The following is a 144,179-nucleotide window of genomic DNA, read 5'->3' on the forward strand; positions in this document are numbered from 1 at the left end:
TTCAGCTTGTATCTCTTTGGCAGTTATCCTTGGTTCTTTTTCTACCATTCGCACTATCCTTCTGTTCAATCTGGGGTCGATTTTCCTCTTGCAGCCGCGCCCAGGGAGGTTGGCTACAGTTCCATGGACCTTAAACTTCTTAATAATATTTGCAACTGTTGTCACAGGAACATCAAGCTGCTTGGAGATGGTCTTGTAGCATTTACCTTTACCATGCTTGTCTATTATTTTCTTTCTTATCTCCTCAGACAACTCTGTCCTTTGCTTTCTCTGGTCCATGTTCAGTGTGGTGCACACAATGATACCAAACAGCACAGTGACTACTTTTCTCCATCTAAATAGGCTGAATGACTGATTACAAGATTGGAGACATGTGTGATACTAATTAAAGAAACTAATTAGTTTGAAATATAACTATAATCCAATTATTTATTATCTTTTCTAAGGGGTACCAACAAATGTGTCCAGGCCATTTTAGAATATCTTTGTAGAATAAGCAATAATTCATCTCTTTTCACAGCTTCTTTGCTTTATTCTATGACATACCAAAGGCATGCAAGTATACATGATAAAATAGCTTTTAATTTCATCACCTTTCAGGAGGAATGAAGCATTATTTCAATGAGCTGTAAGGGTACCAACAAATTTGAGCACGTCTGTATATCGGGTTTGTAATGGAATTTTTGTAACTTCGCACTTGCTTAGTTTGCTCAATAGCAAACAAATAGGTTAAGATAACAAAGCTTGCTCAATAGCTCGCAAATAGGTTTTAAGATGACAATGTAGATTGTAACGTTCAGTTTAAGTTGAAGCCTGTCCCAAGTCAATAGGACTAGCAGGACATGTATTAAAGGAAAATAATGATTTTGTGTCTAACAAAATGTAAAAGTATAATTTGTTTTAAACTAAACTGGCTGTTCCTTGGAACTCACGGGGGGGGGGGGGGGGGGGACTACCCCCCACCGACAGGGGTAGCAACAACCAATCAGAGACTTATTATTAACCTCTCTATTCAGACGAACCAATGAGAGTCTAAAGTAAACAAACTTTGTGGGTAACAAGGAGCAACCAGTAAACTAATTTTAGCTGTCATGTCTAGCGTACACTTGTCTTATGATTTTATGATTCTCTGAAATGGAGATAATTTCTTGTTCTATAGACTGACTGTGACCCTATATGGTCTCCACTTCCTTTAAGTCTTATAACCAATCCTTATATGGTTACACTGTTTAGTTTCCTTCTTCTGTATGATGTTCCAGAAAACTATATAAGCTGCATTTAAAATTAGCTCGGTGTGCGATTCTGCCTATTGCTAACAGAGTCTGCGTTACTCTGTTGAACGCGCCAGTTTGCAAACTTATTAAAGGTAAACTTTTGTTTGACTCATTTTGTCTCTTGGCACATTCTTTCCGGGTCTAAAAGGAGAAATTGAAATTTCCACTACAGGTTCAAGCACTGTACAAGCAGCAAGACCACAATGTTATATCAATGGGACACCTTGTGATGTTTGTTAATCCAAACTGTACTGTGTCCTGTTAGAATCGCAGGATTACAAATCAAATGAAATGAAATGTTATTTATACAGTGCCTTTCATACAAAAAGTCTCTCAAAGAATGACTAAGACTAAACAAAAGAAAGTCAAAATAAAACATGTTTGTATAGAGAAATAGTGTAAAAAGAAAGCAAGATCAAATATAAACAGTTTGGTATAAATGTGAAAGAAATACAAAAGGCAAAATTGTTCACATTTTAAAAGTTAATTAAAACTGAAAAAATTAGATTTTTCATTATTTTCCCCTCACCGCAGCAGCTCCCTGCACAGCTCAGGAGACCAAAAGGACTCACAGATCTGTGGATGCTGAGTGGTCCAGTGGTTAAAGAAAAGGGCTTGTACCCAGGAGGTCCCCGGTTCAAATCCCGGCTCAGTCACTGACTCATTGCGTGACCCTGAGGAAGTCACTTAACCTCCTTATGCTCCGTCTTTCGGGTGAGACGTAATTGTATGTGACTCTGCACAGGCCCGTATTAAGGTATTTGGTGGCCCAGGGCTACTGACATTTCAGGGGCCCCCCCTTGGAGACCCCCCCCCCAATAATTCTGTACAATCAGCTGATAGTCCCGCACTCTGCGCTCATGCACAATCTCATACAATACCAACACAATCATCAATCATGTCATTCGAATAGGCAGTGTACAGCGTTACCATTCACATCACAGTAGCTATGGCATGCAAAATGGTATGGTAGTCGGCACTACCATTAGCTCTCATTACCGACCGTATCGTTTAGTTGTAGTCGATGGGACCACGTTATCAGGCAACACAGCTTGATGTGACATTAGACAAAAACACAGTGTAGTCGGCACTACACTAATCGTGTGGCCTACAGTAGGCAAGTATTTGGCGCTACTCTCAAGCCTCCTTAACATTACAAAGTATAAAGACACATTTGACTTACCATTGCTAGATTTTATGCTTTCTTGAGAATTCCATAATAATGTCCGTGAAGTCCAGTTGGCGAAGCAGGTCATGTTCAATCGACATGGGACTTAAATGATTGAGTCTCTGTTGCCCCGTAGTGGACCTAAGCCGGTGCTCAATCAGTGCCAACTTTGAAAACGACCGCTCACCCCCCACGTTTGTGACCGGTAAGGTGAGGAAAATCCTCATTGCAATGTCCACATTTGGAAATACAAATTGCAGCTGTTTCTTCTGCAGCATTTGGAGCAAGTTCCTTGGAGATGTGTCACTTGTGTCCTTTGAGAAATGAATGAACTGTATCAATTCATCAACAAAGTCCTCCTGTAGATCATTGTGATACCTCACTTGTAATTTGCGGGCAGCCGTGCCTAGTTCATCGTTAGACAGAGGCATTAGATTTGTCAAAAAGCTGAAGTGGGCGCATGTTTCTTTGTATGCGTCGTGCCTGTGTTTTAACTCAGTGTTCAATTTGTCAATCATTGCAAAAAACACCTCAACACGAAATTTGTCTATTTCTGACAAAATGTGGTCCGGCTCCACTGACTCATCTGATTGACGTTTTCTCTTTATATGTCGACTCTTCTCGCACTTGAACTCTTGTGACACGTTATCTGACATGTCCTTTGCTTTTTCCTCGAATGTGTCAAGCTGCAAACGCAGGTCCTCAACAAAATCAGTGAGGGAGCTTACTAAGTTCACTGCTGTTACCAGGTCTAGATCTACAGCTTGGAGGGCAACGCTAGTGGACTGAAAGCGTTGAAGTACTGTATTCCAAAATATGCATAGAAAGGCCATTTCTAGCTTTGTCATTTTATTGAAAAGGGATTGCGCATCAGCGCGTGTGCTAGAATTCTGTGTTGTATCATCTGAAAGGTTTTTCAAGGACTCCTGAATATTTAATTCAAGAAAAGGGCTTTGGTGGCCTGTGCATGAGCTGACCATCGTGTGTCAGACAGGTCTTTAAGTGTCTCCACACGCTTGTTTTCGTTTGGGTCAAGTCCATCTTTGATCAATTTCCAGCGGCGGGGTGACGCAGAGCAGAAGTTGAAGAGTGACTGAATAACGCGGAAAAAAATGTTTGCCTCCGTGCAGCAATCCACGCGGCTCATTCCCACTAAATTAAGAGAGTGAGCTGCACAGGGAACCCAGTCTGCTAGAGGATTCACCTCTTGTATGCGCGATCTCAATCCCTTATACGTTCCGGACATGTTACTGGCATTGTCAAAACACTGTCCTCTACAGTTCTGAAGATCAATGTTCATGCTCTCTAAAACGTTTGTTACTGACTGAAAAAGTGATTCACCCGTGTGGCTAAGGATTGGTAGAAATTTCAGGAAACTTCATAAATCTGGCCCTCCTGTGACATGTAGAGAATAACAAACGTCAACTGGTCAATGTGTGAAAGGTCGGGAGAAGAATCAACTACGATGGAAAAATACTTTGCCTTTTGCACCTGAAGTATTATTTCAGCTAGTACCCTGTCCCATTAAAGCAATGAATTCCTCGCAGATAGTGGATGATAAATATGAGGGAGTCCCCCTTCCCTTATTCCCATACTTCCTCATGTGTTCAGCGAGAAAAGAATCGAACTGACTAAGTAATTCCAAAATGCCAAGATAATTACCATTATTGGGGTAACCAAAGAGTTCATTGTCTCCTCTAAAGGCGAGACCGCGCTCTGCCAGAAACTTGATCACAGAAACAACCCGCCTGAGTACCTCACTCCAGTATGCCTGTTCCTCTTGACACTGTGTTTTAAGCGCAGCATCTATACCATTGATCTGAGTATGTGCAATCCATGTTAGCATTGCATTTCGGTGGGAGCTACTAGCCTCATGCTCCTCTACACGAGCGTTTGCATGTTTCCAGTCACTGAACTCCGAATCGATAAATGCTGATGAACATGTCCCCTCTTGAAATAGACGACAAACTAAACAATACACATTGCCGGTGGAGGGTGAGTAAAGGAGCCACTCTTGTGGCACGCACTTCCCGTTTTTGAGGGTTCGTGTGAATAAAGTTTTTGAGAGGCATCTGCGTTGAGTTTTGTAAATTCTCTCTGAGGCGGAAAAATTGCTATCTTTATTCTGGCAAATAAGGGGGCCCTTGCTCACCCAGTGTGATCTCACCTCCTCAGTTATCGGACCCCAACATGCCGTATCAGTACTAGCAACAGCATTATCTGTTTCGTAAGTTTCTCCCGCCTTAAGTTCGCAGTTCAATGGCTGGCTCTCATTTTTCTCATCTGCTGTAGTGGCTGTGCACTCAGCGCTAACCGACTCGCCGCTCTCTGCTTGCTCCTCTGACTCATGTGGCTCTTCCTCACTTTCATTCTTCTGACACTGACTTTTAAAGAATGTAGTTAGTTTTGGTGTACTATTTATAACCTCCTCGGCTTTAGCTAGTTTGAGTTTAGTGATTTTTCTTTTTTTTCGCACTGCTGTCGTATTTCCGTGACATGTTTGCCGCTAGCTACTCAGCTTAGTTTATTTTAGTTGAACGCCAGTGGATATAGCTAGCATAAGATTTTTTATTGCATCAAATAACTACGGCATGCCAAAAGGACACAAAATGTTTTAAAAAAAGGCAAATTGTTTAGTTTAGTCCTTGCTTTTTTTTATTAGCCAACCGTTATGAGTTTGACTTTACAGGGGCGGCGGGGCCCCCCTAGGAGGCGGGGCCCTGGGCTTCAGCCCATGTAGCACATTGGTTTAACATGGCCCTGACTTTGCAGCTGATGCATAGTTCACACACCCTAGTCTCTGTAAGTCGCCTTGGATAAAGGCGTCTGCTAAAACAAATAATAATAATAATAAAGATCTCCGCTCTGGTATTCACGCGGTGTGACCGAGCGGCTTGCAGTGTTGATGTCACGGACCAGAAACAGAAACCAAAACAATGAATGGCGGTGGTGAAACTATTTTATTAAAACACAATATTTTAACACAAAACAAGACAGAAACAAAAGGCCATGTTGGTATCTCTCTCTCTCTCTCTCTCTCTCTCTCTCTCTCTCTCTCTCTCTCAATCTTAAAACAATAATAAATAATAAATATAAACATATAACTCATAATATAAATAAATAATAAAGAAAGGGGCGGGACACGCCGCCACACGTGGCCATCCCAGTTGTGAGGATCCTGAGCAGGGGCGGACTGGGACCAAAAATCGGCCCGGGAAGTTCGGATCCACCGGCCCACATTTATGTCAAAATCAACATACCGAAATAATAATGAAGTCAGCGCACGCAGCGCGCCATCATGATGAAGTATCGGTAAAAAAAAAATAGATTTTTTTAATTTTTAGGGTTCCCGGTTCCCGGTTCTAATCCCACTTCAGCAACTAACTCATTGTGTGACCCTGACTAACTAACTCCTTGTGCTCCGTCTTTCGGGTGAGACGTAATTGTAAGTGACTCTGCAGCTGATGCATAGTTCACACACCCTAGTCTCTGGTAAGTCGCCTTGGATAAAGACGTCTGCTAAATAAACAATAATAATAATAATAATAATAATAATAATAATAATAATAATAATACTTGTGTTACTGACAAAGTCAGGAGGAATTTGTAGCCCAGACCAATTACGTGATAGGCATCAGTCAATAAATTGTATCGGGATAGAATCAAATAGCAACACATGGCACAGTTTTTGCATGAAGTGCACGTTTTGTTCTCTAGCTCCAGCTCTTCTTCACATGCTCCACTGTTTCCATCCTCCTCAGGCATCTCACCTGTTGTTCTGACACTGTATCCATCCCAAGCTGACATCTTCAGTCTGTTGCACTGTGTTAGGGTGATAACAAAAATGTGTCCAGCTCTTTGGACTGAGGGCGTGTGAAGTAATCAAAGCTACCAGCTGACCCCCCTGTATTCACTTCAAATACCTGCATATTCTCTCTCTCTCTCCTTCTCTTTCCTCAGCTGTTGTTCTCTCTGCACTGGACCCTGCAACAGCATCCATTTTGTCCCTCTCTCGCTCCTCAAGCTCAGCTGCATCTGCTTTAATATGCGTAAATGAACAACAGCAATCAATTTAATTAATACCTATAGCAAACTTTATTATAATTTGAAAGAAACGATTGCTTTAAAATTTGGGATTTTGTTAGTGTGATACAATACATGCAATGTGAAATCTACGCTGCGAGTGTCCAGTAGGGGTCAATACCATAGCCAAATGGCATGTCATGCTATGGTTTTACAAATAAAAATTGGCTAATACCACCATCAGCTCGGCTTGCCATGATTTTGTTTCAGTTTATATCAGGGGTAACCAGCTAAATGGTGGAGAGAGACAGAGACGCGACCTGGGAAATGTTTGAGCTAATGTTTTTTTTTAGTAACCCAGCTAGCCAGCTAGCATAGGACGGTTAGTCGATTTGCTAGCGGAGCTTAGCATAGTTATACATAGCTGACTAGATCTCAATAAGTGACTAACGTTACAAATATTGGTGTAGCTGTTTTATAAAAGCAATAATGTAGGAGAGGCCATGATATATCGTGTATAAAGTCACAGCCAGGGCGTTATTAGGTACGAGGCGCAGCCGAGTCTTTTAATCTATTTTAATGCAACCATAAACTCTACTGCTTGTACCTGCTGTGCTCGACCCTGCCACAGCGTCATCTTCTTCAGTGGGCTCCCTAGGCTGAGTCAGCTGATACTGGCTTCCTGGCGTCCCTCGCTCTCCCTACTACCAGCCGGCCTGCGGAACATGTCCATTATTTCTGTGCATTTTGCGGCATCTGCCTCGAGAGACCATTGCCGTTTGTCTCTAATCTTTTTTGCCCCACCTTTTCTTTTTCTCTCCATTTTATACACTGATACTCATCCACTAGTGATGTGCAGTTCGCGAACGAATCGTTCTTTTTGAACGACTCACTAAGGTGAACGGTGGGAATCGGATCAGAGTCCCCATTGAATTGGTTCTTTTGATTCACCCAATGAACAAGCTGCGTGGCGCACAGGAGTCGAGTTACCAGCCTATCAAAAGTCATGAAGTGATTCCTTACCTCTCGAGTCTGGCTGATTTGTTCGTTGTAACAAGGAAACCGGGTTGTCTGTCAACTCGTTGAATGTTATGAAACTGAAGACCGTATGTGCCATGTTGGATCCAAATTCCTGCTTACTTAGTGCATGATAAGAACTCTGTGTGAGCCAAAATGGCATCAGTTACATCCTCCAGACCATAGCTATATATCTATGGTAAGGAGGGATGGATCTGTCAATCAAATATATATTCTTTTTTTGTCAAACTATATTTAATTTAATGTTTATGAACCCAGTCAACCAAATATAGATTCTCCCTAGCTTTTGTGATGTGCAGTTCGTTAACTGACTCGTTCTTTCCGGTTCAAATAAACCTACGTAAACAATCTTAATGCAGTCTACATTGATTGGTTTTGTGTCATTGAATCAGTGAATCAAATGAAAGAAATGAATCGATTCACCAAACTGAACTGAATTAAATGAATCGAGTCACTAAAAATAATCGAACTGCCCATCACTACCATCCACTATCAATACAAGAGGTTCAAACGAAAGACGAAATCTGGCTGACCAATCACGTTCTAAGAAACTCCGAGCAAGTCCAATCAGGAAGTGGCCACTCCTCGCCCCCCCTTAGATATTGCGATATTGGATCTACCCAGGAGATGACTGGTGTGGTGATGTGTGCGCGCGCGAGAGTGCGAGACCGCCAAGTTAATAACAGCGTCATTCTCAGCATGTAATGGGGAAAAAAAATAAAAATAATAATTATAAATCAAACGTAGAACAGCAGCCCACGCAGGTCCAAACAGACCGGCCCACCGGGGATTCTCCCGCACTTCCCGATGGCCAGTCCGTACCTGATCCTGAGTCACACACAGTGCCTTGTTGCTGTTTCCCACGGTCTTGCATTCTCTCGCTCTCACGTTTCAGGCTTGGCGATGTTGTCACTAAACTCTCTTGAGCCGAATGCTGATCCTTCAGCCAGACTTGGATGCAAAGAGCAGATGTGCTGTGGAGGCGATTTGGAGAAGATGGGAGTGGTCTGTGAAACCTCCCTTTATGGTCAGGAGCGCCTCAGCATACGCCCCTCCAGCCAATCAGGATATTAACAAATATCAGAAGTCTGCTTGTTCCATCTCCATGAGAGTAGGTGAATGGTCAGAGCATATTAACCCAATATTGTCCTGTTACAATACCTTTAAACCCCTATCTGAGTCCTCTGTAGCTCACTCCTCATACAGCACTATATCTATAGAGATGGACAGCATTTAAACTGAGCCACAGAGTGAAGTATGAATCCCCAAATCCTCTAGCCCCTGCCCACCCCTGCAGAGTCTGCACTGTTAATATAGAAGTGAGAACTTCCTCTTCAGTTCAGACATGTATCTGGCTCTTCTCAGACAGCACTTGCTATGGAGATGGACAGCTTTGAATTGGATCATGATTTTGAAAACATGGACATCCAGCAGCCGCCATGCACGAGAGCAGGAGCACAACATGGGGGTAAGTAGAGAGACACACAGGCACCAATCTTCAAGTTAGCATGGGTACCCCCATTTCTCTTTCTCTTGTCTTCTGTTTTAGCCTGTATTCTCTTACATATTAAACAGAGCTTTGAAACATTATAATTGACTAATAAACCAGCTCTAAAACAGAAGGAAAAGCCTTAATGAACTGCAAACTTGATTTTTTATTCAAAATGGAGCAGAAACTTTAAAAGAACCCTAAAGTTGCACAATATATACCACAGTATGAATTATTCTATTCTTAAGATCTATAATTTGCTCAAAACAACATGGTACAGCAGTTTGTTCGAAAAATTGTATTGTGTAAAATAAATAAAGTACTTTCTTCAGCTGGTGGTAAACACAATTAGAGAATGATCGGTTATATTGCATTAAATACAAATATATTTACCAATACAGGCTATTAGTTAAGAGCAGAGATGATTGGTTTATTTTTGGCACGAGATGAATAAAATAGTGTATGGCAACACCATTAAAATGTAGTTTATGCTATAAACGTTTGTTATTTAATGTTAAGTAAGCTTCCGATTAATGACTATTACACGTGGAGTTTGTACAAAAAAATATTTATTTACTCACCTAAAAAAAAAAGTTTGAGTACTGTAAATAACTTAAACATAACTACTTTGAGAAAAAGTAAACTATCCTGCTGCAGATTTTAATTGAGATATTGAAACTTCTACGTGTCGTTGACAGTTTCCTTCAAACTCATTATCAAATTACTGTATCTTTTGAAATGATCTTCCTCAGACACTGATAAAATTGCAAGTACCATTGCTTGGTTTAGACTACACTGGGGGGATGATCAGTGGCAAAAACTCCTAATTAAATCAATTTTGATTCCATGTTGTAACACAAACAAATGTGGAAAAATCCTATATATATATATATATATATATATATATATATATATATATATATATATATATATATATGCGCTGCCAAGTTGTGTAACTGCACGCTCCAGAACCAGGTTATCACCGCTCTGCACTGTGGTGTAGCAAGCGCTCCCCTGTACTGCTCTCCTGATTGCCTACCGCAGCCACTCGAATCTGTGTATCCACCCCGGTGTATGCTATGCGCTACCTCGGGTTGTGTTGACTTCACGCGGTTAAGGCTAGGTGCCTCTCAGTGCTTCGGCACCCTCAGTGTTTATACGCTCCATGCCTTGGTGCTTAGCAATACCTGCACTCGGTGCCCCGGTCCTCTGTGCTTCTGCACCCTTGGTGGAGTGCTTCAGTACACAGGTCTACAGCCTCCAGTGTTTAAACAATGCCCTTGGAGCTATGCCGACATCAAGCATGGCTAAAGTCCACGGATGCAATCCTAGCTTCCTTGCAGCTGCAAGTGATCAGGATTATGAACTACCTGGATGACTGGTTGATCTGCCCCAGTCGCAGGAAGGAGCAGTGGCCCACACAGCGATTTGTATGAAGCATCTGTTGAGACTGGGTCTCACCCTGAACGATACCAGAATCAATTAATACCGGTGTAAAGTACGGTCTACTTGAGTCTCCGGCTGGATTCCCTTACGATGCGAGCCTACCCGTCGGTCGACAGAGTAGCTGCCATTCGCAACTGTCTGGCCCTATTCAACACGGGTTCACTGCACCCCAAGCGCAATAGACACCGTCGGCTGACCGTGCCTCGCCGATGCTGGGAAGCTCTATGCTGGTGGAGGCAAGCCTCGCACCTGAGCGAAGGCGTAAGGATAGGAGTGATACACAACCATCAATTGGTGATGACAGACGCACCCAATTCTGGTTGGGGGGGGAGCGGTCTGGGCAGGCAGATGAGTTTGCGGACATCACGGCACATAAATGCGTGGGTGCTGAAAGCAGCCCACGAGTGGCCCAAAGCATTTTTGTACTCTTTCCTGCCTATACCGCTGCTCCCGGCCTTTCTCGAAAAGGTCAGTTTAGAGGAAGCATGAGTTCTCCTAGTGGCCCCCAAGTGGCCCAGGAGAATCTGGTTTTCGACCCTGTATCAGCTGTTGCACGGCCAGCCTGGGAGTTTCCACTGCGCATGGATCTCCTCAGTCAGACAAAAGGCTCTCTTTGGCACCCGGAACCGGGCAGGTTCTGGCTATGGGTCTAGCCCCTGAAAGGGACCGCTGGTTAGCCCTAAGACTATCAGATGCAACTGTGGGTACGTTGCAGAGCACTAGGGCAGACTCCACTAGGTCCTTGTACACCTATAATTGGAGGTATTTCCAGGCTTGGTGTCTGGCTAGAAGCTATGACCCCATATCTTGCCCTATGCCAGTCATCTTACATTTTCTGCAAGAACTCCTTGATGCTTGTAGGTCACCTTCCACTTTGAAGGAGTATTTAGCGGCTATATCTGCTTGCCATGCCCCCGTAGATTCAGTGTCTCCGGGCGCACATTTTTGGCTACCTGGTTTCTTTTATTATTATTATTTGTTTATTTAGCAGACACCTTTATCCAAGGCGACTTACATAGACAGTGTGTGAACTATGCATCAGCTGCAGAGTCACTTACAATTACGTCTCACCTGAAAGACGGAGCACAAGGAGGTTAAGTGACTTGCTCACAGTCACACAATGAGTCAGTGGCTGAGGTGGGATTTGAACTGGGGACCTTCTGGTTACAAGCCCTTTTCTTTAACCACTGGACCACACAGCCTCCTTCTTAAAGGCGTTCAGCAATTACGCCCTCCCAGGAGGACTGTCCTCTCCGAGTGGAACCTTGATGTTGTACTGGAGGCTCTCACGAAGGCCCTGTTTGAGCCCATAGACTCCATAGAGTTAAAGTGCCTTCCTCTTGGCTATCACCTCTGCTAAACGTGTCAGTGAGCTGCAGGCACTGTGTGTGCACAGCTCCTGCATGCATATTTGGGAGGATGGCAGCAGGGTGTCTCTGCGCACCAACCCTGCTTTCCTCCACAAGGTGATCACAGTCTTCCACATTAATCAGTCTCTGGAACTGGAGTCCTTCCATCCACCTCCGTTTGCTTCAATGGAGGATGAGAGATTGAATTTCCTCTGTCTAGTGCGGGCATTGAGATGCTACGTGCAAAGGACAAGAGCTCAGCGTCAATCTGACCAGCTCTTTGTCTGTCACGGGGCACGGACGCTAGGACAGCCCCTCGCTAAGCAGCGTCTGTCACATTGGATTGTGGACACAGTCTCGACTGTGTATAATGGTGCTGGCTTGCCCCCACCTGGTAGGGTAGCCACACACTCCACTAGAGGGCTGGCTACATCTTGGGCCCTCTTCAGAAGGGCCTTGCTGTCCGATATTTGTACTGTGGCTAGCTGGGCTACGCCGCATACCTTCTCCAGGTTCTACCACCTTAATGTGGTAGACCCTGCCCTGCTTTCATTAGACACGAGGGTCCTTGAGGGTGTAAGATCACACCACTAATCCCTGGATTATGCAGTTCTGATGCGTCCCTCATATGCTGCCATTCCTTCTCCCTCATGACGGCTCTGGTATACATTATCCCATGCATAATGTTGTTAGTGATCGTCTTCGAATTGAAAGGGAACGTTAGGTTACTTACCGTAACCCTGGTTGCCTGAAAGAGAAGACTACCACCAACCACGAGGTCGCATCGGTCGCCCTCACAGGTTTGACGGACAAAAAGTATTTTGCGGAATGTGCAAGGAAATATTAAATAAATTACGCGTACAGATTATTATTATTATTATTTTTAAAACAGCAAATATACAGATAAATGCACTGACATCAAAATTATCATCAAAAGTTACTCAAGCACTTTACACTAGCTTGTGAAATGGTGTTGTAATTAACAGCCTGTAGGTAAAGTGTATCTGCAAGGACAGCTTTCAGTTTTACTATGTCAGGTGCATGTTCACCATTTAGGTCTTGCAAAACAAATACAATATGTAACCCATACTGATCTTGTGCATCAGTCGACTCGTCGGTGACCACTGACAAGCAACCAGACTGTTTTAACAATCCCATCTCCTGCTTTAGGTAAATATTCACGTCTCAGCTGGGCTGATGAAGGAATCTCTCCACCATTTGCTACACTCTGTCTGAAGAATTTCCGTAACCTTTGCTACCCTGGAATCTGATTTTGTTTTTAAACTAAAAATAAAATTGTGTGAGGTATGAGTTCAGTTGACTGTGGTTGTGGTTTGTTTAGGAGTTCATACACAGCCAAGTGAGACGAATCAGAGATTTCTTTTGGATTGGACTCTCTGATGAGGTCACAGAGGGAGAGTTTCTCTGGGTGGACAACACACCTCTGAGTACAACGTGAGAACATGACACTCTATACTGTAGTGCTAATGAATAACACCCGATGCACAATATACACTGTAGTTATGTATTTTTTAATTTATTCATTTAAATGTTTCAATGTGAATTCCTGTGCCACCTCGTTCTGAATTAAAGGCTCCAGTCCCAGTGTTCAGAAAGTGAAAAGACTGGAACCCAGGCCTCCTCCAGAGGAAGGTGAAAGGCATGAATGAGAGGCTGCTGAACTAGCCCGCTGTCTGTCCATTTGAAAGAGTCAGAGGCACTGGTCCCAGTTCACTTGCTGTATGGTTTATCATGGCAAAGTATTCATTTAATATTCATCTATTTCAGGTACTGGAAACACAATGAGCCAGACAATGGACTTTCTCTTGATGGTAAATGACATTCTAATGCAGACTGTGCTGTCATCGATTACAGAGCAGCTTCCCTGCAGAGCTGGGGTGATACACAGTGCTCTGTGCCAGTCAGAAGGGTTTGTGAAACTATCTCAGCGATCCCCGCTGGTTAAATACTAATGGGTTCTAATAGGCATAGCTAATATGATTCATTGTGAAATCTCATTTTCAATACATTAGTATCATTTACCTATTGCTCAGATTGAATTGACTGGCTGACTAGAAGTTCTGTGCATTTCTTGTAGTTTAGGTTCTGCTGACCAGGCTATACTGTGTTTTATTAAGTGCAAGAGCTTGCTTGTTCCTGCGCACATCGGTGTGATTTGCTGTGTTAGGCAAACAATAGAGATGATAGCCACTCATCTGAGTGTTTTTGATGTGGTTGCAAGGCGTGCAGTATGTTGTAGAGAGAAGGGAAGTGGGTGAGAGGGCAGGAAGTGAAAGTCTATTAGGCTTTGTGGTCTTTGGTCCTCAAAGACAATTTCTCTAGAGCAGCTCACCGCAGTTTATAAAAGTACTAAACAGAAACAGAAAAGTAAATCCTAGACAATCGTTGAGTATTGTTTATTGCTTTACCCCTTGCTCATTATACGAGGAGTGTGTGTTATATTGTGAATGTCTGTTCCTGTCCCTCGAGTTAGACTTGTATTTGCTTAATATTTTTCTTGAAATTTACATGTGTTTAAAAATGTACATATTAACATTGCAACTGCATTACAGTGCAAAAGCAATCACACCATTTATTTTTTTCTTCTAAATACTTCATTTTTTTCTCTTTATTTGTGTTCCCTATCATTTTCTGTTGTTGTTTCTCCATAGATTACTACAGATTTGCTTACTAAAAATTGCTTCTGTTAGGCTTGTCAGCGCACAATGTTTCACTGCACTGTGCTACACTAATATGCTTCCTCTTTCGATTAAAAAAAAAAAAAAAAAGTTATGCACATTAATTAAGAGATCTATCATGTTAAAAACGTTTCTTTTTTACATTTTGTTTTTGTGTTTTAATTCAAAAATCACAGCCTGTGGCAATGTGCCCCGCCCTTGTGTGCAATTGTATGTTATGTGTTGTATGTTGCGTGTGTAAATGTTGGTGTATAGTCATTGGTACACGGGATATAAACGGGTCTGTGTTTCACGTGTATTTAAAAAGTGTATATTTGTATTTAGGCACGGGATTGCACATCACGCACGTGCATTTAAAATATAATATGTGAACACGGGGTTTCACGTAATGAATTCACGTGCTGGGATTCAAGTGAGTAATTAATTAGTAATTGAATCCCAGCACAACAGTATAAATAGATGCACGTTTAGTCACTCGTGGTTAGGTGTTCGGTGAGTGGAGAACGGGTGAGAGAGAAGGAGAAATACATTTAAATATCAATTACTATTACGTGCTGGTAGGACCAGCACGATACTTGTTTATTTAAAACTCACCGTGTTTGTTTGTGTGTCTGTCCGTTTACTGTATAGTCCGTTTTGTTCGTCTGTTTATTTTGGGCTACAAGTGCCGTGTCCCGTGTTTTTGTGTTTAAAACCTTTTATTTTCTGGGCTGTTAAATATTAAATGCTGAGCGCGATCACGCGCTCAGCTTAACCAAAATCCAAGTCTCTGTTGTTTGTGTTCCTGTTTCTGGTCTGACGCCACCCACTCCGGCCGTCTTTGTGACACAGCCCCAGTTTATACTGTAGCTCTTGTTGGACTGATCTGGTATAAACTCTCTCTCATTGTAACTGCCATCAACATTGCTGTGTTTTATATAATAATAATAAAGTGTGGATCTCTTTAAAGGTCTCCTGCTTGTTTTATTGCAGTCCTTCCTCAATGTGTGAGTTTGTGGATTGTTTCTCAAACCAGGTTCAATCACTGTACAAGCAGCAAGACCAGAATGTTATATCAATGGGACACCTTGTGATGTTTGTTTCTCCAAACTGTACTGTGTCCTGTTGGAATCACAGAATTACAAATCAAATCAAATGATATTGTATCAGGGCAGGAGCCCTGCACATGAAGAGGGGGTTTGTGTGTGTATGCATTGTAAATAATATTGTGTAATTGTTATCATTTAATTTATTGCTGTACCTGACACTCCTGGGATTGCCTGCCTGTTGTGTGTGATTGCCAGCTGTAGATAATCAACGGGTAGGTGTGTTCCAGCACGGCATCAGGTATAAAGAGGTCCTGTCTGTTCACCTCGGGGCTGCTGCAAAGCCACGGACAACGGGATGAAGATCGTCCACGCTACCCGAACATAGTGCGAGAAATAAGTTGCTGAAATCCTCTGATCGCCGTGATGGTGAACCGGGATCGGAGCCAAAAGAAGCTGCCAAAACCGCCGATGGCCGGAGTCGGGGTTTGTGTTGATACATAAAGATTAGTTCGGGGATGGTAGATCCCCTTAAAGTATAGCGAGGTGAGCAAGCAGGACCTCCATGCATTAGGGAGTAGGGCACGCCGTTTTTATGGCACCTTTTATTTTATATTTTTTTGTATTGTGTTTTATTTTGTTTTTTCGTAAGCTGGCTGTATGCACTCAGTGAGCTACCATGGTTGGTAGTGTCACGTGAGCTGTTCTGTGTGTGTGTGTGTGTGTATGTGTGTGTAAATAAATCCTGCACGCCTGTGGGGTGTGTCAATTTCAACCTGTCTTGGTCTCCTGCCTGTCACTCAGCAGCGAATGCACACACCCACAAGCAAGAACCCTGTTACATATGGTGGCAGCGGTGGGATTCGCTGCGTTTCGCCGAGGCAAGGTGGGACATCAGTAGGAGATTGTGATTCCAGGGGGGAGGACCCCTGGGGAAAAAGCTGATGCCCCAAACCCCTGAAATTTTTTTGGGGGGGACAAGTGCAAGCCCGCAGGTGACCCCCAGCAGCCACCGGAGGTGCTGCTGAGGGAGCCAGAGAGGGGAGCCAACTGAGACGTGGGTGAAAAGCCACAGAGGGAGCAGCTGGCGCCCTGAAAGTCAGAGGGGAAGGAGCTATTGTCCTCCAAGGCTAAAGTAGGAGGAGCTACCGTCCTCAAAGGCCAGAGTAGGAGTGAGTGGCTGCCTGCCTGTCTGAAGAGCCAGAGGAGGAGCTACAGTCCAAGAAGGAGTAGCTGCCTTCCCGAGGGCCAAAGAAGGAGGAGCTACTGTCCCGACAGCCGGAGGAGGAGGAGCTGCCGTCCAACAGCCTGAGGAGGAGGTGCTGCCGACGCCGACAGTGAGGAAGGAGAGAAGCAACGGGTTTCTATGGTGGAGGAGTCGAGGAGACCAGATCCACCACAGCCCCGACCTCCACCCCTGCGCTCCATTCCGGCGCCTAAGGGTCAGCTCCCTCGGCCCATGCTCCCAGATACCCCATCGTCGTGTCTGGACCTCTCATCGCTGGGCCTGAGTCCAAGGTCGCGGCACCACCAGGCACGGTTGTTCGCCCAGACTCCTGTTTCGCTCCCCCTGGTGAACCAGACGTCAGTACACTGTCGCAGGGGCTCTCGCCTCTGCCTGCAGCTGCAGCCACCTGGTCACCAGCCTGCACTCCGGTCGCCCTATCCACACCGCCTGGGTCCCGTCGTCGGTCCTCGGTCCCTTCTTAAGGGGGCACCGGGATGGAAACTGCGGCCCACACAAAGACCTAATGTACCCTCCTGCCCAGCTGTAACTCCCACCGACACAGAGAGGCATCAATCAAGGGGGGAGGTGGTTAACTTCAACCTGTCTTGGTCTCCTGCCTGTCACTCAGCAGCGAATGCACGCACCCACAAGCAAGAACCCTGTTACATATGGTGGCAGCAGTGGGATTCGCTGCGTTTCGCCGAGGCAAGGTGGGACATCAGTAGGAGATTGTGATTCCAGGGGGGAGGACCCCTGGGGAAAAAGCTGATGCCCCAAACCCCTGAAATTTTTTGGGGGGGGACAAGTGCAAGCCCGCAGGTGACCCCCAGCAGCCATCGGAGGTGCTGCTGAGCGAGCCAGAGAGGGGAGCCAACTGAGACGTGGGTGAAAAGCCACAGAGGGAGCAGCTGGCGCCCTGAAAGTCAGAGGGGAAGGAGCTATTGTCCTCCAAGGCTAAAGTAGGAGGAGCTACCGTCCTCAAAGGCCAGAGTAGGAGTGAGTGGCTGCCTGCCTGTCTGAAGAGCCAGAGGAGGAGCTACAGTCCAAGAAGGAGTAGCTGCCGTTCCGAGGGCCAAAGAAGGAGGAGCTACTGTCCCGACAGCCAGAGGAGGAGGAGCTGCCGTCCAACAGCCTGAGGAGGAGGTGCTGCCGACACCGACAGTGAGGAAGGAGAGAAGCAACGGGTTTCTATGGTGGAGGAGTCGAGGAGACCAGATCCACCACAGCCCCGACCTCCACCCCTGCGCTCCATTCCGGCGCCTAAGGGTCAGCTCCCTCGGCCCATGCTCCCAGACACCCCATCGTCGTGTCTGGACCTCTCATCGCTGGGCCTGAGTCCCAGGTCGCGGCACCACCAGGCACGGTTGTTCGCCCAGACTCCTGTTTCGCTCCCCCTGGTGAACCAGACGTCAGTACACTGTCGCAGGGGCTCTCGCCTCTGCCTGCAGCTGCAGCCGCCCGGTCACCAGCCTGCGCTCCGGTCGCCCTATCCACACCGCCTGGGTCCCGTCGCCGGTCCTCGGTCCCTTCTTAAGGGGGCACCGGGATGGAAACTGCGGCCCACACAAAGACCTAATGTACCCTCCTGCCCAGCTGTGACTCCCACCGACACAGAGAGGCGTCAATCAAGGGGGGAGGTGGTTAACTTCAACCTGTCTTGGTCTCCTGCCTGTCACTCAGCAGCGAATCCACGCACCCACAAGCAAGAACTCTGTTACAGTTATTTACAGTATATAATGCCTTTCATACAAAGCACTGTACAAGACAAAACAAAAGAAAGTCAAAATAAAACACATTTGTATAGAGAAATAGAGTAAAAAGAAAGTAAGATGAAATATAAAAACAGTTTGGTATAATGTAATGTGACAAATAAATGTAAAAGATTTAAAATTTAAAAGCTAATTTACAAAAGCTAAACTTTTGACTTTAAACCATCAATTCTCTCCATTCCTTATTGTGTGTTCTTGTGGTTCACGCCTGCCCTCCGCTCTGTGTGTGGATTGCCAAAGTCTGAAGTCAGCCAATGACCGGGCACTGTTGTCAGAACCCAACAGTAATGGCCAATGACATCATTGGCCAATTTTGTCGGTCAATGTAGTCATAAAGATCTAAATAACAACACTGGCCAGACAATAATGACATTGCCCAGTAGAAGGTGGTAAATGTTGAAACAATCGTAAATACAGCTACTAAAATATATTGGAGGTATATATATATATATATATATATATATATATATATATATATATATATATATATATATATATATGTGGCAGAGCAGGGCTCTGCCCTTGGAAATATTGGCAGGGATGGAGTTAAATTCTCCTTCCTGCCCAGGTTGATTGCCTGAAATATCCAGTCCACCAAAAATAGATTTTTAAATTTGCATAGTTACACAAACCATTGCCCAAGATTCACTGGGAACTGTTGTTAATGTCTGGCTAATTTGTCCGAAGTACCTTACATTTCTGTTAAGAAAACAACATCGTCCAAATTTAGCAGCTATTGATGTCATTGACCGGGCACTGTTGTCAGAGCCCAAGAGCAACTGCCAATGCAGCTCAGGACACCAGAGTGTTCAGTGGGCATCCTCCGATTCCACGACCCTACCCAAGCTTCCTTTTCACCCCGGAACTTGAGAGCGGATGTCAGCGAGCTGTCGACCACTAGGACAAATGCCAGCCCTGCAGGTGTCCCACTGAGCTCACTGGGTGGCTTGCCAACAGGTTTCACTGTAGTGCGATGAGGAGAAACAGTGCGCCGGTTTTGCCTCCCTAACCCACAGGAGCGCCAGAGCAAATGTGATGCTCCCTTCAGAAGCCCCAACGAAGACCGGCCTACTTCTGCCACTCGCAACATTTAAAAAATAAATAAATTGAGGCAGTATTTTGACTCCGTAACCACCTACCACACGTTCAGAAAGTACATAATTAGTTAGTGCTATCTGTCAGGAATTATTAACAAATCATGTGAGGTTTCGGAGTGAATAAGTGATGCGCTTTCAAGTTTGACTGGCCCATAGGCCTGCTGCTCGCCTCTGCAGCAGCCAGTGTTTCAGAAATAGCAGAGCGATCAGGAGCTCAGCGCAGCAGCAATTCTGACAGTACTGAAGCAGTTTAGTTTTTTAAACGTTGTAGGGCATACTTAGGGATAAACAATCACACATTAATCAAAGCGATATACATTGAATCTATACATTCTAATACTTAAGTAATAAACAGGTTTCAGTTTCAGGTTTCAGTTAGATATGCATTACAGATTTTGTTATGGCTCATTTTATTACACCAAGTAAAAAAAGTAACAATTGTGCTACTATGTCTTTGTACCAGCCAAATAAATATTAGTAGAAATATAGCATTTATAGTGGAGCACTTATTAAGAGACCATTTTTTTTTTTTTTTACTTTAAAATAAGCATTTAATGATCACATTTTGATACGTTGTAAACTAAATATTACTCTTTTAAAATCAGTCCTATGCATTTTACTGCAGTACAGTGCACTGGGGCAGCTGGTCAGTGGGTGCCTCCCTCTTTTGACAGGTGGTTTACAGTGAGAAGTGTTGTTTTAGAGGCACTTAATGTAAAACCAATCAGAGATTTGCTATTTTAACCAAAAAATGCAGCACATGCACATTTGTTTAGTTGAATTGTGATGTTATTTTAATATAATAATTTTAATAATTTTTAACCATTAAAACTCAAAGTTAACCCAGCGTGCACAGTTAATCCAAGATGCACTTCCAGTTCAATAATAAGCTGATTTTTGCGCATTAAAAGGTTTTTTTTTTATTGGTGTAAAAAAACAACTATTTTTTAAGTTTTCGTTTCACATCTTTAAGTTTGGCTAAAACTGATGAATACAATCTTGTTACACACACCTCCCTATACATTGTTTTATGTAATTGCGGACCCTCACAAATTGTAGCATGGAGACCAATAACAAGCACAACATGCTTATTCAAACAGTTTGAACTAGCCCCTATTTATATTAGCATCACATTTGATTATTTGGTGTCACCAGTTGCTAGGTTAATGCCCTGGCTCCACACACAATAAAGCTGATCTCACCCCATAACCACATACAAAAGCAACGTATGTATACATTGGTCTCAGAAATAAGAGGAAGGAACTCTTGAGCTATACTTTAACTTTTTCCTGCAAATGTCAGCAAATATCAAATGTCTGCTTGTTCCATCTCCCTGAGAGTAGGTGAACAGTCATACTATATTAACCCAGCATTGTCCTGTTACAATACCTTTAAACCCCTATCTGAGTCCTCTGTAGCTGACTCCTCATACAGCACTATATCTATAGAGATGGACAGCATTTACACTGTGTTGCAGAGTGAAGTGTGAATCCCCACTTCCTCTAGCCCCTGCCCAGCCCTGCAGAGTCTGCACTGTTAATATAGGAGTGAGAACTTCCTCTTTAGTTCAGATGTGTATCTGGCTCTTCTCAGACAGCACTTGCTATGGAGATGGGCAGCTATGAATCAGATCAGGTTTATGAAAACGTGGACATCAAGCAGCCGCCAAGCAGGAGAGCAGGAGCGCAACATGGGGGTAAGTCTAAAGACACACAAACACCAATCTTAAACTTTCTCTTGTCTTCTTTTTTACCATATGTATTACATTATATATTAAACAGAGCTTTGAAAAATCCTCATTTGCTAATAAACCAGCTGTAAAGCAGAAGGAAAGGGTTTAATGAACTACAAACTTGATTCATTTATTCAAAAAGAGTCCTTAACGTTTTGTAAAAAGGGCGGCGGGCCGACGGCAGCAGATTGACAAGAACATTAAATGTCTTATACTAAAAATAAACAGATAGACAGATCTAGATCAGTATGTAGGAAATATTAGTATGTTGATTTAGTTACTACTGGAGCACTCTGCAGTTCTGCAAGGGTTAAATTTGACAAAAAAAAAAAAAACTCAGTTCCTGTAAAAGTTAAAACCGAACACATTAGTAATGCTTCTGCCTCAGAATAAATGTTCCCTCTCTGATGTTATAGAAATGGTCACTGCAGCCACTGAGAAGGAGGAAGTGTGATGTCAAGATCAGTAAATGAAACTTGCAGCCCCTCTTCATTGTCTATACTGGGCACTGCTGCCATGTTCAAACCCACATCACAGCCTTGTATCAAACACAGAGCTGTTTTATGAGATGCTGCAGTGTAGAACTGGAAATTGGAAACCCCTACGCTGTGTACTGTACCGTATATACACTATAAAGTGAATCCGCTCTATTCAGGCCAGGGACATTGTCGATACATTTGTAAAAGCATTAAAAAAAATATTTTCTCTGTAGGTTATAATATAAAATATTATAAATTGTATTTTCTTCATATATGCACAGTGTTGAATCCAAGTTCACAGTGGGATTGGTAGTTCACAGCATGTTGCTCTTATTGGAAGTACTATAACAATGGCTCATTAGGATTGCAATATTATCACTCCCCCCCCTCCCCATGTCTTGTGTTGAAGATGTTTTGGGTCTTTGCTTGTATTTTACACTTCAGTTTTCAGAGGTGACAGATTTCACAGCTAAACTTCGCAGTGTACTGTATTTAGCAGCGTTCAGCTCCACCCACCCCAAGTGTGTAAACACATTTCCTGCAGCCCCCTAAGCCTGCACTGTGTGGCAGAGACGATAGAAGATGTCTGATAGAGTAGAAAATGTGTAGTCCACGAGGGAGCTGCAGGACTACATTTCCCAGAAGGCCACAGGGTTACCAGAGGGGAGCCACCTGGCTCCTTTCTAATGTGAAGCACCTGATGAAGCCCGGATAAAGGCAAGGGAACCTGCAGCCAGGCTGTCAGAGAAAAAGCCAGCTGCAGAAGAGACCTGTGTGGTCGAGGAGAGCACTGTGTGAGCCTGTGTGTTTTGGGATGGTAAGCAGCTTAGCCGTCCAAGCGTAGTTAGACCAAAGAAAGGTTTAGGCAGCGCTCCAAAGTGGAGTTGGGGTTTTGTTTGTTTATTTGTTTTTGTGTTTAATAAAAGTGCTTAACTTTCAGTTCCGTGTCTGGGTCGGTTACACTTAATGGGCGCAAACAAAACATTGGCCAAAGGCCGAGTTACAACTGTTAATACAAGAGTCAGGGCTGCTCTGTAGAACGAAGTCAGTTCTGTCTCTTCTCAGCACTAGCTCTGGAGATGAACTACTATGCATCAGATTATATCTATGCAAACACAGACAGCAAGCAGCCCCAATGCATAAGACCAGGAGAGCAACAGTGGAGTAAAAAGCATCTTCAGCAGTCTGTGCCACAGGACAGCTGACAAACCAGCCAGCTCCAGCACTGTTCAGGATACCTAGGGGTTCTGATATAGATTGGTATTTACATGTAGTAAAACGTGTATTATACAAACTATTTGGGACTAGTTTGTATAATCAAATTATAACTGTGAAATTGTTTAGATGACTTTCCCAATCAAGAAGCCTCCTACAGCTCCTCCTTTGTTTGCAGTAATACAGTAATGTGCTGGGCTGTAAATACCAGAGATTGAGGGCTGAATAGCTCATCTTCAACAGGGTACCAGGGTTACATTTCGAATAAAGAAATGGTTTCATCACATATACTTCATATCAATACACCAATTATAAATGTGAACAGCTGTACTTGTTACAAACAAGGGTTATTATTTCCATCCCTGAATAGTTGCATGTTCACACTGTTTCTAAAGCACAGGCATTGGAAATGTTTTTTAACATTTTTCAAAGGAGCGCTAACCCGATCTTCTTTGAAATGCACTTATAAATTGCAAATAGAATTCGTAGATAAACTGCTGAATCCTTGTACCTGTGCTGTAGGTCACATGGTCTGACTACAGCTCACAACAGGAAGTAATCAGGTACCAGGAAGCAGCAGCAGCTTTTAATCTGTTGAGCAGAAATATCTACATATTCCAAACTCAGGTGTTATAATAAAATTAAGGGGCAGAGATAATGTCTCTGTCTGGAGCTAATAAGAGGTAAGAACATTGAATTTTAAAACCTTGGTTAACACTCCTTTATTTCTCTTCTTTTCAGAATCGGCAACACCTGTGGATTCTTCTGATAGACCAGCAGCTTCCTGTGGATGGGCTGTGTGGCTTCTTATAGCTCTGAGCTGCCTGCTGCTGGCAGCCATTATAGCCCTGGGGGTGCTCTGTGAGTACACCGAACCTTTAAATGACTGTACTTAGAAATGGAGAAATTCCAAACAATCCTTTCATACCTTCAGAAACACTCAGTCATAGATTTTAAGGTATAACTTGACACCCGTGGTTGAACTTGACCTGGACAATAAGCGAGTTATGTGCACCGAGTGTGAAGCCAGTATCTCAAAGCGTCAGGTCTTTCAGAAACCCTTTGAAATAGTTTCTACGATACTAGGAACAGCAAGGATGGCAAGTGCAACAACTTGAATTACTTTTAACATGAAAATAGTCACAAGATCGGGTTGAAGTTGAAACTGTATTATATCTACTCATAACATCAGTGATTATGGATCTGTGTCAAAGTAAGCTTGTGTATAGAGACAGTAAGGTTTGTGTGCAGCTGTTTGACAAAAGCACTCTCCATTGCAGTTTATAACCTGCAGGCTAAGAACCTCGAACTTCAATCCCAGTATTCAGAACTGGATAGGAACTACACGGACATCTCTGCCACAGGTGAGTGCTGTTTCAGATTCTATTCAATCACATACAGTCCATGTCACAGGTGAGTGCTGTTTCAGATTCTATTCAATCACATACAGTCCATGTCACAGGTGAGAGCTGTTTCAGATTCTATTCAATCACATACAGTCCATGTCACAGGTGAGAGCTGTTTCAGATTCTATTCAATCACATACAGTCCATGTCACAGGTGAGTGCTGTTTCAGATTCTATTCAATCACATACAGTCCATGTCACAGGTGAGTGCTGTTTCAGATTCTATTCAATCACATACAGTCCATGTCACAGGAGAGTGCTGTTTCAGATTCTATTCAATCACGTACCTAATCGTTTCTTTTTTCATTGATAGATCTTAAGTCATTTATTACGTCAACATGCTTTGTTCAGAGCTGTAGGATTACAGAGCATTAGACATAAATAAAGTTGTTTATATTATTGAGATATTCCAACAATAATCAGGGTGGTTCAATTTTCTTTCTAAAATCTATCACAAACATGCAAAGGATTTGAGTTTTAGTACATGTATGCTACTACATATATGCTACTATATGTTTCTGCAAATGTCATGACAAAGTGTATTACAGAATTGTTTTAATGAAACTATTTTACATTGGGTAAGGATTCACAGACACACTGTACCTGCACCACTGTGTTTATTTATCAATTGCCTATATCCTGCTGTACAGTTAATGTGTTCATGTGAACAAGCAATGAAATAAAGACTTGACCAGACAAGTGTAGCCTGTGTCATTAGCGCTGACAGCCATATGCACATTATGCACTGTGCGTACCTTTGATTTTCAAAATGTCATCTTCATAACTGTGGACTCGCATGTATCTTGTGCGATCAGTTGAAGCGAAACAGACATTTTAAGCTTATAGGATTGTACTCTTTATTGTGTGGTAGTAATGAGCAAATGGAAGCAGATACGTTTGGCTGAAGCTTCAAAAAGAGCAAAAATCTCTCTTCTGATGATCCAGAATGTCAAAGGGAACAAATCAGTAAAAGCACCAAACCGTCTGTTTCTGGCAAATACGCTGGTGTCATTGAATGTTAGTACAGTACTACTGCATGATCTGAATTCTGCTGCTCTTCCAGGATCGAGCACGGGAAGTGCACATTTACAGATTCATTTGTATTTTAATTTTATCAGTGTCTTATAATAAAATAAATAATACATTTTCCTAATCATTAACACATCATTGCCAAGTTGTGTTATTAGCCGTTTACAGCCCTATAAATTATATAAGAACTCCCTTAGTTTACAGTCTTCTTATGTACCGCTGTAAGATTATAAGGTTTGTTATGTACAGGTCGTGTGGGAATCTTAACTGACTTCACCACAGCATACAAACTGGCAGTTTAATGAAAATGACGACCAGAATTTGAAATGTTACTGATGAAAACAGACACGTTCATTGAAAATCAGAGTAAAATGATTAGAAATGGAACCAGCATGAAAGATTTTTGAGCTAGTTTTTCCCCTAGTTTAAGTCTTTATTTCAAATAGGTTTATTTGTAGCTTTTATTGTTGTTGTGGACTACCATATTCCTTCGAATGTAAGATGCAGCCCAAATTTACCACCTTCAATTTGAGGAAAAAATAAAACATCAAATAAATATGCATTTAAAAAGACACAACCTCAATTACACGTTATATTATAGAAAACTGACACGAAACAGTGTTGTTGTAGATTAACCACAGAGCTTGTATATTGTGCTGCATACTATAATACAATACACTCGCGCTACTGCCACCTGTCTCCCAACAAACACAGCAACGGGAAAACCTGCTGTGACAGAGCCGCTAGGACCCAGGCCATACAGACAAGGCTCATTTGCATGAGCGGCGGAACGGTGCATGCTGGGGGCACTGTTGTGATGGTTTGGCACCGCTCTGCTGAACCGGGACACTTTATTTTATGTACAGTTGTTTTAATGCCTGTTTTTGACTTGCCCTGTCATCCTGTACCTGTCCCGTGTGTCTGCAGTGGCAGTGGAGTGTGTGACCCCCTGTCCTTGTGTTCCACTGTGTGTGTTTCTGTTTTTTTTTTTTTTTTTTTTTTTTTTGGTCCTTTTAAGGATTGTTTGGAATTGCCCTTAAAGAGATTTTAAATTGAGATCTGTTTCCTGTCTCTTCACTTTGAACCATGCTGAACAAGAATGCTACAATACTTAAGATGGCGTCTCTGTCGTACACATACCACCACTCGCTTTTATGGCATCACAAATCCTGGCAGCAGCAAGCATGACACTCCACGGCATCTGGCAACATGCAACACAGCAAACACAACAGCATTAAACTGTGCTATTGCTTGGCATGTCAAAAAATACAGGGGTCTGATCAGCATTTCCGATCTGTCCAAGCTGGTACTGTTTGTTAGAAATGCTGCAATTGTAAATGTTTCTCTTGGAATTCCTCAGGAAGCTTGGTTTGTTTTTTCTCAGCAGTGTGTATTTGGAAAGATGTCTTTGTTGTCTTTTCTCGGCAGTCAGCAACGTTGCTGTTTGTGTACTCGGGATTTTAATAGACGCATCACTATATTGTACTCAAATTCAAGACTCAGGCTATTTTTGAGAAGCAAAAAATGGTTAAAAAAGGGCTTCTTAAATTCAATTAGTTCTGTCACAGCGCAATGTTTACTCAGAAAGGGAAACAGTGATACAATTTGATTGCAGTTTTCTGATGTCACAGTGTAGGTCCTGTGAAATGCAATGCTCCGATTGGCTGAAACACTTTTAGCATGGTGATACAGAGTCGTATTGGCATGAGAAGGATGTTGGTGTGGTTTACTTGTGCGTACCATGTGAAAGATGTCTGGGGGTGCTCTTGGCCTGTGTCATATCTACAGTATTCACCAGTGACTATTGATCTGTGTCACAGTAAGACTAGTAAGCCTAGGGTTTGTGTGAAGCTGTTTGACAAAAGCTCTCTCCTTTTGCAGTCTCTGACTTCCAAACCAAGAACCTTGAACTCCAATCCCGATATTCAGAACTGGAAAGGAACTACACAGACATCTCTGCCAGAGGTGAGTGCTGTTTCAGATTCTATTCAAATCACTTACCTGTATTGTTACAGATTTCTGGAGGGATACGTTTCAGAAACAAATACCAAACACTTACTAATGATCATATCACAAAACTCTGTAATACTTGACTGTGCTCAAGCAGCCCTCTGAACAATCCCCTTCAGATGAGGCCCTGTCACCTGCATGACACAAAGGAATCAGGAATTGCAATTAAAACCCTTAAGATAGACAAAATCGTTAATGAACGAGAAAGAGACACTTCCTTTAAAAAACAAAGCCCTGCAGAGTGGGGCAGCAGTGACAATGGGAACAGTGAGATTTTCAGTTTGTTTGTTATATTGACAGTTTCATAAATAATAACACATAGCTTGTATTGTCTATTATTGAGCTGGTTAAAGAGAGCTGGGGTTTTTGAATGATCTATGATGTCATCCAGTACCCCTCGCTATCTTTTACATTGTGCCTTTCTTCACATCTACAGCTCTTTCTGTTTAACAGATCAGCACTGCTTCTGTCTCTTGTTCTGCCTCAGTTTGTGAAGCCTGTCCACAGAACTGGGAGCTGTTCAATGGCAAGTGTTACTACTTCTCCACTGATAGAATGAACTGGCACTCCAGCCGTGATAACTGCACATCACTGGGGGGGCACCTGGTGATTATAGAGAGCGATGGAGAGCAGGTACGACTATCTTCTTTACAATGTTAGATTTTCAATACACATTTCTGTTGCTCACTTCACTGCTAGCTAACACTGGAAATGAAGTAGGATGTATGATAACAATGTGCAGAATAGTTATTTCTCCCTGAAGCAAACATTGTTAATATATAACTGAGCTTTCACTTTCAAACACTTGCCACTAGATGACAGACCACCGGCACAGACACAGCTCAACTGATAGAGGTTTGTTTTCTGTTCAGAGATTCCTATCTGGGAAAGTCACACATGAGGCTAAAACAAGCAACGAAGAAGAGCAATCCTACTGGATCGGCCTGACTGACGCTGTTACTGAAGGAACCTGGCTCTGGGTGGACGGCACTCCTCTCATTGGCAATGTCAAAGCAAAGTAAGAGCTTCAACCTCATTCTGAAATCACCGCTGAGGATTAATAGGATAAACCGTGTTCTAAAGCAGTGGTTCTCAAACTTTTTTATTCGCACCCATATGATTTTTTTTTTTTTTTTTTTAATCTTGGCAGACCACACAATAAACAGTATAGCTGACTGAAAAATAAGCACATAAAAACAACCAACAAACTATAATACTAAGAATAACCGTAGACTTCGCTGTATTTGTTTCAATGCGACGGGAGGGCCTGTTTCTGTGAGCAAAGTTATTTTAAAGTTTTAAGAATCGTTCTAGTTTACTTTTCATAACATGAATTTAACGAGAGGGAAAAAAACATTGTTTTATTTTTAAATTGCTAATTACAGCAGATTTGTGTGAATTAATAATCTACACCCATGAGGTACCAGCACAGTTGGGCAGCTGGTGTTTTTTATTGATTTTAAGAAACATAAAGAAATGGTAAATTGACTTAAAAACTCTCTGCATTGGTTGCCGCTTAAGAGCAGGATTGATTTTAAAATGTTACTGCTAACTTATAAGGCTCTAAATGGTTTGGCCCCAGATTACATTTCTGAATTGTTAACGAGGTACCTTCCCACTAGTAACCTTTGAATCAGGGCCTGTCAAGGATTCCGGAGGCTAAGCTTCGTTCTGTGGGCGACGGGGCTTTTTGCTGTTATGCGTCTAGGCTTTGGAATTAACTTCCGCAGGTGATCAAGGACGCTAATACTGTTGATGCTTTTAAAACACAACTAAAAATGCATTTTTATGTACAGGCATTTCATCATGGTTAGGCTTCACTGTGCAATGTTTTATTTTATAATATGTTTTATTTTTAACAGTATGCTGTGGATTTGTTGTTTGTACTTGGTTTTGTTGTTTTTAGTGTTATTGTTCTAAACTATACTGCGCTTTGAGATTCTTGCATTTAGGCGCAATACAAAATAATTATTATTATTCTATTATATTAACACAGTGTGCTTCCTTTAATACAACAAACTGCCCTCCTTAGTGTCCCCTAACATGAGCATATTAAAAATCATGGCAAGCCTTGGTAAAGTATAGTTAATGCACAGCATAACCAGGGGAAAACTGCAAAATGACAGTGCAGGTTTACTGTGGGGAACTTTTAAAAAGCAAACAGCATTGATTAAGTGCTGCAGTGAAACTGGGTCCTATTCACAAAGCTCTAAGCCTTCTGATTCAATTGTATTTTTATATGTGTTTAAGAAACTAGTAACTGTCTAGTTTTTAAAAAAAAAAAGAAAAAGAAAATCACTTTCACTAAGTGCTAATTAAGTGTTGCAGTGAAAGAGTGAGCATGTCCAGTTTAGTGCTGTCATACTGACTGGCATTGCTCCTCATCTCTTTCAGATTCTGGGCCACAAGGACAGATGGTAAAAGTAATGAGCCTGATGACTATAAGGGAGACGACCCCGCTGGTGAAGACTGTGCACAACTAGTAACAAATAGCAATTTCAATGAGACCTGGTTCGATACCTCGTGCACAAAACAAAATAAAAGGATTTGTGAAACTAAGGCAGTGATAGCCTAATAAGAGGATAATCAGGAGAAAGGGAAGCTAAGGTTACTGAATCACAAAGAGAGACTAGAAAGAATAGAAGAAACTCAGTTCAGATAGACAAGCATGCAGGTCATCCCCCAACATTACCATATTAACCGTTTGATTCCCACATTATGAAAAAGCAGAGATAACAATGAGCTGCTGGTGGTTTGTACTGAATGAAGTCTGGAATTTATTATTATTATTATTATTACATTTCTTAGCAGACGCCCTTATCCAGGGCGACTTACAATTGTTACAAGATATCACATTATTTTTTTACATACAATTACCCATTTATACAGTTGGGTTTTTTACTGGAGCAATCTAGGTAAAGTACCTTGCTCAAGGGTGCAGCAGCAGTGTCCCCTACCAGGGATTGAACCCATGACCCTCCGGTCGAGAGTCCAGAGCCCTAACCACTATTCCACACTGCTGGAATTGCATTGTTTGTTCAGAAATGAAGCTGAAACATTAAGAATCTCACAATATGAAAGTGCAGCTGAGATATAAACATGATCTTAGGTAGTTTAGCAACGTGAACAGAAAGGTCAGTGTTTATTTAAAACCACTGCACACACGCACCCAGGGGACTCCCTAACCCTGATCTTTTGTAAAATAAATAAATATTGGATTTACCCAAATGTAATGTGAAAGTACTCTAGGAGGGTAGGAACAGTTATCATGTTCACCATGCAGAGTGGGACAGACAGAAAGACCCGATCAGTGAAGAAAGCTCCACATCTTGAATGAGGACCCCAGCAACAAGATTGGGAATCAAAGGCTTAATCGTAATGATGGGGAGATTCAACCTGATTCCTCACAGAGAGGGGCCAGCCCTACCTGATAGAAGGTTTGTTTTCATTGTTGCGCCCCCTAGTGGCTCAGAGAGGGATGACTGATTGTCCCACATAATCCAGACAGTATTCCTGCTGTCCAGCTGATCATGTCTAAACTGTATCTGAGGGCTCTGCTCTGTGCTACAGGTAGTGGACAAAAAAATGGAAACACCAATGTAAAGTCACTTAATAGGGTGCTGGGCCACTATGGTAGACCACTCTGTGGAGTTTTTGGCGGACCGTTTTTGATGAAACTGGCTGCTCGCGCCCCAGGTTGAAATTTGCAGTCAAATGATCTACAATTGCTCGCCTGTTTTGCCTTGCACTTCGGATTAATGCACGGATATCACAATCCTGGACTATGCACTTCCACCCACTGTTGCCCTTTGCTGATGATGTCTTTCCCTTGGAGTTCCATTCCGACATCACCTTAGACACCGTTGCTCGTGAAACATCAACAAATTGAGCTGTCTTGGTCACTGAAGCTCCTGCCAAACATGCCCCAACAACCACCCTTCTTTAAAAGCCACTGAGGTCTCCTCTTGCAGCCATGCTAGCCATAATTATAGACAACCAGGCCTGTCCAGCAATTTTATACATGACCTTAAGCATGCAGGGATGTTATTTGCTTAATTAACGCATGAGCCACACCTGTGTGGAAGCCCTTGCTTTCAATATACTTGGTGTCCCTCATTTACCTAGGTGTTTGGATTTTTTGTCCACTACCTCTACAATGAACCCACTGAAACAACTACTTCAGTAGATTAGTATTATCATTTTATATCCCTGTACTGCACAGCTACCCATTATAAAAGTTCACCCTGGCAAATGCTTTACAATACATATCTGTGCTTCACCTGCTCGCCTTTGCTTTACCATGATTGTGCTGTGCTTCAAATATGCTTTTAATATATTTTGCTGTGCTTTTACCCTGGTATACCACAAACTTTTAAAGGGAGACAAAGATCATTTTTATAGAATATTATGGCTGACGCCATTGTGACTACAGCTCCCATGATCCCTCACTGGTACTGCTGGGGTAGAGGATGATAGGAGCTGTAGGCACTGTATTGAATATGCAGCCTTCTGTCTTTACCCATATTTAAGGTTGTTACCTCACAATCCTGTATTGATAAAATGTGCATTATAGGTTTTATTGTAAAATGTTATCAGTGTGAAAAACACCAAAGATGTAAACAAATGAGAAGGAGAGCTCCTGTTCCTCTTCCCTTTGTTTCCATTTGTGGTGTTCTTCCCTGGGCTGAAGCAGAGCTCCCTGTATATACAGCGTTCCTATCATACCCCCCTGCTGCTGGAGGGAGCAGCAGGTGAATGTATTTGTATTTAACTCTGTAGACCCTTCTGCACTGTATTTGGTAGTGATTCTGGGGGGACTATTCAAGTTTGTTTATTATTTGAGTTAATTAAACATTTTTTATTGTGAATTCTTTTTTATTCTATTTGTATTGAACTCTGTTAACATTGCTGATCTAGAGTTATAAAGGCTAGAGAACCTGGTGAGCAGCTCAGAGCTGGGAATGGAAATCAATATTTACTGGCCCTATTCCTGGGCACCCAGCTGGTATATACAATCCCAGAGAGGGTTTACAGCAGATAGAGTCGTGGAGTGCAGTGGTGCAGACAACAAACAGGTCACTTCTGAACTCCACAGTTTAACCAGCTTCTCAACCAGCACCTAGTCTCCTGAACCAGCATGACCAGCTGCAAACCAGTAAGACACACCAGCTGTGACCACACCTGCTGGGGCTTACCTGGCCTGTGGTGCGAAGTGCTGCTCAGATAAACTGTCACCTCTCTCTGGCAGCACTGAACCTCTTTTAGAATAAGAAGACACTGCAGCATGAACCTCCATGGAGTACTGCAGCATTCACTGTTTCTATATTAAAGAGAAACAAATAGAGAGAGAGAGATATTGTGACCCACTATTCTTGCTCTGTACAGAAGTGCCTTGCCGGGGTTTTGTGTTCACCTGACAGGTGTAATCTGGTAAGAATCCGTCCTTTGACTGCGTTTAAAGTTTTGATCCTGTTTCTTGAGGTACCGGCCCAAGCCATTTCTCTACTGAAATCAACAGAACAAAGAAGCTTCAGCTGGGTTAGGAACTCCCACTCACAGGAATGTGAGCAATCAGACTCTGATTAACTGATGTCACTTCCCACTGCAGCATGAAAGAGTCTGTCGAAACATTTGTCATTGAATTTTACATTTATTACATTTTTTTCTGAATTTGATTAACATTGTATAATCCAACACTATCCAATTTAAGACATTCTGTATAATTATTCATCTAAAAACAAACACAAAATCATACAGAGCCTAGATAATACAGTGCAGTAGCTCAGCCCAGACACTAGATGGCAGTGAGCCAGCTGCCCCTCACCTCTTGCAGGGACTGAAGTGAGGTCAGTGCTGGTGAGCGATACTGTCTGCACGTAATACTGTCAGCTCCAGGACTGCGCGACCCCTTGCAACCATAGCAACTGTGAATTAGTAAACAGAAAATCTACAAACACAAAACCTAGTTTCAGAGGGGACAGAAATTACAGCTGCACACACCCTTGTGGTTATTTATCCTTACAAGGTACACAGCCAGACACACACACGTCCTATTCTAAACTCCAGAGGGGAATGGATCAGCACAATCATGAACACTGGGGATGAAGCTCATACTTCTGCATTCAAAGTGTTCTTTAAACCATGTGGAACGGATCTCTGGAGAGGTAATATAATGACATCAGCATACGACTTACATTCTTACCTTTCGACTGCAGAGCTTGCTCTTTAGTTGAATGGGAAGGCTTCATTTTTTAACCATGAAGTCAGCGGTTCATGTCCAGCTCCAGATTGGTAGTTTTCCATATACTTAATGAAAAACTGACAAAAAAAATCAAACATGGCACAATGTACAACTGCTATGACTTCCGGTACACTTTTGCGATATTATTTTTTAGTTTCTTTGATTACATAATGTTAAATAAAATATCTAAATTATGTTCATATAGTTTTGTTTTTTAATTATGCCTCAATTAAAACATTCTAGGTGATGCAAAAATTTTGACCAGAGCTGTATAGACACTAGTCTATGTTTTGTTATGGTTTTGCCTTTAACAGTTTACAATGAAATAATAAATTGAAAAGGCATCCTGAGGATGCCAGAAGGGCCACATTCATAGAAAACTAAATAAACGCACCCGACACAAACATTTTCTAGCCGTAACCTTCAATAACAATCTTTAACTGCAACACAGTGGTTCTGTATTATACTGAAGAGCATTGGCAATGAGGCTGCTGTTGCTAGAATGGGATCACACTTTGCTAACTATACCCTTCCCAAATGATCTTCAGTGGCAATGCAGACACACAGACAAACCGTGGCACTACAGCTGCAATGCAGTCATTCTGTAATATAGTAGGGGACAATGGTAGCACACTTATAGGGCAGCTGCAATGATAATGCGGATTGTGCTAATAGGAGGTAAGAAAAGTGCTAAGTTAGTTACATTTTAATATTGCTGAGCAATGCTGAATGGGGAAGTGAAACCCTTTACTTCCCAGCAGCTTCAAACAGACTGTGCCTATCCGCTATCTACACTACTCGACACACCACACACTCAGGAAGATGTACAGTGACGTTCTCTACTCCTCTGTGAGGTTTTCTCAAAAGAAGAAAGGAAAGCGAGCAGCTGATGGAACCAGCACAGGTGAGAGTGGACTCTGTGGAAATGCCTGCCGTGGTGTCTTTGTTACTTGCAATATTACAACTAATATTGGCACTTTAATATCGTGTTGGACTGGGTGGTAGCGCAAGGAAACCTAGAAAGTGAATTTCCGCTGTAGTTGAGATCACAGAACGCCGACTCTGATTTTACCTTTATTGCTAAGCTGAAAGCTTGCCGCATCACTCTCTATTTTGTACATCAGCAGGATTGGTAACATTGAACTTCCTTATCACTCTGCCCACAGTGTCCTATTTTGTCCCATATTGTTGCATGCTTTTTGATTGGGGGAGGGGTTATTTTTAGCTACATACTGCGGCCTGATAGTCTGTGCCCTGGAGGGAAGGATAACCTGTACAGTATAACCCTATACTGTGTGTTTCAGTGGGAGTCTTTTTATTTTATTTTTGTTTGTTTGTGTTTGCCACTTTTGATTTTTGGTTTTATTGATTTAATTGGTTTTCACTTTACTAGTTGATTTATTTCCTGAAGTTTTGTTGTCACGTGTATTCTATTTTATGCACTTGTCACTTCAGTTATCCCAGAGAAATGCCTATTCTTGGATAATGTGTCAGTGCTTGAGTGCCCCTATAGACTGTAGTTGTGATATTTCATGATGGAATTTAGCCTGTGCTATTCTTACCAATTTGTAACTATTGTAATTTTAATAAAAGCTTAAATGATTACTTCTGATCCCAGATTGCTGTTATTTTTAGTGCCAGGTCAATCTGCCTATCCATTGTTTTTTTTTTTTTTTTTTTTTTTTTTTAATTTAGTCGTCGCCAATTATTTTTACCCCGATTTTCACCCCAATTTAGCATGCCCAATTATTATCTGTATCCCCGGCTCACCGCTCACAACCCCCGCGCCGACTCGGGAAACGGAGGCTGGAACACGCGACCTCCGAAACATGCTCCTGCCAAGCCGCCATTTTTCGCACTGCATATCCACAGCAATGCCACCAGACCTATAGTGCCGGAGGACAACACAGATCTGGCGGCTCTGCTGCAGAGCCACAGTCGCCCTATCGGCCACAGGGGTCGCTGATGCGCGGTGAGCCGTGGATTCCCCTGCCGACCTAAGCCCTCCCTACCCGGGCAGCACTCAGCCAATTGTGCGCCGCCCCCTAGGAACTCCCGGTCACGGTCAGCTGTGACATAGCCTGGATTCGAACCTGCGATCTCCAGGCTATAGGGCACATCCTGCGCGGAGTGCCTTTACTGGATGCGCCACTTGGGAGCCGGTGCCTATCCATTGTTAATAATTACACACGCACACTTTATTCTTTTTCGGACCTTGCCGGACAACAAAGGTGGCAGCGGTCACGCTACTCGGACCCCGACGTGGCATTCACACTGATTAGGTGGGTTTGTTACACTCCATTTTCCTCCAGTTACGTTTTCACTAACAGTTTTAGTAAATTTGTCACACAATGTCTTTTTTCTTGTGGCAGAATTTTCCTGATTTTCAATTAACACGTTTCTGTTTTAATCAGTTACAGACTGCAGAGAGTATATATTTGGCCATAAAAACAGTCACGTTGTTGCATCAAGTAAACATACAACAGCCTTCAATAGTTTGATTAAAAGTGTGCCTTTATCAAGACTTTGATCAAATAGAGCTGCTGATCTGCATGAGGTATGGTACACAGAGGACAGATAGAGACAGACAATACCTTGCTTCCTTTGGAGACAAATGGAGCCAGTAAGATCCAAACCATCTTCATTTCTAAAACAATGTATATATTCCTTCTAAAGACATCATCCCATTTATTGTTTGGACAAATACGTATTTTTTTTTACCTGCTGTACCGAACTACCTGCCAGCATTCCCCTGCCTCCTCCCATGATCTTACCTGCTGTACCGAACTACCTGCCAGCATTCCCCTCGCTCCTCCCCTGCCTCCTCCCATGATCTTAACTGCTGTACCGAACTACCTACCAGCATTCCCCTCGCTCCTCCCCTGCCTCCTCCCATGATCTTACCTGCTGTACCGAGCTACCTGGCAGCATTCCCCTCGCTCCTCCCCTGCCTCCTCCCATGATCTTACCTGCTGTACTGAACTACCTGCCAGCATTCCCCTCGCTCCTCCCCTGCCTCCTCCCATGATCTTACCTGCTGTACTGAACTACCTGCCAGCATTCCCCTCGCTCCTCCTCTGCCTCCTCCCATGATCTTACCTGCTGTACTGAACTACCTGCCAGCATTCCCCTCGCTCCTCCTCTGCCTCCTCCCATGATCTTACCAGCTGTACTGAACTACCTGCCAGCATTCCCCTCGCTCCTCCCCTGCCTCCTCCCATGATCTTACCTGCTGTACTGAACTACCTACCAGCATTCCCCTCGCTCCTCCCCTGCCTCCTCCCATGATCTTACCTGCTGTACCGAGCTACCTGGCAGCATTCCCCTCGCTCCTCCCCTGCCTCCTCCCATGATCTTACCTGCTGTACTGAACTACCTGCCAGCATTCCCCTCGCTCCTCCCCTGCCTCCTCCCATGATCTTACCTGCTGTACTGAACTACCTGCCAGCATTCCCCTCGCTCCTCCTCTGCCTCCTCCCATGATCTTACCTGCTGTACTGAACTACCTGCCAGCATTCCCCTCGCTCCTCCTCTGCCTCCTCCCATGATCTTACCTGCTGTACCGAGCTACCTGCCAGCATTCCCCTCGCTCCTCCTCTGCCTCCTCCCATGATCTTACCAGCTGTACTGAACTACCTGCCAGCATTCCCCTCGCTCCTCCCCTGCCTCCTCCCATGATCTTACCTGCTGTACTGAACTACCTGCCAGCATTCCCCTCGCTCCTCCCCTGCCTCCGTCCATGATCTTACCTGCTGTACTGAACTACCTGCCAGCATTCCCCTCGCTCCTCCCCTGCCTCCTCCCATGATCTTACCTGCTGTACTGAACTACCTGCCAGCATTCCCCTCGCTCCTCCTCTGCCTCCTCCCATGATCTTACCTGCTGTACTGAACTACCTGCCAGCATTCCCCTCGCTCCTCCCCTGCCTCCTCCCATGATCTTACCTGCTGTACCGAACTACCTGCCAGCATTCCCCTCGCTCCTCCCCTGCCTCCTCCCATGATCTTACCTGCTGTACCGAGCTACCTGCCAGCATTCCCCTCGCTCCTCCCCTGCCTCCTCCCATGATCTTACCTGCTGTAGCGAACTACCTGCCAGCATTAACCTCGCTCCTCCCCTGCCTCCTCCCATGATCTTACCTGCTGTAGCGAACTACCTGCCAGCATTCCCCTCGCTCCTCCGCTGCCTGCGTCCATGATCTTACCTGCTGTACCAAACTACCTGCCAGCATTCCCCTGCCTCCTCCCATGATCTTACCTGCTGTACTGAACTACCTGCCAGCATTCCCCTCGCTCCTCCCCTGCCTCCTCCCATGATCTTACCTGCTGTACTGAACTACCTGCCAGCATTCCCCTCGCTCCTCCTCTGCCTCCTCCCATGATCTTACCTGCTGTACTGAACTTCCTGCCAGCATTCCCCTCGCTCCTCCCCTGCCTCCTCCCATGATCTTACCTGCTGTAGCGAACTACCTGCCAGCATTCCCCTCGCTCCTCCGCTGCCTGCGTCCATGATCTTACCTGCTGTACCAAACTACCTGCCAGCATTCCCCTGCCTCCTCCCATGATCTTACCTGCTGTACTGAACTACCTGCCAGCATTCCCCTCGCTCCTCCCCTGCCTCCTCCCATGATCTTACCTGCTGTACTGAACTACCTGCCAGCATTCCCCTCGCTCCTCCTCTGCCTCCTCCCATGATCTTACCTGCTGTACTGAACTACCTGCCAGCATTCCCCTCGCTCCTCCTCTGCCTCCTCCCATGATCTTACCTGCTGTACTGAACTACCTGCCAGCATTCCCCTCGCTCCTCCCCTGCCTCCTCCCATGATCTTACCTGCTGTACCGAACTACATGCCAGCATTCCCCTCGCTCCTCCCCTGCCTCCTCCCATGATCTTACCTGCTGTACCGAGCTACCTGCCAGCATTCCCCTCGCTCCTCCCCTGCCTCCTCCCATGATCTTACCTGCTGTACCGAGCTACCTGCCAGCATTCCCCTCGCTCCTCCCCTGCCTCCTCCCATGATCTTACCTGCTGTACTGAACTACCTGCCAGCATTCCCCTCGCTCCTCCCCTGCCTCCTCCCATGATCTAACCTGCTGTAGCGAACTACCTGCCAGCATTCCCCTCGCTCCTCCCCTGCCTCCTCCCATGATCTTACCTGCTGTAGCGAACTACATGCCAGCATTCCCCTCGCTCCTCCGCTGCCTGCGTCCATGATCTTACCTGCTGTACCAAACTACCTGCCAGCATTCCCCTGCCTCCTCCCATGATCTTACCTGTTGTACTGAACTACCTGCCAGCATTCCCCTCGCTCCTCCCCTGCCTCCTCCCATGATCTTACCTGCTGTACTGAACTACCTGCCAGAAATCCCCTCGCTCCTCCTCTGCCTCCTCCCATGATCTTACCTGCTGTACTGAACTACCTGCCAGCATTCCCCTCGCTCCTCCTCTGCCTCCTCCCATGATCTTACCAGCTGTACTGAACTACCTGCCAGCATTCCCCTCGCTCCTCCCCTGCCTCCTCCCATGATCTTACCTGCTGTACTGAACTACCTGCCAGCATTCCACTCGCTCCTCCCCTGCCTCCTCCCATGATCTTACCTGCTGTACTGAACTACCTGCCAGCATTCCCCTCGCTCCTCCTCTGCCTCCTCCCATGATCTTACCTGCTGTACTGAACTACCTGCCAGCATTCCCCTCGCACCTCCCCTGCCTCCTCCCATGATCTTACCTGCTGTACTGAACTACCTGCCAGCATTCCCCTCGCTCTTCCCCTGCTTCCTCCCATGATCTTACCTGCTGTACCGAGCTACCTGCCAGCATTCCCCTCGCTCCTCCCCTGCCTCCTCCCATGATCTTACCTGCTGTACTGAACTACCTGCCAGCATTCCCCTCGCTACTCCCCTGCCTCCTCCCATGATCTTACCTGCTGTACTGAACTACCTGCCAGCATTCCCCTCGCTCCTCCCCTGCCTCCTCCCATGATCTTACCTGCTGTACTGAACTACCTGCCAGCATTCCACTCGCTCCTCCCCTGCCTCCTCCCATGATCTTACCTGCTGTACCGAGCTACCTGCCAGCATTCCCCTCGCTCCTCCCCTGCCTCCTCCCATGATCTTACCTGCTGTACCGAGCTACCTGCCAGCATTCCCCTCGCTCCTCCCCTGCCTCCTCCCATGATCTTACCTGCTGTACCGAGCTACCTGCCAGCATTCCCCTCGCTCCTCCCCTGCCTCCTCCCATGATCTTACCTGCTGTAGCGAACTACCTGCCAGCATTCCCCTCGCTCCTCCCCTGCCTCCTCCCATGATCTTACCTGCTGTACCGAGCTACCTGCCAGCATTCCCCTCGCTCCTCCCCTGCCTCCTCCCATGATCTTACCTGCTGTACCGAGCTACCTGCCAGCATTCCCCTCGCTCCTCCCCTGCCTCCTCCCATGATCTTACCTGCTGTACCGAGCTACCTGCCAGCATTCCCCTCGCTCCTCCCCTGCCTCCTCCCATGATCTTACCTGCTGTAGCGAACTACCTGCCAGCATTCCCCTCGCTCCTCCCCTGCCTCCTCCCATGATCTTACCTGCTGTAGCGAAATACCTGCCAGCATTCCCCTCGCTCCTCCCCTGCCTCCTCCCATGATCTTACCTGCTGTAGCAAACTACCTGCCAGCATTCCCCTCGCTCCTCCGCTGCCTGCGTCCATGATCTTACCTGCTGTACTGAACTACCTGCCAGCATTCCCCTCGCTCCTCCCCTGCCTCCTCCCATGATCTTACCTGCTGTACTGAACTACCTGCCAGCATTCCCCTCGCTCCTCCTCTGCCTCCTCCCATGATCTTACCTGCTGTACTGAACTACCTGACAGCATTCACCTCGCTCCTCCTCTGCCTCCTCCCATGATCTAACCAGCTGTACTGAACTACCTGCCAGCATTCCCCTCGCTCCTCCCCTGCCTCCACCCATGATCTTACCTGCTGTACTGAACTACCTGCCAGCATTCCCCTCGCTCCTCCCCTGCATCCGTCCATGATCTTACCTGCTGTACTGAACTACCTGCCAGCATTCCCCTCGCTCCTCCCCTGCCTCCTCCCATGATCTTACCTGCTGTACTGAACTACCTGCCAGCATTCCCCTCGCTCCTCCTCTGCCTCCTCCCATGATCTTACCTGCTGTACTGAACTACCTGCCAGCATTCCCCTCGCTCCTCCCCTGCCTCCTCCCATGATCTTACCTGCTGTAGCGAACTACCTGCCAGCATTCCCCTCGCTCCTCCCCTGCCTCCTCCCATGATCTTACCTGCTGTAGCGAACTACCTGCCAGCATTCCCCTCGCTCCTCCCCTGCCTCCTCCCATGATCTTACCTGCTGTAGCGAACTACCTGCCAGCATTCCCCTCGCTCCTCCGCTGCCTGCGTCCATGATCTTACCTGCTGTACCGAACTACCTGCCAACATTCCCCTGCCTGCTCCCGTGATCTTACCTGCTGTACTGAACTACCTGCCAGCATTCCCCTCGCTCCTCCCCTGCCTCCTCCCATGATCTTACCTGCTGTACTGAACTACCTGCCAGCATTCCCCTCGCTCCTCCTCTGCCTCCTCCCATGATCTTACCTGCTGTACTGAACTACCTGCCAGCATTCACCTCGCTCCTCCTCTGACTCCTCCCATGATCTAACCAGCTGTACTGAACTACCTGCCAGCATTCCCCTCGCTCCTCCCCTGCCTCCTCCCATGATCTTACCTGCTGTACTGAACTACCTGCCAGCATTCCCCTCGCTCCTCCCCTGCATCCGTCCATGATCTTACCTGCTGTACTGAACTACCTGCCAGCATTCCCCTCGCTCCTCCCCTGCCTCCTCCCATGATCTTACCTGCTGTACTGAACTACCTGCCAGCATTCCACTCGCTCCTCCCCTGCCTCCTCCCATGATCTTACCTGCTGTACTGAACTACCTGCCAGCATTCCCCTCGCTCCTCCTCTGCCTCCTCCCATGATCTTACCTGCTGTACTGAACTACCTGCCAGCATTCCCCTCGCTCCTCCCCTGCCTCCTCCCATGATCTTACCTGCTGTACCGAGCTACCTGCCAGCATTCCCCTCGCTCCTCCCCTGCCTCCTCCCATGATCTTACCTGCTGTACCGAGCTACCTGCCAGCATTCCCCTCGCTCCTCCCCTGCCTCCTCCCATGATCTTACCTGCTGTACCGAGCTACCTGCCAGCATTCCCCTCGCTCCTCCCTTGCCTCCTCCCATGATCTTACCTGCTGTAGCGAACTACCTGCCAGCATTCCCCTCGCTCCTCCCCTGCCTCCTCCCATGATCTTACCTGCTGTAGCGAACTACCTGCCAGCATTCCCCTCGCTCCTCCCCTGCCTCCTCCCATGATCTTACCTGCTGTAGCGAACTACCTGCCAGCATTCCCCTCGCTCCTCCGCTGCCTGCGTCCATGATCTTACCTGCTGTACCGAACTACCTGCCAGCATTCCCCTGCCTGCTCCCGTGATCTTACCTGCTGTACTGAACTACCTGCCAGCATTCCCCTCGCTCCTCCCCTGCCTCCTCCCATGATCTTACCTGCTGTACTGAACTACCTGCCAGCATTCCCCTCGCTCCTCCTCTGCCTCCTCCCATGATCTTACCTGCTGTACTGAACTACCTGCCAGCATTCCCCTCGCTCCTCCCCTGCCTCCTCCCATGATCTTACCTGCTGTACTGAACTACCTGCCAGCATTCCCCTCGCTCCTCCTATGCCTCCTCCCATGATCTTACCTGCTGTACTGAGCTACCTGCCAGCATTCCCCTCGCTCCTCCTCTGCCTCCTCCCATGATCTTACCTGCTGTACTGAACTACCTGCCAGCATTCCACTCGCTCCTCCCCTGCATCCTCCCATGATCTTACCTGCTGTACCGAGCTACCTGCCAGCATTCCCCTCGCTCCTCCCCTGCCTCCTCCCATGATCTTACCTGCTGTACCGAGCTACCTGCCAGCATTCCCCTCGCTCCTCCCCTGCCTCCTCCCATGATCTTACCTGCTGTACCGAGCTACCTGCCAGCATTCCCCTCGCTCCTCCGCTGCCTGCGTCCATGATCTTACCTGCTGTACCGAACTACTTGCCAGCATTCCCCTGCCTCCTCCCATGATCTTACCTGCTGTACTGAACTACCTGCCAGCATTCCCCTCGCTCCTCCCCTGCCTCCTCCCATGATCTTACCTGCTGTACTGAACTACATGCCAGCATTCCCCTCGCTCCTCCTCTGCCTCCTCCCATGATCTTACCTGCTGTACTGAACTACCTGCCAGCATTCCCCTCGCTCCTCCCCTGCCTCCTCCCATGATCTTACCTGCTGTACTGAACTACCTGCCAGCATTCCCCTCGCTCCTCCTATGCCTCCTCCCATGATCTTACCTGCTGTACTGAACTACCTGCCAGCATTCCCCTCGCTCCTCCTCTGCCTCCTCCCATGATCTTACCTGCTGTACTGAACTACCTGCCAGCATTCCCCTCGCTCCTCCCCTGCCTCCTCCCATGATCTTACCTGCTGTACTGAACTACCTGCCAGCATTCCCCTCGCTCCTCCTATGCCTCCTCCCATGATCTTACCTGCTGTACTGAACTACCTGCCAGCATTCCCCTCGCTCCTCCCCTGCCTCCTCCCATGATCTTACCTGCTGTAGCGAACTACCTGCCAGCATTCCCCTCGCTCCTCCGCTGCCTGCGTCCATGATCTTACCTGCTGTACCGAACTACCTGCCAGCATTCCCCTGCCTCCTCCCATGATCTTACCTGCTGTACTGAACTACCTGCCAGCATTCCCCTCGCTCCTCCCCTGCCTCCTCCCATGATCTTACCTGCTGTACTGAACTACCTGCCAGCATTCCCCTCGCTCCTCCTATGCCTCCTCCCATGATCTTACCTGCTGTACTGAACTACCTGCCAGCATTCCCCTCGCTCCACCCCTGCCTCCTCCCATGATCTTACCTGCTGTACTGAACTACCTGCCAGCATTCCCCTCGCTCCTCCCCTGCCTCCTCCCATGATCTTACCTGCTGTAGCGAACTACCTGCCAGCATTCCCCTCGCTCCTCCGCTGCCTGCGTCCATGATCTTACCTGCTGTACCGAACTACCTGCCAGCATTCCCCTGCCTCCTCCCATGATCTTACCTGCTGTACTGAACTACCTGCCAGCATTCCCCTCGCTCCTCCCCTGCCTCCTCCCATGATCTTACCTGCTGTACTGAACTACCTGCCAGCATTCCCCTCGCTCCTCCTATGCCTCCTCCCATGATCTTACCTGCTGTACTGAACTACCTGCCAGCATTCCCCTCGCTCCTCCCCTGCCTCCTCCCATGATCTTACCTGCTGTACTGAACTACCTGCCAGCATTCCCCTTGCTCCTCCCCTGCCTCCTCCCATGATCTTACCTGCTGTAGCGAACTACCTGCCAGCATTCCCCTCGCTCCTCCTATGCCTCCTCCCATGATCTTACCTGCTGTACTGAACTACCTGCCAGCATTCCCCTCGCTCCTCCCCTGCCTCCTCCCATGATCTTACCTGTTCTACTGAACTACCTGCCAGCATTCCCCTCGCTCCTCCCCTGCCTCCTCCCCTGCCTCCTCCCATGATCTTACCTGCTGTACTGAACTACCTGCCAGCATTCCCCTCGCTCCTCCTCTGCCTCCTCCCATGATCTTACCTGCTGTACTGAACTACCTGCCAGCATTCACCTCGCTCCTCCTCTGCCTCCTCCCATGATCTACCCAGCTGTACTGAACTACTTGCCAGCATTCCTCTCGCTCCTCCCCTGCCTCCTCCCATGATCTTACCTGCTGTACTGAACTACCTGCCAGCATTCCCCTCGCTCCTCCCCTGCATCCGTCCATGATCTTACCTGCTGTACTGAACTACCTGCCAGCATTCCCCTTGCTCCTCCCCTGCCTCCTCCCATGATCTTACCTGCTGTACTGAACTACCTGCCAGCATTCCACTCGCTCCTCCCCTGCCTCCTCCCATGATCTTACCTGCTGTACTGAACTACCTGCCAGCATTCCCCTCGCTCCTCCTCTGCCTCCTCCCATGATCTTACCTGCTGTACTGAACTACCTGCCAGCATTCCCCTCGCTCCTCCCCTGCCTCCTCCCATGATCTTACCTGCTGTACCGAGCTACCTGCCAGCATTCCCCTCGCTCCTCCCCTCCTCCTCCCATGATCTTACCTGCTGTACCGAGCTACCTGCCAGCATTCCCCTCGCTCCTCCCCTGCCTCCTCCCATGATCTTACCTGCTGTAGCGAACTACCTGCCAGCATTCCCCTCGCTCCTCCCCTGCCTCCTCCCATGATCTTACCTGCTGTAGCGAACTACCTGCCAGCATTCCCCTCGCTCCTCCCCTGCCTCCTCCCATGATCTTACCTGCTGTACTGAACTACCTGCCAGCATTCCCCTCGCTCCTCCTCTGCCTCCTCCCATGATCTTACCTGCTGTACTGAACTACCTGTCAGCATTCCCCTCGCTCCTCCTATGCCTCCGTCCATGATCTTACCTGCTGTACTGAACTATCTGCCAGCATTCCCCTCGCTCCTCCCCTGCCTCCTCCCATGATCTTACCTGCTGTACTGAACTACCTGCCAGCATTCCCCTCGCTCCTCCCCTGCCTCCTCCCATGATCTTACCTGCTGTACTGAACTACCTGCCAGCATTCCCCTCGCTCCTCCCCTGCCTCCTCCCATGATCTTACCTGCTGTAGCGAACTACCTGCCAGCATTCCCCTCGCTCCTCCGCTTCCTGCGTCCATGATCTTACCTGCTGTACTGAACTACCTGCCAGCATTCCCCTCGCTCCTCCCCTGCCTCCTCCCATGATCTTACCTGCTGTACTGAATTACCTGCCAGCATTCCCCTCGCTCCTCCTCTGCCTCCTCCCATGATCTTACCTGCTGTACTGAACTACCTGCCAGCATTCACCTCGCTCCTCCTCTGCCTCCTCCCATGATCTAACCAGCTGTACTGAACTACCTGTCAGCATTCCCCTCGCTCCTCCCCTGCCTCCTCCCATGATCTTACCTGCTGTACTGAACTACCTGCCAGCATTCCCCTCGCTCCTCCCCTGCATCCGTCCATGATCTTACCTGCTGTACTGAACTACCTGCCAGCATTCCCATCGCTCCTCCCCTGCCTCCTCCCATGATCTTACCTGCTGTACCGAACTACCTGCCAGCATTCCCCTCGCTCCTCCCCTGCCTCCTCCCATGATCTTACCTGCTGTAGCGAACTACCTGCCAGCATTCCCCTCGCTCCTCCCCTGCCTCCTCCCATGATCTTACCTGCTGTACCGAACTACCTGCCAGCATTCCCCTCGCTCCTCCCCTGCCTCCTCCCATGATCTTACCTGCTGTACCGAACTACCTGCCAGCATTCCCCTCGCTCCTCCCCTGCCTCCTACCATGATCTTACCTGCTGTACCGAGCTACCTGCCAGCATTCCCCTCGCTCCTCCCCTGCCTCCTCCCATGATCTTACCTGCTGTACCGAGCTACCTGCCAGCAATCCCCTCGCTCCTCCCCTGCCTCCTCCCATGATCTTACCTGCTGTACTGAACTACCTGCCAGCATTCCCCTCGCTCCTCCCCTGCCTCCTCCCATGATCTTACCTGCTGTAGCAAACTACCTGCCAGCATTCCCCTCGCTCCTCCGCTGCCTGCGTCCATGATCTTACCTGCTGTACCGAACTACCTGCCAGCATTCCCCTGCCTCCTCCCATGATCTTACCTGCTGTACTGAACTACCTGCCAGCATTCCCCTCGCTCCTCCCCTGCCTCCTCCCATGATCTTACCTGCTGTACTGAACTACCTGCCAGCATTCCCCTCGCTCCTCCTCTGCCTCCTCCCATGATCTTACCTGCTGTACTGAACTACCTGCCAGCATTCCACTCGCTCCTCCTCTGCCTCCTCCCATGATCTTACCAGCTGTACTGAACTACCTGCCAGCATTCCCCTCGCTCCTCCTCTGCCTCCTCCCATGATCTTACCTGCTGTACTGAACTACCTGCCAGCATTCCCCTCGCTCCTCCCCTGCCTCCTCCCATGATCTTACCTGCTGTACCGAACTACCTGCCAGCATTCCCCTCGCTCTTCACCTGCTTCCTCCCATGATCTTACCTGCTGTACCGAGCTACCTGCCAGCATTCCCCTCGCTCCTCCCCTGCCTCCTCCCATGATCTTACCTGCTGTAGCGAACTACCTGCCAGCATTCCCCTCGCTCCTCCCCTGCCTCCTCCCATGATCTTACCTGCTGTAGCGAACTACCTGCCAGCATTCCCCTCGCTCCACCGCTGCCTGCATCCATGATCTTACCTGCTGTACCGAACTACCTGCCAGCATTCCCCTGCCTCCTCCCATGATCTTACCTGCTGTACTGAACTACCTGCCAGCATTCCCCTCGCTCCTCCCCTGCCTCCTCCCATGATCTTACCTGCTGTACTGAACTACCTGCCAGCATTCCCCTCGCTCCTCCCCTGCCTCCTCCCATGATCTTACCTGCTGTACTGAACTACCTGCCAGCATTCCCCTCGCTCCTCCTCTGCCTCCTCCCATGATCTTACCAGCTGTACTGAACTACCTGCCAGCATTCCCCTCGCTCCTCCCCTGCCTCCTCCCATGATCTTACCTGCTGTACTGGACTACCTGCCAGCATTCCCCTCGCTCCTCCCCTGCCTCCTCCCATGATCTTACCTGCTGTACTGAAATACCTGCCAGCATTCCACTCGCTCCTCCCCTGCCTCCTCCCATGATCTTACCTGCTGTACTGAACTACCTGCCAGCATTCCCCTCGCTCCTCCTCTGCCTCCTCCCATGATCTTACCTGCTGTACTGAACTACCTGCCAGCATTCCCCTCGCTCCTCCCCTGCCTCCTCCCATGATCTTACCTGCTGTACCGAACTACCTGCCAGCATTCCCCTCGCTCTTCCCCTGCTTCCTCCCATGATCTTACCTGCTGTACCGAGCTACCTGCCAGCATTCCCCTCGCTCCTCCCCTGCCTCCTCCCATGATCTTACCTGCTTTACCGAGCTACCTGCCAGCATTCCCCTCGCTCCTCCCCTGCCTCCTCCCATGATATTACCTGCTGTAGCGAACTACCTGCCAGCATTCCCCTCGCTCCTCCCCTGCCTCCTCCCATGATCTTACCTGCTGTAGCGAACTACCTGCCAGCATTCCCCTCGCTCCTCCCCTGCCTCCTCCCATGATCTTACCTGCTGTAGCGAACTACCTGCCAGCATTCCCCTCGCTCCACCGCTGCCTGCATCCATGATCTTACCTGCTGTACCGAACTACCTGCCAGCATTCCCCTGCCTCCTCCCATGATCTTACCTGCTGTACTGAACTACCTGCCAGCATTCCCCTCGCTCCTCCCCTGCCTCCTCCCATGATCTTACCTGCTGTACTGAACTACCTGCCAGCATTCCCCTCGCTCCTCCCCTGCCTCCTCCCATGATCTTACCTGCTGTACTGAACTACCTGCCAGCATTCCCCTCGCTCCTCCTCTGCCTCCTCCCATGATCTTACCAGCTGTACTGAACTACCTGCCAGCATTCCCCTCGCTCCTCCCCTGCCTCCTCCCATGATCTTACCTGCTGTACTGGACTACCTGCCAGCATTCCCCTTGCTCCTCCCCTGCCTCCTCCCATGATCTTACCTGCTGTACTGAACTACCTGCCAGCATTCCACTCGCTCCTCCCCTGCCTCCTCCCATGATCTTACCTGCTGTACTGAACTACCTTCCAGCATTCCACTCGCTCCTCCCCTGCCTCCTCCCATAATCTTACCTGCTGTACCGAACTACCTGCCAGCATTCCCCTCGCTCCTCCCCTGCCTCCTCCCATGATCTTACCTGCTGTACCGAGCTACCTGCCAGCATTCCCCTCGCTCCTCCCCTGCCTCCTCCCATGATCTTACCTGCTGTACCGAGCTACCTGCCAGCATTCCCCTCGCTCCTCCCCTGCCTCCTCCCATGATCTTACCTGCTGTAGCGAACTACCTGCCAGCATTCCCCTCGCTCCTCCCCTGCCTCCTCCCATGATCTTACCTGCTGTAGCGAACTACCTGCCAGCATTCCCCTCGCTCCTCCCCTGCCTCCTCCCATGATCTTACCTGCTGTATGCGAACTACCTGCCAGCATTCCCCTCGCTCCTCCGCTGCCTGCGTCCATGATCTTACCTGCTGTACTGAACTACCTGCCAGCATTCCCCTCGCTCCTCCCCTGCCTCCTCCCATGATCTTACCTGCTGTACTGAACTACCTACCAGCATTCCCCTCGCTCCTCCTCTGCCTCCTCCCATGATCTTACCTGCTGTACTGAACTACCTGCCAGCATTCCCCTCGCTCCTCCTCTGCCTCCTCCCATGATCTTACCTGCTGTACTGAACTACCTGCCAGCATTCCCCTCGCTCCTCCTCTGCCTCCTCCCATGATCTTACCAGCTGTACTGAAATACCTGCCAGCATTCCCCTCGCTCCTCCTCTGCCTCCTCCCATGATCTTACCTGCTGTACTGAACTACCTGCCAGCATTCCCCTCGCTCCTCCCCTGCATCCGTCCATGATCTTACCTGCTGTATTGAACTACCTGCCAGCATTCCCCTCGCTCCTCCCCTGCCTCCTCCCATGATCTTACCTGCTGTACTGAACTACCTGCCAGCATTCCACTCGCTCCTCCCCTGCCTCCTCCCATGATCTTACCTGCTGTACTGAACTACCTGCCAGCATTCCCCTCGCTCCTCCTCTGCCTCCTCCCATGATCTTACCTGCTGTACTGAACTACCTGCCAGCATTCCCCTCGCTCCTCCCCTGCCTCCTCCCATGATCTTAACTGCTGTACCGAGCTACCTGCCAGCATTCCCCTCGCTCCTCCCCTCCTCCTCCCATGATCTTACCTGCTGTACCGAGCTACCTGCCAGCATTCCCCTCGCTCCTCCCCTGCCTCCTCCCATGATCTTACCTGCTGTACTGAACTACCTGCCAGCATTCCCCTCGCTCCTCCTCTGCTTCCTCCCATGATCTTACCTGCTGTACTGAACTACCTGCCAGCATTCACCTCGCTCCTCCTCTGCCTCCTCCCATGATCTAACCAGCTGTACTGAACTACCTGCCAGCATTCCCCTCGCTCCTCCCCTGCCTCCTCCCATGATCTTACCTGCTATACTGAACTACCTGCCAGCATTCCCCTCGCTCCTCCTCTGCCTCCTCCCATGATCTTACCTGCTGTACTGAACTACCTGCCAGCATTCCCCTCGCTCCTCCCCTGCCTCCTCCCATGATCTTACCTGCTGTACTGAACTACCTGCCAGCATTCCCCTCGCTCCTCCTCTGCCTCCTCCCATGATCTTACCTGCTGTACTGAACTACCTGCCAGCATTCCCCTCGCTCCTACCCTGCCTCCTCCCATGATCTTACCTGCTGTACTGAACTACCTGCCAGCATTCCCCTCGCTCCTCCTCTGCCTCCTCCCATGATCTTACCTGCTGTAGTGAACTACCTTCCAGCATTCCCCTCGCTCCTCCCCTGCCTCCGTCCATGATCTTACCTGCTGTACTGAACTACCTGCCAGCATTCCCCTCGCTCCTCCCCTGCCTCCTCCCATGATCTTACCTGCTGTACTGAACTACCTGCCAGCATTCCACTCGCTCCTCCCCTGCCTCCTCCCATGATCTTACCTGCTGTACTGAACTACCTGCCAGCATTCCCCTCGCTCCTCCTCTGTTTCCTCCCATGATCTTACCTGCTGTACTGAACTACCTGCCAGCATTCCCCTCGCTCCTCCCCTGCCTCCTCCCATGATCTTACCTGCTGTACCGAACTACCTGCCAGCATTCCCCTCACTCTTCCCCTGCTTCCTCCCATGATCTTACCTGCTGTACCGAGCTACCTGCCAGCATTCCCCTCGCTCCTCCCCTGCCTCCTCCCATGATCTTACCTGCTTTACCGAGCTACCTGCCAGCATTCCCCTCGCTCCTCCCCTGCCTCCTCCCATGATCTTACCTGCTGTACTGAACTACCTGCCAGCATTCCCCTCGCTCCTCCTCTGCCTCCTCCCATGATCTTACCAGCTGTACTGAACTACCTGCCAGCATTCCCCTCGCTCCTCCCCTGCATCCGTCCATGATCTTACCTGCTGTACTGAACTACCTGCCAGCATTCCCCTCGCTCCTCCCCTGCCTCCTCCCATGATCTTACCTGCTGTACTGAACTACCTGCCAGCATTCCACTCGCTCCTCCCCTGCCTCCTCCCATGATCTTACCTGCTGTACTGAACTACCTGCCAGCATTCCCCTCGCTCCTCCTCTGCCTCCTCCCATGATCTTACCTGCTGTACTGAACTACCTGCCAGCATTCCCCTCGCTCCTCCCCTGCCTCCTCCCATGATCTTACCTGCTGTACCGAGCTACCTGCCAGCATTCCCCTCGCTCCTCCCCTGCCTCCTCCCATGATCTTACCTGCTGTACCGAGCTACCTGCCAGCATTCCTCTCGCTCCTCCCCTGCCTCCTCCCATGATCTTACCTGTTGTAGCGAACTACCTGCCAGCATTCCCCTCGCTCCTCCCCTGCCTCCTCCCATGATCTTACCTGCTGTACTGAACTACCTGCCAGCATTCCCCTCGCTCCTCCTCTGCCTCCTCCCATGATCTTACCTGCTGTACTGAACTACCTGCCAGCATTCACCTCGCTCCTCCTCTGCCTCCTCCCATGATCTAACCAGCTGTACTGAACTACCTGCCAGCATTCCCCTCGCTCCTCCCCTGCCTCCTCCCATGATCTTACCTGCTGTACTGAACTACCTGCCAGCATTCCCCTCGCTCCTCCTCTGCCTCCTCCCATGATCTAACCAGCTGTACTGAACTACCTGCCAGCATTCCCCTCGCTCCTCCTCTGCCTCCTCCCATGATCTTACCTGCTGTACTGAACTACCTGCCAGCATTCCCCTCGCTCCTCCCCTGCCTCCTCCCATGATCTTACCTGCTGTACTGAACTACCTGCCAGCATTCCCCTCGCTCCTCCTATGCCTCCGTCCATGATCTTACCTGCTGTACTGAACTACCTGCCAGCATTCCCCTCGCTCCTCCCCTGCCTCCTCCCATGATCTTACCTGCTGTACCGAACTTCCTGCCAGCATTCCCCTCGCTCCTCCCCTGCCTCCTCCCATGATCTTACCTGCTGTACTGAACTACCTGCCAGCATTCCCCTCGCTCCTCCCCTGCCTCCTCCCATGATCTTACCTGCTGTACCGAACTAGCTGCCAGCATTCCCCTCGCTCCTCCCCTGCCTCCTCCCATGATCTTACCTGCTGTACTGAACTACCTGCCAGCATTCCCCTCGCTCCTCCCCTGCCTCCGTCCATGATCTTACCTGCTGTACTGAACTACCTGCCAGCATTCCCCTCGCTCCTCCCCTGCCTCCTCCCATAACTGGAAGAACTCGATTGTCAAGCTTTACTGCCTCTCTCACACTCGCTCAGCTCCGTTCAACTCCATTCAAAGAGGACCTTTGAATGCTCGGAAGCTGAAAGTCAAAGCAGGATAATCGAAGCAAAACAGCATAAAAGCTTTACGACAAGATCAACATTTTTTTCTACAGCTTTCTGCTGTTCAGTCTCGCTTCCTTTGTCCCTATATGGTCAGGTTGTGCATTTAGCTCTTTAAGCATCATGTGAGCTGTTTTGTTGGCATTTCTTGTGTCCAGTTTATCTGGGCCTCTGCGGGTAACTGTAAAGTGTAGTTTGTGTTGACACCTTTTTTCTAAGCCCCTGAATGAGTGTTTTTCCACTGTGCGCATTATAGCACTGTTTCTGTCTTGAGTTTAAATTCCTGCAACAGGGATAAATGTCTTTTTTAAACAGTTATTTTACTTAACCCTTTACAGGGTATAGTTCCTACACACATTAACTGGCAGACACACACACACACACACACACACACATGTGCACACACACATCCCCCCGCCTACTGACACACCAGTTTAGCAAGTTTATATATATATATATCTAATATATATCTATGTATGTATGTCACATTACATGAGTCACACCCTCTCTTTGTTTTCTCTATCTTGCTCTCTTTCTATCTTGTCCTGATTTACAGTACCCCTCTTCTTCCTTGCCCTATCCTCCCCCTCCCTCTCTCACTAACTATCTCTCCCCTCCTTGCCCTATCCTCCCTCCCCTCCCTGTCTCATTGTCTCTCTCCCCCTACACACCCTCTCCGAAAGAAAAAACACAACACTGATCAATTTAATCATGTTAAAATGGATCATTTTACCATCCTCATTTTCAAAATATTCAACTGATTCAGTGTGTTATCTATCAGTATACAGCTATGGCCAAAAGTTCTGCATCATCTAGAATTTTAGGATTGAGACAATAAAAAAATATATATAAATAACAATGTGAACATAATTGAAATATTCATTTAACATAAAGAAATACAAAATGGTATCACAAAAGTCTACCGGAAGCCATAATAGTAGTACAGTATTTCATGTTAGATTTTCACATTTGTCTGGAAAACTACAAAGCGGTATGTAATTCAATATGTTAGTGTAACATTATTCAGCAGGTTTCATTTGACTTTGTGAAGCACATTTAGTTAACTCTAGTGTAATGGAAGCTTGTGGCCAGAGCTGTGCATTGCTGTTATGGGGCTCACTACATTTTCCAATAAAAACGTCACTTTTCAAGCACTTTTTAAAGCTGAATTGATTTCTGCAGTGAAGTACTTCCAGGGTTTGGCTGTAATCTCTGCCCCTCTGTCACTGTTGCAGAGAGGGTTCACTTTACAGCTGTACAGCTCTAGTGGTCCTATTAAAACCACTTGGAAATTAATTCAGCTTTTATAAGCGGGTGAAAAAGGACATCTTTGCTGGAATAGTTACTAAACACGGTCAATAATGATTCAAGCAAAATCAACCATATAAACGTCAGAACACGTAGAAAACGTATAAAATATTTGGAAATGAAGATGGTGTAAACCAGTGCTTTAGAGTTCTCAGTTATATACCAGTTACACTAATCAAAGCTTTTTTCTTTTCTTTTTTGTACAGATCCTTAGTTCTGTTTTTCTGCGACATGTCGATACTGCACAGGTAACAAACTCAGTGAGCACCTAGACTGTCCCACACAAACTGACAGACAGATGACCACAAGTTATATTGTTACAATTTTTTCAGGACAAAAAACAAGCAATTGTCTTGGATTTTAAATACATAAACAAAATAAATAAATAAATAAATAAATGACTGAAATTACCAGCAGTGTGGTTGCATCCTTTTTTGCACCCCTGTGTGATGCTGAACTGTGCTTTGCTTTTTGCAAAGGCTGGCTATGTTAAGTTGTGCAGAACAGGAAGTTTTTATTTATCCCCCCTGAGCTTTTAAACTTCCTCAATCCACAGATCATCGTCATTTGAAAGAAACCGTGTCTTGGTCAGTGCTGTGTTAGTTTAGGGTTTTCACACCTATTTTAATATAGCTGACCAATGCTGAATGGGGAAGTGAAACCCTTTACTCCCCAGCAGTTTCAAACAGACTGTGCCTATCCACTATCCAGTACAGATGCATGTGCCATTGTAACCCCTCCGGTACCTCTGTGTGATGTTTGCAATCAGGCTGAATTGTTCACAGCTCTCTTGCTCTAATATTTATATTTTGTTATGAAGTCATGTTTCTGTATTGCTCAGTCTAACTGGCTGCCATCTTGCTTGGAGGCCTTTTTATTTCATCTTGTGGCTCTTGGGTTTGTTATAGAAAGGACAGAGCCTGTCTAACATGTAAATCACACCACAGCTTGTCAATGACTATGCTCGGACATCTAATAATATTTGGAATGTGTTTTTATAACAATCTGCAATGATGTTGCATGGTTCCTTTCACCACATGTTTACACATCAATCCCAGAAGGTGTCACAAGATATGAGTCACAAGCTTTCATTGAAACAAACAAACAAACAACCACACCTATAAAAACATTTTAGGAGCTAAAGACAAAAGTCCATAATATTTAGTGGGAAATGATTTTATGAACAGATTTGTAAATACAAAGGACAATGCAGGGCGGTAGCCAGTCATGATAAATCACAACACTGTTTTCCTTATACTGTCCCTTCCTTTATTCCCAGATTTTGAAGAGCACAGAGGCTATAGATATCGACAGGACTTGGGAATTTATTTACAAAAGGGATGAAATGCATTTTATTTTGCAGCAAAGCAGCATGTAAAAGGGCCTAAATAAATAATTATTAGTATGATTTAGACCAAAGCCCATGCCTCATAGCTGGCCTCGGCCTGGCAATGGAATACATAGAAATGAGCACAGTATATTGAGACAGTGTGGATCATTATACCTGGGCTTAGTGAGACTATCTCCACATGGATTTTTTAGGGTGATAGGAGACACCACATGAACAAGCCTAGGGGCAGCTGTAAAGGCGGTGAAGGGGGGTGGAGGGATGTGGATGCTAGCACAAGCACTGCTGGCTGACTAGAACACTGGGCAGTGACATGGCTCTGGGGCTGTCCCTGTGCATCCTGTGTCTGAATCAACGCTATGCTGCGCTCTCGCTCTCTCTCTCGCTCTCTCGCTCTCTCACTCTCTGAGGATTGTGGGATCGTGGGAGGGGCTTGTGTAGAGTGAGTGGTGTGTACTGTGCGTGAGTAAAGCTTTTACTGAAGTTATATTCATTTTGTACACGTTTAGTTTTATTTATTTATTTGTATTATTTAATTTGGTTTTTTCTCCTGATTTGGAGCCGCCATGGGTTCCAAATCGGGAGGTTTTGGGTCGCTGACCCGCAGGCACGGATTTAAATGTATTCCAGACAGTTCAGTAACAGTGGAGGAGTGTTTGTTAGCTGTCGGGGAAAAAATAGGGTCTGGAAATATAAACTCTGCTGCAAGAATGAATAAAGCCATCGTTGTTTTTCTTAGTAGTGAACTATTAGTGAACAGGATTGTTGAAGGTGGTTTGTATATCAAAGAAAGTTTTGTCAGCGTTTTACCTTTAGCTTCCCCTGTCACTAAAGTTATCCTTTCAGGGAGGCTGTGTGGTCCAGTGGTTAAAGAAAAGGGCTTGTAACCAGGAGAGGTCCCTAGTTCAAATCCCCCTTCAGTAACTGACTCGTTGTGTGACCCTGAGCAAGTCACTTAACCTCCATGTGCTCCGTCTTTTGGGTGAGACGTAGTTGTAATTGACTCTGCAGCTGATGCATAGTTCACACACCCTTGTCTCTGTAAGTCGCCTTGGACAAAGGCATCTGCTAAATAAACATTGTTTTTTTTTTTTCAAATGTCCCGTCTTTCATTGAAGATGAGTTGATTATTAATGAGCTACTAAGATACGGAAAAATAATGTCCCCAATTAAACCTATTTTACTCGGGTGTAAAAACCCAGATGTTAAGCATGTCATGTCTTTTAGGAGACAAGTTTTTGTATTATTGAATGACCCCAACTCGTTTATTGAAGTTGCGTGGACTTTCAATATTGACGGTAGTAATTATGTTATATTTGCCAGCACAGAATCAATGAAATGTTTTCATTGTGGAGGACAAGGACACCTTAGAAGGGCTTGCCCTCAAAAAAATAATGATACTGAGAATAATAAGGCAAGAGAGCCAGGAAGTGGGGAGGACAGAGTCTCTGAGACAGCACCGGGGGCTGAGCAGCAAACGCAGCCGCCAGTGCAGACAGTGAGACCCGAGCCGGCGCCTCAACTGAAGCGGGGGATCTGTGCGGAGGTTAAAGAAAACAATAAAGAAACAGGAGCTGAAACAGTGAAACCCTAGAGGATGCAGATTTTCAGCTTGTTGAAAAAAAGAGGAAAAGACGTGTGGCCACCCCAGGAAAGGTAGCTGAAGAAGGGCAGTCTGTCTGGGACTCTGAGACGCTCTCTCAGGGCAGCGGTGCTGCTGCAGCTCAGAGCTCTGGGACAGGTAAAGCTGGATCTTAGTGTAAATCTGCGATAACCCCGCGTTCAGGGAAGAAGGGTAACAGCGGCGCTGCAGTTCAGTCCAGCGCTGAGACAGCCTCCAGATCAGAGGACCTCTTGCCGGATACAGTAGCTGTGGATGACGCTAAAGAATCCGAAGAGGAGTCGGTGATATCAGAGATGGGTGATGGAGGAGAGCTCTCTGACTCCTTGGTGCTGCTCGATGAGGCTCTGCCCAACCCGTCTGGTAAGAGTAAAATCTATGCAGTTGATACAATATCAGCGTTTTTAGATAAAACCAAAGGGAAAAGGGGAACTGATTTAACACAGTTCTTTCCTAATATCCAGCTGTTTATCTACTCTGCAAAAATAGCCATGAGAAAAGCTACATTAGAGGAGCTAGACCAAAAGAAACGGTATTGTTTAAAAAAAGTAATAGTCTCTGCAAGAAAGTTCTTGAATGATAACAAACCGAAGACATATTAATGGATTACACTATGTAACACAATGTTTGTTCCTGGGTAGTAAGTGTTATTTCCTAATTGCTTATGCCTCAAAAGTATAGAAAATGGCTATTATTCCCCACAAACTTTGCTTTTGTGACCAGGACAGTGATATTTTGAAATTTACCTGTTTCCAATGAGAAAACGGGCGAATTTGTGTCTTCGTTCACATAAAGTCAGAAAAAAAACAACATATGAATCCAAACTAACATGTATTTATACTAAAGTTCACGGGGCGTGAGCTGGGTTGAAGAGTAAGGCAGAAGAAGCAGCAAGGAGCTGTTAGTAGGACAGAAGGTGGTCACTGACTGAGGGCGACGATGCCGACACATCCCAGGGGTAGAGGACCCAGCAACCGAAATGAGATAGACAAGAATATCGCTGACTGAGGGCGACGATGCCGACACATCTCAGGGGCGAAGGACCCAGCAATCGAGGGCAGGATAGACAAGAGGTCGCTGACTGAGGGCAACGATGCTGACACATCCCAGGGGCAGAGGACCCAGCAACCGAAAACACTAATGAGGGTTATGACTCGAAGAGCCGCCCCTCGAGAGGAGATTGGAGAGGTACCCAGCATCTGAGACTTCTGTAAGAGGCGCTCGTAAAACCCCTGATAGGCCAAGACGTCACGCTGCCTGGGACCTGAAATAAGGACAAAGCATTGAAGTTAGTATAGGACTCAGCACGAGAGGCCACTTCCTGAAAGAGAGGCCAGTACAGAGCAGAGCCTCGAGAGGTAAGATAAGCACAGGAGCTGCGATAGAACAGATTTTGGCCGGGGGTCCGCTCTGACTCACATGGTGAGAACCCCCCTGAAGGTAAGGGAGGCAGATGCCTAACCCTGAGGTCGGGGAAGTGAGACTCACTTGCCCCCCAAAGGATGGACCTCCGGCACCTCACGAAAATTCCCACACCGTGAAGAAAACGAGACAGCACATGCCAACGCATAACATAAACAAAAGTACGGAAGGACGAACGAGACAAACAGAGAGATGGTTAGGTTATTAGTAGCTGTGATTATGTGTATACCTGCCGCTCAGTGGAGAGGAAAAAAAAAACCATGAACCTAATGGGGAAAAACCTCTGGTGGCTCCGGCGGACAGGTAGCCCCCACTCCGGGCATGCTAGCGATTTTAGAATGGGCTACAACTATATCGGAGGGAGATGAATGAATGTAAGAATCTACTGCGGAAGAGGACCAGCGGCCCAGGGTCTTGATCAGGCTGTGGTTGATGCTGGCCCTTGCAGCGGAGGTAGCTGCGCCTATACGAAATGAATGGGGAGAATAAAGCTGAGGAGGGAGGCCTGCTCTGGAGAGGAGGGTGGAGAGGTGGGCAGAGAACCAGTGACGTGTAATAATAGCATGGGAGGAATCGATGAATAGAGGGTCCGGGGGGGGGGGGGGGGGGGATTTCCTGATGGAGAGATATTTGACATAGCCGAGAAAGGGCAGATAGAAGATTCAATCCTTGAGAGTTGGATGAACTGACCATGCCGGAGTTGATCTGTCTTTGAGGTACGCAGCCAAATTATGAAATAGCAGTTGGAAATGCAAGAGAGGTCACATAGACGAATACCCGCTGCGGGGAAGCTTGAAGCTGAAGGAACTGTGAATTCTGAGCTTCTCAGGAATCCGAAGAAGGCTGTGAGGCAGATGGTCTCCATTAGGAGATCTTCGTAGGGGGAGAAGCAACCTTTCCGAAGAGTAGAGATGAGAGAATGGAGGATGTCTGTTGATATAGGCAGGCGGGAAGATGCAGCAGGGGGGGAGCTTTTGAGGATTCCGCGGAGAGTCAGACGAACGACTGGTATGGAGAGGATGATGGGTGAAGGCACGGACATGATGCGGTAGTGATATTGGATTCCTGAAATGTAAGATTTAATGGATGCTGGGGAAAGATGGAGAGATTCTTTAGCATGAACGATGAAGGCTAGGATCCAGTCTTGATTGAAGGGAATAGGGTGGATACGATTATGAGCACAGAATCTTAAAAATGATGACCAGGCCGTAGAATAAGAGGCTCTTGAAGAAGGGGTGAGGGCTGTAGACATGTAGTTTTGAGCAGATTGAAGGAGGTTGCGAAGGGTAGAGTTCAGTCTAGAAGTAGCTGATGAAACTGTGGGATCTGGAGAGGGCTTGGGGAGGCAGATGGAACCAGCTGACGGAACTTGGATACCTGTAGGCGAGAGAGAGCATCAGCAGCATTATTGTGGATACCAGGCAGATGGCGGGTCTGTATTAGGAAGTTGAGAGATACGGAAGACCATATGAGACGACGGAGCAGGCGCATAATGAGGGGGGATGAAGAACGTCCTTTGTTGATGATGTGCACTGTGGGTTTGTTATCGCTGAAGAAAAGGATTGACTTTCTTGACCATTGGTGACCCCAGAGGACAGCGCCCACTACGATTGGATAAATTTCTAGGAGAGCCGTAGATTTCTCTTGAGGGGGAAGGAACTGAATTTCAGGGGGCCAAGTGCTGGAGAACCATTCGGGAGCGAGGAACCCGCTGAATCCGATGGAGGAGGCGTCGGTGAAGAGGGCAAGGTCATGAGGGGCTGAAATGAAGTCGTCCTAAAATAGAGAGAGGCCATTCCAGTTAGTAAGGAGATTGATCCACATCTTTATGTCTTTTCTGGCGTCGGCTGAGATTTTCACGTGAGAATTCATGTTCCTAACAGTTCATGAGAGGGCTAGGAGACGTGAAATAAAAGTTCTGCCCTGAGGAATGATGCGGATGGCGAAATTAAAATGACCGAGGAGTGACAGGAGGTCCCTCTTCTTAATGAAAGAGGAGATCTGAAAACTGTTAATGAGTGAGAGTAAGCGTTGGAGTTTGGCAGGAGGCAGGCTGGCTTCGAATTTCACGGTATTGAGTGTAATGCCGACGAATTCCAGGTAGTTAACAGGGCCGATGGTTTTCTCTTGAGAGAGAGGGACACCAACTAAGGAGAAGAGGGTCTTAAGCTGATTAATTGCTTGGGCTGGAGGATCCGAAGGGGGTGAAATAAGCAGAAAGTCATCCATTAGATGGAGAAGGAAGGGGACATGATAGGAGTTGAGCAAAATCCAAGAGAGGGCTTCTGACAAGGAATCGAATATTTTTGGGCTACTGCGACAACCAAAGGTGAGCTGAGTGGAGAAATAGAACTTGTCTGCCCAACAGACTCCGAAAAGGTGACGGAGGGAAGGATGAATAGGCATGACCTTGAATGCATCAGAGATATCGGCTTTGGCAAGCCAGGCTCCATGACCTGCAATTTTGATGAAATAAATGGCATCTGAGAGCTTAATGTAGTGAAGAGCGAACTCCTCGCTTGAAATGAGGGAGTTAATGCTGCGTGTGTAGCCGCCCCGAGGAGCGGATAGATCAATGATAAGGCGTTTCTTGCCAGAATACTTGCGGGTAGCGATGCCTATGGGATTAATGCGAAAGGTAGTGAAGGGGGGTGCTGCAAAGGGGCCGACCATGAAGCCTTTGTCGACTTGGGCCTGGAGAAGGGAACTGACGACTTCTGGCTCAGTGATGGCAGAACGGAGGTTCTGACAAATGTGAGACTCGGAAGGAACGTGAGAAATGCCAGTGAAGAAGCCATTTGTAAGTCCACTAATTAGATAGGAGACGAACGCCTTGTCTGGATGATTTAGAAGCGCATTAGCGAGAGCCGGAACGATGATAGGAGTAAAAACCTGAAGTAACTTTGATTGTCACTTAGCTTTAAGAGGACATATGGACCGGGAGTGGGCATCGTTGCAGAAGCTGCAGACATGGAGGTTCTTGCAGGCGCGGTTGAAACAGACAGAAGAATTAAAGTTATTGCATATTTGCCTGCCACCTGAAAACTTAATGGGACGGTGTGGCAAAGTGCCCCGCCCCTGTGTGCATTTGTGTGTTCTGTGTATGTATGTATGGGTGCGTATGTTAATGTTGGTGTATAGATTGGTACACGGGATATAAACAGGTCTGTGTTTCACGTGTGTTTAAAGTGTATAATTGTATTTAGGCACGAGGATGGCACATCACTTCACGTGCAGATAAAATGTGTATAATGTGTGGCACCGGGTTGCACGTAATGAATTCACGTGCTGGGATTCAAGTGAGTAATTAATTAGTCACTTGAATCCCAGCACGTGAATTCATTACGTGCAACCCCGTGCCACACATTATACACATTTTATCTGCACGTGAAGTGATGTGCCATCCTCGTGCCTAAATATAATTATACACTTTAAACACACGTGAAACACAGACCTGTTTATATCCCGTGTACCAATCTATACACCAACATTAACATACGCACCCATACATACATACACAGAACACACAAATGCACACAGGGGCGGGGCACTTTGCCACAGACGGCCATAGACATCTTGAGCTTGAGATCTGGTGGGTGGAGCTGAAGCATGGATGGAAGCAGGGGCAAGATGTCTTGAACTGAGAAGAGAAGGCAAGGGATGAGGAATGGGTTGGGGAGCACTAGCTGCTACCTTAGGACATAGGTAAGAGGAGTGCGCTGTGGAGGCACATGCGCTGCAGGCGTTGGCACGAATTCCGCTGAAGATGCGGGTGAAAAGATCTGGGTCGGAACGGGACCAATCCACGATACGGTTGTCGGCTGAGAGGGTGGCGGCAGCTTTGGCTGAGAAGGCACGGTGGTATTGATAGAACAAGGTGCCTCCATAGCGCACAGACAATTCGACGACCAGAAAAATATACTGATTTAGCTCCTGTAATCTATGTGGATAAACAGAACAGAGAATGTCACAATAGATGGAGAAAGCAAGGACGAATTCTCTCACAGAAAGGCTTTTTTGAAGACGTGGGTCGCGGGACTTTAGAGTGACTGAAACGTCTCCGCAGTCAACCACTCTGTGATCTAAAAACTCAGAAGAAGCAATGAGAATAGAAACGAGATTAACATCCTTGCCTTCAATTATTAGCTTCCTAATTTTTGGAGAAATAGAATGGCTGGTGATAGCACGGGGAGAAGAGGAACTTGCTACAGTGGCTGAAGAGAGGTTGAACTCTGGAAGAGCAGCGGGGGGTACTGAAGAGGACGTACCAAAAGTATAAGCAGGAGTGCTGGAACTGAAGGCGGGTGGAGCCGAAGAAGGGTTCTCCAGTTTGTCAAGACGGGCGCTGAGGGCTAGCTGAGAGTCTATAATGGGCTGGAGCAGAGATTGCAGTTGATTAAACGTGACCTGAGGGGCGCTGCTGGAGGAGGGGACGGGCGGGGTGAGTGACTGCGGCGGCAGATGCTGTGGCTGCGCTGACTGCGCTGGCAGGGGGAGCTGGGCTGCGAGAGCAGGATCTTGCGCATGCGCAGCAGGAACATGAGCTGAGAACGTAGCAGGAGAGGAGGGCCTGACGGCCAAAGCTTGCAAGCGGGGGGGAAAAATCGGCTCAGCTGACAAAGCTTCACAATAAGTAAGAAATAGGGACATGCGATCTCCACCAACGGGAATGGGAATGGACTTTTCGAAGAGTATTTTCAGCAGCTTGGGTGTCGTCCAATCTTTATAGTGGAGCTGCGGTGGAGGCTGGCTAGCGGAACTGCGCTTTGAGCCCCGCTCTTGCCTAGCTGAAAGCCGGGTAGAAGCAAGGTTGACTGGCGGGGCTGGTGCGGTCATGGACCGGGACGAGGAATGGGAGGGGTCGGAGGCAGGAACTCGTCTGAGTCGGAAGGAAAGGCGTAGGCTGAACGCTTTTCCATTTGGAAGCAGGTAAGACTGCGCGTATAAATCTTGTTGAAACGATAGTCTTCGTAATATATATATATATATATATATATATATATATATATATATATATATATATATATATATTTTTGAGTAATGCGTAACACTACCGGTCAGGATTCAAAAACGAAACACTAGACAGAAAAGGTGCAGGTGATCAGGGCTTAAATAGAAAATAGATGCTAATTAACAGGAAATTAGAAAATTGGGAGATTGAAAGATTGGAAGCACCCAGCTCCACGCCCCCTGAACCACGCAAGCTAACATTAATACAAAAATGACTACAAAAGATTTAGAAGTGAGTAGTCTTTTTGGTTGGGGTAGTATGAGTTTCTCTTCTCAGCTCCACCTCTGAAATTGTCATCTGGATCTACAACGTCTTCCTCGCTCTCTGACTTGCTGCTCTCTTCTAAAGACGGCTGCTCTCTCTCCGGAGGAGTGGGTACGGGGAGCTCATGGCAGTGTGGCACTGGGGCGATGGATGAAGGAAGGTCTGGATACGTGATAGCAGGTACATTCTTGCCAGTCCGACGTTTGGAAGGGTCCACCATGCAGAAGTAGCAGTTGCTTGAGTGGTCAGTGGGTTCCCGCCAAATTCTTGGGATAGCGAACTTCATGGCTCTTTTTTCCCCTCTGTACCATCCTACAAAAATACATTTATTTCACCCATGACTAATGTGTAAGAGATTCTCGCAACATTTTTCATATATGATATATTTTTTCAATAACATTGAAAATTGTAAAACATTTTAAAATTAAAAACTTTTACAATTTTAAAAGTTTTAACAAATTTTATAACATAAAATTCAGAGCAACAATTGTCCATCTTACCTTCCAGAGTTTTTTTTGCAGTGCTCGCAGGTGAAATGAGGTGCCCAGGGTTTGTCTTGATCCCCAACAGGCATGCCGAAATATGCCTTGTAGGCCTCACACATCTTAGCAGATGCTTCCACGGAGTACTTTTTCGCTCTTATCTTGATAAATTGGCCGCAGACATAGCAAAATGCGTCTACCGGATGCTTGCAGCCTCTTGATGCCATCTCAGAAAAATGCAGATATGTATCCACTTAGGCAGCTGGAACTAAACTGAACTGGTGGGCTTAAGGCCCCTGTATTTATACTACTATTTATATTACTGGAAAGTTCTAGAAAGTTCTAGAAGTTACTCCAAGTTTACTCAGCGCTGAATCTATCTGGAATGTTCTGGAAAATAGGTATATTTCAAAATATCACTGTCCTGGTCACAAAAGCAAAGTTTGTGGGGAATAATAGCCATTTTCTATACTTTTGAGGCATAAGCAATTAGGAAATAACACTTACTACCCAGGAACCAAAAAAAAAAAAAAAAAAAAAATTGTTACACGGTGAAATCAGAGTAAAATGATTAGAAATGGAACCAGCATAAAAGATTTTTCAGCTAGTTTATCCCCTAGTTTAAGTCTTTATTTCAAATAGGTTTATTTGTAGCTTTTATTGTTGTTGTGGACTACCATATTCCTTCGAATGTAAGATGCAGCCCAAATTTACCACCTTCAATTTGAGGAAAAAATAAAACATCAAATAAATATGCATTTGCAAAAACACAACCACAATTACGCTGTTGTATCATACAAAACTGACACGAAACAGTGTTGTTGTAAATTAACCGCAGAGCTTGTATATTGTGCTGCATACTACAATACACTCGCGCTACCACCATCTGTCTCCCGACAAACACAGCAATGGGAAAACCTGCTGTGACAGAGCCGCCAGGACCCGGGCTGTACAGACAAGGCTCATTTGCATGAGCGGCGGAGTGTTGCATGCTGGGGGCACTGTTGTGATGGTTTGGCACCGCTCTGCAAAACGAGGACACTTTATTTTATGTACAAAGTTGTTTTAATGCCTGTTTTTGACTTGCCCTGTCCCCCTGTACCTGTCCCGTGTGTCTGCAGTTAAATGGTTGCTGCCACCCTAAGTGGCAGTGGAGTGTGTGACCCCCTGTCCTTGTGTTCTCCTGTGTGTCTCTTTGTTTTTTCTGTCCTTTTAAGGATTGTTTGGAATTGCTATTAAAGAGATTTTAAATTGAGATCTGTTTCCTGTCTCTTCACTCTGAACCATGCTGAACAAGAATGCTACAATACTTAAGATGAAGTCTCTGTCGTACACATACCACCACTCGCTTTTATGGCATCACAAATCCTGGCAACAGCAAGCATGACACTCCACGGCATCTGGCAACATGCAACACAGCAAACACAACAGCATTAAACTGTGCTATTGCTTGGCATGTCAAAAAATACAGGGGTCTGATCAGCATTTCCGATCTGTCCAAGCTGGTACTGTTTGTTAGAAATGCTGCAATTGTAAACGTTTCTCTTGGAATTCCTCAGGAAGCTTGGTTTGTTTTTTCTCAGCAGTGTCACTTGATGATTGTGTATTCGGGCAGATGTCTTTGTTGTCTTTTCTCGGCAGTCAGCCACGTTGCTGTTTGTGTACTCGGGATTTTAATACACGCATCACTATATTGTACTCAAATTCAAGACGCAGGCTATTTTTGAGAAGCAAAAAATGGTTAAAAAAAGGGCTTCTTAAATTCAATTAGTTCTGTCACAGCGCAATGTTTACTCAGAAAGGGAAACAGTGATACAATTTGATTGCAGTTTTCTGATGTCACAGTGTAGGTCCTGTGAAACGCAATGCTCTGATTGGCTGAAACACTTTTAGCATGGTGATGCAGAGTCGTTATTGGCATGAGAAGGATGTTGGTGTGGTTTACCTGTGCTTATCATGTGAAAGATGTCTGAGGGCGCTCTTGGCCTGTGTCATATCTACAGTATTCACCAGTGACTATTGATCTGTGTCACAGTAAGACTAGTAACCCTAGGGTTTGTGTGAAGCTGTTTGACAAAAGCTCTCTCCTTTTGCAGTCTCTGACTTCCAAACCAAGAACCTCGAACTCCAATCCCGGTATTCAGAACTGGAAAGGAACTACACGGACATCTCTGCCAGAGGTGAGTGCTGTTTCAGATTCTATTCAAATCACTTACCTGTATTGTGACAGATTTCTGGAGGGATACGTTTCAGAAACAAATACCAAACACTTACTAATGATCATATCACAAAACTCTGTAATACTTGACTGTGCTCAAGCAGCCCTCTGAACAATCCCCTTCAGATGAGGCCCTGTCACCTGCATGACACAAAGGAATCAGGAATTGCAATTAAAACCCTTAAGATAGACAAAATCGTTAATGAACGAGAAAGAGACACTTCCTTTAAAAAACAAAGCCCTGCAGAGTGGGCCAGCAGTGACAGTGGGAACAGTGAGATTTTCAGTTTGTTTGTTATATTGACAGTATGTTTCATAAATAATAACACATGGCTTGTATTGTCTATTATTGAGCTGGTTAAAGAGAGCTGGGGTTTTTTAATGATCTATGATGTCATCCAGTACCCCTCGCTATCTTTTACATTGTGCCTTTCTTCACATCTACAGCTCTTTCTGTTTAACAGATCAGCACTGCTTCTGTCTCTTGTTCTGCCTCAGTTTGTGATGCCTGTCCACAGAACTGGGAGCTGTTCAATGGCAAGTGTTACTACTTCTCCACTGATAGAATGAACTGGCACTCCAGCCGTGATAACTGCACATCACTGGGGGGGCACCTGGTGATTATAGAGAGCAATGGAGAGCAGGTACGACTATCTTCTTTACAATGTTAGATTTTCAATACACATTTCTGTTGCTCACTTCACTGCTAGCTAACACTGGAAATGAAGTAGGATGTATGATAACAATGTGCAGAATAGTTCTTTCACCCTGAAGCAAACATTGTTAATATATAACTGAGCTTTCACATTCAAACACTTGCACTAGATGACAGACCAACGGCAAAGACACAGCTCAACTGATAGAGGTTTGTTTACTGTTCAGAGATTCCTATCTGAGAAGGTCTGGAACATCACACATGAGGCTAAAATAAGCAACGAAGAAGAGCAATCCCACTGGATCGGCCTGACTGACGCTGTTACTGAAGGAACCTGGCTCTGGGTGGACGGCACTCGTCTCAATGACAAGGCAAAGTACGAGCTTCAATCTCATTCTGAAATCACTGCTGAGGATTAATAGGATAAACCGTGTTCTAAAGCAGTGGTTCTCAAACTTTTTTATTCGCACTCATATGAATTTTTTTCTTTTCAATCTTGGCGGACCACACAATAAACAGTATAGCTGACTGAAAAATAAGCACATAAAAACAACCAACAAACTATAATACTAAGAATAACCGTAGACTTCGCTGTATTTGTTTCAATGCGACGGGAGGGCCTGTTTCTGTGAGCAAAGTTATTTTAAAGTTTTAAGAATCGTTCTAGTTTACTTTTCATAACATGAATTTAACGAGAGGGTAAAAAACATTGTTTTATTTTTAAATTGCTAATTACAGCAGATTTGTGTGAATTAATAATCTACACCCATGAGGTACCAGCACAGTTGGAGCTCCGAATCTCCAGCTATAATCTTTATTTATAAAAAGAACGTTTGGATGCTGCACGCTGATTGGCTGTTGAGGATTTTTTGTTTACCGTACAGTTATACTGTACAATACACGGCGAACATATTTTTGCTGAAGCACAGTTCAATTAATAAATTATCAACACACAACATAGTCAACTCGCAATAAATACACACATTGTTGTGAGAGGAGTTTTTAAAGTTTTTTTTAAAAAAAGAGTGTCATTCCTTTCGTCATATTTGATCTTTTCGAAGGCTTGACAGTGGACAAGTGGCTAGAATTGTAAGAAAAAATACAAAGCAAGGAGACAAAGATTTAACAAGTCAACAACTTAATGAAATCGAAGAAAGCAAATGCTTGGGCAGCTGGTGTTTTTATTGATTTTAAGAAACATAAAGAAATGGTAAATTGACTTAAAAACTCTCTGCATTGGTTGCCGCTTAAGAGCAGGATTGATTTTAAAATGTTACTGCTAACTTATAAGGCTCTAAATGGTTTGGCCCCAGATTACATTTCTGAATTGTTAACGAGGTACCTTCCCACTAGTAACCTTCGAATCGGGGCTTGTCAAGGATTCCGGAGGCTAAGCTTCGTTCTGTGGGCGACGGGGCTTTTTGCTGTTATGTGTCTAGGCTTTGGAATAAACTTCCGCAGGTGATCAAGGACGCTAATACTGTTGATGCTTTTAAAAAATAACTACACGCATATCTATGTACAGGCATTTCATCATGGTTAGGCTTCACTGTGCAATGTTTTATTTTATAGTACGTTTTATTTTTAACAGTATGCTGTGCATTTGTTGTTTGTACTTGGTTTTGTTGTTTTTAGTGTTATTGTTCTAAACTATACTGCGCTTTGAGATGCTTGCATTTAGGCGCTATACAAAATAATTATTATTATTCTATTATATTAACACAGTGTGCTTCCTTTAATTCAACAAACTGCCCTCCTTAGTGTCCCCTAACATGAGCATATTAAAAATCATGGCAAGCCTTGGTAAAGTATAGTTAATGCATAGCATAACCATGGGAAAACTGCAACATGACAGTGCAGGTTTACTGTGGGGAACTTTTAAAAAGCAAACAGCATTGATTAAGTGCTGCAGTGAAACTGGGTCCTATTCACAAAGCTCTAAGCTTTTTGATTCAATTGTATTTTTATATTTGTTTAAGAAACTAGTAACAGTCTAGGGCTGTATCTTTAATGTCAAATATATATAAAAAAAACCCCAAAAAAATCACTTTCATGAAGTGCTGATTAAGTGTTGCAGTGAAACAGTGAGCATGTCCAGTTTAGTGCTGTGATACTGACTGGCATTGCTCCTCATCTCTTTCAGATTCTGGGCCACAAGGACACATGATAAAGGTAAAGAGCCTGATGACTATAATGGAGAGGACTCGTCTGGTGAAGACTGTGCACAACTACACCCAAAGAGGAATTCCAAAGAGACCTGGTTTGATTCTTCATGCAAAAAACAATTTAAAAGGATTTGTGAAACTAAGGCAGTGATAGCCTAATAAGATGATAATCAGGAAAAAATGAAACTAAGGTTACTGAAACACAAAGATAGACTAGAAAGAATAGAAGAAACTCAGTTCAGCTAGACAAGCATGCAGGTCATCCCCCAACATTACCATATTAACCGTTTGATTCCACATTATGAAAAAGCAGAGATAACAATGAGCTGGTGGTGGTTTGTACTGAATGAAGTCTGGCCTTGAGTGCAGAATTGCAACTGAAACATTAAGAATGGTCTACTTGACTACTCCCACTGTCTAAATAACACACGATCATCACGTGTGTAAAACAAGATTGTGAATGGCAGCCATGTGGATTCAATGCATGCTGATTGCACATCATTTAGGTCTTCATGATTGCCTATTGAAGTCAGGGATGAAAATCTCTGAAATAAAAATCATCTTCAGAAACAAGCGGTGTGTGTGTTAGTGCTCTCTTCAGTGCACACGTACGGGTTGTTTAAGATCTGTAAGATGTATCTGTTAACTAGAGTTACTTTTCTTAAATTCACTATAATTCTCATGAAAGAGTTCGTCTGTTTCTTTTGAGTTTGTCTCCCTCTAGTGGCTCACAGAGGGATGACTAACAGTCACACAGGATCCAGACAGTATACGTGCTGTCCAGCTGATCATGTCTAAACTGTATGAGGGCTCTGCTCTGAGCTACAATAGAGCATCCCACTGAAACAACTACTTCAGCAGATTAGTATTATCATTTTATATCCCTTCACTGCACAGCTACCCATTATAAAAGTCATTTTGCCGTTTCCTGTGCTGGTTAACCATTGTTTTTACAACACTTTACAATACATATCTGTGCTTCACCTGCTCGCCTTTGCTTTACCATGATTGTGCTGTGCTTGAAACATGCTTTATATTATGCTGTGCTTTTACCCTGGTATACCACACACTTTTACAAGGGAGACAATGATCATTTTATAGATCTTGAATATTGTGGCTCACTCCATTGTGACTACAGTTCCCATCATCCCTCACTGGTACTACTGGGGCAGAGGATGATGGGAGCTGTAGGCACTGTATTGAATATTAAGCCTTCTGTCTTTTCTCATATTTAAGGTTGTTACCTCATAATGCTCCCTGTATATACAGCGTTCCTATCATACCCCCCTGCTGCTGCAGGGAGCAGCAAGTGAATGGCTGGCTGTCTGTTTAGTTCACAAGCCAGAAAGCTTGCATTGTTACTGATAAAGCAGATTGCAAACACAAAAGGCCAAACTCTGGAAGAATGTGATAAATATTCAGCCAGATTGTAGAGTCAAATTGAACAAGATCATGAGATGCAGGTTTCAGTGTAATGTCTTATTAGTACAATATTCTTCAGCAGTTTGATTAAACTCTTGGTTTCTATATCATTTGAGTTGATTATTATTATTTTTTATTCTATTTGTATTTTCATTTAACTCTGTAGACCTATCAGTGCTGTATTTGGGTAGTGATTCTGTGGGGAATAGGCAAGATTGTATATTATTTGAGTTAATTAATAATTTTTTTTTATTGTTAATTATTTTTTTATTCTATTTGTATTTAACTGTTAACACTACAGAGCTGTATAGAGGTCTATAGGAAAGAGAACTCCACTCAACACTACAGAGCTGTATAGAGGTCTATAGGAAAGAGAACTCCACTCAACACTGCAGAGCTGTATAGAGGTCTATAGGAAAGAGAACTCCACTCAACACTGCAGAGCTGTATAGAGGTCTATAGGAAAGAGAACTCCACTCAACACTGCAGAGCTGTATAGAGGTCTATAGGAAAGAGAACTCCACTCAACACTACAGAGCTGTATAGAGGTCTATAGGAAAGAGAACTCCACTCAACACTGCAGAGCTGTATAGAGGTCTATAGGAAAGAGAACTCCACTCAACACTGCAGAGATGTATAGAGGTCTATAGGAAAGAGAACTCCACTCAACACTACAGAGCTGTATAGAGGTCTATAGGAAAGAGAACTCCACTCAACACTACAGAGCTGTATAGAGGTCTATAGGAAAGAGAACTCCACTCAACACTGCAGAGATGTATAGAGGTCTATAGGAAAGAGAACTCCACTCAACACTACAGAGCTGTATAGAGGTCTATAGGAAAGAGAACTCCACTCAACACTGCAGAGCTGTATAGAGGTCTATAGGAAAGAGAACTCCACTCAACACTACCATGAAGTTAGCGGTTCATGTCCAGCTCTTTGCCTCTCTATTCAATTCAATGGGGCTGAGACGCCAAGCCATCACACCTGCTCCACATGGCTAGCTTTTCTTACTGTAATAACTGTGTGGGCCAGTCGGTCCATTTAGTGTCTGCAAGTGCACACAGACAGACAGACTGACCTTTCTCAAACACGGCTTCGAAGGGGTTGCTGGGAGGCTGGATCAGCACTTTGCAGTAGGAGGCGAGTCTCTGCAGGTCCTTCGTCATGTACAGGGGCTTATTGGGGACCAATCCTGAGGGCTTGTTACCTGAAACATACAGAGAAGCATACAGACAGAGACCCTGCGCAGGAGACATTCATCCCCTGCCACACAATCAGAGCCATCAGGATCACAAAGAGAAAGTGGATCACCATGAGCACTACATGCACTGTAAGCACTGTGTGACATCAGAGATGGAAATGAGAACCCCAATTCATAGCAGTGTGACCCACTCCTGGTTTTCCTAGTTTAATAAGTCTTATTCCCATCCCTGTGACATACGGAGACAGATGCCTTCAGGTACCCCCAGATTCTGATACTCTCAAAAACTTCTCATAAAGAATGTCCTTACCAAGTTTCTCCCCTGTCCATCTACCTCTACCCCCCACCTCGTCCCATCCACCCATCGTCTCCCCCTTCTCTCTTCTCCATCCCTCTATCATTCCCTATCTCTGACTCCTTCTCGTCTCACATCTCTCCACTTATTTTCTCCCCTTCCTTCTCTCCCTCCCCCACTCACCAGATCTGTGCATCACTCCCCCTAAGAAGGCAGGTCTCAGTTTGAGATCTATGTTTCAGACGTTTCTGTAGCGACACAACACCTAGAAAGAAGAAACCAAAACAACAACGAAGCCGAATGCAAAAGGAATGGCATATATACACTAAGGTTTGAACACTTGAAGCAATCTGACATGGCTTGACAACGATTCCTTTGTACTGGACAAGATTGGATATTGAAGAGTGTATGGTCTGTACCATGGAAATAACCAGAGGTTAAAATATTCTACAATCATAGCTTTCAGTATCATGAAAAAGAAGCAGAGCTCCCTGTATATGCAGAGTTCCTATCATACCCCCCTGCTGCTGCAGGACATAGAAGGAGGATGGCTGTCTGTCTGTCTGTATAGTTCACATGAGAGCGACAGAAAGAGTGACAGAAAGCTTCAAAGAGGGAGGAAGCTTGTGTGCCTGCCTGCAGCTAAAACTACCTGAGGGAATGCAAACAAACTGGAGAGCCAGCACTGTCTGCACTGTTTCTGATGAAGCAGAGTTTTGTATCTACAGTGCTGTATAAGACACTGGAACCTTTAAATGAGTTATCAGGGTAGGTAATCTTTCAGTTGAAATATTCGATACAATCATAGGGCCTAACCCATAGGGCAGAGGGGGCACGTGCTCCACAACTTTAAATACAATTTGCTCAGAGTATGCACACTATTATTCTATGTTTTGTTATGGTTTTGCCTTTAAACAGTTTAAAATGAAATATAACATTTGAATGGTATTCAGCCAGAAGGGCCACATTGATAGAAAAACCAACGCACCTGACACAATAACAATCTTTAGCTGCAATACAACAGTGGCTCTGTATTAGACTGAGGAGCAATGCTAACAATTACAGGGCAGCTACAATGGGATGAGGCTGCTATTGGTAGAATGGGATAACAGTTTGCTAACTATACCCTTCCCATGTGATCTTCAGTAGCAATGCAGACACACACTAGCTATGTTAAGTTGTGCAGAACAGGAAGCTTTTATATAGCACCCCCTGAGCTTTTTAACTTCCTGGGGCTGATGTAAGAATAGGCGTAGTGCAATCAATTGCGCCTGCAAAATCCAAATTGCCTAGGTGCCAGGCAATTATTTTGCACTGCAGGCTATGTAAGCTTAAGAGCAATGGAAATTACTCAACACGCGCAAATAATGATCTGCAATTATGATAATGAGGGTCTCAATCAGCGCTGCCTGTGTATCAGGATATTTACAGACCAGAGGTGAGGTGAGGGGAGTTAGGAGCACAGAGAGCAGTAGGCACTATATGAGATTAGTGAAGCACAGAAATCAATTCAGCTAATAGGTCTAGGATGACCTGCAGAGTGAGACGATAACGCCTTACCACCGCATCAATCCGTCCTGCCCTTCTCCTCTGAAGGTTTTCCTGGTTGTCCTCAATAAGAGCCAAGCATCGCCACATCAGGAAGTATACCACAGCAGCCATCCTGAGGCCCAAGACAGGTCTATGAATGTGTGTGGTTTTATACAGCGCTTAATTACTTGTTTCTCCAATGGTTTACACCTTGTAAGTGGAGATGCAAAGTTTTTGGAGGGTCAGCAATTGCCTAAGTCAAAGCAAAATCCTTACATCTATTATAATGTTTGTGCCTGCTTAGTATTCCAGATCCCTGCCCAATTCCATGCTCTTTTCTTCATTTGAATACATTTCAATATCATTTAATTAATGATGGCAAAGTGCTAATTTGATAGCGGGTGCAGAACGGCAGGTGAAAACCATTCTTTACATAAGGCGCATTTTTTGTGGCCGCTAAAGTCCCACTTTTGCAGCTACAGATCACTTTGCACATATCGTTACAGCAGCCCCCCCTCAGTCCACAGAACATCGCCATTTCAAAGAAACAGTGTCTTGGTCAGAGCTGTGTTAGTTTAGGGTTTTCACACCCATTTTAATATAGCTGAGCATTGCTGAATGGGGAAGTGAAACCCTTTACTTCCAAGCAGCTTCAAACAGACTGTGCCTATCCGCTATCTACACTACTCGACACACCACACACTCAGGAAGATGTCCGGTGACGTTCTCTACTCCTCTGTGAGGTTTTCTCAAAAGAAGAAAGGAAAGCGAGCAGCTGATGGAACCAGCACAGGTGAGAGTGGACTCTGTGGAAATGCCTGCCATGGTGTCTTTGGTACTTGCACATTTTGTGGCTGCCTTTATAGTTTCATAATATTGGTGCACCTGGGTCCCAATGAGGAAATAAGAAGCCACTGCGGTGGATTGAGGACATCCTTCTTGTGTTGCAGTCATGTCTCATTTATTTTATTTTTCAATTCATACTTTTAGTGCAAGTTTCAAACTCTTTCACAGACTATAATGAGGCACAACTGTATTGTGTTGTCACTCTGCTTCTTTGCTATAATTCAATGCAATGGTTCTGTATTATACTGAGGGACAATGGTAGCACATGTATAGAGCAGCTACAAAAGGGGGAGGCTGACGTAGGTAGAATGGGACCAATGTATACTGATACCCTTCTCAAATTACATCTTAAATGCCAATGCAGACAGGCAGACAGACAGACAGGCACTACAACTTTACTTGACCAGACAAAAAGCATTGCAGTGTTGTTGCTCTTGTTCCTCTTTGCTGTAATACAGATATCTGTACTGCTTGTCAGTTTGTCCTTTTCATTAACAGATACACAATCATCTGTGTTTATCGATGAAGGGCATCTTCAATTCTCAGTTTAAAGTTGTGTTATATTAAAGCCAGGATTCTATAGCCAGTTGTCAAGTACAATGTTAGAGAAAACATTTTATAGAGATCCATTTAGTAAACTGGTGGGCTCTTTGTTTCTTCTCCTTTATCGTCACAAACAGGAAAGGAAGATGATGTCACCTACGCTACAGTGAAGTTTGGAGAAGCTCCAAGTCGCCAGCAACAGCAAGCAGCCTCCAACAGCACAGCGGGTGAGATCTCTGAGGAGTTCAAACAGCAAAGCCACCGGAGCTCTGCATTTAAAGCACATACAGATGCATGTGCCATTGTAACCCCTCCGGTACCTTTGTGTGATGTTTGCAATCAGGCTGAATTGCTCACAGTCTTGTTCTAATATTTATATTTTGTTATGAAGTAATGTTTCTGTATTGCTCAGTCTAAATGGCTGCCATCTTGCTTGGTGGCCTTTTTATTTCATCTTGTGGCTCTTGGGTTTCTGATAGAAAGAACAGAGCCTGTCTAACATGTAAATCACACCACAGCTCGTCAATGACTATGCTCGGACATCTTATAATGTTTGGAATGTGTTTTTATAACAATCTGCACTGATGCTGCATCGTTCCTTTCCCCACATGTTTGCACATCGATCCCAGAAGGTGTAAAAGACAAAAGCCCATAATATTTAGTGGGAAATGATTTTATGAGTAGATTTGTAAATACCATTATATTATATTATATTTCTCTCAGTCTACCATGAGTACTGCACACAACACACACATGTGAGGAGGGGGTCTTTGCTGACTGGAATGCCTATTTTAAAACCAATGTGTTTCTTCGTGTCTCAGATGTCTAGAATTGTTCAACCACTCCTCCTTTCTCTCATTGTGCAGAGCGAGTTTGTAAAGCCTGTCCACAGAACTGGGTGGAGTCCAATTGAAAACCTTATTGGGTTTACACTGGAATCTAAACTATATCAGGGATGAGTCCAGCTGACTGTGGTTGTGGTTGTGGTTTGTTTAGGAGTTCATACAGAGCCAGGTGAGACGAATCAGAGATTTCTTTTGGATTGGACTCTCTGATGAGGTCACGTATTCTTTACAGGGGCAGGCCTGCCACATTCATTTAAATGTTTCAATGTGAATTCCTGTGCCACCTCGTTCTGAATTGAAGGCTCCAGTCCCAGTGTTCAGAAAGTGAAAAGACTGGAACCCAGGCCTCCTCCAGAGGAAGGTGAAAGGCATGAATGAGAGGCTGCTGAACTAGCCCGCTGTCTGTCCATTTGAAAACAGTCAAGGGCACTGGTCCCAGTTCACTCGCTGTATGGTATATCATGTCAAGGTATTAATTAAATATTAATCTATTTCAGGTATTGGAAAGAGGGTGAACCAAATGACACTAAGTTTGATTGTCCAGTATATTATTCTAATGCAGACTGTGCTGTCATCGATTACAGAGCAGCTTCCCTGCAGAGCTGGGGTGATACACTGTGCTCTGTGCCAGTCAGAAGGGTTTGTGAAACTATCTCAGCGATCCCCGCTGGTTATCGCTAGACCCCAAACAGGACTGAAACACCCTGATTCTGAATATCAAACCTACAGTGCGGCCCCCGCCACGACTATCAATACACAATCAGAGCTACAGGATCAGAGTCATGAAAGAGAAAGAAAGCAGATCACCACGACCTTCATCCACAGAATACACAGGGACTAATGGAACTGAGGCATATAATGAGAAACAGCAACTCCACACACACCCAGATTGTGATCATCTCAATAACTTGTGCTAAAGAATGTCCTGACTAAGTTTCATTACTGTTAGAGGAGTTGTTCCCACAATCCTATTCACATATAGTATAATTCCCTGGTGTGTGTTTACTACATTGTTCCACACACACACACTCAGGTGAAATCAGGTCTCATACTGTGAACTTTACATTTTAATACAGAGCTAACCAATGATTTCCAATCCATCTGCTTACTTTGTATTAGCTTTATTAAAAAATTACAAACATAGATGTGCATATTTGTGTTTTAATGCTTGTTTTAATGGTATAAACTCTCTTATTATAACTGCCATCAACATTGCTTCAAACCACCAACTCTCTCTTCCTTTATTTTTGTCTATACTTGTGGGAGGCACAGCAGGCCTCCCACAAGTATGAACCAGCCCCTATTTATATTAGCATCACATTTGATTATTTGGTGTCACCAGTTGCTAGGTTAATGCCCTGGCTCCACACACAATAAAGCTGATCTCACCCCATAGCCACAGACAAAAGCAATGTATGTATACATTGGTCTCAGAAATAAGAGGAAGGAAGTCTTGAGCTATACTTTAACTTTTTCCTGCAAATGTCAACAAATATCAAAAGTCTGCTTGTTCCATCTCCCTGAGAGTAAGTGAACAGTCACACACCCAATATTGTCCTGTTACAATACCTTTAAACCCCTATCTGAGTCCTCTGTAGCTGACTCCTCATGCAGCACTATATCTATAGAGATGGACAGCATTTAAACTGAGCCACAGAGTGAAGTATGAATCCCCAAATCCTCTAGCCCCTGCCCACCCCTGCAGAGTCTGCACTGTTAATATAGAAGTGAGAACTTCCTCTTCAGTTCAGACATGTATCTGGCTCTTCTCAGACAGCACTTGCTATGGAGATGGACAGCTTTGAATTGGATCATGATTTTGAAAACATGGACATCAAGCAGCCGCCAAGCAGGAGAGCAGGAGCGCAACATGGGGGTAAGTAGAGAGACACACAGACACCAATCTTCAAGTTAGCATGGGTTCCCCCATTTCTCTTTCTCTTGTCTTCTGTTTTCCCCTAAGCATTCTCTTATATATTAAACAGAGCTTTGACACATGAGAATAAACAAATAAACCATCTCTAAAGCAGTAGGAAAAGGTTTCATGAACTGCAAAGTTGATTTATTTACTCAAAATGGGCTTTATAAAAGAGTCCTTAACGTTTTGTAAAAAGGGCGGCGGGCTGACGGCAGCAGATTGACAAGAACATTAAATGTCTTATACTAAAAATAAATCAGTATGCAGGAAATATTAGTATGTTGGTTTAGTTACTACTAGAGCACTCTGCAGTTCTGCAAGGGTTAAATTTGACAACAACAACAACAAAAAAAGGAAATATAAAATTTGCAGCCCCTCTTCATTGTCTATACTGGGCACTGCTGCCATGTTCAAACCCACTTCACAGCCCTGTATCAAACACAGAGCTGTTTTATGAGTGCTGTGCTCATATAGTTTGGACTTGATAACACAGTGCAGTGGGTAGGACTGCAAACTGGAAACACCTGCTATGTACATGACCCACTAATCTAGTGATTCTGCACAATTACCTTCACTTTAGGATATATGCAGTGCACAGGGGTTTGATCATTTCTGCAGAGATGCAATAGGCTCCCAAAAGACTACTGATTGAAAATATGACTGAGGGTATTTAATGTGTGTGCAAAGGAACCAAAGCTAGGGATACATATTGCTGGAGACAGGAATCTAGTGATTGAGAAGTCTGCTATCACTATGCATCTCCACTAGGGGATAAAAACAAACAAAAGCATTCGGTGTGACGGTGTGCAATATTTACAGTGAAACAGGGCCATGGAGTGTGCGGTGTCTATACACCCCATCACAGCCTCCTTCTCTGAGCAAATCACTGTACAGTTCAGAGTGAGAGCTACATTGCTTTTTAAACAGTAAACATACATCTCTACCACAGAGACTGAACTACTGCTAGCTACCCAATCTACTGACCACCTGACCGCCTCTGAGGCTCACAGTTTACAGAAAGTCCTGTACTGCACATCTTTTTCATGCATCATCATGCACACTTAAAGACTTTTCCACTGGGGTTGTACTGTCACAGTGCTTTTCATGGGACGAACATGTTTTTCAAAAATGAGATATGGTGACCTGCTCACAAAACTTTAATGACTGTTATAAAGGATGTCTTTTAAGTGCTGTAAGACAGTTTATGAACATTCCATAATGTGCATATCAAATATTATTATGTTAAATTACTACTGGTGCAGTCTGCAGTTAATAATTATTCTGCCTCTGATTTCATAGAAAGAAAAAACACACAATGTTCTTTGACCCTTCTCAGGGAATATTACATTGCATCTGTTTCAAACTAAATGTAATGAATGAACTGCTTCTTAAAACTGTTCAGAAATGCAGCTGAATATTGTCAGATTGAGGAGGATGTAATATTGGTTTATCTACTGTAGTTGACTTGCGTTTCTTTGCCGAAGGACAGTTTGTCAAAAACTGACTTAAAATGAAGTTTGTAGCTTCAATGCAGTCTCAAAACGTGTTGACAATTTGTTGTAAGGTAGTGCATTTTTTCAGTCATGAATAGCTTTTGAAAAGCAGTTTGTAGCTTCAATACGGATGGAAAACTAAAAAAATAAAACTGCTCCAGTTTGCAATCTTTCAATGAGATATATATATTGTTCTGTACCTCCCCCCTGGGCCTCTCACTCACTTTCTGGATGAACTCGACTATCTACTCTCCTCCCTCCCCTCCCTGTCTACCCCGACTGTCCTGTTGGGTGACTTCAACATCCATCTCTCCAACCCCAGCCACTCTGCTGGATTCCTCCCTCTCCTGCACTCCTTCGACTTCTGTCTCTCTCCGTCCCCTCCTACCCACAAAGCTGGCCGTCAACTGGACCTCACCTTCTCCAGGGCCTGCTGCCCCTCCACCCTCTCTGTCACCCCCCTGGACCTCTCTGATCACTATTTCATCTCTTTTTCTCTGTCTCTCCCCCCTCTCCCTGCTCCTCCTACCCCCACTGTCACCTCTCGCCGTAACCTCCGCTCTATCTCCCCCTCTGTCCTTGCCTCCACTGCTCTCTCTCACCTCCCTCCTATCGACTCCTTTTCACAACTCTCCGTAGACTCTGCTACCTCCACCCTCTTCTCCTCACTCACCTCCTCCCTCGACTCCCTCTGTCCCCTCACCTCCCGTCCTGCTCGCCCCTCCCCTCCCCATCCCTGGCTCTCCTCTGCGCTCCGCACGGCAAGAATCACACTGCGATCTGCTGAAAAGAAATGGAAGAGAACCAAACTCCCTGCTGCCCTAGACCTTTACCGCACTCTCCTCTCCTCCTTCTCCTCTACTCTCTCCTCTGCTAAATGTGCTTATTTCCAATCTGTAATCCAAGCCTCCACTAACAACCCACGTAAACTATTCTCTACCTTCTCCTCCCTCCTCTATCTCCCCTGATGACTTTGCCTCCTTCTTCTCTTCTAAAATTTCAGATATCCGCAAACTCTTTAACACCTCTCCCTCCCCCGCACCCCCTCCCGCTCCAACTCCTACACCCACTGCAACCCCTACTAACTCACCCTCCTTCTCCACCTTCTTGCCCCTCTCAGACTCTGACCTCTCCTCCCTGCTCCAGGGTCACAAACCCACCACGTGTGCCTTGGACCCCCTCCCCACTCACCTCTTTCAAGCTGCTGCTCCTGCTCTACTCCCCTTCATCTCCTCCCTCCTTAACACCTCTCTACTTTCTGGTATCTTCCCCTCTGCCTTCAAAAAAGCCTCGATCACTCCCCTCCTCAAAAAACCTACCCTCGACCCCACCTCCCTCCAGAGCTACCATCCTGTCTCCCTCCTACCCTTCCTCTCCAAAACCCTCGAGCGGACTGTACACCGCCAGCTCTCTGCTTTCCTGTCCAACCACTCTCTGCTTGACCCTCTCCAATCTGGCGTCCGCTCTGCTCACTCTACTGAAACCGCCCTCCTGTCTGTCACCAACTCACTTAAATGTTCCCGAGCTGCCTCTCTCTCCTCTGTCCTAATTCTCCTCGACCTCTCTGCTGCCTTTGACACTGTTGATCACTCTATTCTACTATCATCTCTTGCTGACCTGGGGATCTCTGGCACTGCTCTGGCCTGGTTCTCCTCCTACCTCTCCAACCGCACTTACCAGGTAACCTGGCGTGGAGCAACCTCCACACCTCACCCTCTCTTAACTGGAGTCCCCCAAGGGTCAGTCTTGGGTCCTCTCCTGTTCTCTCTCTACACCCGCTCCCTGGGCCCCCTCATCACATCCTATGGTTTCTCATACCATTTCTATGCTGATGATGCTCAGATTTTCCTCTCCTTCCCCACCTCTGACTCCACCATCTCCTCCCGTATCTCTACCTGTCTGTCTGCTATTTCCTCCTGGATGCACTCGCATCACCTCAAACTCAACCTCTCTAAATCTGACCTCCTTTTCTTTCCCTCCTCCTCCCCCTCCTCTGATCTCTCCATCTCTGTTCCTCTGGAATCTACCACACTCTCTCCCTCTTCCTCAGCTAAGAACCTTGGAGTCACCCTGGACCCCTGCCTCTCTTATTCCCAGCACATCTCCACTCTGGCACGCACTTGCCGATTCTTCCTGAGCAACATCCGAAGAATCCGAACCTTCCTCACCAACTATGCTACCCAGCTCCTGGTCCAGGCCCTGGTACTCTCCCGCCTAGACTACTGCAACTCCCTCCTGGCTGGCCTCCCTGCGTCCGCCACCCGTCCGCTCCAGCTCATCCAGAACTCTGCTGCCCGCCTAGTGTTCTCTCTGCCTCGCTTCGCCCACGCTACTCCACTACTCCGCTCGCTCCACTGGCTCCCGATCACCGCTCGCATCCAGTTCAAGACTCTTGTACTAGCCTACAGATACCTTGACCAGTCTGCACCCAGCTACCTCCAGACCCTCATCTCTCCCTACACCCCCACTCGACCTCTCCGCTCCGCCTGCACTAGAAGACTAGCTCTACCACCGCTACGCTCCCCTGCCTCCAAAGCCCGCTCCTTCTCCACCCTTGCTCCGCAGTGGTGGAATGACCTTCCTACAGATGTCAGGACTGCCCAGTCGCTGACCACATTCCGGCGCCTCCTTAAGACTCACCTCTTCAAAGAGCACCTGTAGAACTCCTCTGTTTGTATCCTGGGACACTATCACCCTTCATGTAAATGTGCTTTATTTTGCTCTTATCAGCCCCTATTTTACTGCATTTAATCCTGTACTTCAGAATACTGTAATCTGCCAAGTTTTTAACCTGTAGTACTTTGTATTTAATCACATCCTGATGTAACTATCACTATTTAATCATATCCTGATGTAACTATCACTATTACCTGCTGTATTATTGAATTGTGGTTTGTCAAACTTGTACTTTACTTGAACAAAAGTTATTGTATTTCTTGCTCTTATTGTATTACTTGTATTGTAACGCTTGAAATGTTTTTGCTTACGATTGTAAGTTGCCCTGGATAAGGGCGTCTGCTAAGAAATAAATAATAATAATAATAATAATATATATATATATATATATACATACAGTGCCTTGCAAAAGTATTCAGACCCCTGACCAATTCTCTCATTTTACTGAATTACAAATCGTACATTGAAATTTCATTCTATTTGATATTTTATTTTAAAACACTGAAAGTCAAAATCAATTATTGTAAGATGACATTGGTTTTATGTTGGGAAATATTTTTAAGAAGACGACTTACAGAGACTAGGGTGTGTGAACTATGCATTAGCTGCAGAGTCACTTACAATTACGTCTCACCTGAAAGACGGAGCACAAGGAGGTTAAGTGGCTGAGGTAGGATTTGAACCGGGGACTTCCTGATTACAAGCCCTTTACTTTAACCACTGGACCGCACAGCCTCCTCTCTCTCTATCTGTTGATCTATCTATCTATAACTGTATATCTATATCTATATCTATATATCTATCTATCTATCTATCTATATATATATATATATATATATATATATATATAGATATATATATATATATATATATATATATATATCCTGTACTTCAGAATATTGTAATCTGCCAAGTGTTTAACCATCGTACTACTTTATTACAACTAAAACACCAGAAGCAGCTTTAGATTTCATATACTTCATATCAATGCACCAATTATAAATGTGAACAGCTGAACTTGTTTTTACAAAAAAAGGGTTAAAAAAAGTATTGTTGATTTATAATAGACATGTTTCTGTATATGTTCAATACCTAATATCAGGGATGAAAATAACTCTCTCATTACAAAGCAATTTAAGCTTGTTACCTATACACACTGTAGCTAATCCAGCTCATAGTAAAACCTGGAATGAGTGAAACTGCCATGCAATAGGAGTCTTATTTCCATCCCTGAATATCAATCCTACATAAAAGTTGACCATTTTCTTATAAAGCAATTCATATTTTCCACTGTTATATATCTTCACATATGCAATATATGTAACTATGTAAGGTATGAAATACCGTATTCTAAACACAAATAATCTAAATTATTACATATCCCGAGAGATACAGAGTAAATCAGTCCTGCCTCAAAACATTTAGACCAGGGATGCAGGAGGCCTGTCTGGCAACTTGTATTTTCTGCAGCTACCGTGTTGAAGCAACCAGCTAATGAAGAAGAAAAAAAAAAAAAAAATCCATATACTGTACTATATACATTGCTTTGATTCCTGTTCCCAGTTAAAAATATTGCCCATCTAATCATTTACAGTAGATTATCACATTTACACATCAATGCAGATATATTGACATGAGTTGTCTCCCTCTTTTCCTCTCTCAACCCACTTTCTTTTTCCCCCACCTGTCCTTCCTCAAACCTCTTCTCTCCCCCTTTTCTCTCTCCCTCCTCCTTCTCTCCCTCCCTCCCTCTCCATCTCCCTCCTTCCTCTTTCCTCTTACTCCCTCCCAGAACTGTAACAAGTGAGGTCATGTGGTAATTTCTAACAAGACTGACAGGAAGAGGACTTTAACATTGAATAGAAGGGCTCTCAAAAAGGGATTTTGTAAAGTGTTTCCACAACGGAAACTGCAGTTCACACTTCAGCCTGGTCTCTCTGCTTCAGCTAGAAAACACCATGTGACCTCATCTGTGACAATTTGCATGTTCATACTGTGTCTTCTTTGAAATGCACTTATACATTGCACATAGAAATCCGTAGATAAACTGCTGCATCCTGGTACCTGTGCTGTAGGTCACATGGTCTGACTGCAGTTCGGCCATTGGAGTGATTTTGAACTACAGCACAACAGGAAGTGATCAGGTACCAGGAAGCAGCAGCAGCAGCTTTTAATTTGTTTTGCAGAAATATCTACATATTCCAAACTGAAGTGTCTTTTTTTTCAGAATCGGCAGAACCTGTGGATTCTTCTGATAGACCAGCAGCTTCCTGTGGATGGGATGTGTGGCTTCTTATAGCTCTGAGCTGCCTGCTGCTGGCAGCCAGTGTAGCCCTGGGGGTGCTCTGTGAGTACACTGAACCTGTTAAACGACTGTACTTAGAACTGGAGAAATTATAAACAATCATTTCATACCTTCAGAAACACTCAATCATAGATTTCAAGGTATAACTTGACACCCATGGTCGAACTTGACCTAGGCAATAAGCCACATCTCTGTCACAGGTGAGTGCTGTTTCAGATTCTATTCAATCACATACCTTATCGTTTCTTTTTTCATTGATAGATCTTAAGTCATTTAGTACGTCAACATGTTTTGTTCAGAGCTGTACCATCCCCCTGGGCCTCTCACTCATTTTCTCGATGAACTCGACTATCTCCTCTCCTCCCTCCCCTCTCTGTCTACTCCTACTGTCCTGTCAGATGATTTCAATATCCATCTCTCCAACCCCACCCACTCTGCCGGATTCCTTCCTCTCCTTCACTCCTTCAACATCTCTCTCTCCATCCCCTCCATCCCACAAAGCTGGCCGTCAACTGGACCTCATCTTCTCCATGGCCTGACACCCCTCCACCCTCTCTGTCACCCCTGAGGACCTCTCTGATCATTATTTCATCTATTTTTCACTGTCTCTCCCTACTCCACATGCCCCCACTGTCACCTCTTACCGTAACCTCCGCTCTCTCTCCCCTTCTCTCTCTTTCTCTCCCCTCTCTCCCTGCTCCTCCTACCTCCACTGTCACCTCTCGCCATAACCTCCGCTCTCTCTCCCCTTCTGTTCTTGCCTTCACAGCTCTCTCACCTCCCTGCTATTGACTCCTTCTCCCAGCTCTCTGTAGACACTGCTACCTCCACCCTCTTCTCCTCCCTCACCTCCTCCCTCGACTTCCTCTGTCCCCTCACCTCCCGACCTGCTCGTCCCTCCCCTCCCCAACCCTGGCTCTCCTCTGTGCTCCGCTCAGTAAGAACTGGAAGAGAACCAAACTCTCTGCTGCCCTAGACCTCTATCGCTCCCTCCTCTTCTCCTTCTCCTCTAATCTCTCCTCTGCTAAATGCTCCTATTTCAAATCTATTATCCAATCCTCCACTAACAACCCCTGGAATCTAGCCTCTACCGTCGCCTCCCTCCTCAACCCTCCCCCCTCCTCCTCCCTCCTCTGTCTCCTCTGACAACTTTGCCTCTTTCTTCTCCTCTAAAATCTCTAATATCCACTCTTTAACACCTCCCCCCCCACCCCTCCCGCTCCAACCCCAACACTCTCTGTCTCCCCTACTAACTCACCCTCCTGCTCTAGTGTGTGGAGGTTGTGTGGTCCAGTGGTTAAAGAAAAGGGCTTGTAACCAAGAGATCCCCGGTTCAAATTCCACCTCAGCCACTGACTCGTTGTGTGACCCTGAGCAAGTCTCTTAACCTCCTTGTGCTCCGTCTTTCGGGTGAGACGTAATTGTAAGTGACTCTGCAGCTGATGCATAGTTCACACACCTCAGTCTCTGGTAAGTCGCCTTGGATAAAGACGTCTGCTAAATAAACAATAATAATAATAATAATAATAATAATAATAATAATACTTGTGTTACTGACAAAGTCAGGAGGAATTTGTAGCCCAGACCAATTACGTGATAGGCATCAGTCAATAAATTGTATCGGGATAGAATCAAATAGCAACACATGGCACAGTTTTTGCATGAAGTGCACGTTTTGTTCTCTAGCTCCAGCTCTTCTTCACATGCTCCACTGTTTCCATCCTCCTCAGGCATCTCACCTGTTGTTCTGACCCTGTATCCATCCCAAGCTGACATCTTCAGTCTGTTGCACTGTGTTAGGGTGATAACAAAAATGTGTCCAGCTCTTTGGACTGAGGGCGTGTGAAGTAATCAAAGCTACCAGCTGACCCCCCTGTATTCACTTCAAATGCCTGCATATTCTCTCTCTCTCTCCTTCTCTTTCCTCAGCTGTTGTTCTCTCTGCACTGGACCCTGCAACAGCATCCATTCTGTCCCTCTCTCGCTCCTCAAGCTCAGCTGCATCTGCTTTAATATGCGTAAATGAACAACAGCAATCAATTTAATTAATACCTTTAGCAAACTGTATTATAATTTGAAAGAAACGATTGCTTTAAAATGTGGGATTTTGTTAGTGTGATACAATACGTGCAATGTGAAATCTACGCTGCGAGTGTCCAGTAGGGGGCAATACTATAGCCAAATGGCATGTCATGCTATGGTTTTACAAATAAAAATTGGCTAATACCACCATCAGCTCGGCTTGCCATGATTTTGTTTCAGTTTATATCAGGGGTAACCAGCTAAATGGTGGAGAGAGACAGAGACGCGACCTGGGAAATGTTTGAGCTAATGTTTTTTTTTAGTAACCCAGCTAGCCAGCTAGCATAGGACGGTTAGTCGATTTGCTAGCGGAGCTTAGCATAGTTATACATAGCTGACTAGATCTCAATAAGTGACTAACGTTACAAATATTGGTGTAGCTGTTTTATAAAAGCAATAAGGTAGGAGAGGCCATATATATATCGTGTATAAAGTCACAGCCAGGGCGTTATTAGGTACGAGGCGCAGCCGAGTCTTTTAATCTATTTTAATGCAACCATAAACTCTACTGCTTGTACCTGCTGTGCTCGACCCTGCCACAGCATCATCTTCTTCAGTGGGCTCCCTAGGCTGAGTCAGCTGATACTGGCATCCTGGCCTCCCTCGCTCTCCCTACTACCAGCCGACCTGCGGAACATGTCCATTATTTCTGTGCATTTTGAGGCATCTGCCTCGAGAGACCATTGCCGTTTGTCTCTAATCTTTTTTGCCCCACCTTTTCTTTTTCTCTCCATTTTATACACTGATACTCATCCACTAGTGATGTGCAGTTCGCGAACGAATCGTTCTTTTTGAACGACTCACTAAGGTGAACGGTGGGAATCGGATCAGAGTCCCCATTGAATTGGTTCTTTTGATTCACCCAATGAACAAGCTGCGTGGCGCACAGGAGTCGAGTTACCAGCCTATCAAAAGTCATGAAGTGATTCCTTACCTCTCGAGTCTGGCTGATTTGTTCGTTGTAACAAGGAAACCGGGTTGTCTGTCAACTCGTTGAATGTTATGAAACTGAAGACCGTATGTGCCATGTTGGATCCAAATTCCTGCTTACTTAGTGCATGATAAGAACTCTGTGTGAGCCAAAATGGCATCAGTTACATCCTCCAGACCATAGCTATATATCTATGGTAAGGAGGGATGGATCTGTCAATCAAATATATATTCTTTTTTTGTCAAACTATATTTAATTTAATGTTTATGAACCCAGTCAACCAAATATAGATTCTCCCTAGCTTTTGTGATGTGCAGTTCGTTAACTGACTCGTTCTTTCCGGTTCAAATAAACCTACGTAAACAATCTTAATGCGGTCTACATTGATTGGTTTTGTGTCATTGAATCAGTGAATCAAATGAAAGAAATGAATCGATTCACCAAACTGAACTGAATTAAATGAATCGAGTCACTAAAAATAATCGAACTGCAAATCACTACCATCCACTATCAATACAAGAGGTTCAAACGAAAGACGAAATCTGGCTGACCAATCACGTTCTAAGAAACTCCGAGCAAGTCCAATCAGGAAGTGGCCACTCCTCGCCCCCCCTTAGATATTGCGATATTGGATCTACCCAGGAGATGACTGGTGTGGTGATGTGTGCGCGCGCGAGAGTGCGAGACCGCCAAGTTAATAACAGCGTCATTCTCAGCATGTAATGGGGAAAAAAAATAAAAATAATAATTATAAATCAAACGTAGAACAGCAGCCCACGCAGGTCCAAACAGACCGGCCCACCGGGGATTCTCCCGCACTTCCCGATGGCCAGTCCGCACCTGATCCTGAGTCACACACAGTGCCTTGTTGCTGTTTCCCACGGTCTTGCATTCTCTCGCTCTCACGTTTCAGGCTTGGCGATGTTGTCACTAAACTCTCTTGAGCCGAATGCTGATCCTTCAGCCAGACTTGGATGCAAAGAGCAGATGTGCTGTGGAGGCGATTTGGAGAAGATGGGAGTGGTCTGTGAAACCTCCCTTTATGGTCAGGAGCGCCTCAGCATACGCCCCTCCAGCCAATCAGGATATTAACAAATATCAGAAGTCTGCTTGTTCCATCTCCATGAGAGTAGGTGAATGGTCAGAGCATATTAACCCAATATTGTCCTGTTACAATACCTTTAAACCCCTATCTGAGTCCTCTGTAGCTCACTCCTCATACAGCACTATATCTATAGAGATGGACAGCATTTAAACTGAGCCACAGAGTGAAGTATGAATCCCCAAATCCTCTAGCCCCTGCCCACCCCTGCAGAGTCTGCACTGTTAATATAGAAGTGAGAACTTCCTCTTCAGTTCAGACATGTATCTGGCTCTTCTCAGACAGCACTTGCTATGGAGATGGACAGCTTTGAATTGGATCATGATTTTGAAAACATGGACATCAAGCAGCCGCCATGCACGAGAGCAGGAGCACAACATGGGGGTAAGTAGAGAGACACACAGGCACCAATCTTCAAGTTAGCATGGGTACCCCCATTTCTCTTTCTCTTGTCTTCTGTTTTAGCCTGTATTCTCTTACATATTAAACAGAGCTTTGAAACATTATAATTGACTAATAAACCAGCTCTAAAACAGAAGGAAAAGCCTTAATGAACTGCAAACTTGATTTTTTATTCAAAATGGAGCAGAAACTTTAAAAGAACCCTAAAGTTGCACAATATATACCACAGTATGAATTATTCTATTCTTAAGATCTATAATTTGCTCAAAACAACATGGTACAGCAGTTTGTTCGAAAAATTGTATTGTGTAAAATAAATAAAGTACTTTCTTCAGCTGGTGGTAAACACAATTAGAGAATGATCGGTTATATTGCATTAAATACAAATATATTTACCAATACAGGCTATTAGTTAAGAGCAGAGATGAGTGGTTTATTTTTGGCACGAGATGAATAAAATAGTGTATGGCAACACCATTAAAATGTAGTTTATGCTAAAAACGTTTGTTATTTAATGTTAAGTAAGCTTCCGATTAATGACTATTACACGTGGAGTTTGTACAAAAAAATATTTATTTACTTACCTAAAAAAAAAAAGTTTGAGTACTGTAAATAACTTAAACATAACTACTTTGAGAAAAAGTAAACTATCCTGCTGCAGATTTTAATTGAGATATTGAAACTTCTACGTGTCGTTGACAGTTTCCTTCAAACTCATTATCAAATTACTGTATCTTTTGAAATGATCTTCCTCAGACACTGATAAAATTGCAAGTACCATTGCTTGGTTTAGACTACACTGGGGGGATGATCAGTGGCAAAAACTCCTAATTAAATCAATTTTGATTCCATGTTGTAACACAAACAAATGTGGAAAAATCCTATATATATATATATATATATATATATATATATATATATATATATATATATATATATATATATATATATATATGCGCTGCCAAGTTGTGTAACTGCACGCTCCAGAACCAGGTTATCACCGCTCTGCACTGTGGTGTAGCAAGCGCTCCCCTGTACTGCTCTCCTGATTGCCTACCGCAGCCACTCGAATCTGTGTATCCACCCCGGTGTATGCTATGCGCTACCTCGGGTTGTGTTGACTTCACGCGGTTAAGGCTAGGTGCCTCTCAGTGCTTCGGCACCCTCAGTGTTTATACGCTCCATGCCTTGGTGCTTAGCAATACCTGCACTCGGTGCCCCGGTCCTCTGTGCTTCTGCACCCTTGGTGGAGTGCTTCAGTACACAGGTCTACAGCCTCCAGTGTTTAAACAATGCCCTTGGAGCTATGCCGACATCAAGCATGGCTAAAGTCCACGGATGCAATCCTAGCTTCCTTGCAGCTGCAAGTGATCAGGATTATGAACTACCTGGATGACTGGTTGATCTGCCCCAGTCGCAGGAAGGAGCAGTGGCCCACACAGCGATTTGTATGAAGCATCTGTTGAGACTGGGTCTCACCCTGAACGATACCAGAATCAATTAATACCGGTGTAAAGTACGGTCTACTTGAGTCTCCGGCTGGATTCCCTTACGATGCGAGCCTACCCGTCGGTCGACAGAGTAGCTGCCATTCGCAACTGTCTGGCCCTATTCAACACGGGTTCACTGCACCCCAAGCGCAATAGACACCGTCGGCTGACCGTGCCTCGCCGATGCTGGGAAGCTCTATGCTGGTGGAGGCAAGCCTCGCACCTGAGCGAAGGCGTAAGGATAGGAGTGATACACAACCATCAATTGGTGATGACAGACGCACCCAATTCTGGTTGGGGGGGGAGCGGTCTGGGCAGGCAGATGAGTTTGCGGACATCACGGCACATAAATGCGTGGGTGCTGAAAGCAGCCCACGAGTGGCCCAAAGCATTTTTGTACTCTTTCCTGCCTATACCGCTGCTCCCGGCCTTTCTCGAAAAGGTCAGTTTAGAGGAAGCATGAGTTCTCCTAGTGGCCCCCAAGTGGCCCAGGAGAATCTGGTTTTCGACCCTGTATCAGCTGTTGCACGGCCAGCCTGGGAGTTTCCACTGCGCATGGATCTCCTCAGTCAGACAAAAGGCTCTCTTTGGCACCCGGAACCGGGCAGGTTCTGGCTATGGGTCTAGCCCCTGAAAGGGACCGCTGGTTAGCCCTAAGACTATCAGATGCAACTGTGGGTACGTTGCAGAGCACTAGGGCAGACTCCACTAGGTCCTTGTACACCTATAATTGGAGGTATTTCCAGGCTTGGTGTCTGGCTAGAAGCTATGACCCCATATCTTGCCCTATGCCAGTCATCTTACATTTTCTGCAAGAACTCCTTGATGCTTGTAGGTCACCTTCCACTTTGAAGGAGTATTTAGCGGCTATATCTGCTTGCCATGCCCCCGTAGATTCAGTGTCTCCGGGCGCACATTTTTGGCTACCTGGTTTCTTTTATTATTATTATTTGTTTATTTAGCAGACACCTTTATCCAAGGCGACTTACATAGACAGTGTGTGAACTATGCATCAGCTGCAGAGTCACTTACAATTACGTCTCACCTGAAAGACGGAGCACAAGGAGGTTAAGTGACTTGCTCACAGTCACACAATGAGTCAGTGGCTGAGGTGGGATTTGAACTGGGGACCTTCTGGTTACAAGCCCTTTTCTTTAACCACTGGACCACACAGCCTCCTTCTTAAAGGCGTTCAGCAATTACGCCCTCCCAGGAGGACTGTCCTCTCCGAGTGGAACCTTGATGTTGTACTGGAGGCTCTCACGAAGGCCCTGTTTGAGCCCATAGACTCCATAGAGTTAAAGTGCCTTCCTCTTGGCTATCACCTCTGCTAAACGTGTCAGTGAGCTGCAGGCACTGTGTGTGCACAGCTCCTGCATGCATATTTGGGAGGATGGCAGCAGGGTGTCTCTGCGCACCAACCCTGCTTTCCTCCACAAGGTGATCACAGTCTTCCACATTAATCAGTCTCTGGAACTGGAGTCCTTCCATCCACCTCCGTTTGCTTCAATGGAGGATGAGAGATTGAATTTCCTCTGTCTAGTGCGGGCATTGAGATGCTACGTGCAAAGGACAAGAGCTCAGCGTCAATCTGACCAGCTCTTTGTCTGTCACGGGGCACGGACGCTAGGACAGCCCCTCGCTAAGCAGCGTCTGTCACATTGGATTGTGGACACAGTCTCGACTGTGTATAATGGTGCTGGCTTGCCCCCACCTGGTAGGGTAGCCACACACTCCACTAGAGGGCTGGCTACATCTTGGGCCCTCTTCAGAAGGGCCTTGCTGTCCGATATTTGTACTGTGGCTAGCTGGGCTACGCCGCATACCTTCTCCAGGTTCTACCACCTTAATGTGGTAGACCCTGCCCTGCTTTCATTAGACACGAGGGTCCTTGAGGGTGTAAGATCACACCACTAATCCCTGGATTATGCAGTTCTGATGCGTCCCTCATATGCTGCCATTCCTTCTCCCTCATGACGGCTCTGGTATACATTATCCCATGCATAATGTTGTTAGTGATCGTCTTCGAATTGAAAGGGAACGTTAGGTTACTTACCGTAACCCTGGTTGCCTGAAAGAGAAGACGACCACCAACCACGAGGTCGCATCGGTCGCCCTCACAGGTTTGACGGACAAAAAGTATTTTGCGGAATGTGCAAGGAAATATTAAATAAATTACGCGTACAGATTATTATTATTATTATTTTTAAAACAGCAAATATACAGATAAATGCACTGACATCAAAATTATCATCAAAAGTTACTCAAGCACTTTACACTAGCTTGTGAAATGGTGTTGTAATTAACAGCCTGTAGGTAAAGTGTATCTGCAAGGACAGCTTTCAGTTTTACTATGTCAGGTGCATGTTCACCATTTAGGTCTTGCAAAACAAATACAATATGTAACCCATACTGATCTTGTGCATCAGTCGACTCGTCGGTGACCACTGACAAGCAACCAGACTGTTTTAACAATCCCATCTCCTGCTTTAGGTAAATATTCACGTCTCAGCTGGGCTGATGAAGGAATCTCTCCACCATTTGCTACACTCTGTCTGAAGAATTTCCGTAACCTTTGCTACCCTGGAATCTGATTTTGTTTTTAAACTAAAAATAAAATTGTGTGAGGTATGAGTTCAGTTGACTGTGGTTGTGGTTTGTTTAGGAGTTCATACACAGCCAAGTGAGACGAATCAGAGATTTCTTTTGGATTGGACTCTCTGATGAGGTCACAGAGGGAGAGTTTCTCTGGGTGGACAACACACCTCTGAGTACAACGTGAGAACATGACACTCTATACTGTAGTGCTAATGAATAACACCCGATGCACAATATACACTGTAGTTATGTATTTTTTAATTTATTCATTTAAATGTTTCAATGTGAATTCCTGTGCCACCTCGTTCTGAATTAAAGGCTCCAGTCCCAGTGTTCAGAAAGTGAAAAGACTGGAACCCAGGCCTCCTCCAGAGGAAGGTGAAAGGCATGAATGAGAGGCTGCTGAACTAGCCCGCTGTCTGTCCATTTGAAAGAGTCAGAGGCACTGGTCCCAGTTCACTTGCTGTATGGTTTATCATGGCAAAGTATTCATTTAATATTCATCTATTTCAGGTACTGGAAACACAATGAGCCAGACAATGGACTTTCTCTTGATGGTAAATGACATTCTAATGCAGACTGTGCTGTCATCGATTACAGAGCAGCTTCCCTGCAGAGCTGGGGTGATACACAGTGCTCTGTGCCAGTCAGAAGGGTTTGTGAAACTATCTCAGCGATCCCCGCTGGTTAAATACTAATGGGTTCTAATAGGCATAGCTAATATGATTCATTGTGAAATCTCATTTTCAATACATTAGTATCATTTACCTATTGCTCAGATTGAATTGACTGGCTGACTAGAAGTTCTGTGCATTTCTTGTAGTTTAGGTTCTGCTGACCAGGCTATACTGTGTTTTATTAAGTGCAAGAGCTTGCTTGTTCCTGCGCACATCGGTGTGATTTGCTGTGTTAGGCAAACAATAGAGATGATAGCCACTCATCTGAGTGTTTTTGATGTGGTTGCAAGGCGTGCAGTATGTTGTAGAGAGAAGGGAAGTGGGTGAGAGGGCAGGAAGTGAAAGTCTATTAGGCTTTGTGGTCTTTGGTCCTCAAAGACAATTTCTCTAGAGCAGCTCACCGCAGTTTATAAAAGTACTAAACAGAAACAGAAAAGTAAATCCTAGACAATCGTTGAGTATTGTTTATTGCTTTACCCCTTGCTCATTATACGAGGAGTGTGTGTTATATTGTGAATGTCTGTTCCTGTCCCTCGAGTTAGACTTGTATTTGCTTAATATTTTTCTTGAAATTTACATGTGTTTAAAAATGTACATATTAACATTGCAACTGCATTACAGTGCAAAAGCAATCACACCATTTATTTTTTTCTTCTAAATACTTCATTTTTTTCTCTTTATTTGTGTTCCCTATCATTTTCTGTTGTTGTTTCTCCATAGATTACTACAGATTTGCTTACTAAAAATTGCTTCTGTTAGGCTTGTCAGCGCACAATGTTTCACTGCACTGTGCTACACTAATATGCTTCCTCTTTCGATTAAAAAAAAAAAAAAAAAGTTATGCACATTAATTAAGAGATCTATCATGTTAAAAACGTTTCTTTTTTACATTTTGTTTTTGTGTTTTAATTCAAAAATCACAGCCTGTGGCAATGTGCCCCGCCCTTGTGTGCAATTGTATGTTATGTGTTGTTTGTTGCGTGTGTAAATGTTGGTGTATAGTCATTGGTACACGGGATATAAACGGGTCTGTGTTTCACGTGTATTTAAAAAGTGTATATTTGTATTTAGGCACGGGATTGCACATCACGCACGTGCATTTAAAATATAATATGTGAACACGGGGTTTCACGTAATGAATTCACGTGCTGGGATTCAAGTGAGTAATTAATTAGTAATTGAATCCCAGCACAACAGTATAAATAGATGCACGTTTAGTCACTCGTGGTTAGGTGTTCGGTGAGTGGAGAACGGGTGAGAGAGAAGGAGAAATACATTTAAATATCAATTACTATTACGTGCTGGTAGGACCAGCACGATACTTGTTTATTTAAAACTCACCGTGTTTGTTTGTGTGTCTGTCCGTTTACTGTATAGTCCGTTTTGTTCGTCTGTTTATTTTGGGCTACAAGTGCCGTGTCCCGTGTTTTTGTGTTTAAAACCTTTTATTTTCTGGGCTGTTAAATATTAAATGCTGAGCGCGATCACGCGCTCAGCTTAACCAAAATCCAAGTCTCTGTTGTTTGTGTTCCTGTTTCTGGTCTGACGCCACCCACTCCGGCCGTCTTTGTGACACAGCCCCAGTTTATACTGTAGCTCTTGTTGGACTGATCTGGTATAAACTCTCTCTCATTGTAACTGCCATCAACATTGCTGTGTTTTATATAATAATAATAAAGTGTGGATCTCTTTAAAGGTCTCCTGCTTGTTTTATTGCAGTCCTTCCTCAATGTGTGAGTTTGTGGATTGTTTCTCAAACCAGGTTCAATCACTGTACAAGCAGCAAGACCAGAATGTTATATCAATGGGACACCTTGTGATGTTTGTTTCTCCAAACTGTACTGTGTCCTGTTGGAATCACAGAATTACAAATCAAATCAAATGATATTGTATCAGGGCAGGAGCCCTGCACATGAAGAGGGGGTTTGTGTGTGTATGCATTGTAAATAATATTGTGTAATTGTTATCATTTAATTTATTGCTGTACCTGACGCTCCTGGGATTGCCTGCCTGTTGTGTGTGATTGCCAGCTGTAGATGATCAACGGGTAGGTGTGTTCCAGCACGGCATCAGGTATAAAGAGGTCCTGTCTGTTCACCTCGGGGCTGCTGCAAAGCCACGGACAACAGGATGAAGATCGTCCACGCTACCCGAGCATAGTGCGAGAAATAAGTTGCTGAAATCCTCTGATCGCCGTGATGGTGAACCGGGATCGGAGCCAAAAGAAGCTGCCAAAACCGCCGATGGCCGGAGTCGGGGTTTGTGTTGATACATAAAGATTAGTTCGGGGATGGTAGATCCCCTTAAAGTATAGCGAGGTGAGCAAGCAGGACCTCCATGCATTAGGGAGTAGGGCACGCCGTTTTTATGGCACCTTTTATTTTATATTTTTTTGTATTGTGTTTTATTTTGTTTTTTCGTAAGCTGGCTGTATGCACTCAGTGAGCTACCATGGTTGGTAGTGTCACGTGAGCTGTTCTGTGTGTGTGTGTGTGTATGTGTGTGTAAATAAATCCTGCACGCCTGCGGGGTGTGTCAATTTCAACCTGTCTTGGTCTCCTGCCTGTCACTCAGCAGCGAATGCACGCACCCACAAGCAAGAACCCTGTTACATATGGTGGCAGCAGTGGGATTCGCTGCGTTTCGCCGAGGCAAGGTGGGACATCAGTAGGAGATTGTTATTCCAGGGGGGAGGACCCCTGGGGAAAAAGCTGATGCCCCAAACCCCTGAAATTTTTTTGGGGGGGACAAGTGCAAGCCCGCAGGTGACCCCCAGCAGCCACCGGAGGTGCTGCTGAGCGAGCCAGAGAGGGGAGCCAACTGAGACGTGGGTGAAAAGCCACAGAGGGAGCAGCTGGCGCCCTGAAAGTCAGAGGGGAAGGAGCTATTGTCCTCCAAGGCTAAAGTAGGAGGAGCTACCGTCCTCAAAGGCCAGAGTAGGAGTGAGTGGCTGCCTGCCTGTCTGAAGAGCCAGAGGAGGAGCTACAGTCCAAGAAGGAGTAGCTGCCGTCCCGAGGGCCAAAGAAGGAGGAGCTACTGTCCCGACAGCCAGAGGAGGAGGAGCTGCCGTCCAACAGCCTGAGGAGGAGGTGCTGCCGACGCCGACAGTGAGGAAGGAGAGAAGCAACGGGTTTCTATGGTGGAGGAGTCGAGGAGACCAGATCCACCACAGCCCCGACCTCCACCCCTGCGCTCCATTCCGGCGCCAATGGGTCAGCTCCCTCGGCCCATGCTCCCAGACACCCCATCGTCGTGTCTGGACCTCTCATCGCTGGGCCTGAGTCCCAGGTCGCGGCACCACCAGGCACGGTTGTTCGCCCAGACTCCTGTTTCGCTCCCCCTGGTGAACCAGACGTCAGTACACTGTCGCAGGGGCTCTCGCCTCTGCCTGCAGCTGCAGCCGCCCGGTCACCAGCCTGCGCTCCGGTCGCCCTATCCACACCGCCTGGGTCCCGTCGCCGGTCCTCGGTCCCTTCTTAAGGGCTCCCTCGGCCCATGCTCCCAGACACCCCATCGTCGTGTCTGGACCTCTCATCGCTGGGCCTGAGTCCCAGGTCGCGGCACCACCAGGGACGGTTGTTCGCCCAGACTCCTGTTTCGCTCCCCCTGGTGAACCAGACGTCAGTACACTGTCGCAGGGGCTCTCGCCTCTGCCTGCAGCTGCAGCCGCCCGGTCACCAGCCTGCGCTCCGGTCGCCCTATCCACACCGCCTGGGTCCCGTCGCCGGTCCTCGGTCCCTTCTTAAGGGCTCCCTCGGCCCATGCTCCCAGACACCCCATCGTCGTGTCTGGACCTCTCATCGCTGGGCCTGAGTCCCAGGTCACGGCACCACCAGGGACGGTTGTTCGCCCAGACTCCTGTTTCGCTCCCCCTGGTGAACCAGACGTCAGTGCAGGTGTCCCACTGAGCTCACTGGGTGGCTTGCCAACAGGTTTCACTGTAGTGCGATGAGGAGAAACAGTGCGCCGGTTTTGCCTCCCTAACCCACAGGAGCGCCAGAGCAAATGTGATGCTCCCTTCAGAAGCCCCAACGAAGACCGGCCTACTTCTGCCACTCGCAACATTTAAAAAATAAATAAATTGAGGCAGTATTTTGACTCCGTAACCACCTACCACACGTTCAGAAAGTACATAATTAGTTAGTGCTATCTGTCAGGAATTATTAACAAATCATGTGAGGTTTCGGAGTGAATAAGTGATGCGCTTTCAAGTTTGACTGGCTCATAGGCCTGCTGCTCGCCTCTGCAGCAGCCAGTGTTTCAGAAATAGCAGAGCGATCAGGAGCTCAGCGCAGCAGCAATTCTGACAGTACTGAAGCAGTTTAGTTTTTTAAACGTTGTAGGGCATACTTAGGGATAAACAATCACACATTAATCAAAGCGATATACATTGAATCTATACATTCTAATACTTAAGTAATAAACAGGTTTCAGTTTCAGGTTTCAGTTAGATATGCATTACAGATTTTGTTATGGCTCATTTTATTACACCAAGTAAAAAAAGTAACAATTGTGCTACTATGTCTTTGTACCAGCCAAATAAATATTAGTAGAAATATAGCATTTATAGTGGAGCACTTATTAAGAGACCATTTTTTTTTTTTTTTTACTTTAAAATAAGCATTTAATGATCACATTTTGATACGTTGTAAACTAAATATTACTCTTTTAAAATCAGTCCTATGCATTTTACTGCAGTACAGTGCACTGGGGCAGCTGGTCAGTGGGTGCCTCCCTCTTTTGACAGGTGGTTTACAGTGAGAAGTGTTGTTTTAGAGGCACTTAATGTAAAACCAATCAGAGATTTGCTATTTTAACCAAAAAATGCAGCACATGCACATTTGTTTAGTTGAATTGTGATGTTATTTTAATATAATAATTTTAATAATTTTTAACCATTAAAACTCAAAGTTAACCCAGCGTGCACAGTTAATCCAAGATGCACTTCCAGTTCAATAATAAGCTGATTTTTGCGCATTAAAAGGTTTTTTTTTTATTGGTGTAAAAAAACAACTATTTTTTAAGTTTTCGTTTCACATCTTTAAGTTTGGCTAAAACTGATGAATACAATCTTGTTACACACACCTCCCTATACATTGTTTTATGTAATTGCGGACCCTCACAAATTGTAGCATGGAGACCAATAACAAGCACAACATGCTTATTCAAACAGTTTGAACTAGCCCCTATTTATATTAGCATCACATTTGATTATTTGGTGTCACCAGTTGCTAGGTTAATGCCCTGGCTCCACACACAATAAAGCTGATCTCACCCCATAACCACATACAAAAGCAACGTATGTATACATTGGTCTCAGAAATAAGAGGAAGGAACTCTTGAGCTATACTTTAACTTTTTCCTGCAAATGTCAGCAAATATCAAATGTCTGCTTGTTCCATCTCCCTGAGAGTAGGTGAACAGTCATACTATATTAACCCAGCATTGTCCTGTTACAATACCTTTAAACCCCTATCTGAGTCCTCTGTAGCTGACTCCTCATACAGCACTATATCTATAGAGATGGACAGCATTTACACTGTGTTGCAGAGTGAAGTGTGAATCCCCACTTCCTCTAGCCCCTGCCCAGCCCTGCAGAGTCTGCACTGTTAATATAGGAGTGAGAACTTCCTCTTTAGTTCAGATGTGTATCTGGCTCTTCTCAGACAGCACTTGCTATGGAGATGGGCAGCTATGAATCAGATCAGGTTTATGAAAACGTGGACATCAAGCAGCCGCCAAGCAGGAGAGCAGGAGCGCAACATGGGGGTAAGTCTAAAGACACACAAACACCAATCTTAAACTTTCTCTTGTCTTCTTTTTTACCATATGTATTACATTATATATTAAACAGAGCTTTGAAAAATCCTCATTTGCTAATAAACCAGCTGTAAAGCAGAAGGAAAGGGTTTAATGAACTACAAACTTGATTCATTTATTCAAAAAGAGTCCTTAACGTTTTGTAAAAAGGGCGGCGGGCCGACGGCAGCAGATTGACAAGAACATTAAATGTCTTATACTAAAAATAAACAGATAGACAGATCTAGATCAGTATGTAGGAAATATTAGTATGTTGATTTAGTTACTACTGGAGCACTCTGCAGTTCTGCAAGGGTTAAATTTGACAAAAAAAAAAAAAACTCAGTTCCTGTAAAAGTTAAAACCGAACACATTAGTAATGCTTCTGCCTCAGAATAAATGTTCCCTCTCTGATGTTATAGAAATGGTCACTGCAGCCACTGAGAAGGAGGAAGTGTGATGTCAAGATCAGTAAATGAAACTTGCAGCCCCTCTTCATTGTCTATACTGGGCACTGCTGCCATGTTCAAACCCACATCACAGCCTTGTATCAAACACAGAGCTGTTTTATGAGATGCTGCAGTGTAGAACTGGAAATTGGAAACCCCTACGCTGTGTACTGTACCGTATATACACTATAAAGTGAATCCGCTCTATTCAGGCCAGGGACATTGTCGATACATTTGTAAAAGCATTAAAAAAAATATTTTCTCTGTAGGTTATAATATAAAATATTATAAATTGTATTTTCTTCATATATGCACAGTGTTGAATCCAAGTTCACAGTGGGATTGGTAGTTCACAGCATGTTGCTCTTATTGGAAGTACTATAACAATGGCTCATTAGGATTGCAATATTATCACTCCCCCCCCTCCCCATGTCTTGTGTTGAAGATGTTTTGGGTCTTTGCTTGTATTTTACACTTCAGTTTTCAGAGGTGACAGATTTCACAGCTAAACTTCGCAGTGTACTGTATTTAGCAGCGTTCAGCTCCACCCACCCCAAGTGTGTAAACACATTTCCTGCAGCCCCCTAAGCCTGCACTGTGTGGCAGAGACGATAGAAGATGTCTGATAGAGTAGAAAATGTGTAGTCCACGAGGGAGCTGCAGGACTACATTTCCCAGAAGGCCACAGGGTTACCAGAGGGGAGCCACCTGGCTCCTTTCTAATGTGAAGCACCTGATGAAGCCCGGATAAAGGCAAGGGAACCTGCAGCCAGGCTGTCAGAGAAAAAGCCAGCTGCAGAAGAGACCTGTGTGGTCGAGGAGAGCACTGTGTGAGCCTGTGTGTTTTGGGATGGTAAGCAGCTTAGCCGTCCAAGCGTAGTTAGACCAAAGAAAGGTTTAGGCAGCGCTCCAAAGTGGAGTTGGGGTTTTGTTTGTTTATTTGTTTTTGTGTTTAATAAAAGTGCTTAACTTTCAGTTCCGTGTCTGGGTCGGTTACACTTAATGGGCGCAAACAAAACATTGGCCAAAGGCCGAGTTACAACTGTTAATACAAGAGTCAGGGCTGCTCTGTAGAACGAAGTCAGTTCTGTCTCTTCTCAGCACTAGCTCTGGAGATGAACTACTATGCATCAGATTATATCTATGCAAACACAGACAGCAAGCAGCCCCAATGCATAAGACCAGGAGAGCAACAGTGGAGTAAAAAGCATCTTCAGCAGTCTGTGCCACAGGACAGCTGACAAACCAGCCAGCTCCAGCACTGTTCAGGATACCTAGGGGTTCTGATATAGATTGGTATTTACATGTAGTAAAACGTGTATTATACAAACTATTTGGGACTAGTTTGTATAATCAAATTATAACTGTGAAATTGTTTAGATGACTTTCCCAATCAAGAAGCCTCCTACAGCTCCTCCTTTGTTTGCAGTAATACAGTAATGTGCTGGGCTGTAAATACCAGAGATTGAGGGCTGAATAGCTCATCTTCAACAGGGTACCAGGGTTACATTTCGAATAAAGAAATGGTTTCATCACATATACTTCATATCAATACACCAATTATAAATGTGAACAGCTGTACTTGTTACAAACAAGGGTTATTATTTCCATCCCTGAATAGTTGCATGTTCACACTGTTTCTAAAGCACAGGCATTGGAAATGTTTTTTAACATTTTTCAAAGGAGCGCTAACCCGATCTTCTTTGAAATGCACTTATAAATTGCAAATAGAATTCGTAGATAAACTGCTGAATCCTTGTACCTGTGCTGTAGGTCACATGGTCTGACTACAGCTCACAACAGGAAGTAATCAGGTACCAGGAAGCAGCAGCAGCTTTTAATCTGTTGAGCAGAAATATCTACATATTCCAAACTCAGGTGTTATAATAAAATTAAGGGGCAGAGATAATGTCTCTGTCTGGAGCTAATAAGAGGTAAGAACATTGAATTTTAAAACCTTGGTTAACACTCCTTTATTTCTCTTCTTTTCAGAATCGGCAACACCTGTGGATTCTTCTGATAGACCAGCAGCTTCCTGTGGATGGGCTGTGTGGCTTCTTATAGCTCTGAGCTGCCTGCTGCTGGCAGCCATTATAGCCCTGGGGGTGCTCTGTGAGTACACCGAACCTTTAAATGACTGTACTTAGAAATGGAGAAATTCCAAACAATCCTTTCATACCTTCAGAAACACTCAGTCATAGATTTTAAGGTATAACTTGACACCCGTGGTTGAACTTGACCTGGACAATAAGCGAGTTATGTGCACCGAGTGTGAAGCCAGTATCTCAAAGCGTCAGGTCTTTCAGAAACCCTTTGAAATAGTTTCTACGATACTAGGAACAGCAAGGATGGCAAGTGCAACAACTTGAATTACTTTTAACATGAAAATAGTCACAAGATCGGGTTGAAGTTGAAACTGTATTATATCTACTCATAACATCAGTGATTATGGATCTGTGTCAAAGTAAGCTTGTGTATAGAGACAGTAAGGTTTGTGTGCAGCTGTTTGACAAAAGCACTCTCCATTGCAGTTTATAACCTGCAGGCTAAGAACCTCGAACTTCAATCCCAGTATTCAGAACTGGATAGGAACTACACGGACATCTCTGCCACAGGTGAGTGCTGTTTCAGATTCTATTCAATCACATACAGTCCATGTCACAGGTGAGTGCTGTTTCAGATTCTATTCAATCACATACAGTCCATGTCACAGGTGAGAGCTGTTTCAGATTCTATTCAATCACATACAGTCCATGTCACAGGTGAGAGCTGTTTCAGATTCTATTCAATCACATACAGTCCATGTCACAGGTGAGTGCTGTTTCAGATTCTATTCAATCACATACAGTCCATGTCACAGGTGAGTGCTGTTTCAGATTCTATTCAATCACATACAGTCCATGTCACAGGTGAGTGCTGTTTCAGATTCTATTCAATCACATACAGTCCATGTCACAGGAGAGTGCTGTTTCAGATTCTATTCAATCACGTACCTTATCGTTTCTTTTTTCATTGATAGATCTTAAGTCATTTATTACGTCAACATGCTTTGTTCAGAGCTGTAGGATTACAGAGCATTAGACATAAATAAAGTTGTTTATATTATTGAGATATTCCAACAATAATCAGGGTGGTTCAATTTTCTTTCTAAAATCTATCACAAACATGCAAAGGATTTGAGTTTTAGTACATGTATGCTACTACATATATGCTACTATATGTTTCTGCAAATGTCATGACAAAGTGTATTACAGAATTGTTTTAATGAAACTATTTTACATTGGGTAAGGATTCACAGACACACTGTACCTGCACCACTGTGTTTATTTATCAATTGCCTATATCCTGCTGTACAGTTAATGTGTTCATGTGAACAAGCAATGAAATAAAGACTTGACCAGACAAGTGTAGCCTGTGTCATTAGCGCTGACAGCCATATGCACATTATGCACTGTGCGTACCTTTGATTTTCAAAATGTCATCTTCATAACTGTGGACTCGCATGTATCTTGTGCGATCAGTTGAAGCGAAACAGACATTTTAAGCTTATAGGATTGTACTCTTTATTGTGTGGTAGTAATGAGCAAATGGAAGCAGATACGTTTGGCTGAAGCTTCAAAAAGAGCAAAAATCTCTCTTCTGATGATCCAGAATGTCAAAGGGAACAAATCAGTAAAAGCACCAAACCGTCTGTTTCTGGCAAATACGCTGGTGTCATTGAATGTTAGTACAGTACTACTGCATGATCTGAATTCTGCTGCTCTTCCAGGATCGAGCACGGGAAGTGCACATTTACAGATTCATTTGTATTTTAATTTTATCAGTGTCTTATAATAAAATAAATAATACATTTTCCTAATCATTAACACATCATTGCCAAGTTGTGTTATTAGCCGTTTACAGCCCTATAAATTATATAAGAACTCCCTTAGTTTACAGTCTTCTTATGTACCGCTGTAAGATTATAAGGTTTGTTATGTACAGGTCGTGTGGGAATCTTAACTGACTTCACCACAGCATACAAACTGGCAGTTTAATGAAAATGACGACCAGAATTTGAAATGTTACTGATGAAAACAGACACGTTCATTGAAAATCAGAGTAAAATGATTAGAAATGGAACCAGCATGAAAGATTTTTGAGCTAGTTTTTCCCCTAGTTTAAGTCTTTATTTCAAATAGGTTTATTTGTAGCTTTTATTGTTGTTGTGGACTACCATATTCCTTCGAATGTAAGATGCAGCCCAAATTTACCACCTTCAATTTGAGGAAAAAATAAAACATCAAATAAATATGCATTTAAAAAGACACAACCTCAATTACACGTTATATTATAGAAAACTGACACGAAACAGTGTTGTTGTAGATTAACCACAGAGCTTGTATATTGTGCTGCATACTATAATACAATACACTCGCGCTACTGCCACCTGTCTCCCAACAAACACAGCAACGGGAAAACCTGCTGTGACAGAGCCGCTAGGACCCAGGCCATACAGACAAGGCTCATTTGCATGAGCGGCGGAACGGTGCATGCTGGGGGCACTGTTGTGATGGTTTGGCACCGCTCTGCTGAACCGGGACACTTTATTTTATGTACAGTTGTTTTAATGCCTGTTTTTGACTTGCCCTGTCATCCTGTACCTGTCCCGTGTGTCTGCAGTGGCAGTGGAGTGTGTGACCCCCTGTCCTTGTGTTCCACTGTGTGTGTTTCTGTTTTTTTTTTTTTTTTTTTTTTTTTTGGTCCTTTTAAGGATTGTTTGGAATTGCCCTTAAAGAGATTTTAAATTGAGATCTGTTTCCTGTCTCTTCACTTTGAACCATGCTGAACAAGAATGCTACAATACTTAAGATGGCGTCTCTGTCGTACACATACCACCACTCGCTTTTATGGCATCACAAATCCTGGCAGCAGCAAGCATGACACTCCACGGCATCTGGCAACATGCAACACAGCAAACACAACAGCATTAAACTGTGCTATTGCTTGGCATGTCAAAAAATACAGGGGTCTGATCAGCATTTCCGATCTGTCCAAGCTGGTACTGTTTGTTAGAAATGCTGCAATTGTAAATGTTTCTCTTGGAATTCCTCAGGAAGCTTGGTTTGTTTTTTCTCAGCAGTGTGTATTTGGAAAGATGTCTTTGTTGTCTTTTCTCGGCAGTCAGCAACGTTGCTGTTTGTGTACTCGGGATTTTAATACACGCATCACTATATTGTACTCAAATTCAAGACGCAGGCTATTTTTGAGAAGCAAAAAATGGTTAAAAAAGGGCTTCTTAAATTCAATTAGTTCTGTCACAGCGCAATGTTTACTCAGAAAGGGAAACAGTGATACAATTTGATTGCAGTTTTCTGATGTCACAGTGTAGGTCCTGTGAAATGCAATGCTCCGATTGGCTGAAACACTTTTAGCATGGTGATACAGAGTCGTATTGGCATGAGAAGGATGTTGGTGTGGTTTACTTGTGCGTACCATGTGAAAGATGTCTGGGGGTGCTCTTGGCCTGTGTCATATCTACAGTATTCACCAGTGACTATTGATCTGTGTCACAGTAAGACTAGTAAGCCTAGGGTTTGTGTGAAGCTGTTTGACAAAAGCTCTCTCCTTTTGCAGTCTCTGACTTCCAAACCAAGAACCTTGAACTCCAATCCCGATATTCAGAACTGGAAAGGAACTACACAGACATCTCTGCCAGAGGTGAGTGCTGTTTCAGATTCTATTCAAATCACTTACCTGTATTGTTACAGATTTCTGGAGGGATACGTTTCAGAAACAAATACCAAACACTTACTAATGATCATATCACAAAACTCTGTAATACTTGACTGTGCTCAAGCAGCCCTCTGAACAATCCCCTTCAGATGAGGCCCTGTCACCTGCATGACACAAAGGAATCAGGAATTGCAATTAAAACCCTTAAGATAGACAAAATCGTTAATGAACGAGAAAGAGACACTTCCTTTAAAAAACAAAGCCCTGCAGAGTGGGGCAGCAGTGACAATGGGAACAGTGAGATTTTCAGTTTGTTTGTTATATTGACAGTTTCATAAATAATAACACATAGCTTGTATTGTCTATTATTGAGCTGGTTAAAGAGAGCTGGGGTTTTTGAATGATCTATGATGTCATCCAGTACCCCTCGCTATCTTTTACATTGTGCCTTTCTTCACATCTACAGCTCTTTCTGTTTAACAGATCAGCACTGCTTCTGTCTCTTGTTCTGCCTCAGTTTGTGAAGCCTGTCCACAGAACTGGGAGCTGTTCAATGGCAAGTGTTACTACTTCTCCACTGATAGAATGAACTGGCACTCCAGCCGTGATAACTGCACATCACTGGGGGGGCACCTGGTGATTATAGAGAGCGATGGAGAGCAGGTACGACTATCTTCTTTACAATGTTAGATTTTCAATACACATTTCTGTTGCTCACTTCACTGCTAGCTAACACTGGAAATGAAGTAGGATGTATGATAACAATGTGCAGAATAGTTATTTCTCCCTGAAGCAAACATTGTTAATATATAACTGAGCTTTCACTTTCAAACACTTGCCACTAGATGACAGACCACCGGCACAGACACAGCTCAACTGATAGAGGTTTGTTTTCTGTTCAGAGATTCCTATCTGGGAAAGTCACACATGAGGCTAAAACAAGCAACGAAGAAGAGCAATCCTACTGGATCGGCCTGACTGACGCTGTTACTGAAGGAACCTGGCTCTGGGTGGACGGCACTCCTCTCATTGGCAATGTCAAAGCAAAGTAAGAGCTTCAACCTCATTCTGAAATCACCGCTGAGGATTAATAGGATAAACCGTGTTCTAAAGCAGTGGTTCTCAAACTTTTTTATTCGCACCCATATGATTTTTTTTTTTTTTTTTTTAATCTTGGCAGACCATACAATAAACAGTATAGCTGACTGAAAAATAAGCACATAAAAACAACCAACAAACTATAATACTAAGAATAACCGTAGACTTCGCTGTATTTGTTTCAATGCGACGGGAGGGCCTGTTTCTGTGAGCAAAGTTATTTTAAAGTTTTAAGAATCGTTCTAGTTTACTTTTCATAACATGAATTTAACGAGAGGGAAAAAAACATTGTTTTATTTTTAAATTGCTAATTACAGCAGATTTGTGTGAATTAATAATCTACACCCATGAGGTACCAGCACAGTTGGGCAGCTGGTGTTTTTTATTGATTTTAAGAAACATAAAGAAATGGTAAATTGACTTAAAAACTCTCTGCATTGGTTGCCGCTTAAGAGCAGGATTGATTTTAAAATGTTACTGCTAACTTATAAGGCTCTAAATGGTTTGGCCCCAGATTACATTTCTGAATTGTTAACGAGGTACCTTCCCACTAGTAACCTTTGAATCAGGGCCTGTCAAGGATTCCGGAGGCTAAGCTTCGTTCTGTGGGCGACGGGGCTTTTTGCTGTTATGCGTCTAGGCTTTGGAATTAACTTCCGCAGGTGATCAAGGACGCTAATACTGTTGATGCTTTTAAAACACAACTAAAAATGCATTTTTATGTACAGGCATTTCATCATGGTTAGGCTTCACTGTGCAATGTTTTATTTTATAATATGTTTTATTTTTAACAGTATGCTGTGGATTTGTTGTTTGTACTTGGTTTTGTTGTTTTTAGTGTTATTGTTCTAAACTATACTGCGCTTTGAGATTCTTGCATTTAGGCGCAATACAAAATAATTATTATTATTCTATTATATTAACACAGTGTGCTTCCTTTAATACAACAAACTGCCCTCCTTAGTGTCCCCTAACATGAGCATATTAAAAATCATGGCAAGCCTTGGTAAAGTATAGTTAATGCACAGCATAACCAGGGGAAAACTGCAAAATGACAGTGCAGGTTTACTGTGGGGAACTTTTAAAAAGCAAACAGCATTGATTAAGTGCTGCAGTGAAACTGGGTCCTATTCACAAAGCTCTAAGCCTTCTGATTCAATTGTATTTTTATATGTGTTTAAGAAACTAGTAACTGTCTAGTTTTTAAAAAAAAAAAGAAAAAGAAAATCACTTTCACTAAGTGCTAATTAAGTGTTGCAGTGCAAGAGTGAGCATGTCCAGTTTAGTGCTGTCATACTGACTGGCATTGCTCCTCATCTCTTTCAGATTCTGGGCCACAAGGACAGATGGTAAAAGTAATGAGCCTGATGACTATAAGGGAGACGACCCCGCTGGTGAAGACTGTGCACAACTAGTAACAAATAGCAATTTTAATGAGACCTGGTTCGATACCTCGTGCACAAAACAAAATAAAAGGATTTGTGAAACTAAGGCAGTGATAGCCTAATAAGAGGATAATCAGGAGAAAGGGAAGCTAAGGTTACTGAATCACAAAGAGAGACTAGAAAGAATAGAAGAAACTCAGTTCAGATAGACAAGCATGCAGGTCATCCCCCAACATTACCATATTAACCGTTTGATTCCCACATTATGAAAAAGCAGAGATAACAATGAGCTGCTGGTGGTTTGTACTGAATGAAGTCTGGAATTTATTATTATTATTATTATTACATTTCTTAGCAGACGCCCTTATCCAGGGCGACTTACAATTGTTACAAGATATCACATTATTTTTTTACATACAATTACCCATTTATACAGTTGGGTTTTTTACTGGAGCAATCTAGGTAAAGTACCTTGCTCAAGGGTGCAGCAGCAGTGTCCCCTACCAGGGATTGAACCCATGACCCTCCGGTCGAGAGTCCAGAGCCCTAACCACTATTCCACACTGCTGGAATTGCATTGTTTGTTCAGAAATGAAGCTGAAACATTAAGAATCTCACAATATGAAAGTGCAGCTGAGATATAAACATGATCTTAGGTAGTTTAGCAACGTGAACAGAAAGGTCAGTGTTTATTTAAAACCACTGCACACACGCACCCAGGGGACTCCCTAACCCTGATCTTTTGTAAAATAAATAAATATTGGATTTACCCAAATGTAATGTGAAAGTACTCTAGGAGGGTAGGAACAGTTATCATGTTCACCATGCAGAGTGGGACAGACAGAAAGACCCGATCAGTGAAGAAAGCTCCACATCTTGAATGAGGACCCCAGCAACAAGATTGGGAATCAAAGGCTTAATCGTAATGATGGGGAGATTCAACCTGATTCCTCACAGAGAGGGGCCAGCCCTACCTGATAGAAGGTTTGTTTTCATTGTTGCGCCCCCTAGTGGCTCAGAGAGGGATGACTGATTGTCCCACATAATCCAGACAGTATTCCTGCTGTCCAGCTGATCATGTCTAAACTGTATCTGAGGGCTCTGCTCTGTGCTACAGGTAGTGGACAAAAAAATGGAAACACCAATGTAAAGTCACTTAATAGGGTGCTGGGCCACTATGGTAGACCACTCTGTGGAGTTTTTGGCGGACCGTTTTTGATGAAACTGGCTGCTCGCGCCCCAGGTTGAAATTTGCAGTCAAATGATCTACAATTGCTCGCCTGTTTTGCCTTGCACTTCGGATTAATGCACGGATATCACAATCCTGGACTATGCACTTCCACCCACTGTTGCCCTTTGCTGATGATGTCTTTCCCTTGGAGTTCCATTCCGACATCACCTTAGACACCGTTGCTCGTGAAACATCAACAAATTGAGCTGTCTTGGTCACTGAAGCTCCTGCCAAACATGCCCCAACAACCACCCTTCTTTAAAAGCCACTGAGGTCTCCTCTTGCAGCCATGCTAGCCATAATTATAGACAACCAGGCCTGTCCAGCAATTTTATACATGACCTTAAGCATGCAGGGATGTTATTTGCTTAATTAACGCATGAGCCACACCTGTGTGGAAGCCCTTGCTTTCAATATACTTGGTGTCCCTCATTTACCTAGGTGTTTGGATTTTTTGTCCACTACCTCTACAATGAACCCACTGAAACAACTACTTCAGTAGATTAGTATTATCATTTTATATCCCTGTACTGCACAGCTACCCATTATAAAAGTTCACCCTGGCAAATGCTTTACAATACATATCTGTGCTTCACCTGCTCGCCTTTGCTTTACCATGATTGTGCTGTGCTTCAAATATGCTTTTAATATATTTTGCTGTGCTTTTACCCTGGTATACCACAAACTTTTAAAGGGAGACAAAGATCATTTTTATAGAATATTATGGCTGACGCCATTGTGACTACAGCTCCCATGATCCCTCACTGGTACTGCTGGGGTAGAGGATGATAGGAGCTGTAGGCACTGTATTGAATATGCAGCCTTCTGTCTTTACCCATATTTAAGGTTGTTACCTCACAATCCTGTATTGATAAAATGTGCATTATAGGTTTTATTGTAAAATGTTATCAGTGTGAAAAACACCAAAGATGTAAACAAATGAGAAGGAGAGCTCCTGTTCCTCTTCCCTTTGTTTCCATTTGTGGTGTTCTTCCCTGGGCTGAAGCAGAGCTCCCTGTATATACAGCGTTCCTATCATACCCCCCTGCTGCTGGAGGGAGCAGCAGGTGAATGTATTTGTATTTAACTCTGTAGACCCTTCTGCACTGTATTTGGTAGTGATTCTGGGGGGACTATTCAAGTTTGTTTATTATTTGAGTTAATTAAACATTTTTTATTGTGAATTCTTTTTTATTCTATTTGTATTGAACTCTGTTAACATTGCTGATCTAGAGTTATAAAGGCTAGAGAACCTGGTGAGCAGCTCAGAGCTGGGAATGGAAATCAATATTTACTGGCCCTATTCCTGGGCACCCAGCTGGTATATACAATCCCAGAGAGGGTTTACAGCAGATAGAGTCGTGGAGTGCAGTGGTGCAGACAACAAACAGGTCACTTCTGAACTCCACAGTTTAACCAGCTTCTCAACCAGCACCTAGTCTCCTGAACCAGCATGACCAGCTGCAAACCAGTAAGACACACCAGCTGTGACCACACCTGCTGGGGCTTACCTGGCCTGTGGTGCGAAGTGCTGCTCAGATAAACTGTCACCTCTCTCTGGCAGCACTGAACCTCTTTTAGAATAAGAAGACACTGCAGCATGAACCTCCATGGAGTACTGCAGCATTCACTGTTTCTATATTAAAGAGAAACAAATAGAGAGAGAGAGATATTGTGACCCACTATTCTTGCTCTGTACAGAAGTGCCTTGCCGGGGTTTTGTGTTCACCTGACAGGTGTAATCTGGTAAGAATCCGTCCTTTGACTGCGTTTAAAGTTTTGATCCTGTTTCTTGAGGTACCGGCCCAAGCCATTTCTCTACTGAAATCAACAGAACAAAGAAGCTTCAGCTGGGTTAGGAACTCCCACTCACAGGAATGTGAGCAATCAGACTCTGATTAACTGATGTCACTTCCCACTGCAGCATGAAAGAGTCTGTCGAAACATTTGTCATTGAATTTTACATTTATTACATTTTTTTCTGAATTTGATTAACATTGTATAATCCAACACTATCCAATTTAAGACATTCTGTATAATTATTCATCTAAAAACAAACACAAAATCATACAGAGCCTAGATAATACAGTGCAGTAGCTCAGCCCAGACACTAGATGGCAGTGAGCCAGCTGCCCCTCACCTCTTGCAGGGACTGAAGTGAGGTCAGTGCTGGTGAGCGATACTGTCTGCACGTAATACTGTCAGCTCCAGGACTGCGCGACCCCTTGCAACCATAGCAACTGTGAATTAGTAAACAGAAAATCTACAAACACAAAACCTAGTTTCAGAGGGGACAGAAATTACAGCTGCACACACCCTTGTGGTTATTTATCCTTACAAGGTACACAGCCAGACACACACACGTCCTATTCTAAACTCCAGAGGGGAATGGATCAGCACAATCATGAACACTGGGGATGAAGCTCATACTTCTGCATTCAAAGTGTTCTTTAAACCATGTGGAACGGATCTCTGGAGAGGTAATATAATGACATCAGCATACGACTTACATTCTTACCTTTCGACTGCAGAGCTTGCTCTTTAGTTGAATGGGAAGGCTTCATTTTTTAACCATGAAGTCAGCGGTTCATGTCCAGCTCCAGATTGGTAGTTTTCCATATACTTAATGAAAAACTGACAAAAAAAATCAAACATGGCACAATGTACAACTGCTATGACTTCCGGTACACTTTTGCGATATCATTTTTTAGTTTCTTTGATTACATAATGTTAAATAAAATATCTAAATTATGTTCATATAGTTTTGTTTTTTAATTATGCCTCAATTAAAACATTCTAGGTGATGCAAAAATTTTGACCAGAGCTGTATAGACACTAGTCTATGTTTTGTTATGGTTTTGCCTTTAACAGTTTACAATGAAATAATAAATTGAAAAGGCATCCTGAGGATGCCAGAAGGGCCACATTCATAGAAAACTAAATAAACGCACCCGACACAAACATTTTCTAGCCGTAACCTTCAATAACAATCTTTAACTGCAACACAGTGGTTCTGTATTATACTGAAGAGCATTGGCAATGAGGCTGCTGTTGCTAGAATGGGATCACACTTTGCTAACTATACCCTTCCCAAATGATCTTCAGTGGCAATGCAGACACACAGACAAACCGTGGCACTACAGCTGCAATGCAGTCATTCTGTAATATAGTAGGGGACAATGGTAGCACACTTATAGGGCAGCTGCAATGATAATGCGGATTGTGCTAATAGGAGGTAAGAAAAGTGCTAAGTTAGTTACATTTTAATATTGCTGAGCAATGCTGAATGGGGAAGTGAAACCCTTTACTTCCCAGCAGCTTCAAACAGACTGTGCCTATCTGCTATCTACACTACTCGACACACCACACACTCAGGAAGATGTACAGTGACGTTCTCTACTCCTCTGTGAGGTTTTCTCAAAAGAAGAAAGGAAAGCGAGCAGCTGATGGAACCAGCACAGGTGAGAGTGGACTCTGTGGAAATGCCTGCCGTGGTGTCTTTGTTACTTGCAATATTACAACTAATATTGGCACTTTAATATCGTGTTGGACTGGGTGGTAGCGCAAGGAAACCTAGAAAGTGAATTTCCGCTGTAGTTGAGATCACAGAACGCCGACTCTGATTTTACCTTTATTGCTAAGCTGAAAGCTTGCTGCATCACTCTCTATTTTGTACATCAGCAGGATTGGTAACATTGAACTTCCTTATCACTCTGCCCACAGTGTCCTATTTTGTCCCATATTGTTGCATGCTTTTTGATTGGGGGAGGGGTTATTTTTAGCTACATACTGCGGCCTGATAGTCTGTGCCCTGGAGGGAAGGATAACCTGTACAGTATAACCCTATACTGTGTGTTTCAGTGGGAGTCTTTTTATTTTATTTTTGTTTGTTTGTGTTTGCCACTTTTGATTTTTGGTTTTATTGATTTAATTGGTTTTCACTTTACTAGTTGATTTATTTCCTGAAGTTTTGTTGTCACGTGTATTCTATTTTATGCACTTGTCACTTCAGTTATCCCAGAGAAATGCCTATTCTAGGATAATGTGTCAGTGCTTGAGTGCCCCTATAGACTGTAGTTGTGATATTTCATGATGGAATTTAGCCTGTGCTATTCTTACCAATTTGTAACTATTGTAATTTTAATAAAAGCTTAAATGATTACTTCTGCTTCCAGATTGCTGTTATTTTTAGTGCCAGGTCAATCTGCCTATCCATTGTTTTTTTTTTTTTTTTTTTTTTTTTTTAATTTAGTCGTCGCCAATTATTTTTACCCCGATTTTCACCCCAATTTAGCATGCCCAATTATTATCTGTATCCCCGGCTCACCGCTCACAACCCCCGCGCCGACTCGGGAAACGGAGGCTGGAACACGCGACCTCCGAAACATGCTCCTGCCAAGCCGCCATTTTTCGCACTGCATATCCACAGCAATGCCACCAGACCTATAGTGCCGGAGGACAACACAGATCTGGCGGCTCTGCTGCAGAGCCACAGTCGCCCTATCGGCCACAGGGGTCGCTGATGCGCGGTGAGCCGTGGATTCCCCTGCCGACCTAAGCCCTCCCTACCCGGGCAGCACTCAGCCAATTGTGCGCCGCCCCCTAGGAACTCCCGGTCACGGTCAGCTGTGACATAGCCTGGATTCGAACCTGCGATCTCCAGGCTATAGGGCACATCCTGCGCGGAGTGCCTTTACTGGATGCGCCACTTGGGAGCCGGTGCCTATCCATTGTTAATAATTACAAACGCACACTTTATTCTTTTTCGGACCTTGCCGGACAACAAAGGTGGCAGCGGTCACGCTACTCGGACCCCGACGTGGCATTCACACTGATTAGGTGGGTTTGTTACACTCCATTTTCCTCCAGTTACGTTTTCACTAACAGTTTTAGTAAATTTGTCACACAATGTCTTTTTTCTTGTGGCAGAATTTTCCTGATTTTCAATTAACACGTTTCTGTTTTAATCAGTTACAGACTGCAGAGAGTATATATTTGGCCATAAAAACAGTCACGTTGTTGCATCAAGTAAACATACAACAGCCTTCAATAGTTTGATTAAAAGTGTGCCTTTATCAAGACTTTGATCAAATAGAGCTGCTGATCTGCATGAGGTATGGTACACAGAGGACAGATAGAGACAGACAATACCTTGCTTCCTTTGGAGACAAATGGAGCCAGTAAGATCCAAACCATCTTCATTTCTAAAACAATGTATATATTCCTTCTAAAGACATCATCCCATTTATTGTTTGGACAAATACGTATTTTTTTTTACCTGCTGTACCGAACTACCTGCCAGCATTCCCCTGCCTCCTCCCATGATCTTACCTGCTGTACCGAACTACCTGCCAGCATTCCCCTCGCTCCTCCCCTGCCTCCTCCCATGATCTTAACTGCTGTACCGAACTACCTACCAGCATTCCCCTCGCTCCTCCCCTGCCTCCTCCCATGATCTTACCTGCTGTACCGAGCTACCTGGCAGCATTCCCCTCGCTCCTCCCCTGCCTCCTCCCATGATCTTACCTGCTGTACTGAACTACCTGCCAGCATTCCCCTCGCTCCTCCCCTGCCTCCTCCCATGATCTTACCTGCTGTACTGAACTACCTGCCAGCATTCCCCTCGCTCCTCCTCTGCCTCCTCCCATGATCTTACCTGCTGTACTGAACTACCTGCCAGCATTCCCCTCGCTCCTCCTCTGCCTCCTCCCATGATCTTACCTGCTGTACTGAACTACCTGCCAGCATTCCCCTTGCTCCTCCCCTGCCTCCTCCCATGATCTTACCTGCTGTACCGAACTACCTGCCAGCATTCCCCTCGCTCCTCCTCTGCCTCCTCCCATGATCTTACCTGCTGTACCGAGCTACCTGCCAGCATTCCCCTCGCTCCTCCTCTGCCTCCTCCCATGATCTTACCAGCTGTACTGAACTACCTGCCAGCATTCCCCTCGCTCCTCCCCTGCCTCCTACCATGTTCTTACCTGCTGTAGCGAACTACCTGCCAGCATTAACCTCGCTCCTCCCCTGCCTCCTCCCATGATCTTACCTGCTGTAGCGAACTTCCTGCCAGCATTCCCCTCGCTCCTCCCCTGCCTCCTCCCATGATCTTACCTGCTGTAGCGAACTACCTGCCAGCATTCCCCTCGCTCCTCCGCTGCCTGCGTCCATGATCTTACCTGCTGTACCAAACTACCTGCCAGCATTCCCCTGCCTCCTCCCATGATCTTACCTGCTGTACTGAACTACCTGCCAGCATTCCCCTCGCTCCTCCCCTGCCTCCTCCCATGATCTTACCTGCTGTACTGAACTACCTGCCAGCATTCCCCTCGCTCCTCCTCTGCCTCCTCCCATGATCTTACCTGCTGTACTGAACTACCTGCCAGCATTCCCCTCGCTCCTCCTCTGCCTCCTCCCATGATCTTACCAGCTGTACTGAACTACCTGCCAGCATTCCCCTCGCTCCTCCCCTGCCTCCTCCCATGATCTTACCTGCTGTACTGAACTACCTGCCAGCATTCCCCTCGCTCCTCCCCTGCCTCCTCCCATGATCTTACCTGCTGTACTGAACTACCTGCCAGCATTCCCCTCGCTCCTCCCCTGCCTCCTCCCATGATCTTACCTGCTGTACTGAACTACCTGCCAGCATTCCCCTCGCTCCTCCTCTGCCTCCTCCCATGATCTTACCAGCTGTACTGAACTACCTGCCAGCATTCCCCTCGCTCCTCCCCTGCCTCCTCCCATGATCTTACCTGCTGTACTGAACTACCTGCCAGCATTCCCCTCGCTCCTCCCCTGCCTCCTCCCATGATCTTACCTGCTGTACTGAACTACCTGCCAGCATTCCACTCGCTCCTCCCCTGCCTCCTCCCATGATCTTACCTGCTGTAGCGAACTACCTGCCAGCATTCCCCTCGCTCCTCCCCTGCCTCCTCCCATGATCTTACCTGCTGTAGCGAACTTCCTGCCAGCATTCCCCTCGCTCCTCCCCTGCCTCCTCCCAAGATCTTACCTGCTGTACTGAACTACCTGCCAGCATTCCCCTCGCTCCTCCCCTGCCTCCGTCCATGATCTTACCTGCTGTACTGAACTACCTGCCAGCATTCCCCTCGCTCCTCCCCTGCCTCCTCCCATGATCTTACCTGCTGTACCGAACTACCTGCCAGCATTCCCCTCGCTCCTCCCCTGCCTCCTCCCATGATCTTACCTGCTGTACCGAACTACCTGCCAGCATTCCCCTCGCTCCTCCCCTGCCTCCTCCCATGATCTTACCTGCTGTACTGAACTACCTGCCAGCATTCCCCTCGCTCCTCCCCTGCCTCCGTCCATGATCTTACCTGCTGTACTGAACTAAATGCCAGCATTCCCCTCGCTCCTCCCCTGCCTCCTCCCATGATCTTACCTGCTGTACCGAACTAGCTGCCAGCATTCCCCTCGCTCCTCCCCTGCCTCCTCCCATGATCTTACCTGCTGTACGGAACTAGCTGCCAGCATTCCCCTCGCTCCTCCCCTGCCTCGTCCCATGATCTTACCTGCTGTACTGAACTACCTGCCAGCATTCCCCTCGCTCCTCCCTTGCCTCCTCCCATGATCTTACCTGCTGTACTGAACTACCTGCCAGCATTCCCCTCGCTCCTCCCCTGCCTCCTCCCATGATCTTACCTGCTGTACTGAACTACCTGCCAGCATTCCACTCGCTCCTCCCCTGCCTCCTCCCATGATCTTACCTGCTGTACCGAACTACCTGCCAGCATTCCCCTCGCTCCTCCCTTGCCTCCTCCCATGATCTTACCTGCTGTACCGAACTACCTGCCAGCATTACCCTCGCTCCTCCCTTGCCTCCTCCCATGATCTTACCTGCTGTACTGAACTACCTGCCAGCATTCCCCTCGCTCCTCCCCTGCCTCCTCCCATGATCTTACCTGCTGTACCGAACTACCTGCCAGCATTCCCCTCGCTCCTCCCCTGCCTCCTCCCATGATCTTACCTGCTGTACCGAACTACCTGCCAGCATTACCCTCGCTCCTCCCCTGCCTCCTCCCATGATCATACCAGCTGTACTGAACTACCTGCCAGCATTCCCCTCGCTCCTCCCCTGCCTCCTCCCATGATCTTACCTGCTGTACTGAACTACCTGCCAGCATTCCACTCGCTCCTCCCCTGCCTACTCCCATGATCTTACCTGCTGTACTGAACTACCTGCCAGCATTCCCCTCGCTCCTCCTCTGCCTCCTCCCATGATCTTACCTGCTTTACTGAACTACCTGCCAGCATTCCCCTCGCTCCTCCCCTGCCTCCTCCCATGATCTTACCTGCTGTACCGAACTACCTGCTAGCATTCCCCTCGCTCCTCCCCTGCCTCCTCCCATGATCTTACCTGCTGTACCGAGCTACCTGCCAGCATTCCCCTCGCTCCTCCCCTGCCTCCTCCCATGATCTTACCTGCTGTACCAAGCTACCTGCCAGCATTCCCCTCGCTCCTACCCTGCCTCCTCCCATGATCTTACCTGCTGTACCAAGCTACCTGCCAGCATTCCCCTCGCTCCTCCCCTGCCTCCTCCCATGATCTTACCTGCTGTAGCGAACTACCTGCCAGCATTCCCCTCGCTCCTCCCCTGCCTCCTCCCATGATCTTACCTGCTGTAGCGAACTTCCTGCCAGCATTCCCCTCGCTCCTCCCCTGCCTCCTCCCATGATCTTACCTGCTGTAGCGAACTACCTGCCAGCATTCCCCTCGCTCCTCCGCTGCCTGCGTCCATGATCTTACCTGCTGTACTGAACTACCTGCCAGCATTCCCCTGCCTCCTCCCATGATCTTACCTGCTGTACTGAAAAACCTGCCAGCATTCCCCTCGCTCCTTCCCTGCCTCCTCCCATGATCTTACCTGCTGTACTGAACTACCTGCCAGCATTCCCCTCGCTCCTCCACTGCCTCCTCCCATGATCTTACCTGCTGTACTGAACTACCTGCCAGCATTCCCCTCGCTCCTCCCCTGCCTCCTCCCATGATCTTACCTGCTGTACTGAACTACCTGCCAGCATTCCCCTCGGTCCTCCTCTGCCTCCTCCCATGATCTTACCTGCTGTACTGAACTACCTGCCAGCATTCCCCTCGCTCCTCCCCTGCCTCCTCCCATGATCTTACCTGCTGTACCGAACTACCTGCCAGCATTCCCCTCGCTCCTCCCCTGCCTCCTCCCATGATCTTACCTGCTGTACCGAGCTACCTGCCAGCATTCCCCTCGCTCCTCCCCTGCCTCCTCCCATGATCTTACCTGCTGTACCGAGCTACCTGACAGCATTCCCCTCGCTCCTCCCCTGCCTCCTCCCATGATCTTACCTGCTGTAGCGAACTACCTGCCAGCATTCCCCTCGCTCCTCCCCTGCCTCCTCCCATGATCTTACCTGCTGTAGCGAACTACCTGCCAGCATTCCCCTCGCTCCTCCCCTGCCTCCTCCCATGATCTTACCTGCTGTAGCGAACTACCTGTCAGCATTCCCCTCGCTCCTCCGCTGCCTGCGTCCATGATCTTACCTGCTGTACCGAACTACCTGCCAGCATTCCTCTGCCTCCTCCCGTGATCTTACCTGCTGTACTGAACTACCTGCCAGCATTCCCCTCGCTCCTCCCCTGCCTCCGTCCATGATCTTACCTGCTGTACTGAACTACCTGCCAGCATTCCCCACGCTCCTCCCCTGCCTCCGTCCATGATCTTACCTGCTGTACTGAACTACCTGCCAGCATTCCCCTCGCTCCTCCCCTGCCTCCTCCCATGATCTTACCTGCTGTACCGAACTAGCTGCCAGCATTCCCCTCGCTCCTCCCCTGCCTCCTCCCATGATCTTACCTGCTGTACGGAACTAGCTGCCAGCATTCCCCTCGCTCCTCCCCTGCCTCCTCCCATGATCTTACCTGCTGTACTGAACTACCTGCCAGCATTCCCCTCGCTCCTCCCCTGCCTCCTCCCATGATCTTACCTGCTGTACTGAACTACCTGCCAGCATTCCCCTCGCTCCTCCTCTGCCTCCTCCCATGATCTTACCTGCTGTACTGAACTACCTGCCAGCATTCCCCTCGCTCCTCCTCTGCCTCCTCCCATGATCTTACCAGCTGTACTGAACTACCTGCCAGCATTCCCCTCGCTCCTCCCCTGCCTCCTCCCATGATCTTACCTGCTGTACTGAACTACCTGCCAGCATTCCCCTCGCTCCTCCCCTGCCTCCTCCCATGATCTTACCTGCTGTACTGAACTACCTGCCAGCATTCCCCTCGCTCCTCCCCTGCCTCCTCCCATGATCTTACCTGCTGTACTGAACTACCTGCCAGCATTCCCCTCGCTCCTCCTCTGCCTCCTCCCATGATCTTACCTGCTGTACTGAACTACCTGCCAGCATTCCCCTCGCTCCTCCCCTGCCTCCTCCCATGATCTTACCTGCTGTAGCGAACTACCTGCCAGCATTCCCCTCGCTCCTCCCCTGCCTCCTCCCATGATCTTACCTGCTGTACTGAACTACCTGCCAGCATTCCCCTCGCTCCTCCTCTGCCTCCTCCCATGATCTTACCTGCTGTACCGAGCTACCTGCCAGCATTCCCCTCGCTCCTCCCCTGCATCCTCCCATGATCTTACCTTCTGTACCGAGCTACCTGTCAGCATTCCCCTCGCTCCTCCCCTGCCTCCTCCCATGATCTTACCTGCTGTAGCGAACTACCTGCCAGCATTCCCCTCGCTCCTCCCCTGCCTCCTCCCATGATCTTACCTGCTGTAGCGAACTACCTGCCAGCATTCCCCTCGCTCCTCCGCTGCCTGCGTCCATGATCTTACCTGCTGTACCGAACTACCTGCCAGCATTCCCCTGCCTCGTCCCGTGATCTTACCTGCTGTACTGAACTACCTGCCAGCATTCCCCTCGCTCCTCCCCTGCCTCCTCCCATGATCTTACCTGCTGTACTGAACTACCTGCCAGCATTCCCCTCGCTCCTCCCCTGCCTCCGTCCATGATCTTACCTGCTGTACTGAACTACCTGCCAGCATTCCCCACGCTCCTCCCCTGCCTCCGTCCATGATCTTACCTGCTGTACTGAACTACCTGCCAGCATTCCCCTCGCTCCTCCCCTGCCTCCTCCCATGATCTTACCTACTGTACCGAACTAGCTGCCAGCATTCCCCTCGCTCCTCCCCTGCCTCCTCCCATGATCTTACCTGCTGTAGCGAACTACCTGCCAGCATTCCCCTCGCTCCTCCCCTGCCTCCTCCCATGATCTTACCTGCTGTACTGAACTACCTGCCAGCATTCCCCTCGCTCCTCCTCTGCCTCCTCCCATGATCTTACCTGCTGTACTGAACTACCTGCCAGCATTCCCCTCGCTCCTCCTCTGCCTCCTCCCATGATCTTACCTGCTGTACTGAACTACCTGCCAGCATTCCCCTCGCTCCTCCCCTGCCTCCTCCCATGATCTTACCTGCTGTACTGAACTACCTGCCAGCATTCCCCTCGCTCCTCCCCTGCCTCCTCCCATGATCTAACCTGCTGTAGCGAACTACCTGCCAGCATTCCCCTCGCTCCTCCCCTGCCTCCTCCCATGATCTTACCTGCTGTAGCGAACTACCTGCCAGCATTCCCCTCGCTCCTCCGCTGCCTGCGTCCATGATCTTACCTGCTGTACCAAACTACCTGCCAGCATTCCCCTGCCTCCTCCCATGATCTTACCTGTTGTACTGAACTACCTGCCAGCATTCCCCTCGCTCCTCCCCTGCCTCCTCCCATGAACTTACCTGCTGTACTGAACTACCTGCCAGCAATCCCCTCGCTCCTCCTCTGCCTCCTCCCATGATCTTACCTGCTGTACTGAACTACCTGCCAGCATTCCCCTCGCTCCTCCTCTGCCTCCTCCCATGATCTTACCAGCTGTACTGAACTACCTGCCAGCATTCCCCTCGCTCCTCCCCTGCCTCCGTCCATGATCTTAACTGCTGTACTGAACTACCTGCCAGCATTCCCCTCGCTCCTCCCCTGCCTCCTCCCATGATCTTACCTGCTGTACTGAACTACCTGCCAGCATTCCACTCGCTCCTCCCCTGCCTCCTCCCATGATCTTACCTGCTGTACTGAACTACCTGCCAGCATTCCCCTCGCTCTTCCCCTGCTTCCTCCCATGATCTTACCTGCTGTACCGAGCTACCTGCCAGCATTCCCCTCGCTCCTCCCCTGCCTCCTCCCATGATCTTACCTGCTGTACTGAACTACCTGCCAGCATTCCCCTCGCTCCTCCCCTGCCTCCTCCCATGATCTTACCTGCTGTACTGAACTACCTGCCAGCATTCCACTCGCTCCTCCCCTGCCTCCTCCCATGATCTTACCTGCTGTACTGAACTACCTGCCAGCATTCCCCTCGCTCCTCCTCTGCCTCCTCCCATGAACTTACCTGCTGTACTGAACTACCTGCCAGCATTCCCCTCGCTCCTCCCCTGCCTCCTCCCATGATCTTACCTGCTGTACCGAACTACCTGCCAGCATTCCCCTCGCTCCTCCCCTGCCTCCTCCCATGATCTTACCTGCTGTACCGAGCTACCTGCCAGCATTCCCCTCGCTCCTCCCCTGCCTCCTCCCATGATCTTACCTGCTGTACCGAGCTACCTGCCAGCATTCCCATCGCTCCTCCCCTGCCTCCTCCCATGATCTTACCTGCTGTAGCGAACTACCTGCCAGCATTCCCCTCGCTCCTCCCCTGCCTCCTCCCATGATCTTACCTGCTGTAGCGAAATACCTGCCAGCATTCCCCTCGCTCCTCCCCTGCCTCCTCCCATGATCTTACCTGCTGTAGCGAACTACCTGCCAGCATTCCCCTCGCTCCTCCGCTGCCTGCGTCCATGATCTTACCTGCTGTACTGAACTACCTGCCAGCATTCCCATCGCTCCTCCCCTGCCTCCTCCCATGATCTTACCTGCTGTACTGAACTACCTGCCAGCATTCCCCTCGCTCCTCCTCTGCCTCCTCCCTTGATCTTACCTGCTGTACTGAACTACCTGCCAGCATTCACCTCGCTCCACCTCTGCCTCCTCCCATGATCTAACCAGCTGTACTGAACTACCTGCCAGCATTCCCCTCGCTCCTCCCCTGCCTCCTCCCATGATCTTACCTGCTGTACCGAACTACCTGCCAGCATTCCCCTCGCTCCTCCTCTGCCTCCTCCCATGATCTTACCTGCTGTACCGAGCTACCTGCCAGCATTCCCCTCGCTCCTCCCCTGCCTCCTCAAATGATCTTACCTGCTGTACTGAACTACCTGCCAGCATTCCCCTCGCTCCTCCTCTGCCTCCTCCCATGATCTTACCAGCTGTACTGAACTACCTGCCAGCATTCCCCTCGCTCCTCCCCTGCCTCCTCCCATGATCTTACCTGCTGTACCGAGCTACCTACCAGCATTCCCCTCGCTCCTCCCCTGCCTCCTCCCATGATCTTACCTGCTGTACCGAGCTACCTGCCAGCATTCCCCTCGCTCCTCCCCTGCCTCCTCCCATGATCTTACCTGCTGTACTGAACTACCTGCCAGCATTCCCCTCGCTCCTCCCCTGCCTCCTCCCATGATCTTACCTGCTGTAGCGAACTACCTGCCAGCATTCCCCTCGCTCCTCCCCTGCCTCCTCCCATGATCTTACCTGCTGTACGGAACTAGATGCCAGCAATCCCCTCGCTCCTCCCCTGCCTCCTCCCATGATCTTACCTGCTGTTCTGAACTACCTGCCAGCATTCCCCTTGCTCCTCCTCTGCCTCCTCCCATGATCTTACCTGCTGTACTGAACTACCTGCCAGCATTCCCCTCGCTCCTCCCCTGCCTCCTCCCATGATCTTACCTGCTGTAGCGAACTACCTGCCAGCATTCCCCTCGCTCCTCCCCTGCCTCCTCCCATGATCTTACCTGCTGTAGCGAAATACCTGCCAGCATTCCCCTCGCTCCTCCCCTGCCTCCTCCCATGATCTTACCTGCTGTAGCGAACTACCTGCCAGCATTCCCCTCGCTCCTCCGCTGCCTGCGTCCATGATCTTACCTGCTGTACTGAACTACCTGCCAGCATTCCCCTCGCTCCTCCCCTGCCTCCTCCCATGATCTTACCTGCTGTACTGAACTACCTGCCAGCATTCCCCTCGCTCCTCCTCTGCCTCCTCCCATGATCTTACCTGCTGTACTGAACTACCTGCCAGCATTCACGTCGCTCCACCTCTGCCTCCTCCCATGATCTAACCAGCTGTACTGAACTACCTGCCAGCATTCCCCTCGCTCCTCCCCTGCCTCCTCCCATGATCTTACCTGCTGTACTGAACTACCTGCCAGCATTCCCCTCGCTCCTCCTCTGCCTCCTCCCATGATCTTACCTGCTGTACCGAGCTACCTGCCAGCATTCCCCTCGCTCCTCCCCTGCCTCCTCCCATGATCTTACCTGCTGTACTGAACTACCTGCCAGCAATCCCCTCGCTCCTCCTCTGCCTCCTCCCATGATCTTACCTGCTGTACTGAACTACCTGCCAGCATTCCCCTCGCTCCTCCCCTGCCTCCTCCCATGATCTTACCTGCTGTACCGAGCTACCTACCAGCATTCCCCTCGCTCCTCCCCTGCCTCCTCCCATGATCTTACCTGCTGTACCGAGCTACCTGCCAGCATTCCCCTCGCTCCTCCCCTGCCTCCTCCCATGATCTTACCTGCTGTACTGAACTACCTGCCAGCATTCCCCTCGCTCCTCCCCTGCCTCCTCCCATGATCTTACCTGCTGTAGCGAACTACCTGCCAGCATTCCCCTCGCTCCTCCCCTGCCTCCTCCCATGATCTTACCTGCTGTATGGAACTAGATGCCAGCATTCCCCTCGCTCCTCCCCTGCCTCCTCCCATGATCTTACCTGCTGTTCTGAACTACCTGCCAGCATTCCCCTCGCTCCTCCTCTGCCTCCTCCCATGATCTTACCTGCTGTACTGAACTACCTGCCAGCATTCCCCTCGCTCCTCCCCTGCCTCCTCCCATGATCTTACCTGCTGTACCGAGCTACCTGCCAGCATTCCCCTCGCTCCTCCCCTGCCTCCTCCCATGATCTTACCTGCTGTACCGAGCTACCTGCCAGCATTCCCCTCGCTCCACCCCTGCCTCCTCCCATGATCTTACCTGCTGTACCGAGCTACCTGCCAGCATTCCCCTCGCTCCTCCCCTGCCTCCTCCCATGATCTTACCTGCTGTACCGAGCTACCTGCCAGCATTCCCCTCGCTCCTCCCCTGCCTCCTCCCATGATCTTACCTGCTGTACTGAACTACCTGCCAGCATTCCCCTCGCTCCTCCCCTGCCTCCTCCCATGATCTTACCTACTGTACCGAACTAGCTGCCAGCATTACCCTCGCTCCTCCCCTGCCTCCTCCCATGATCTTACCTGCTGTACGGAACTAGCTGCCAGCATTCCCCTCGCTCCTCCCCTGCCTCCTCCCATGATCTTACCTGCTGTACTGAACTACCTGCCAGCATTCCCCTCGCTCCTCCTCTGCCTCCTCCCATGATCTTACCTGCTGTACTGAACTACCTGCCAGCATTCCCCTCGCTCCTCCTTTGCCTCCTCCCATGATCTTACCTGCTGTACTGAACTACCTGCCAGCATTCCACTCGCTCCTCCCCTGCCTCCTCCCATGATCTTACCTGCTGTACCGAACTACATGCCAGCATTCCCCTCGCTCCTCCCCTGCCTCCTCCCATGATCTTACCTGCTGTACCGAGCTACCTGCCAGCATTCCCCTCGCTCCTCCCCTGCCTCCTCCCATGATCTTACCTGCTGTACTGAGCTACCTGCCAGCATTCCCCTCGCTCCTCCCCTGCCTCCTCCCATGATCTTACCTGCTGTACTGAACTTCCTGCCAGCATTCCCCTCGCTCCTCCCCTGCCTCCTCCCATGATCATACCTGCTGTAGCGAACTACCTGCCAGCATTCCCCTCGCTCCTCCCCTGCCTCCTCCCATGATCTTACCTGCTGTAGCGAACTACCTGCCAGCATTCCCCTCGCTCCTCCGCTGCCTGCGTCCATGATCTTACCTGCTGTACCAAACTACCTGCCAGCATTCCCCTGCCTCCTCCCATGATCTTACCTGTTGTACTGAACTACCTGCCAGCATTCCCCTCGCTCCTCCCCTGCCTCCTCCCATGATCTTACCTGCTGTACTGAACTACCTGCCAGCAATCCCCTCGCTCCTCCTCTGCCTCCTCCCATGATCTTACCTGCTGTACTGAACTACCTGCCAGCATTCCCTTCGCTCCTCCTCTGCCTCCTCCCATGATCTTACCAGCTGTACTGAACTACCTGCCAGCATTCCCCTCGCTCCTCCCCTGCCTCCGTCCATGATCTTACCTGCTGTACTGAACTACCTGCCAGCGTTCCCCTCGCTCCTCCCCTGCCTCCTCCCATGATCTTACCTGCTGTACTGAACTACCTGCCAGCATTCCACTCGCTCCTCCCCTGCCTCCTCCCATGATCTTACCTGCTGTACTGAACTACCTGCCAGCATTCCCCTCGCTCCTCCTCTGCCTCCTCCCATGATCTTACCTGCTGTACTGAACTACCTGCCAGCATTCCCCTCGCTCCTCCCCTGCCTCCTCCCATGATCTTACCTGCTGTACCGAACTACCTGCCAGCATTCCCCTCGCTCTTCCCCTGCTTCCTCCCATGATCTTACCTGCTGTACCGAGCTACCTGCCAGCATTCCCCTCGCTCCTCCCCTGCCTCCTCCCATGATCTTACCTGCTGTACTGAACTACCTGCCAGCATTCCCCTCGCTACTCCCTTGCCTCCTCCCATGATCTTACCTGCTGTACTGAACTACCTGCCAGCATTCCCCTCGCTCCTCCCCTGCCTCCTCCCATGATCTTACCAGCTGTACTGAACTACCTGCCAGCATTCCACTCGCTCCTCCCCTGCCTCCTCCCATGATCTTACCTGCTGTACTGAACTACCTGCCAGCATTCCCCTCGCTCCTCCTCTGCCTCCTCCCATGAACTTACCTGCTGTACTGAACTACCTGCCAGCATTCCCCTCGCTCCTCCCCTGCCTCCTCCCATGATATTACCTGCTGTACCGAACTACCTGCCAGCATTCCCCTCGCTCCTCCCCTGCCTCCTCCCATGATCTTACCTGCTGTACCGAGCTACCTGCCAGCATTCCCCTCGCTCCTCCCCTGCCTCCTCCCATGATCTTACCTGCTGTACCGAGCTACCTGCCAGCATTCCCCTCGCTCCTCCCCTGCCTCCTCCCATGATCTTACCTGCTGTAGCGAACTACCTGCCAGCATTCCCCTCGCTCCTCCCCTGCCTCCTCCCATGATCTTACCTGCTGTAGCGAAATACCTGCCAGCATTCCCCTCGCTCCTCCCCTGCCTCCTCCCATGATCTTACCTGCTGTAGCAAACTACCTGCCAGCATTCCCCTCGCTCCTCCGCTGCCTGCGTCCATGATCTTACCTGCTGTACTGAACTACCTGCCAGCATTCCCCTCGCTCCTCCCCTGCCTCCTCCCATGATCTTACCTGCTGTACCGAGCTACCTGCCAGCATTCCCCTCGCTCCTCCCCTGCCTCCTCCCATGATCTTACCTGCTGTACCGAGCTACCTGCCAGCATTCCCCTCGCTCCTCCCCTGCCTCCTCCCATGATCTTACCTGCTGTAGCGAACTACCTGCCAGCATTCCCCTCGCTCCTCCCCTGCCTCCTCCCATGATCTTACCTGCTGTAGCGAAATACCTGCCAGCATTCCCCTCGCTCCTCCCCTGCCTCCTCCCATGATCTTACCTGCTGTAGCAAACTACCTGCCAGCATTCCCCTCGCTCCTCCGCTGCCTGCGTCCATGATCTTACCTGCTGTACTGAAAAACCTGCCAGCATTCCCCTCGCTCCTCCCCTGCCTCCTCCCATGATCTTACCTGCTGTACCGAGCTACCTGCCAGCATTCCCCTCGCTCCTCCCCTGCCTCCTCCCATGATCTTACCTGCTGTACCGAGCTACCTGCCAGCATTCCCCTCGCTCCTCCCCTGCCTCCTCCCATGATCTTACCTGCTGTAGCGAACTACCTGCCAGCATTCCCCTCGCTCCTCCCCTGCCTCCTCCCATGATCTTACCTGCTGTAGCGAAATACCTGCCAGCATTCCCCTCGCTCCTCCCCTGCCTCCTCCCATGATCTTACCTGCTGTAGCAAACTACCTGCCAGCATTCCCCTCGCTCCTCCGCTGCCTGCGTCCATGATCTTACCTGCTGTACTGAACTACCTGCCAGCATTCCCCTCGCTCCTCCCCTGCCTCCTCCCATGATCTTACCTGCTGTACTGAACTACCTGCCAGCATTCCCCTCGCTCCTCCTCTGCCTCCTCCCATGATCTTACCTGCTGTACTGAACTACCTGCCAGCATTCACCTCGCTCCTCCTCTGCCTCCTCCCATGATCTAACCAGCTGTACTGAACTACCTGCCAGCATTCCCCTCGCTCCTCCCCTGCCTCCTCCCATGATCTTACCTGCTGTACTGAACTACCTGCCAGCATTCCCCTCGCTCCTCCCCTGCATCCGTCCATGATCTTACCTGCTGTACTGAACTACCTGCCAGCATTCCCCTCGCTCCTCCCCTGCCTCCTCCCATGATCTTACCTGCTGTACTGAACTACCTGCCAGCATTCCACTCGCTCCTCCCCTGCCTCCTCCCATGATCTTACCTGCTGTACTGAACTACCTGCCAGCATTCCCCTCGCTCCTCCTCTGCCTCCTCCCATGATCTTACCTGCTGTACCGAGCTACCTGCCAGCATTCCCCTCGCTCCTCCCCTGCCTCCTCCCATGATCTTACCTGCTGTACCGAGCTACCTGCCAGCATTCCCCTCGCTCCTCCCCTGCCTCCTCCCATGATCTTACCTGCTGTACTGAACTACCTGCCAGCATTCCCCTCGCTCCTCCCCTGCCTCCTCCCATGATCTTACCTGCTGTAGCGAACTACCTGCCAGCATTCCCCTCGCTCCTCCCCTGCCTCCTCCCATGATCTTACCTGCTGTAGCGAACTACCTGCCAGCATTCCCCTCGCTCCTCCCCTGCCTCCTCCCATGATCTTACCTGCTGTAGCGAACTACCTGCCAGCATTCCCCTCGCTCCTCCGCTGCCTGCGTCCATGATCTTACCTGCTGTACCGAACTACCTGCCAACATTCCCCTGCCTGCTCCCGTGATCTTACCTGCTGTACTGAACTACCTGCCAGCATTCCCCTCGCTCCTCCCCTGCCTCCTCCCATCATCTTAACTGCTGTACTGAACTACCTGCCAGCATTCCCCTCGCTCCTCCTCTGCCTCCTCCCATGATCTTACCTGCTGTACTGAACTACCTGCCAGCATTCCCCTCGCTCCTCCTCTGACTCCTCCCATGATCTAACCAGCTGTACTGAACTACCTGCCAGCATTCCCCTCGCTCCTCCCCTGCCTCCTCCCATGATCTTACCTGCTGTACTGAACTACCTGCCAGCATTCCCCTCGCTCCTCCCCTGCATCCGTCCATGATCTTACCTGCTGTACTGAACTACCTGCCAGCATTCCCCTCGCTCCTCCCCTGCCTCCTCCCATGATCTTACCTGCTGTACTGAACTACCTGCCAGCATTCCACTCGCTCCTCCCCTGCCTCCTCCCATGATCTTACCTGCTGTACTGAACTACCTGCCAGCATTCCCCTCGCTCCTCCTCTGCCTCCTCCCATGATCTTACCTGCTGTACTGAACTACCTGCCAGCATTCCCCTCGCTCCTCCCCTGCCTCCTCCCATGATCTTACCTGCTGTACCGAGCTACCTGCCAGCATTCCCCTCGCTCCTCCCCTGCCTCCTCCCATGATCTTACCTGCTGTACCGAGCTACCTGCCAGCATTCCCCTCGCTCCTCCCCTGCCTCCTCCCATGATCTTACCTGCTGTACCGAGCTACCTGCCAGCATTCCCCTCGCTCCTCCCCTACCTCCTCCCATGATCTTACCTGCTGTAGCGAACTACCTGCCAGCATTCCCCTCGCTCCTCCCCTGCCTCCTCCCATGATCTTACCTGCTGTAGCGAACTACCTGCCAGCATTCCCCTCGCTCCTCCCCTGCCTCCTCCCATGATCTTACCTGCTGTAGCGAACTACCTGCCAGCATTCCCCTCGCTCCTCCGCTGCCTGCGTCCATGATCTTACCTGCTGTACCGAACTACCTGCCAGCATTCCCCTGCCTGCTCCCGTGATCTTACCTGCTGTACTGAACTACCTGCCAGCATTCCCCTCGCTCCTCCCCTGCCTCCTCCCATGATCTTACCTGCTGTACTGAACTACCTGCCAGCATTCCCCTCGCTCCTCCTCTGCCTCCTCCCATGATCTTACCTGCTGTACTGAACTACCTGCCAGCATTCCCCTCACTCCTCCCCTGCCTCCTCCCATGATCTTACCTGCTGTACTGAACTACCTGCCAGCATTCCCCTCGCTCCTCCTATGCCTCCTCCCATGATCTTACCTGCTGTACTGAGCTACCTGCCAGCATTCCCCTCGCTCCTCCTCTGCCTCCTCCCATGATCTTACCTGCTGTACTGAACTACCTGCCAGCATTCCACTCGCTCCTCCCCTGCATCCTCCCATGATCTTACCTGCTGTACCGAGCTACCTGCCAGCATTCCCCTCGCTCCTCCCCTGCCTCCTCCCATGATCTTACCTGCTGTACCGAGCTACCTGCCAGCATTCCCCTCGCTCCTCCCCTGCCTCCTCCCATGATCTTACCTGCTGTACCGAGCTACCTGCCAGCATTCCCCTCGCTCCTCCGCAGCCTGCGTCCATGATCTTACCTGCTGTACTGAACTACCTGCCAGCATTCCCCTCGCTCCTCCTATGCCTCCTCCCATGATCTTACCTGCTGTACTGAACTACCTGCCAGCATTCCCCTCGCTCCTCCCCTGCCTCCTCCCATGATCTTACCTGCTGTACTGAACTACCTGCAAGCATTCCCCTCGCTCCTCCTATGCCTCCTCCCATGATCTTACCTGCTGTACTGAACTACCTGCCAGCATTCCCCTCGCTCCTCCCCTGCCTCCTCCCATGATCTTACCTGCTGTAGCGAACTACCTGCCAGCATTCCCCTCGCTCCTCCGCTGCCTGCGTCCATGATCTTACCTGCTGTACCGAACTACCTGCCAGCATTCCCCTGCCTCTTCCCATGATCTTACCTGCTGTACTGAACTACCTGCCAGCATTCCCCTCGCTCCTCCCCTGCCTCCTCCCATGATCTTACCTGCTGTACTGAACTACCTGCCAGCATTCCCCTCGCTCCTCCTATGCCTCCTCCCATGATCTTACCTGCTGTACTGAACTACCTGCCAGCATTCCCCTCGCTCCTCCCCTGCCTCCTCCCATGATCTTACCTGCTGTACTGAACTACCTGCCAGCATTCCCCTCGCTCCTCCCCTGCCTCCTCCCATGATCTTACCTGCTGTAGCGAACTACCTGCCAGCATTCCCCTCGCTCCTCCGCTGCCTGCGTCCATGATCTTACCTGCTGTACCGAACTACCTGCCAGCATTCCCCTGCCTCCTCCCATGATCTTACCTGCTGTACTGAACTACCTGCCAGCATTCCCCTCGCTCCTCCCCTGCCTCCTCCCATGATCTTACCTGCTGTACTGAACTACCTGCCAGCATTCCCCTCGCTCCTCCTCTGCCTCCTCCCATGATCTTACCTGCTGTACTGAACTACCTGCCAGCATTCCCCTCGCTCCTCCCCTGCCTCCTCCCATGATCTTACCTGCTGTACTGAACTACCTGCCAGCATTCCCCTCGCTCCTCCTATGCCTCCTCCCATGATCTTACCTGCTGTACTGAACTACCTGCCAGCATTCCCCTCGCTCCTCCCCTGCCTCCTCCCATGATCTTACCTGCTGTACTGAACTACCTGCCAGCATTCCCCTTGCTCCTCCCCTGCCTCCTCCCATGATCTTACCTGCTGTAGCGAACTACCTGCCAGCATTCCCCTCGCTCCTCCTATGCCTCCTCCCATGACCTTACCTGCTGTACTGAACTACCTGCCAGCATTCCCCTCGCTCCTCCCCTGCCACCTCCCATGATCTTACCTGTTCTACTGAACTACCTGCCAGCATTCCCCTCGCTCCTCCCCTGCCTCCTCCCCTGCCTCCTCCCATGATCTTACCTGCTGTACTGAACTACCTGCCAGCATTCCCCTCGCTCCTCCTCTGCCTCCTCCCATGATCTTACCTGCTGTACTGAACTACCTGCCAGCATTCACCTCGCTCCTCCTCTGCCTCCTCCTATGATCTAACCAGCTGTACTGAACTACTTGCCAGCATTCCTCTCGCTCCTCCCCTGCCTCCTCCCATGATCTTACCTGCTGTACTGAACTACCTGCCAGCATTCCCCTCGCTCCTCCCCTGCATCCGTCCATGATCTTACCTGCTGTACTGAACTACCTGCCAGCATTCCCCTCGCTCCTCCCCTGCCTCCTCCCATGATCTTACCTGCTGTACTGAACTACCTGCCAGCATTCCACTCGCTCCTCCCCTGCCTCCTCCCATGATCTTACCTGCTGTACTGAACTACCTGCCAGCATTCCCCTCGCTCCTCCTCTGCCTCCTCCCATGATCTTACCTGCTGTACTGAACTACCTGCCAGCATTCCCCTCGCTCCTCCCCTGCCTCCTCCCATGATCTTACCTGCTGTACCGAGCTACCTGCCAGCATTCCCCTCGCTCCTCCCCTCCTCCTCCCATGATCTTACCTGCTGTACCGAGCTACCTGCCAGCATTCCCCTCGCTCCTCCCCTGCCTCCTCCCATGATCTTACCTGCTGTAGCGAACTACCTGCCAGCATTCCCCTCGCTCCTCCCCTGCCTCCTCCCATGATCTTACCTGCTGTAGCGAACTACCTGCCAGCATTCCCCTCGCTCCTCCACTGCCTCCTCCCATGATCTTACCTGCTGTACTGAACTACCTGCCAGCATTCCCCTCGCTCCTCCTCTGCCTCCTCCCATGATCTTACCTGCTGTACTGAACTACCTGTCAGCATTCCCCTCGCTCCTCCTATGCCTCCGTCCATGAACTTACCTGCTGTACTGAACTATCTGCCAGCATTCCCCTCGCTCCTCCCCTGCCTCCTCCCATGATCTTACCTGCTGTACTGAACTACCTGCCAGCATTCCCCTCGCTCCTCCCCTGCCTCCTCCCATGATCTTACCTGCTGTACTGAACTACCTGCCAGCATTCCCCTCGCTCCTCCCCTGCCTCCTCCCATGATCTTACCTGCTGTAGCGAACTACCTGCCAGCATTCCCCTCGCTCCTCCGCTTCCTGCGTCCATGATCTTACCTGCTGTACTGAACTACCTGCCAGCATTCCCCTCGCTCCTCCCCTGCCTCCTCCCATGATCTTACCTGCTGTACTGAACTACCTGCCAGCATTCCCCTCGCTCCTCCTCTGCCTCCTCCCATGATCTTACCTGCTGTACTGAACTACCTGCCAGCATTCACCTCGCTCCTCCTCTGCCTCCTCCCATGATCTAACCAGCTGTACTGAACTACCTGCCAGCATTCCCCTCGCTCCTCCCCTGCCTCCTCCCATGATCTTACCTGCTGTACTGATCTACCTGCCAGCATTCCCCTCGCTCCTCCCCTGCATCCGTCCATGATCTTACCTGCTGTACTGAACTACCTGCCAGCATTCCCATCGCTCCTCCCCTGCCTCCTCCCATGATCTTACCTGCTGTACTGAACTACCTGCCAGCATTCCCCTCGCTCCTCCCCTGCCTCCTCCCATGATCTTACCTGCTGTAGCGAACTACCTGCCAGCATTCCCCTCGCTCCTCCCCTGCCTCCTCCCATGATCTTACCTGCTGTAACGAACTACCTGCCAGCATTCCCCTCGCTCCTCCCCTGCCTCCTCCCATGATCTTACCTGCTGTACCGAACTACCTGCCAGCATTCCCCTCGCTCCTCCCCTGCCTCCTCCCATGATCTTACCTGCTGTACCGAGCTACCTGCCAGCATTCCCCTCGCTCCTCCCCTGCCTCCTCCCATGATCTTACCTGCTGTACCGAGCTACCTGCCAGCATTCCTCTCGCTCCTCCCCTGCCTCCTCCCATGATCTTACCTGTTGTAGCGAACTACCTGCCAGCATTCCCCTCGCTCCTCCCCTGCCTCCTCCCATGATCTTACCTGCTGTAGCGAACTACCTGCCAGCATTCCCCTCGCTCCTCCCCTGCCTCCTCCCATGATCTTACCAGCTGTACTGAACTACCTGCCAGCATTCCCCTCGCTCCTCCCCTGCATCCGTCCATGATCTTACCTGCTGTACTGAACTACCTGCCAGCATTCCCCTCGCTCCTCCCCTGCCTCCTCCCATGATCTTACCTGCTGTACTGAACTACCTGCCAGCATTCCACTCGCTCCTCCCCTGCCTCCTCCCATGATCTTACCTGCTGTAGTGAACTACCTGCCAGCTTTCCCCTCGCTCCTCCTCTGCCTCCTCCCATGATCTTACCTGCTGTACTGAACTATCTGCCAGCATTCCCCTCGCTCCTCCCCTGCCTCCTCCCATGATCTTACCTGCTGTACCGAGCTACCTGCCAGCATTCCCCTCGCTCCTCCCCTGCCTCCTCCCATGATCTTACCTGCTGTACCGAGCTACCTGCCAGCATTCCTCTCGCTCCTCCCCTGCCTCCTCCCATGATCTTACCTGTTGTAGCGAACTACCTGCCAGCATTCCCCTCGCTCCTCCCCTGCCTCCTCCCATGATCTTACCTGCTGTAGCGAACTACCTGCCAGCATTCCCCTCGCTCCTCCCCTGCCTCCTCCCATGATCTTACCTGCTGTACTGAACTACCTGCCAGCATTCCCCTTGCTCCTCCTCTGCCTCCTCCCATGATCTTACCTGCTGTACTGAACTACCTGCCAGCATTCACATCGCTCCTCCCCTGCCTCCTCCCATGATCTTACCTGTTGTAGCGAACTACCTGCCAGCATTCCCCTCGCTCCTCCCCTGCCTCCTCCCATGATCTTACCTGCTGTAGCGAACTACCTGCCAGCATTCCCCTCGCTCCTCCCCTGCCTCCTCCCATGATCTTACCTGTTGTAGCGAACTACCTGCCAGCATTCCCCTCGCTCCTCCCCTGCCTCCTCCCATGATCTTACCTGCTGTAGCGAACTACCTGCCAGCATTCCCCTCGCTCCTCCCCTGCCTCCTCCCATGATCTTACCTGCTGTACTGAACTACCTGCCAGCATTCCCCTTGCTCCTCCTCTGCCTCCTCCCATGATCTTACCTGCTGTACTGAACTACCTGCCAGCTTTCCCCTCGCTCCTCCTCTGCCTCCTCCCATGATCTTACCTGCTGTACTGAACTACCTGCCAGCATTCCCCTCGCTCCTCCCCTGCCTCCTCCCATGATCTTACCTGCTGTACCGAGCTACCTGCCAGCATTCCCCTCGCTCCTCCCCTGCCTCCTCCCATGATCTTACCTGCTGTACCGAGCTACCTGCCAGCATTCCTCTCGCTCCTCCCCTGCCTCCTCCCATGATCTTACCTGTTGTAGCGAACTACCTGCCAGCATTCCCCTCGCTCCTCCCCTGCCTCCTCCCATGATCTTACCTGCTGTAGCGAACTACCTGCCAGCATTCCCCTCGCTCCTCCCCTGCCTCCTCCCATGATCTTACCTGCTGTACTGAACTACCTGCCAGCATTCCCCTTGCTCCTCCTCTGCCTCCTCCCATGATCTTACCTGCTGTACTGAACTACCTGCCAGCATTCACCTCGCTCCTCCTCTGCCTCCTCCCATGATCTAACCAGCTGTACTGAACTACCTGCCAGCATTCCCCTCGCTCCTCCCCTGCCTCCTCCCATGATCTTACCTGCTGTACTGAACTACCTGCCAGCATTCCCCTCACTCCTCCTCTGCCTCCTCCCATGATCTTACCTGCTGTACTGAACTACCTGCCAGCATTCCCCTCGCTCCTCCCCTGCCTCCTCCCATGATCTTACCTGCTGTACTGAACTACCTGCCAGCATTCCCCTCGCTCCTCCTATGCCTCCGTCCATGATCTTACCTGCTGTACTGAACTACCTGCCAGCATTCCCCTCGCTCCTCCCCTGCCTCCTCCCATGATCTTACCTGCTGTACCGAACTACCTGCCAGCATTCCCCTCGCTCCTCCCCTGCCTCCTCCCATGATCTTACCTGCTGTACCGAACTACCTGCCAGCATTCCCCTCGCTCCTCCCCTGCCTCCTCCCATGATCTTACCTGCTGTACCGAACTACCTGCCAGCATTCCCCTCGCTCCTCCCCTGCCTCCTCCCATGATCTTACCTGCTGTACCGAACTACCTGCCAGCATTCCCCTCGCTCCTCCCCTGCCTCCTCCCATGATCTTACCTGCTGTACTGAACTACCTGCCAGCATTCCCCTTGCTCCTCCTCTGCCTCCTCCCATGATCTTACCTGCTGTACCGAGCTACCTGCCAGCATTCCCCTCGCTCCTCCCCTGCCTCCTCCCATGATCTTACCTGCTGTAGCGAACTACCTGCCAGCATTCCCCTCGCTCCTCCCCTGCCTCCTCCCATGATCTTACCTGCTGTACTGAACTACCTGCCAGCATTCCCCTTGCTCCTCCTCTGCCTCCTCCCATGATCTTACCTGCTGTACTGAACTACCTGCCAGCATTCACCTCGCTCCTCCTCTGCCTCCTCCCATGATCTAACCAGCTGTACTGAACTACCTGCCAGCATTCCCCTCGCTCCTCCCCTGCCTCCTCCCATGATCTTACCTGCTGTACTGAACTACCTGCCAGCATTCCCCTCACTCCTCCTCTGCCTCCTCCCATGATCTTACCTGCTGTACTGAACTACCTGCCAGCATTCCCCTCGCTCCTCCCCTGCCTCCTCCCATGATCTTACCTGCTGTACTGAACTACCTGCCAGCATTCCCCTCGCTCCTCCTATGCCTCCGTCCATGATCTTACCTGCTGTACTGAACTACCTGCCAGCATTCCCCTCGCTCCTCCCCTGCCTCCTCCCATGATCTTACCTGCTGTACCGAACTACCTGCCAGCATTCCCCTCGCTCCTCCCCTGCCTCCTCCCATGATCTTACCTGCTGTACCGAACTACCTGCCAGCATTCCCCTCGCTCCTCCCCTGCCTCCTCCCATGATCTTACCTGCTGTACCGAACTACCTGCCAGCATTCCCCTCGCTCCTCCCCTGCCTCCTCCCATGATCTTACCTGCTGTACTGAACTACCTGCCAGCATTCCCCTCGCTCCTCCCCTGCCTCCGTCCATGATCTTACCTGCTGTACTGAACTACCTGCCAGCATTCCCCTCGCTCCTCCCCTGCCTCCTCCCATGATCTTACCTGCTGTACCGAACTAGCTGCCAGCATTCCCCTCACTCCTCCCCTGCCTCCTCCCATGATCTTACCTGCTGTACCGAACTAGCTGCCAGCATTCCCCTCGCTCCTCCCCTGCCTCCTCCCATGATCTTACCTGCTGTACTGAACTACCTGCCAGCATTCCCCTCGCTCCTCCCCTGCCTCCGTCCATGATCTTACCTGCTGTACTGAACTACCTGCCAGCATTCCCCTCGCTCCTCCCCTGCCTCCTCCCATAACTGGAAGAACTCGATTGTCAAGCTTTACTGCCTCTCTCACACTCGCTCAGCTCCGTTCAACTCCATTCAAAGAGGACCTTTGAATGCTCGGAAGCTGAAAGTCAAAGCAGGATAATCGAAGCAAAACAGCATAAAAGCTTTACGACAAGATCAACATTTTTTTCTACAGCTTTCTGCTGTTCAGTCTCGCTTCCTTTGTCCCTATATGGTCAGGTTGTGCATTTAGCTCTTTAAGCATCATGTGAGCTGTTTTGTTGGCATTTCTTGTGTCCAGTTTATCTGGGCCTCTGCGGGTAACTGTAAAGTGTAGTTTGTGTTGACACCTTTTTTCTAAGCCCCTGAATGAGTGTTTTTCCACTGTGCGCATTATAGCACTGTTTCTGTCTTGAGTTTAAATTCCTGCAACAGGGATAAATGTCTTTTTTAAACAGTTATTTTACTTAACCCTTTACAGGGTATAGTTCCTACACACATTAACTGGCAGACACACACACACACACACACACACACACATGTGCACACACACATCCCCCCGCCTACTGACACACCAGTTTAGCAAGTTTATATATATATATATCTAATATATATCTATGTATGTATGTCACATTACATGAGTCACACCCTCTCTTTGTTTTCTCTATCTTGCTCTCTTTCTATCTTGTCCTGATTTACAGTACCCCTCTTCTTCCTTGCCCTATCCTCCCCCTCCCTCTCTCACTAACTATCTCTCCCCTCCTTGCCCTATCCTCCCTCCCCTCCCTGTCTCATTGTCTCTCTCCCCCTACACACCCTCTCCGAAAGAAAAAACACAACACTGATCAATTTAATCATGTTAAAATGGATCATTTTACCATCCTCATTTTCAAAATATTCAACTGATTCAGTGTGTTATCTATCAGTATACAGCTATGGCCAAAAGTTCTGCATCATCTAGAATTTTAGGATTGAGACAATAAAAAAATATATATAAATAACAATGTGAACATAATTGAAATATTCATTTAACATAAAGAAATACAAAATGGTATCACAAAAGTCTACCGGAAGCCATAATAGTAGTACAGTATTTCATGTTAGATTTTCACATTTGTCTGGAAAACTACAAAGCGGTATGTAATTCAATATGTTAGTGTAACATTATTCAGCAGGTTTCATTTGACTTTGTGAAGCACATTTAGTTAACTCTAGTGTAATGCAAGCTTGTGGCCAGAGCTGTGCATTGCTGTTATGGGGCTCACTACATTTTCCAATAAAAACGTCACTTTTCAAGCACTTTTTAAAGCTGAATTGATTTCTGCAGTGAAGTACTTCCAGGGTTTGGCTGTAATCTCTGCCCCTCTGTCACTGTTGCAGAGGGTTCACTTTACAGCTGTACAGCTCTAGTGGTCCTATTAAAACCACTTGGAAATTAATTCAGCTTTTATAAGCGGGTGAAAAAGGACATCTTTGCTGGAATAGTTACTAAACACGGTCAATAATGATTCAAGCAAAATCAACCATATAAACGTCAGAACACGTAGAAAACGTATAAAATATTTGGAAATGAAGATGGTGTAAACCAGTGCTTTAGAGTTCTCAGTTATATACCAGTTACACTAATCAAAGCTTTTTTCTTTTCTTTTTTGTACAGATCCTTAGTTCTGTTTTTCTGCGACATGTCGATACTGCACAGGTAACAAACTCAGTGAGCACCTAGACTGTCCCACACAAACTGACAGACAGATGACCACAAGTTATATTGTTACAATTTTTTCAGGACAAAAAACAAGCAATTGTCTTGGATTTTAAATACATAAACAAAATAAATAAATAAATAAATAAATAAATAAATAAATGACTGAAATTACCAGCAGTGTGGTTGCATCCTTTTTTGCACCCCTGTGTGATGCTGAACTGTGCTTTGCTTTTTGCAAAGGCTGGCTATGTTAAGTTGTGCAGAACAGGAAGTTTTTATTTATCCCCCCTGAGCTTTTAAACTTCCTCAATCCACAGATCATCGTCATTTGAAAGAAACCGTGTCTTGGTCAGTGCTGTGTTAGTTTAGGGTTTTCACACCTATTTTAATATAGCTGACCAATGCTGAATGGGGAAGTGAAACCCTTTACTCCCCAGCAGTTTCAAACAGACTGTGCCTATCCACTATCCAGTACAGATGCATGTGCCATTGTAACCCCTCCGGTACCTCTGTGTGATGTTTGCAATCAGGCTGAATTGTTCACAGCTCTCTTGCTCTAATATTTATATTTTGTTATGAAGTCATGTTTCTGTATTGCTCAGTCTAACTGGCTGCCATCTTGCTTGGAGGCCTTTTTATTTCATCTTGTGGCTCTTGGGTTTGTTATAGAAAGGACAGAGCCTGTCTAACATGTAAATCACACCACAGCTTGTCAATGACTATGCTCGGACATCTAATAATATTTGGAATGTGTTTTTATAACAATCTGCAATGATGTTGCATGGTTCCTTTCACCACATGTTTACACATCAATCCCAGAAGGTGTCACAAGATATGAGTCACAAGCTTTCATTGAAACAAACAAACAAACAACCACACCTATAAAAACATTTTAGGAGCTAAAGACAAAAGTCCATAATATTTAGTGGGAAATGATTTTATGAACAGATTTGTAAATACAAAGGACAATGCAGGGCGGTAGCCAGTCATGATAAATCACAACACTGTTTTCCTTATACTGTCCCTTCCTTTATTCCCAGATTTTGAAGAGCACAGAGGCTATAGATATCGACAGGACTTGGGAATTTATTTACAAAAGGGATGAAATGCATTTTATTTTGCAGCAAAGCAGCATGTAAAAGGGCCTAAATAAATAATTATTAGTATGATTTAGACCAAAGCCCATGCCTCATAGCTGGCCTCGGCCTGGCAATGGAATACATAGAAATGAGCACAGTATATTGAGACAGTGTGGATCATTATACCTGGGCTTAGTGAGACTATCTCCACATGGATTTTTTAGGGTGATAGGAGACACCACATGAACAAGCCTAGGGGCAGCTGTAAAGGCGGTGAAGGGGGGTGGAGGGATGTGGATGCTAGCACAAGCACTGCTGGCTGACTAGAACACTGGGCAGTGACATGGCTCTGGGGCTGTCCCTGTGCATCCTGTGTCTGAATCAACGCTGTGCTGCGCTCTCTCTCTCTCTCTCGCTCTCTCGCTCTCTCTCTCTCTCTCACTCTCTGAGGATTGTGGGATCGTGGGAGGGGCTTGTGTAGAGTGAGTGGTGTGTACTGTGCGTGAGTAAAGCTTTTACTGAAGTTATATTCATTTTGTACACGTTTAGTTTTATTTATTTATTTGTATTATTTAATTTGGTTTTATCTCCTGATTTGGAGCCGCCATGGGTTCCAAATCGGGAGGTTTTGGGTCGCTGACCCGCAGGCACGGATTTAAATGTATTCCAGACAGTTCAGTAACAGTGGAGGAGTGTTTGTTAGCTGTCGGGGAAAAAATAGGGTATGGAAATATAAACTCTGCTGCAAGAATGAATAAAGCCATCGTTGTTTTTCTTAGTAGTGAACTATTAGTGAACAGGATTGTTGAAGGTGGTTTGTATATCAAAGAAAGTTTTGTCAGCGTTTTACCTTTAGCTTCCCCTGTCACTAAAGTTATCCTTTCAGGGAGGCTGTGTGGTCCAGTGGTTAAAGAAAAGGGCTTGTAACCAGGAGAGGTCCCTAGTTCAAATCCCCCTTCAGTAACTGACTCGTTGTGTGACCCTGAGCAAGTCACTTAACCTCCATGTGCTCCGTCTTTTGGGTGAGACGTAGTTGTAATTGACTCTGCAGCTGATGCATAGTTCACACACCCTTGTCTCTGTAAGTCGCCTTGGACAAAGGCATCTGCTAAATAAACATTGTTTTTTTTTTTTCAAATGTCCCGTCTTTCATTGAAGATGAGTTGATTATTAATGAGCTACTAAGATACGGAAAAATAATGTCCCCAATTAAACCTATTTTACTCGGGTGTAAAAACCCAGATGTTAAGCATGTCATGTCTTTTAGGAGACAAGTTTTTGTATTATTGAATGACCCCAACTCGTTTATTGAAGTTGCGTGGACTTTCAATATTGACGGTAGTAATTATGTTATATTTGCCAGCACAGAATCAATGAAATGTTTTCATTGTGGAGGACAAGGACACCTTAGAAGGGCTTGCCCTCAAAAAAATAATGATACTGAGAATAATAAGGCAAGAGAGCCAGGAAGTGGGGAGGACAGAGTCTCTGAGACAGCACCGGGGGCTGAGCAGCAAACGCAGCCGCCAGTGCAGACAGTGAGACCCGAGCCGGCGCCTCGACTGAAGCGGGGGATCTGTGCGGAGGTTAAAGAAAACAATAAAGAAACAGGAGCTGAAACAGTGAAACCCTAGAGGATGCAGATTTTCAGCTTGTTGAAAAAAAGAGGAAAAGACGTGTGGCCACCCCAGGAAAGGTAGCTGAAGAAGGGCAGTCTGTCTGGGACTCTGAGACGCTCTCTCAGGGCAGCGGTGCTGCTGCAGCTCAGAGCTCTGGGACAGGTAAAGCTGGATCTTAGTGTAAACCTGCGATAACCCCGCGTTCAGGGAAGAAGGGTAACAGCGGCGCTGCAGTTCAGTCCAGCGCTGAGACAGCCTCCAGATCAGAGGACCTCTTGCCGGATACAGTAGCTGTGGATGACGCTAAAGAATCCGAAGAGGAGTCGGTGATATCAGAGATGGGTGATGGAGGAGAGCTCTCTGACTCCTTGGTGCTGCTCGATGAGGCTCTGCCCAACCCGTCTGGTAAGAGTAAAATCTATGCAGTTGATACAATATCAGCGTTTTTAGATAAAACCAAAGGGAAAAGGGGAACTGATTTAACACAGTTCTTTCCTAATATCCAGCTGTTTATCTACTCTGCAAAAATAGCCATGAGAAAAGCTACATTAGAGGAGCTAGACCAAAAGAAACGGTATTGTTTAAAAAAAGTAATAGTCTCTGCAAGAAAGTTCTTGAATGATAACAAACCGAAGACATATTAATGGATTACACTATGTAACACAATGTTTGTTCCTGGGTAGTAAGTGTTATTTCCTAATTGCTTATGCCTCAAAAGTATAGAAAATGGCTATTATTCCCCACAAACTTTGCTTTTGTGACCAGGACAGTGATATTTTGAAATTTACCTGTTTCCAATGAGAAAACGGGCGAATTTGTGTCTTCGTTCACATAAAGTCAGAAAAAAAACAACATATGAATCCAAACTAACATGTATTTATACTAAAGTTCACGGGGCGTGAGCTGGGTTGAAGAGTAAGGCAGAAGAAGCAGCAAGGAGCTGTTAGTAGGACAGAAGGTGGTCACTGACTGAGGGCGACGATGCCGACACATCCCAGGGGTAGAGGACCCAGCAACCGAAATGAGATAGACAAGAATATCGCTGACTGAGGGCGACGATGCCGACACATCTCAGGGGCGAAGGACCCAGCAATCGAGGGCAGGATAGACAAGAGGTCGCTGACTGAGGGCAACGATGCTGACACATCCCAGGGGCAGAGGACCCAGCAACCGAAAACACTAATGAGGGTTATGACTCGAAGAGCCGCCCCTCGAGAGGAGATTGGAGAGGTACCCAGCATCTGAGACTTCTGTAAGAGGCGCTCGTAAAACCCCTGATAGGCCAAGACGTCACGCTGCCTGGGACCTGAAATAAGGACAAAGCATTGAAGTTAGTATAGGACTCAGCACGAGAGGCCACTTCCTGAAAGAGAGGCCAGTACAGAGCAGAGCCTCGAGAGGTAAGATAAGCACAGGAGCTGCGATAGAACAGATTTTGGCCGGGGGTCCGCTCTGACTCACATGGTGAGAACCCCCCTGAAGGTAAGGGAGGCAGATGCCTAACCCTGAGGTCGGGGAAGTGAGACTCACTTGCCCCCCAAAGGATGGACCTCCGGCACCTCACGAAAATTCCCACACCGTGAAGAAAACGAGACAGCACATGCCAACGCATAACATAAACAAAAGTACGGAAGGACGAACGAGACAAACAGAGAGATGGTTAGGTTATTAGTAGCTGTGATTATGTGTATACCTGCCGCTCAGTGGAGAGGAAAAAAAAAACCATGAACCTAATGGGGAAAAACCTCTGGTGGCTCCGGCGGACAGGTAGCCCCCACTCCGGGCATGCTAGCGATTTTAGAATGGGCTACAACTATATCGGAGGGAGATGAATGAATGTAAGAATCTACTGCGGAAGAGGACCAGCGGCCCATGGTCTTGATCAGGCTGTGGTTGATGCTGGCCCTTGCAGCGGAGGTAGCTGCGCCTATACGAAATGAATGGGGAGAATAAAGCTGAGGAGGGAGGCCTGCTCTGGAGAGGAGGGTGGAGAGGTGGGCAGAGAACCAGTGACGTGTAATAATAGCGTGGGAGGAATCGATGAATAGAGGGTCCGGGGGGGGGGGGGGGGGGATTTCCTGATGGAGAGATATTTGACATAGCCGAGAAAGGGCAGATAGAAGATTCAATCCTTGAGAGTTGGATGAACTGACCATGCCGGAGTTGATCTGTCTTTGAGGTACGCAGCCAAATTATGAAATAGCAGTTGGAAATGCAAGAGAGGTCACATAGACGAATACCCGCTGCGGGGAAGCTTGAAGCTGAAGGAACTGTGAATTCTGAGCTTCTCAGGAATCCGAAGAAGGCTGTGAGGCAGATGGTCTCCATTAGGAGATCTTCGTAGGGGGAGAAGCAACCTTTCCGAAGAGTAGAGATGAGAGAATGGAGGATGTCTGTTGATATAGGCAGGCGGGAAGATGCAGCAGGGGGGGAGCTTTTGAGGATTCCGCGGAGAGTCAGACGAACGACTGGTATGGAGAGGATGATGGGTGAAGGCACGGACATGATGCGGTAGTGATATTGGATTCCTGAAATGTAAGATTTAATGGATGCTGGGGAAAGATGGAGAGATTCTTTAGCATGAACGATGAAGGCTAGGATCCAGTCTTGATTGAAGGGAATAGGGTGGATACGATTATGAGCACAGAATCTTAAAAATGATGACCAGGCCGTAGAATAAGAGGCTCTTGAAGAAGGGGTGAGGGCTGTAGACATGTAGTTTTGAGCAGATTGAAGGAGGTTGCGAAGGGTAGAGTTCAGTCTAGAAGTAGCTGATGAAACTGTGGGATCTGGAGAGGGCTTGGGGAGGCAGATGGAACCAGCTGACGGAACTTGGATACCTGTAGGCGAGAGAGAGCATCAGCAGCATTATTGTGGATACCAGGCAGATGGCGGGTCTGTATTAGGAAGTTGAGAGATACGGAAGACCATATGAGACGACGGAGCAGGCGCATAATGAGGGGGGATGAAGAACGTCCTTTGTTGATGATGTGCACTGTGGGTTTGTTATCGCTGAAGAAAAGGATTGACTTTCTTGACCATTGGTGACCCCAGAGGACAGCGCCCACTACGATTGGATAAATTTCTAGGAGAGCCGTAGATTTCTCTTGAGGGGGAAGGAACTGAATTTCAGGGGGCCAAGTGCTGGAGAACCATTCGGGAGCGAGGAACCCGCTGAATCCGATGGAGGAGGCGTCGGTGAAGAGGGCAAGGTCATGAGGGGCTGAAATGAAGTCGTCCTAAAATAGAGAGAGGCCATTCCAGTTAGTAAGGAGATTGATCCACATCTTTATGTCTTTTCTGGCGTCGGCTGAGATTTTCACGTGAGAATTCATGTTCCTAACAGTTGATGAGAGGGCT

At 47.0% G+C, this 144,179-nt stretch overlaps 2 protein-coding genes across 10 annotated transcripts in view; both read left to right on the forward strand.

Moving 5' to 3' along the window:
• The first annotated feature begins 21,191 nt into the window (after positions 1-21,191).
• LOC131698935 (C-type lectin domain family 4 member E-like) lies at positions 21,192-70,433 on the forward strand. Of its 5 annotated transcripts, none has more exons than XM_058994004.1 (7): positions 21,192-21,301; positions 23,773-23,892; positions 24,312-24,395; positions 27,348-27,431; positions 27,964-28,109; positions 28,292-28,494; positions 68,748-70,433. In XM_058994004.1, exons 1-7 carry the CDS (start codon positions 21,211-21,213, stop codon positions 68,926-68,928), a joined length of 909 nt encoding a protein of 302 aa, XP_058849987.1. In that variant the 5' UTR covers positions 21,192-21,210; the 3' UTR covers positions 68,929-70,433. The 5 variants fall into 5 exon arrangements, with proteins under 5 accessions (XP_058849987.1, XP_058849991.1, XP_058849990.1 ...); XM_058994008.1 differs by having other exon boundaries at positions 28,349-28,494; XM_058994007.1 differs by lacking the exon at positions 28,292-28,494 and adding an exon at positions 66,832-66,980.
• Positions 70,434-98,786: 28,353 nt separating this feature from the next.
• The window catches only part of LOC117963657 (C-type lectin domain family 4 member E-like), a 54,646-nt gene continuing 9,253 nt past the window's right edge, over positions 98,787-144,179 (forward strand). The window contains exons 1-7 of one of the 5 annotated variants that reach the window (XM_058994010.1): positions 98,787-98,897; positions 101,369-101,488; positions 101,908-101,991; positions 104,993-105,076; positions 105,609-105,754; positions 105,937-106,139; positions 107,516-109,989. In XM_058994010.1, coding sequence (XP_058849993.1) covers positions 98,807-98,897; positions 101,369-101,488; positions 101,908-101,991; positions 104,993-105,076; positions 105,609-105,754; positions 105,937-106,139; positions 107,516-107,696 — 909 coding nt within the window. In that variant the 5' untranslated portion in view covers positions 98,787-98,806 and the 3' untranslated portion in view covers positions 107,697-109,989. Of the gene's footprint in view, positions 98,898-101,368; positions 101,489-101,907; positions 101,992-104,992; positions 105,077-105,608; positions 105,755-105,936; positions 106,140-107,515; positions 109,990-144,179 lie in introns of those variants that run through there. The other 4 variants (XM_058994012.1, XM_058994011.1, XM_058994013.1 and 1 more) reach the window with 4 other exon arrangements.

This window comes from Acipenser ruthenus, chromosome 20 (assembly GCF_902713425.1).
Source record: "Acipenser ruthenus chromosome 20, fAciRut3.2 maternal haplotype, whole genome shotgun sequence".
In the NCBI taxonomy this organism is placed as follows: Eukaryota; Metazoa; Chordata; class Actinopteri; order Acipenseriformes; family Acipenseridae; genus Acipenser; species Acipenser ruthenus.

Bases quoted from the DNA above. Each gene is read 5' to 3' on its own strand.
- LOC131698935 (XM_058994004.1), top strand. From the start codon at position 21,211: ATGGAGATGGGCAGCTATGAATCAGATCAGGTTTATGAAAACGTGGAC. The intron at 27,432-27,963 runs GTGAGTGCTGTT...GTTCTGCCTCAG, and splicing joins CACAGACATCTCTGCCAGAG to TTTGTGAAGCCTGTCCACAG. The intron at 28,110-28,291 runs GTACGACTATCT...ACTTGCCACTAG, and splicing joins TAGAGAGCGATGGAGAGCAG to ATGACAGACCACCGGCACAG.